Source organism: Myotis nattereri, assembly GCF_964212035.1.
Source record: "Myotis nattereri genome assembly, chromosome: X".
NCBI classification, from domain to species: Eukaryota; Metazoa; Chordata; class Mammalia; order Chiroptera; family Vespertilionidae; genus Myotis; species Myotis nattereri.
Window position 1 is genome coordinate 97,295,499 of NC_138078.1, and position 144,179 is coordinate 97,439,677.

The 144,179-nt window shown below is 38.0% G+C and overlaps 1 protein-coding gene across 2 annotated transcripts; it reads right to left on the minus strand.

Annotated features, from left to right (window-relative positions):
- Positions 1-5,758: 5,758 nt before the first annotated feature.
- On the minus strand, positions 5,759-81,823 carry RBM41 (RNA binding motif protein 41). 2 transcript variants are annotated; one of them, XM_081115351.1, is made up of 8 exons: positions 81,694-81,727; positions 78,464-78,580; positions 77,696-77,888; positions 77,201-77,405; positions 74,951-75,022; positions 32,452-32,855; positions 9,928-10,075; positions 5,759-8,092 (listed from the first exon to the last, which is right to left on the minus strand). In XM_081115351.1, exons 1-8 carry the CDS (start codon positions 81,699-81,701, stop codon positions 7,926-7,928), a joined length of 1,314 nt encoding a protein of 437 aa, XP_080971477.1. In that variant the 5' UTR covers positions 81,702-81,727; the 3' UTR covers positions 5,759-7,925. The 2 variants fall into 2 exon arrangements, with proteins under 2 accessions (XP_080971477.1, XP_080971478.1); XM_081115352.1 differs by lacking the exon at positions 74,951-75,022 and having other exon boundaries at positions 81,694-81,823.
- Between the last annotated feature and the right edge of the window lie 62,356 nt (positions 81,824-144,179).

Here is a 144,179-nt window from a genome sequence, read left to right on the forward strand (position 1 = left end):
AACCAAGGTTAATATCACCAGTACTAAGACATGTCAGCAAGTACCTCCTCATATAATGCACGAAAAAGGGCACATCACTTCTGTGGTATTCTTACCAAAATTACATAACCTCAATCTAATTATAGAAAAACATCAAACCCTAATTTGGGACATTCTACAAAATAACAGACCGGCACTCTTCAAAATTGTCAAGGTCGTCAAAGACCGAACTGCCACAGATAGTAATGGAATAAGGATACATGATGATGAAATGCAATGTGTAATCCTGGATTTGATCCTAAAATGATCTAACCACTATACTGTACACCTGAAATTAATACAAAATAATATTGCATGTAAACTGTAATTAAAATAAAAAATTAACACAATTAAAGGTTCCTGGATTTGGATTGTTAAAGGACATTAGTGGGACAAATGGAAAAATCAACTATCAATATTAATTTCTTGGTTTTGATAATTGTACTGTTATATGAGATGCTAAAATTAGGGAAGTTGGGTGAAGGATATATGGGAACTCTTACTCTTTTTGTGACTTTTAAGAGTTCGTTGTTCTAATGTGTATTTTTTTCTTAGTTTATCAGTCATTTATATTTCAGTTTCTATAAATGTTCTTTTCATTTACCTACATTTTAATTGGATTGTTGACTTTTGTATATTAAGAAAATTATATACATAAATCCTGTGTGTAGTAAATTACTTTTCTCTTTCTGTTGATTTTTTAAATAGTAGGTGTCTGTGTGTGTTTATAGGGTGATTTTAACTGACGATTTCTGCTGACCTGTGGGCAGAAAATAAGAAATAGCCAAGTGGCTTTAAGTCTTCAACTATAATCAGAAGACCACAGAACAGGAATATTATGTTATGGCAATGACTTTGAGAAACGTTTTCTTTCCTCCATTAAAAACTACATTTATTTTAAAGTTTACATACAGTAAAATTCATCCTTTTTGGTATACAATTATATAAGTTTTGACAAATGCATACACTCAGGTAACTATAATCAAGATACAGAAAATTCCATTATTAAAACAAATTCCTTTTGCTACCATTTTGTAATCAGTCTCCCATTAACCCCTGGCATCCACTGATTTGCTTTTTTCCTATAGTTTTCTTTTCCAGCATATCATATAAATGGAATCAAACAGTAAGTAGCATTTTATGGGTTTTTGTTTTTGTTTGTTTTTTTTTTTTTACTTAGCAAGATGCATTTGAGATTCATCCAAGTTGTTGTATGTATTATTGTTCATTATAGTTTTTATTGCTGAGTAGAATTCCATTGTATGGGTATACCAGTTTACTAGTATATATGCACCAGTTGAGGTTCATCCTCCACTTTTATTTTCCTCTATTGTTAGTGGTCATAGATCTGTAAAGAGCATAAGTGAGGTTTTCCATTCAATAGGAAGAAATTCCTCCTGAAAAGTCAAGGTTAGAAGTATGACCCTGTGTAACATGTGCAAGAGGTTATAACAGGATAACTTACTTCTTGTCCCTTAAACTACATTTAAGAGTGGAGATTTAATCCTAAGTGAGCAATATATCAAAGAAATAGAAGTTTGCCCTGAGTATAGGTAGATGATATCCTCAGAGCAGGTCTGACAAATAGTCTGGAAGCCATCATTGGCAGAGTATTAAAAAAAACTTTAAATTAAAAAAATGCTGAAAATCGTAAAAAAATCACCTCAAACTATACCACTTAAAAAATTTCATAGAGCAAAAGTCCCCTTTCAGCCCATCCAATCCCACCTCTAAAAGATTTATAATTTGGTATGTATATTTCCCAGTTTTTTCCTAAATTTATTTAGAAATAGCTATATATACATAAACTATATATACAAATGCTTTTGTTTACAAAAAAATGTATTCATATTATACAGTTGACCTTTGAACAATGTGGGAGTTAGGGGCACCGATATCCCACACAGTCAGAAATCCACATGTATGTTACTTTTGACTCCTCAGAAACCTAGTGGTCTCTGGGTATCCATGAGGGATTGGTTCCAGAAAACCCTGAAAATACTAAAATCCATGAATGCTCAGAAAAAAAAAAAAATCTGTGGATGCTAAAGTCCTGTATATAAAATGGTATAGATTAATGCATAGTCAGCCCTCTGCTCCTATGGACTCCCAACCACAGATAGAAACATCACAGGTATTTATTGGAAAAAAAATCATGTACAAATAAACCTGCATAGTTAAAAGCATGTTGTTTACGGATCATCTGTACATATTTCTTGCTTTTTAACCTGATATAAAACCATGGACACCATACAATTCAGAATGTATTCACAGAAATGCCCCATTATTTTAATGGCTATAGAGTATTCCACTAAATGAATGTTCTATAATTTATTCATCCATTCTCTTACTGCTGGACATTTGGGTTGCATTCAATTTCTTTTTCGTGTGACTGAGATATAATTCACATACCATAAAATTTACCCATTTAAAGTTTACAATCATGGTTTGTAGTATATTTAGTATTATACAATGATCATTACAATCAATTTCAGAACATTTTCATTGTCTAAAGAAATCTCACACTTCAGCTATCACTCCCAGTCCTAAGCAATCATTAATCCATTTTCTGTCTCTATATTTGTCAATTCTAGACACTTCATATAAATAGAATCATATAATATGTAGTCTTTGTTACTGTTAATTCCTTCAGCATGTTTTCAGGTTTTTTCATGTTGTAGTACATATCAGAAGTGTTCCCTTCTCCTATTTTTGGAAGAGTTTGTGAAGAATCTGTATTAATTCTTCTTTAATATTTACTAGAATTCATTTAAGAAGCAATTTGAGCCTGGCCTTTTCTTTGTATTTAAAAACATTACTAATTAACGTCTTTATTTGGTACAGGTCTCTTAGATTTTTTTCATTGGCTTCAGTAGTCTGGGTATTATATTTATTGGCATATGATTATTCATAGTGTTCCTTCATAATGCTTTATATTTCTATAAGGTTGGTAGTAATGTTCCTCCTTAATTTCCAAGTCTAGTAATTTGGGTTTTCATTTTTTTCTGGTCAATCTACCAAAAGATTTGTCACTTAAGCGTTTTATAAAACCAATTTTGATTTCACTGACTTAACTGTTTTTCTATTCTCCATTATCATTTAAACATTTTTTTCTTCATTCTGCTTACTCTTAGTTTGATCCTCTTTTTCCAGTGTTTTAAGGTATTAAGTGAGGTTAGTGTATGTGATCTTTTAAAAATATAGGCATTTGTTCTTATAATTTTTAAAGTATTGCTTTAGGTGCATCCCAAAAGTCTTGGTATGTTGAGTCTTGTGATTTCTTCTTTAACCCACTAGTCATGTTAAAGTGTGCTTAATTCATATTTTTTTAGTTTTCTAACTTTGTGTTATTTATTTCTAGTTTCATTCTATGTGGTCCCGGAAATACTTTGCATGACTTCAGTCCACTTATATTTGAGGTTTGTTTTATGGTATATCCTGTAGATGTTTCATGTGCACTAGAGAAGAATGTATATTCTGCTCTTGTTGGGTGAAGTATTCTACAGATCTCTTTAAGATATACTAGGTGTACTGGTTAATAATGCGGACTTTGTAATAAAAGAAAAACCATGATAATTTCAAGAGAAACATCAAAAGTGCTTTATTCAAAGTAATGTCCATGGCTAGCTACACATTTCCCTCATCTTTCAGGTAATTTGTGCATATGTCCCAATAGAACTTTTCTTGTTGTGAGGCAAACCATTCAGAGACCCAATTTTCCACTTCTTTGTATGTTTTGAAGTGCTGCTCAGAAAGTGTATGTGCCATCGATCAGAATAAGTGGTGATCTGAAGGAGCAAGGTCTGGTGAATACAGCGGGTGGGTTAATACTTCCTAGCCAAGATCTTTTAAAGTGTGTTTAACTGGTTTTGAAGTGTGTGATGGTGAGTTATCATGAAGCAAAATTACTTTGCAGTGTCTTCTGGAACATTCTGGTCATTTCACAATCAAAATGTGATTCAAATTGATTATTTGTTGCTGGTAGTGATCAGTATTAACGGTTTCACCTGGTTTTAGAAGCTCATAATACACCACACCTTTCTGATCCCACCAAATGCAGAGCGTTGTCTTCTTCCCAAAGCGATTTGGCCATGCAGTCGATGTTGATGGTTGACCTGGATCAACCCATGATTTTGTGCATTTGGGATTCTCAAAATAAATCCACTTTTCATTGCCAGTCACAATTTGATGCAAAAAAAGACCCTTTTGTGCTGTTGAAGCAACATTTTACTGATGACTTTTGGGTTTTCCGTTTGTCATTCATTCAGTTGATGTGACACCCATGTTCCTTCCTTTAAAATCTTTCCCATTGCTTGTAAATGATCGGAAATTGTTTGCTGAGCAACATTTAATTTCTCTGCAAGTTGTTTTTGATTTGACACGCACCTTCATCCAATAATGCTTGTAATTGATGGTCTTCAAATTTTTTCAGTTGACCTGGACGTTCTTTGTCTTTCACATCAAAATCATCACTTTTAAAGCATTTAAACCAGCGTTCGCAAGTATTTTGAGATGGAGCATGTTCACCATAAGCTTCCCAAAGTATTCAGCAGCACTTTTCTTCAAAATAATGAATTAACACTTCCCGCAAATGTTTTTTTGCATGAAATTCGACATTTTTAAGTGTAAAAATATCTACGATGTTAACACCTTCAGAAAATTTGACATATGAAGTTTCGAAGCTTCTTGTCCATACAACAAAATAGCATACATATCAAATCGCATATATATCAACATATGTGTAATTCCATCTATTGAAAAAAATACGCATTATTTACTGGTACACCTAGTACATGACAGCATTTTTCAAGTTTTCTAATTTTTTGTTTATCTTCTGTCTAGTTATTTTATTATTGAAAATGGGGTAGCAAACTCCCCAACTCTTATTGTACACTTATATATTTCTCCCTTTATTTAGTTCAGTTTTTGATTCATGTATTTTGGTGCTCTGTTGTTAGGTGCATACATATTTATAATTTTTATATCTTTCTGATGTATTGATTCTTTTATCATTATAAGATGTCACTCATTATCTCTAGTAACAGTCATCATTTTAAAGTGCACTTTGTCTGATATTAGTATGGTCACTCCAACTTTCTTATAGTTGTCGTTTGCCTAAAATTCCTTCTATCCTTTTACCTTTAATCTGTTTGTTTCTCTGAATCTACAACTCTGATAAATTGCATAGAGGTAAATCTTGTCTCCCCTCATCTCCCCGCAGGCTAACAATCTCTGCCTTTTGATTGCATTGTTTAATCCATTCATAATAATTATTATTCATATAGGTATATTAAGGATTACATTTTTACTGTTTGTTTTCTATATGTCTCATGCTTTTGTTTCTCCATTTCTCCTTTTGTGTTACTTTACATTGAAATTTTTCTAATGTAACATTTAAATTTTAAATATTTTCACTATGTATTTTCAGTTATCACCGTGATTGCTCTAAGATTTACCATGCACATTCTAACTAAATTGTCTTCAGATATGTCCTAATTCCGATGAGATATAAAAACTTATTCCTATATAAACCTACTCCATTTCCTACTTCTTTATGATATTATTGCTATATATATTATTTCTACATGTTATAAACATAATACATTGTTATAATTACTACTTAACATAATTTATGTCTCTTAAAGAAGTGGAGAGAGAAGAAAGCGGAGCTAGTATATATTTATAGCTTTTTATATTAACCTTATTTCCCCTTTTTTTGTTTTCTTCATTTGTTCCAGTGGATTTGAGTTACCATTTGGAGTCACTTCTTTAGTTCAATAGTTTTGCTTCCACTCACTTCCTTTGTTCTGTAATTGGCAAAAATATTACAGTTTCATATGTTATAGGCCCCAAAATGCAACTACATACATACTGGGCTATAACACTTTTTAATTAAAAGGAAAATGAAGCTAAACTGTTTTTTATAATTACAGTAGAGGCCTGGTGCATGAAATATGTGCACTCTGGGGGGTCCCTCAGCCCGGTCTGCACCCTCTTGCAGTCCGGGAACCCTCGGGGGATGTCCAACTGACGGCTTAGGCCCGCTCCTTGGGCCTAAGCTGGCAGTTGGACATCCTTAGTGCTGCCACAGAGGTGGGAGAGGCTCCTGCCACCGCTGCTACACTCGCCAGCCATGAGCCCAGCTTATGGCTGAGCGGTGCTCCCCCTATGGGAGTGCACTGACCACCAGGGGGCAGTTCCTGAGTTGAGAGTCTGCCCCTGGTGGTCAGTGCGCATCATAGCGACCGGTCGTTCCACCGTTTGGTCGATTTGCATATTAGCCTTTTATTATATAGGATAATTAAATTTACCCATGTTATTTTTTGCATGTTTAGATTCAAATTACTATCTGAGGTCACTTGCTTTCCACCTGAAGAACTTTCTTTACTATTTCCTGTAAATCAGGTGTGCCAACAAATTCTCCGTTTCTGATTACATGGGAATGTCTTTGTTTCATCATTTTTGAGAAATAGTTTTATTGGATGTAGGATTCTATATTGACATTTTTTCCTTTCAGCACTTTGAATATGTTATCCCACTGCCATCTCCATTGTTTCTAATGAGAAGTTAGCTGTTAATCTTATTGGCAATCCATTGAGTGATGTTTAATTTTTCTCATGTTACTTCCAAGACTTTCCGTCTTTGTGTTTTATCATTTTTATTTTAATGTGTCTGTAGATTTCTTCTTGTTATCCTACTTGGAGTTCGCTGAGATTTTTGGATGTGAAGATAATGCTTCTCATTAACTTGGGATGCTTACAGCCATTATTTATTAGAATATTTTTTCTGCTTTCTTTCTCTCTTTTTTTCTGGTACTCCCATTGCAAGTATGTTGGAGTACTTAACTGATTGTATATTCTGTTCTTTTTTTTCTTCTGATCTTCAGCCTGGATAATACCATCTCATTTAATTCTTACAACTCAATGAGGTAAGTAGTATTATTATCTTCATTTTATAGATGAGAAAACTGAGGCTCAGGCTAAGTGACTTGTCAAGGTCATGGAGTGGTAAGTGTGGATGTGAAGTTCAAACACAGGTGTGAGTCCAACATTTGTACCACTTCCTCTATACCATACTGTCTTTCATTTCTCCAGCAACTATAAACAAACAAGTGGGGAATTTGGGAGTGGCTGCCTCTCTTCTAGAGAACTCTTTCTTCCCATTTCCCCTTTAGTATTTTTTCTAGTATGTTCCTCTTCTAAAATGCATATACCTAACATATATTAGATGCTTATTCAATGTTTATTGCTTGGGATTCAATGATTACTCAATGGTAGCTAGTTTAATGACTAGGGGCACATCACTATTTAGATCTAGATGCTTTCATTAGAAAAATATATGGCTTTTTGAAGATACAGATAACTTAATAGAAAGAATTCATTAAATATGTGTACTGACATGTGTCTTAGGCCCTACTGTTATTGCTGATATTTCTCATTTAACAGCATTTGTTGATGTTTAGGCCCGGGTCCTAGTCATTGATTTACTATGTGAATACAATTAGGAACAAATGAGCTCTAATAAATGAATATTTCAACTTTTAGTTTTTTAATTCTGTATACAGGTGGCAGTCTTGGAAAGAATGTTATCTCTAGGGATAAGTATTTAAGACCATAGATAAAGTATAAAGATTTAAAATATCCTTGGAAATAATCCTTTGTAATTTATCCTGAGAAAATGATACTCTTTGTACCCTACCCTTCACACTTGGTATCTTGTCTGTCCTGTATAGTCTTTGATTATAGAAAATGTTTTCTACCAATTCTTTCAAAAAGCTAAAGCAATTATCTTAATTAGATTTTTCTTCCTCAGTTTCTCTTCAATTCCAAACACATTGCTATCTATATAGAAATCCTAGATCCTTGGATGCAAGAAGGACTTCCTGCGACTCATAATCTATATATCTTCTAGCTGCCACTGGTTTTTGTAGTGTTTTCTGTAGCAGACGATCTGAGAGAAGCAGACTGGAGATCAGACTGTTGTTTTTTGTTCTTTCCGAATTCTATCACCAAAATTTTCCCATGTAGTTTATATCCATTTATTAGATGGAATGCTTGCCATGCTATATCCTTATCTAAAAGAAAGGAAAAATAATCAATTTACATAGGGCTTAATATTACAATTCTATTTCCAATTTGTTTCTTTTTTTTTGCCTTGGAGTTAAATGTAGGCTATTAGGCCATATAGCTATTTGATTTTATTATCTTTTTCATAATCTCATATTTGCATAATTCAGCAAGATTAAAGTAATGGCTAAAAATAATGACTGGAAAAACTTAAAATGGCTGAGAGTGCCTCATAATTTAAAAACATAAAGAAAAATATAGATAGTGTGCAAAAGAAGGCTAACCTGTAACTACTAATACACAAGCTTCTATCCTAGATAGATTATAGGTATTGTGAGAATTAAGTCATTTTCAAAATGGGTAACACAAATAAAAGAGGTTATCATGGTATTAAGGTCATTTTGCTGCTTTTATCTTTTGATGGGAGAGTGATTGTAGGAGCCCTCATTGAGATAATTAAGTGTAATAATCCATGTAAGTATATGGAAATTTGCAGAGTAACAGTACATAGTGTACAGTAGTAGTATTCAACTTATGTTTCTCAGACCCTTGATGTGGAAAATCAGAAAGGAGTGCAATTATTGACCGGAGTCTGTGAAATCAAAAGTAGACAGGCAATATCTTTAGACTGAACCAATTTATGTATGTACTACAAATTTTAAAATGTGGATAGCTGCTATTATGATTAGTAAAACAGCTATCCATTTGAAAGTACTTACTTTATAAAGCCTTTTTATCACATATTTTTCTCAATTCATGTATCATATTGAGTTTAAAAAGGGCCTTCACAATTAAAAGGACTAAAAACCACTATTGCAGAACATCCATAAACCTTCTACAAGATAGCAAAGATGGTACAAGACTAGTGGAGTTTGGAACTGCTCAAGTGTAAATTACTTGCCTGTACATAGATTACTAGGCTGTTTATAAATGATGATAGTTTAGAAATAATGAAAGGAACAGCTAGTAACCAGCCTGCATCAAAAAAAAAAAAAAAAAAAGAAAAAAAAAAAAGAAGATAGTTTGGTCTGTCAGAGAAACTGAAATTCCTGTATTATTCACTCCCTTTAGATTAGGATACTGAAATCATGTATTAAGATGCAATCTAGTTGTACGAATATATCATCATCCCCTAATTATGAATTACTAGTGAATTAGCACATTACCTTATAGTTTCTTAGTCCTAAAGGAATAGAGCATTAAGCAAGTGTAAGTGTTCTGATCAGAATCCCAAAAGTAATATAATTATAATGGACTACAAACACTAGTAGTCCTTTGTGAGCAGGGGTAAAATAAAAATTTTAAAGGTAAAGTTAATTTTCCCCTGGCTGATTTGGCTCAGTGGATAGAGCGTTGGCCTGCGGACTGAAGGATCCCGGGTTCAATTCCAGTCAAGGGCACATGCCCAGATTGCAGACTCGATCCCCAGTTGGGGGCATGCAGGAGGCCACCGATCAATGATTCTCTATCATCATTGATGTTTCTATCTCTCTCTCCCTCCCCTTAACTCTCTGAAATCAATACAAATATATTTTTTTAAAAAGTAAAACTAATTTTGATAAAGTGAGAAGAAAGTGCCAAGATTGGGAAAAATTGAAGACAATGGAGTAAGGTGGTCATGCACAGTCAATGGAGGAGAGGAAGCACAGAAGGCAGGATAGAGGAATATTGAAAACATTTTGCTTAATTCTCTTCCATTCTTCCCATGTGCTTGTTTAAGCACATGCTTCTCATGTGTTATAGGTAAATCAAAGGACTGTATCTACTAGTAAATTAGAAAGGGTATAAGTAGTCTCTAATGCTGATGCTACAACTGAGTAATTATCCAGATAAAGCTACTTACTGGGAAAGGTGATAAAAGCTTGCCCCCTCATTCGTCCAGTCATCATTCGGAATTGAATTAGAGGTCCTTTTTTCTCCTGGAACCGAGCGAACAATGAGACAAGATCTCTTTCGGTCACCCGAGGGCTAAGGTTCTTCAGGTATAACACCTAATATAAATCGAAGATCAACAAAAATATTACATAAGGGAAATAAGGCAACTATTTCACTGTGGATAGAATTCAACAGTTTTAGATAAAGATGGTGGATTGAACACATGCGTCTAATTTCCCAGGAAAATCTCAAAAACTGTAGAATTTAAACACACACACAAATCTACAAGGTTAGGAAGAACAAGGAAAAGAAGCAATAGCAACAATATTCTGGAAGCTGAAAAATACTGGATGGGTATATTAAAGAAAGCTGAATCTTTAATCAGCAGTGATGAAAGCCAGAAACCAATCCAATATACACATAAGAATTCTCAAACAGTTCAGAAATTGATAGTTTCAGCTATCTCTGGAGATGGATGTAAAGGCGGGGTTAAAATAAGGTGTTTGGTTGAAAGTTGTTTAAAAACCAACTATACTTTAAAACAGGGGTCCTCAAACTACAGCCCGCGGGCCACATGCGAATACAAAGATTGTATTTGTTCCCGTTTTGTTTTTTTACTTCAAAATAAGATATGTGCAGTGTGCATAGGAATTTGTTCATAGTTTTCTTTTATAGTCCGGCCCTCCAACGGTCTGAGGAACAGTGAACTGGCCCCCTGTTTAAAAAGTTTGAGGACCCCTGCTTTAAAATATCCCACCTCCTCTCCCACCCCCTTCCCTTCAATAATGCCGCTGGGTAAAGGCCACTCCCAATCCTGGTGAATACCGGAGGTTTATTCTCTGAATATGGGGAATGCTAGATACAGTTGAAGGTCTGAGTAATGTTTCTGAAAGCAAGATAATTAAGATAAATACTTCATATTGAATACTGAGGATACCCCAGACAGTTTCCCCCACTTGGCTCCTACACTGCTGGTAGTACCCTCCCAAGCAATAGTTTGTGTCTTCTCTGAAGAATCTGACTAGCCCCAAGAGGAAAGATTTAAAAATACTAATTTGGGATGGGGAATTTCTCTAACAAATGGACCAGCCAGATGACTTGAAAGTGAAGTTCGCCCTAGCCGGTTTGGCTCGGTGGATAGAGCGTCGGCCTGTGCCGGGAGCCGGTCCATGCTTGCTGTTTCAAGGGACCTGGCATATATGGCATACTGTTCTTAATATGTTTGCTCACCTTCTAGGCACTATGTGTTTTAACCAAGGTCTCTGAGAAAGGTTGTTTCCCCAGGTAGGGATTTTCCCCTGAAGTTAGGGAGGGAATAAAACCTCTTAACTAAGTGCCAGGTGGGTAATTAATCACTTTAACTACGAACAATCATGCATAAGCTACATAATCCTTACTCCCTGGAATGGAGATAAGAAACTCCCTAACCTTTGAAATAGAGATTGATAGGATTGGAATCAACTGGTATAAATACAGATGTAACAAGACAGAACTAAGAAGACAGAACCAGGAGGCACAGAACCTACACAGAACGTTCTCTAGAGACAGAAGAACTTCACTGGAGAAAACATGGCAAAAGATCCTGGACAGAAACTGGCCTCAGAACCTAGAGACAGAACCTAGCGAGAGAACATGGCAAAAGATCCTGGACTGAACCTGACTACAGAAATTGGCAAGAGAACCTGACTAGAACCTGGTGACTGAACCTGGCTGGAGAACCTGGACAGAACCTGGCTGGAGAACCTAGCGAGGGAACATGGCTACAGAACCTGGCTGGAGAACCTGGAGAACCTGGCTGGAGAACCTAGCAAGAGACCATGGACACAGAACCTGGCTGGAGATCCTAAGCAGAACCTCTCTGGAGATCGAGACCAGAACTTGGCTGGAGATCCTGGCTAGGCTGCTGATCAACTGAACGCTGTCTCCTTGTCATTCCTTCTTCGCCGACTCCGTCCACACCTTTGGGGACCCCTGGACCTGCTGGGGTTGGACCCCGGCATCTGGCGCCCGAACAGGGACCCTTAGGTAAGCCCCCCATTCCCCAGGCAAGCGCCCCGCACTCGGGACGGATAGGACTCCACCATAGGAAGAGGGTGGATAGTCTTCACCGACTCCGTCCACACCTTTGGGAACCCCTGGAACAGGATTCCCCTAGGTAACCCCCCGCCTCCATTGAGAACCCCACACTCGGGACGGATAGGACTCCACCAGGGTACTGCAGACCCCCCTACAGAGGATAAGTAGGGTAAGAAGGTGGATAGTACAGAACATAGATTGAGAAGTTGTGCCATACTGAGTCCAAAGAAAGAAGATTCTATTGATTCTTAGATTGAGAAGATGTGCCATACTGAGTCCAAAGAAAGAAGACTCTGTATTGATTCTTAGATTAAGAAGATGTGCCATACTGAGTCTAAAGAAATAAGACTCTGTATTGATCTTTTAACACATATGCTTGCTAGCAGAGGAATTAAGGTTACTCCCAGTCAGATGGAACATTTTATACAAGAAATACGTCCATGCTTTTCTGAGGAAGGAAAGGTGCCCGAAAGGTAAATGTAGAGGCATGGGAGAAGGTAGGCCCAAGGAGCCTTATCCTTAACCCCACTGCAGCCTTTCCACCCCAGGAAAGTGCAGGATTGGCAAGCTCTCCCTGGGGTGATAGATCAGGCCTCAGGTAATAGCAGAAAGCGCCAATCCTACTCTTAAAATGGATACAAGAGAGCATTTTGGGTTTTTCTTTTTAATGCCCGCTTTAAAAAATAAATAAATAAAAAAGGGGGAATTTGCCGGGAGCTGGTCCATGCTTGCTGTTTCAAGGGACCTGGCATATATGGCATACTGTTCTTAATATGTTTGCTCACCTTCTTGGCACTATGTGTTTTAACCAAGGTCGCCTCTCTGAGAAAGGTTGTTTCCCCAAGTAGGGATTTTCCCCTTAAGTTAGGGAGGGAATAAAATCCCTTAACTAAGTGCCAGGCGGGTAATTAATCACTTTAACTACGAATAATCATGCTTAAGCTACATAATCTTTACTCCCTGGAATGGAGATAAGAAACGCCCTAACCTTTGTAATAGAGATTGATAGGATTGGAATCAACTGGTATAAATACAGTTGAAACAAGACAACAGCAGACAGAACTTAGGAGACAGAGAGGAGAGACAGAAATTGGCACAGAACCTACACAGAATGTTCTCTAGAGACAGAAGAACTTCGCTGGAGAGAACATGGCAAAAGATCCTGGACTGAACCTGACTACAGAAATTGGCAAGAGAACCTGACTAGAACCTGGTGACTGAACCTGGCTGGAGAACCTGGACAGAACCTGGCTGGAGAACCTAGCGAGGGAACATGGCTACAGAACCTGGCTGGAGAACCTGGAGAACCTGGCTGGAGAACCTAGCAAGAGACCATGGACACAGAACCTGGCTGGAGATCCTAAGCAGAACCTCTCTGGAGATCGAGACCAGAACTTGGCTGGAGATCCTGGCTAGGCTGCTGATCAACTGAACGCTGTCTCCTTGTCATTCCTTCTTCGCCGACTCCGTCCACACCTTTGGGGACCCCTGGACCTGCTGGGGTTGGACCCCGGCAGGCCTGCGGACTGAAGGGTCCCAGGTTCGATTCCGGTCAAGGGCATGTACCTTGGTTGTGGGCACATCTCCAGTAGGGGGTATGCAGGAGGCAGCTGATCGATGTTTCTCTCTCATCGATGTTTCTAACTCTCTATCTCTCTCCCTTCCTCTCTGTAAAAAATCAATAAAATATATTTTAAAAAAAATAAAGTGAAGCTCAAAGTCAATAAGAACCACTCATGTACTCAAAGTTTCTAATCTGTTTTTGGCTCCTACTCATAAATATGAGTCTAGATCATCAGACATCTGAGGAAAGACTAACGTGAAGGACAGAGAGCAGAACAAACAACAGAAAGGAAAGCAAATAGGAGTAAACAGAGACCATGCAAAGAAAAAAAAATCTTCAAAAATTATCACGAATACCCTCAGAGAAATAAGAGACACTATTCTATCTATTCAAAAAAATTTTAAAAAGCTCTTTAACGTGATCCAACTTAAACTCTTATTGGCTTAAAATAGATCGTTATAACTCTAAGAAACTTGTTAAAACTTTAAGTAAGCCCAGACTGTAAGCATAAAGAAAATACCTATAGAAGATTCACAAAAGAAAATGAGAGAGGAAAAAGCATATGACTACAAAAAAAATCAATGAACCACTAAGGCAGACATTAAGAGAGAAAAAGAGGGACAAAAGAACTACAAGACAGAAAACAACTAATAAATGGCAATAGGGAGTCCTTTCCCATCAATAAATTACTTTACATGTAAATGGGTTTAACTCCTTTGTCAAACACATGCAGTGGCCAAATGAATAAAAAACAAGATCCATGTATGCCGTCTACAAGAAACTCACTTTAGATTTAAGGTCACATACAGGCTGAAAATGGAAGGATAGAAAAAAATATTCATGCAAATGGTAACCAAAACAGCAGGGGTATCAGAAAAAAATATACTTTAAGTCAAAACAGTCATAAGAGACAAAAAAGAACATTATATGGTAACAGGGTTAATGCACCAGGAAGGTATAACAATTATAAATATATATACATCCAACATTCAGAACACTTAAATATATGAAGCAAACATTGAGAGAACTGAAGACAGAAAACAGCAACACAATACTATTAGATTTCAATATCTTGCTTTCAATAGCAGAAAGAAAACTAGAAAATTCATAAATATGTGCAAATTCAATAAATTACTTAAAAAAATATATTTTCATTGACCTCAGAGAAGAAGGGAGTGGGAGAGAGAGAGATAGAAACACCAAAGATGAGAGAGAATCACTGATTGGCTGCCTCCTGCATGCCCCTACTGGGGATAGAGCCCACAACGCAGGCATGTTACCTGACCAGAATCGAACCTGGAACCCTTCAGTCCACAGGCCAACGCTCTATCCACTGAGCCAAACCAGCTAGGACTCAATAAATTACTCTTGATTAACTAATATGTCAAAGAAAAAATTAAAAGTGAAATTAGAAAATATCTTGAGAAAGCCCAGCCTGTATGGCTCTGTGGTTGAGCATTGACCTATGAACCAGGAGGTTATGGTTCAATTCCGGGCAGGGTACATGCCCAGGTTGCAGGCTCTATCCCCAGTGTGGGGTGTGCAGGAGGCACCCAATCAATGTTTCTCTCTCATCATTGAAGTTTCTATCTCCTCCCTTCCTCTCTGAAATCAAGACACACACACACACACACACACGCACACACACACACACAAACACACGTGTGTGTGTGTATATATATATATATAAAAAAAGGAAATATCTTGAGATAAAAAAATGAAACCATAATATAAAATGTGATATGTAGTAAGAGCAGTACTAAGAGGGAAGTTATAGTGATAAATGCCTATATTAAAAAAGAGGAAAAACATCAAATGAACAACTTTATACCTTAAGAAAAATTAGAAAAAGAACTAAGCCCAAAGTTAGCAGAAAAAAATAATAAAGTTTAGACCAGAAATAAATAAAACATAGATTACAGAAACAATTTTTAAAAATCAACTAAATTAAGGTAGTTTTTTTAAAAAGAGAATATTCTTTTTAAAAAAATGTTTTATTGATTTTTAGAGAGGGATAGAGATAGAAACATCGATGAGAAACGTCATCTATCGGCTGCCTCCTGCATGCTTCCTACTGGGAACCAAGCCTGCAACCCTGGCATATGCCCTGACCAGGAATCAAACTGATGACCTCTTGGTTCCTGGGTTGACATTCAACCACTGAGCAACACTGGTTGGGCAAGAGCTAGTTTTTTTTTTTAATATTTATTTATTTTAAAAAATACATTTTATTGATTTTACAGAGAGGAAGGGAGACGGATAGAGTTAGAAACATTGGTGAGAGAAAAACATTGATCAGCTGCCTCCTACACACACCCTACTGGGGATCGAGCCTGCAACCAAGGTATATGCCCTTAGACCAGAATCGAACCTGGGACCCTTCAGTTCATGGCACGACGCTCTATCCACTGAGCCAAACTGATCAGGACAAGAGCTAGTTTTTTTTTAAAAAAATCAACAAAATTGAGTACCTTCAACAGTACTAAGAATAAAAAAGACTCATAAAATCAGAAATGAAAGAGGACACATTATAATTAATGCCATATAAATAAAAAGGATTATAAAAGACTACTATGAACAATTCTTTGCCAACACACTGGTTAAACTGGAAGATAATAAGTTCCTGGAAACATACAACCTATACTAAGACTAAATTATATAAAAGTAGAAAATGTGAACAGATTTATAACTAGCAATGAGATTGAATCAGTAATCAAAACCTCCCAACAAAGAAAGCACCAGAACTAGATAGCTTCATGGGCGAACTCTATCAAACACTTAAAGAACTAATGCTAATCCTTCTCCAACTCTTCCAAAATATCGAAGAGGAGGAAACAATTCCAAACTAATTTTATGAGGCCAGCATTATCCTGATACCAAAGGCAGAAAAAGATATTACAAGAAAAGAAAACTACACGACAATATCCCTGATCAATACAGATGCAAAAATCCTCAACACAAAATTAGTAAACTGGATTCAAAAGCACATTAAAGGGGTCTTACACCATGACCAAAGGGTGTTTATCTCTGGAATATAAGGATGGTTCAACACATGAAAATCAATAATTGTGACACACTACATTAACAGAATGAAGAATAAAAATCACATGATCATATCAATTGATGAAGAAAAAGCACTGACAAAGTCCATGATAAAAATGTTCAATTAATTAGGAATAGAAGGAATTTACCTTAACATAATAAAGGCCATATATGAAAAGCCCATAGCAAACCTCATACTCAACAGTGAAAAACTTAAATCTGATCCTCGAAGATTAGAAACAAGGCAAGGATGTCCACTCTTCTCACTTCTATTCAACATAGTAGTCCTAGTGAGAGCAATTAGACAAGAATAAAATAAAAGGCAACCAAATTAGAAGTGAAGAAGTAAAATCATCTCTGTATGACATGATCCTATGTGTGGAAAACCCTAAAGACTTCATAATAAAACTGTTAAAAGTAATAAATTCAGTCAAGTTGCACGATACAAAATCAACATACAAAAATTTGAAAAGGAAATCAAGAAAATAATTCCATTTACATAAGCATCAAAAAGAATATACTTAGAAATAAAGTTAACCAGGGAGCTGAAAGGCTAATAAACAGAAAACTAATTAATACTGAGGAAAATAATGAAAGAAAATAAATAACATAAACACAAATAGATGAAAAGATATTCCATACTCATGGACTGGAAATATTAACATTGTCAAAATGTCTAAACTACCCAAAACTATCTACAGATTTTAATGCAATTCTTATCAAAGTCCCAAATGGCAATTTATGGAAAAAAATCCTAAAATTCATATGGAACCACAAGAGACACTAAGTAGATAAAGCACTATTAAAAAGAACAAATCAGGAGGCATTACATTTCCTGATTTCAAATGACAGTTATCAAAACAGTATTATACTGGCATAAAAAAGACTTATTGAGCCCTAGCTGGTTTGGCTCAGTGGATAGAGCGTTGACCTGTGGACAGAAGAGTCCTGGGTTCAATTCCTGTCAAGGGCACATGCCCGGGTTGCATGCTCGATCCCCAGTAGGGGGCGTGCAAGAGGCAGCTGATTAATGATTCTCTCATCATTGATGTTTCTCTCTCCCTCTCCCTTATATCAATAAAAAATATATTAAAAAAAAGACATACTGACCAGTATAACAGAATAGAGAGCCCAGAAATAAACCACACATTTATGGTAAATTGATCTTCAACAAGAGGGGCAAGAATACACAATAGGGAAATAATAGTCTCTTCAATAAATGGTGTTGGAAAAACTGTATATCCAGTGTAAAAGAATGAAATCAGACGCTTATCTTACACCATAGACAAAAATAATAATAATTCAAAATGGATTAAAGACTTGAAAATAAGACCTGAAACTCTAAAACTCCCAGGAGAAAATACATGGAAAAAGCTTATTGGCATTGGCCTTGGCAATGATTCTTGAATATGACATTAAAAGCACAAGCAACAAAAGCAAAAAAAGACAAGTAGGATTATATCAATAAAAAGCCTGTGCAGCAAAGGAAACAATCAGCAAAGTGAAAAGGCAACCTATGGAAATGAGTGAATATATTTGCAAATCATATATCTGATAAAAGGTTAATATCTATATATAAGGGTATCTATAACTTAACCCCCCCCCAAATTTTAAAAATGGGCAAAAGTCCTAAATAGACATTTCTTCAAAAAAGACATACAAATTGCCAATAGGTATATGAAAGGATGCTCAGCATCACTAATCATCAGAGAAATGCAAATCAAAACTTCAATGGCATATCATCTCCTGCCAGCTACAATGGCTATTATCGTAAAAACAAAAGTGTTGGTGAGGATGTGAAGAAATTTTAACCCTTGTACACTGTTGGTAGGAATGTAAATTGGTACAACCACTATGGAAAACAGTATGGAGGTTCCTCAAAAATAAAAATATAACTACCATGTAATCCAGCAATCCCACTTCCGGGTTTTTACACCCAAAAGAACTGCAATCAGAATTGGGAAGAAATATCTGCATTCCCTTGTTCATTGCAGCATTATTTACAATAACAAAGACATGAAAACAACCTATATATCCACTGACAGATGAATAGATAAAGTAAATATGGTGTATAAATACAACAGAATATTATTCACCCTTAAAAAATAAATAAATCTTGTCATTCGCTACAACATATATGGACTTGGAAGACATGCTAAATGAAATAAACCAGACACAGAAGAACAAATACGATATGATCTCACTTATATCAGGAATCTAAAATAGTCAAATTCATAGATGTAGAAAGTAGAATTGTATTTACCAGGGGCTGGGATAATTGGAAAGGTATTCATCAATGGGTAGATAGTTTCACTTATGCAAGATGACTAATTCCTACAGAACTAGAGTACAGCATAATGTATATAGTTAACAATATTGTATTGGATACTTAAAAATTTGTTAAGAGACTAGATTTTATGTTTAATGTTATCAAAAGAAAAAAGACGAAGGGAGGAAATTCTGGAGGTGATGGTTAAGTTTAGGGCACTGTATATGGTGACAGTTTCACAGTGTATATTTATCTTCAAACTCATCAAGATGCATACATTAACTATGTACAGCTTTTTTGTATGTCAATCATATATCGATTTAAAAAAGAAAGTAACAAAAGGGACGAAGGACTTGTATATTAAGACCCATGAAACATTCCTCAAAGAAATTAAAGACTGAAATGAATACTTCCAGGGACTGAACGACAATATGGGTAAAATGTCCACACTACCCAAAATGATCTATAGATTTAATGCAATTCTTATCAAAATCCCAACAGTATTTTTATAGAAATAGGAAAAAAAATCCTAAAAGTCATATGGAACTACAAGAAACTCCAAAATAGCCAAAGCAATCCAGAGAAATGAAAACGGGACGCTTCACACTTTTTCATTTCAAAACATACAAATTTACCGAAACAGTATGATACTGGCATAAAGGCAGACATATAGAACAATGGAGCAGAACAGAGAGCACAGAAATAAATCCACAAGTATACAGTCAACTGGTTGACAAGGGGGGAGGGCAAGCTACACAATGGAGAAGGACAGTCCCTTCAACAAATGGTGTTGGGAAACACTGACATCCATATGTAAAAGAATAAAACTGGACTCTCATACAGAAAAATCAACTCAAAATGGATTAAACATTAAGAACTGAAACTCTGAAACTCCCAAGAAAACCTAGAGGGAAAGCTCCGTGACCCTGATTTCTTGGATATTACATTAGAAGCATAGGCAACAAAAGCAAAAATAAAGTGAGACTACATTAATCAAAATCCTTCTGCACAGGAAAGGAAATAGTCAGCAAAGTGAAAAAGCAACCTACAGAATGGGAGAAAATATATGGAAACCATCTATCTGATTAGAGGTTAATATCTAAAATATATAAGAAACTCCTACAACTCTATAGCACGAAGACAACTCGATTTTTAAAAATGGGCAAAATATACATTTCCTCAAAGAACACATACAGAAAATAACTGTTGAGAATGTAGGGAAATTGGAACGCTTGTGCATTGTTGGTAGAAATATAAAATGGTGCAGCCTCTATGGAGAACAGTATGGAGGTTCCTCAAAAAATTAAAACTGGAACTACCATAAGATCTAGCAAGCTACTTCTGGGTACTTATGCCAAAGAATTAAAATCAGGATCTCTAAGAGATGTCTGAATTCACATGTTCATTGCAGCACTGTTCACAATACCCAAGAGATGGAAACAACCTAAATGCCCATCATAGATGGATAAAGAAAATGTGGAATATTACTCAGTCAGAAAAAGGAAATCTTGTCATACACAACATGAATGAATTTTGAGGCGATTATACTAAGTTCATTAAGCCAGTCACAACAGGGATAATACTTCATGATATCACTTGTGGCATCTGCAGTAGTCAGACTCATCAAAGCACAAACTAGAATGGTGGCTGCCAGTGGCTGTGGGAAGAGGAAAAGGAGGAGTTATTCATTGGGTATAAAGTTCAGTCATGCAAGATGCCTAAGTTCTAGAGATCTGTTATACAGCACTGGGCCTACAGTTAAGAATACTGTAATGTACACTTAAAATCTTGTTAAGACAGTAGATCTCAGGTTATGTGTATTTTACTAAAATAAAAAAAGTGCGGAGAAAAAAAGAGATCTCTATATTTACTAGCATAAGTTATATCCTATAGTATTTTGAAGGAACTTAGGAAGAATTCAGATAGGAGCAGCAAAAGCAAAGAGCTAGAAAATAGAGCCCACTTAAATTACTTAACCATTGAAATGTATGAATATGTTAAACATTGTAATAAACAGATTTTTTTTATTTCTCAAAGTCTTTTGAAGCTGAGTATCCACATATTTAGCATTTAATTATACTTTTATCTTAGACAAGGACATAGAATACAGTGGGGCCTTGACTTATGAGTTTAATTCGTTCTGTGACGGAGCTCGTAACTCAAATTACTCATATGTCAAATCAAAAAGTGAACGAGTGAGACACGTGATGCTGGGCTGATGTTGTGGTGCTCACTGTGACGTTCGCTGCGCCAACTAGCGGTGGGTTATCTGAAGCTGGCTCGTAAACCAAATTTTAGCTTGCAACTCAAAGCAAAAAAACGGCCGAGAGACGGCTCGTATCTCGAAAAACTTGTTAGTCAGGACACTGGTAAGTCAAGGGCCCACTGTAATTGATTTGTGGTTCACTTAAGTAATTTTAGGTGATCTAGAGTTTTGGTTCTAAAATACTCATCATGAAAACATCATAAAATTAAATGACTAGCCCAGTCAGCATGGCTCAGTATTTGAGTGTCGACCTATGAACCAGGAGGTCACGGTTTAATTCCTGGTCAGGGCACATGCCCGAGTTGCGAGCTCTATCCCTGTAGCACGTGCAGGAGGCGGCCAATCAATGATTCTATCTAATCATTGATGTTTGTATCTCTCTCCCTCTCCCTTCCTCTCTGAAATTAATAAAAATATATTTTAAAACAAGCTTTAAAAAAATTAAATGACTACAGAAAGGGGTATGTGAAATATATGGCAAGTTTCTCACCAAGTAGGAAAGATCCATACTAAGATTGTTCCCTTTGATATGAACATTTTAAAAAAATTAAGATGACTTCTGGTTGAGGTGGCTCGGTCACTTCTTGCTTAGATGCATCTTCTCTGCTCCAAAAACATACATATGTACATACATATATACACACAGGTATGTACATATGTACATATCTACAAAATACATATATATCCATATATATGCATATATAAAAAGATAAACACAAAGATACAGCTAGGTTCGAAAACAAGATAAACATTTCTGTGAAACAGAAAAACAAACCCCAAGTGATAATAGAGAATGAGTCTCTAGTATTCCTCTGTAATACATGGCATTGTTTTGTATTTTTAAAACTTTATGTAAATAGTATTATACTATATGCATTCTTTTTCAGCTACCTGTTTAAAATTTTTAAAAAATACTTTATTTTTTAGAACAGAAAAACTTACATATTTACAAAAAAACTGAGAAGCTAGTATAAAGAGTTCCCATATACCCCACACCTAGTTTCCCCTGTTATTATTTTACATTACTATGGCACATTGTTAAAATAAATAAATTAATATTGATATATTATCATTTAAAGTCCATATTTTTTTAGATTTCCTTAGTTTTTCCTTAATGTTCTTTTTCGGTTCCAGGATCCCTTCCAGGATACCGCAGTACATTTAGTTTTCATGTGTCTTCAGGCACCTCTTGGCTGTGGCAGTTAATCAGAACTTTGTTTTTAATGATCTTGACAGCTTTAAGGAAAACTGATTAGGTACTTTGTAGGATGGCCCACTACTATAATTTTTCTGGTGTTTTTCTCATGGTTAGATTAGGGTTATGGATTATTAGGAAAAAGATCACAGATGAAAAGTACAATTTTGATCCTCTTACAAGCAAACAAATCAACATGATTTATAACTGCTGATGTTGGCTTTGATGACCTGGCTGAGGCAGTTTTAGGTTTCTATTCTGTAATGCTATTTTTTTTTTCTGCCTTCCCATACTGTGCTCTTTGGAAAGAAGTCACTATAAGTAGCTCAAAACGAATTAGTGGGGAGTTATGCTCCCCACTCCTTGAGGTAGAGCATCTACAAAATTTATATAAGAATTTTTCTGCATGGGATTTTTGTCTCCTCTCTCCAATTTATCAACTTAACAGTTTTATTTATTATCAGTATGGACTCATAGATATTTATTCTATACTTTGGGATATAGTCCAATACTAATTACTTAGTTTATTACATAAATTGTTCCAACTTTGGTCATTGGAAACTCTTTCACTTGGCTCCTGTGCTCCTTTGACATACCCCCCCCCACCCCCAACAATGTTTTTATCTTGTTGTTTTTAGCACTTCCTTATTTTCTGGCAATTCAAAATGCCCAAGGCTCATCTTGTGTATTTCCTACCCTCAGTACTAGAATCAGCCATTTCTCTAAAGAGTCCTGATTACTTTTATTAGAGAATGGTATTTAAAAACAAAGATCTGGTTGCTGAACATGCTTGTTACTACTGGAGTATAGCTTCATTTAGATCCTCTCAGCTGACAGAAAAATTTACGTTTAATGCTAACCTGGGTATATACAGTTATTTATAAATAATTCTACCAGGTGTACCAGTTAATAATGCGGATTTTTTCAATAAATGGAGTTACACATATGTTGATATATATATGCGATTTGATACTATGCTATTTTGTTGTATTGACAGCAAGCTTCAAAATTTCATATGTCAAATTTCTGAAGGTATTTACATCAGATATTTTTACGCTTAAAAATGTCGAATTTTGTGTCAAAAAAAGAGCATTTGCGGGAAGTTTTAATTCATTACTTTATTTTGAGGAAAAGTGCTGCTGAAAGTTATTGTATACTTGGGGAAGCTTATGGTGAACATGCTCCATCTCAAGATACTTGTGAACGCTGGTTTAAACGCTTTAAAACTGATGATTTCGATGTGAAAGACAAAGAACGTCCAGGTCAACCGAAAAAGTTTGAAGACCAACAATTACAAGCATTATTGGATGAAGATGTGTGTCAAACTCAAAAACAACTTGCAGAAAGATTAAATGTTGCTCAGCAAATAATTTCCAATCGTTTACAAGCAATGGGAAAGATTTTAAAAGAAGGAAAATGAGGGCCACAGCAACTGAACGAAAGACAAATGGAAAACCGAAAAGTCATTAGTATAATGTTGCTTCAACAGCATGAAAAAAAGTCTTTTTTGCATTGAATTGTGACTGGCAATGAAAAGTGGATTTATTTTGAGAATCCCAGACTCACAAAATCATGGGTTGATCCAGGTCAACCATCAACATCGACTGCAAGGCCAAATCGCTTCGGAAAAAAGACAATGCTCTGCGTTTGGTGGGATGAGGAAGGAGTGGTGACTTATGAGCTTCTAAAACCAGGTGAAACCATTAATACTATCGCTACCGACAACAAATAATCAATTTGAACCATGCTTTGATCGCAAAATGACCAGAATGGGCCAGAAGACACGGCAAAGTAATTTTGGCTTCATGATGATGCACCATCACACACTTCAAAACCAGTTAAAGACACGTTAAAAGTTCTTGCCTGGGAAGTATTAACCCATCAGCTGTATTCACCAGACCTTGCTCCTTCAGATGACCACTTGTTCCGATTGATGGCACACGCACTTTCTGAGAAGCACTTCAAAACAGACGAAGAAGTGGAAAATTGGGTCTCTGAATGGTTTGCCTCAAAACAAGAAAAGTTCTATTGGGACGGTATCCACAAATTACCTGAAAGATGGGGGAAATGTGTAGCTAGCGATGGACATTACTTTGAATAAAGCACTTCTGATGTTTCTCTTGAAATTATGTTTTCTTTGATTACAAAATCTGAATTATTAAGTGGTACACATTATGTATGTAATCATCCATATATTAAGTTAAATATGAATTCATAATGATGTCTCCAACTATAAACCATTACCACATGGATCATTTTAGTTTTCTCCCGTTGCTTATCTATAAATTCCAAGGGTGAGAAACCTGGCTTCACCATCTGCCATTCATTTACTTAATTGCTCCATTTCATTATACAGGTATAACAATATCAGAATTGTTAACCTGTACCCCCATGTTACAAAATCTTATCATCTAGAGTACAGTGATTATGTACTGTTCTGTTTACCTCTCTGTTGCTTCCACATTCCACACATTTCCAAAGATACTTAGGTCAGCACCCTTTCCCCCATAGCTTCATATACAGTGGGGCCTTGACTTACGAGTGTCCCGACTAACGAGTTTTTTGAGATACCAGCTGTCTCTCGGCTGATTTTTTGCATTGAGTTGATAGAGTAATTTGAGTTAACGAGCTCCTTAACGAGCTCGGTCTCGGAACGAATTAAACACGTAAGTCAAGGCCCCACTGTATTTGTAACAGATTCTCTTGTCACAATCTGCATTTTTTCCTGAGGTTCTCTAACCTCCTAAATGATTTTAAAAATATTTGTATACATCAAAGGTCATTCTTCGTGCTGTACAGTATTATGGGTTTTGACAAATGCATGTCTTGTATCCACTATTACATTATCATACAGAATAATTTTACTGCCCTAAAAATCCTCTGTCTCTGTACTTCATCTATTCCTCTGTCCCCCACATCCCCCAGAGTCCTGGCAATCATCAATCATTTATCATCACTATAGTTTTGTGTTTACTGAAGTGTCACATAACTGGAATATACAATAAGCAGTCTTTTCATATTGGCTTCTTTCACTTATTAAAATGCATTTATAGTCCATGTCTTTATTGTAGTTTGACAGCTCATTTCTTTGCATTGCCGAATTATATTCCATTGTATAGACGTAGCACAGGTGAATGGAAACAGAAGAACATCTTGATTGCAAGTTTTTGGTAATTATGAATAAAACTGCTATGAACATTCACATGCTGGGTTTTGTATAAATATAGGTTTTCAAATCAATTGCAGTAAATAACTAGAAGTGCAATTACTAGATCATATGGTAAAACAATGTTTCGCTTTGTCAGAGGCTGTCAAACTAACTTCCAAAGAGATTGTGTCATTTTGTATTCTCACCAGCAATGAATAAGAGTACCTGTTGCTCAGCATCCTCAATAGCATTTGGGACTGTCAATTTTATTGTGATTGTTAGTCATTCTAATAGGTGTATAATGGCATCTCATTATTGTTTTATTTTGCAGTTTCCTGATGACAAATGATGGTGAGCTCCTTTGTATATGCTTATTTGACATGTAAATACCTTCTTTGGGGAGGTGTCTGTTCTTTTGCCCATTTTTAATTGGGTAGTTCATCTTATTACTGTTGAGTTTTAGAAGTCCTTTTTATATTTTGGATACACGTCCTTTATTAGACATGTGTTTTGAAGATATTTTCTTCCAGTCTGTGGCATATTTTTTTTCTCTTAAAAGTATCTTTCACATAGAAGTTTATAATTTTAATGAAGTCTGATTTATCAAACTTTTTTCTCTCATAAATCATGTTTTTGGTTGTATCTATAAATACATCACCAAACACAAGGTCACTTAGATTTTTCTCGTTTTCTTCTAGAAGTTTTATGGTATTGTTTTACATTTGTATCTACAATCTATTTTACAGTTATTTTTTTTGAAGATTGCAAAATCTGTGTCTAGATTCATTTTTTAAAATGCTGATATCCAGTTGTTGCAGCACAATTTGATGAAAAGACTATCCTTTCTCCATTTAATTGCCTCTGTTCCCTTGTCAAAGATCAGTTCTATATTAGTGTGAGTCTATGTCTGTAGTCTTTATTCTGCCCAATTGATCTATGCATCTTTTTTCACCTGCACTGGATTACTTGATTACAGTAAGCCTTAAAGTTGAGTACTGTCAGCCCTTCAACTTTGTTGTTCTTCAGTATTGTATTAGATATTCTGGAACTTTTCATTTCCAAGAAACTTAGAATCAATATGTCTATATCCACAAAATAGCTCGCTGGGATTTTGGTGAGACTGCAAAATCTACGTATCAATTTGGGAAAATTGACATCTTAACAATATTAGGTAGTCCAATCCATAAACACAGGACATCTCTGCATTTATTTAGATCTTTTTAAACAACTATCTTTTTATTGGTTTTTAGATAGAAAGGAAGAGAGAGGGAGATAGAAACATCAGTGAGAGAGAAACATCAATAGGCTGACTTCTGCACACCCCCTCCTGGGGATCAAGCCAGTGACCAGGGCATGTGCCCTGATTGGGAAACAAACAGGGGACCTCTTGGTCCATGGGATGATGCTCAATCCATTGGGCCACACTGGCTGGGCTTATTTAGAGCTTTAAGTTTTCAGTAGGGTTTTGTAATTTTCTGCATATAGATCCTGTATAAATTTTGTTAGATCTATACCTAATTATTTAACTATATTTGGTCCTATTGTAAATAGTGTTGTTTGTATTTCGCTATCAATGGTTCATTTCTTGGTTTACAGGAAAACAATAGACTTTTATATATAAACCTTGTATCCTCCAAGTACACTGTACTTATTAGTTCCAGAAATTGTTTTAGGTTTACTGTTTGGGATTTTCAATATAGACATACATGTAATCTATGAACAAAGACAGTTTTACATTTTCCTTTCCAATATGTGTGCTTTTTATTTCCTTTTCTTATTGTATTTCACTAGCTAGCATTTACAGTACAATATTTTAAAAAGTGGGAAGAAGAGGTATCTATCTATTCCATGTTTCTGATCAAAGGGGAACACATCCAGTTTCTCATCACTAAGTATGATGTTAGCTGTAGGGTTTGTAGATATTCTTTTCCAAGTTGAGGATGTTCCTCTCTATTCCTAGTTTGCTGAGAGATTTTTTTCATTAATGGGTGTTGAATTTTGTCAAGTACTTTTTCTACAGCAATTGAAATAATGACATAATTATTTTTCTTTAGTCTGTTGATGTGGTATATTATATTAACTGAGTTTCAAACTGTTGAACCAGCCTTGGATACCTGGAATAAATCCCACTTGTTCATAATATAGAATTCTTTTAATATTTTGTTGGATTTCATTTCCTAATATTTTGATTTTTAAATAAAAGTATCTCAATCAACTATTCTGACTTTCCTAATATTTATGATTTTACATCTATGCTCATGAGCGAGACTGGTCTGTAATTATTATTTTTTTAAAACTGTAATATCTTCATCTGGTTTTGGTATTAAGCTAATGCCGGCCCTCATAAAACAAGTCAGAAAATGTTCCCTTTGCTTCTATTTTCTGGGAAAGATTGTAGAGAATGAATATCATTTTATATGATTCCATTTTTACCCCTCTAGTAGCATATCAATTAGACTTCTATTTATAATTTTTAGTGGTTGCCCTAGAGTTTGCAATATACATTTATAACTAATCTAAGTCCACTCTCAATTAACACTAACCAGTTCACAGGTAGTGCAGATATCTTATAATAGTATACTAAATACTAATTTCTCCCTCCTATACCTTATAACATTCCTGCCATTCATTTCACTTATCTATATGCTGTAATTACCTAACACAATGCTATTATTATTTTGAACAGTTATCTTTTAGATCACTTAAAATAAAAAATAAAAAATTTTACCTTCAGATATTCCATTTTTATGCTTTTCCTTTCTTTATAGGGATCTGATTTTCTAACCTATAGTATTTTCCTTCTCTCTGAAGAACTTAATTTTTTTTTTTCTTGCAAGGCAGGTTTACTGGCAACAAATTCCCTATTTTTGTTTGTCTGATAAAATCTTTTATTTTTCCTTCACTTTTGAAGGATATTTTTTCTGGATACAGAACTCTAGGTAGGTGGGGTTCCCCCCACCCAATACTTTAAATATTAAATATTTGACACCACTGTCTTCTTGTTTGCATGGTTTCTGATGAGAAATCCAATGCGATTCTTATCTTTGTTTCTCTATAGACAAAGTGGTTTTCTTCTGGCTGTTTTCAAGATTTTCTCTGTCTTCTGTATTTGCACATGATATGCTTAGCTTTTTTTTGTTTTGGTAGTTATCCTGCCTGGTGTTCTCTGCTCAAATCCTGTATCAGTGGTCTGGTAATTTTGAAAAATTCTCAGCCATCATTACTTCAAAAATTTCTTCTTTCCTTTTTCTCTTATCCTTCTGGTATTCCAATAATGTGTATGTTATACCTTTTAAAATTGTCCCATAGTTCTTGGACATTAGTTCCATTTTTTAAGTCTTTTTTTCTTTGCATTTTAGTCTGGGTTGTTTATACTGACATGTTTTCAAGCTTACTGATTCTTTCCTTGGCCATACCAAGTATACTAATGAGCCTATCAAAGTGTTATTCCTATTATAGTGCTTTTTATTTCTACCATCTCCTTTTAATTATTTCTTTGAGTTTCTATTTCTGTTTACTTGACCTGTTTTTGCATATTGTGTACTATTTCTAATAAACTCTTTAGCATTTAATTATGTTACATTCTATAAATGTAATCATTCCAAAACTTGAGCCATATCTGACTTTGGTTCTGATGCTTGTTTTGTCTCTTGAAACTGTTTTTTCTTTTACCATGCCTTACAATTTCTTCTATGTTGAAAGTCAAACTTGATGTACAACATAATAGGATCTGAGGTAAACAGGCTGTTAGCGTGATTTTTTTTGTTAATCTTGCCAGGCGTTGGGCTGTGTTTAATGTTTACTCTAGCTGTAGGTGTCACAGGTTTCAATTTCTTGTAATGTCCTTGTTTTTGTTTCCCATGTTTTCTCTGGGTTTCCCTGAAAACTTTTTATAGTCTGAGCCTTGCAGGTTTTTCATCTGAACCATAGTTATTATCCTAAAGCCCTGTTGATGTGGTGGTAAGGTGTAGGGTAAGGGAACCATTCTGAAATCCTATAATTAAGCCTCAGTCTTTCAGTGTGCCTGGGTCCCTAGACTGTAATTTTCAGAAGTGTTTCACAGTTTTCTTTTTTTCTCTCTCTCAGATGGGACAGGAAGACCAGAGGGGCCTAAAGTAAGATGATTTCCCTTCTCCCATAGTGGAGAAGGCTTTAGTAAAATTGTTTCACATGTTGGATAGTCCTTTGTTCTGTAGAAGCTCTGGGTGTATTTCAAAATGATTACTTTTCTGCTCCCCATGCCAGGAACAGATTTTTTTCTTGGCTCTTCAACTTGAGAACCTAGTGGGGTTCCTGGAGGTATTTATTGACTAATTTCAGAGGCACCATGGCTACCATATATGGTGCTTTTATGAATACTATCTGATTTATTACTAGCCAGGAACAGACTTTTTTCTTGGCTCTTCAAATTGAGAAACTGTTATGTTCAAACACTAATCTACACTCTGACTTAAGCAATTTGTCAAAGTTACCACTTAAGTATTCCTACCAGTTTATGGCTCCTGTGGCTTTCCGCTCCTAATAAGTAGATCTGGGCTGTGGTTCTCTTTAATTGCCTGTATCTCCAAATTTCAGGGTTGCAGCTTGCCCTGTGAATTCAATGCTCTGATGGGCCCAAGAAAAAGTCATTGATTTTTCGTTTGTTCCACTGTTTTTCTTGTAAGTCAGGAATGACAACTTCCAAGCACTTTGTATGTTAAAACTGAAACAAGAAGTCTGAAACTGGCTTTTTTTCATTCACATTATGTTTGTGAACTGCATCCACATTGATACCTGTAGTTATATTTTATTCATTTTCTCTACTGTACAGTATGCTATTTTATGACTATACCATGCTTTATCCATTCTCCTGCTGATGAACATGTATGCTGTCTACAAATAATGTTATAACGAGCATCCTTATAACATCTCCTAATGTGTATATGTAAGAATTCTTCTAGGACAGACACCTAGGAGTGGGACTGCTGATTTATACTGTATGAGCATCTCCCATTTTACTAGATACTGCCCCAATGTTCTTGAAAGTGGTTGTACTCATTTATATTCAGCCAGAAGCATATTAAGAGTTTTTAGTGCTCCATATGTTCACCAGCACTTGGCACTGTCCTGTCTTTATGCCAACATCCTGAGTGTTAAATGTTATCTCATTATAGTTTTATTTTGCATTTCTTTGATTACTAATGAGACTTTGTAAGTTAATTGGCCATTCCTCTTCTCTCCTCTGTGAATTGCCTATTCATATCTTCTGACCATTTTTATTGGGTTGTCTATATTTTTTCTTATTGATCTATAGGGAGGGATTTCCTTAAAGTGACTCCAAAAATGAAACCATCAAGTAAAATACCGATGATATGATTACATTAAAATGAAAGACTTCTGCTTAACGTAAGACATCAGAATCAATGTTAAAATGATAAGCCACTCACTGAAATAATATATTTTCTAAACAAAAAAAAAAAAAGTTTGTATTCAGAATTTTAAAATAATCTCTATAAATAATATGAAAAACTAAACAACCAAATAATGGATAAAAAGGAACAGGCAACTCACAGAATGTTCCTGAAAGGCTAACAAATGCATGAATACATACATAATTTCACTGGAAATCACGAACATGCAAATTAAAACAATGAGATACCTTTCAAATACTATATTAGACTGGCAAAAATAAAGTCTAATAGTACAAAGTCTTGGCAAGAATGTGGAAGAGATCTCTGAAATCCTGCTCACGGAGTTGAAGATATACATATCCTATATAGCACAGTAATTCTACTCCTAGGTATATAATCTATGATACTGATTCTTAAAATGTCTCTCAGCAGCAATAGCATCTCGTGGGAACTTGTTGGACATGCAAATTCTCAGACCCTACTTCAGATCTACTGAATAAAAAATTCTGGGGACAGAGCCCAGCAATCTTCATTTTAACAAGCCTGCCAGGTGATTTTGGTACACACTAACATTTGATAATCACTGCAACAAAGCAATATTTTTTCCAATGTTTTGGACTAAGATCTATAGGAAGACATGCATTCTTGTCCCACACATGTCTATCCCCCTCTTCTCTCGTGTGTGTACATACATACGTAAAACAAAACCTTCAATAAACAGTAACTACTCTTACTCTATAATATTGATATTTTCTATTCTATTCTGTTTCATTTCCTTAAAAAATTGCCGATTGTGACCTATTAATTGTACAATAATGTTTGTTGCAGAATTGAAAAGAAAATATCTTCAGGAAAATGGACAAATGATTTATACTATATTTCTACAATGGAATACATAGTTCCTTATAGCATTAGAAATAAATTTCAAAACATTATGTATATTGAGTTTAAAAAGCAAGTTATAGAAGGGTATGTAGAACATGATTTTATCTATAGTTTAGAAATACGTAAAACTCTATGTTGTTTATGAATATATAGCTATGTAGTAAGAATATAAAAAGATTATTTACAAGTTTACTTAGATATTTGCCAATTTCTCAAGACTTAGAGGGCCTGTGCTTTCACTTTGCTCTTAACTACCAGCATCTAAGTCATATGTTCCAAAGACTAGTTCCAAAGGCACCATGGCTATCAGATATGGAGGTCCTATGAATACTACCTGATTTATTACTAGCCTACGAAATTGGAGGTTACTTTCCCTTCAATTCAGGTCTTTTAGTAGGTTTGGAATAGAGTCTTTTCAAGATTTCTTTAAAATTCTATGGGTACTTTAGGACCTTAGAAATGCACAAGGAACATCACAAGAAATATGCTACTTATATAGTATGCAGAGAAAAAATAGTGAAGGACAAGGAAAAACATGATCACTATACCTATGTCATAATTCTTTAGTATAATTAAAGTGAATTTAAAAGTATTACTTTAGGTAGAGGTAAATTAAAATGAAAACAACCCATGTTTTTGTCTTGGTTTAGCCTATACCTTGTTTGGCTCCCCTGGATTATATGAAGAAAACATAGGAATTTTTCGGATCTCTTCCTCTGACAAACGATTTCTCTGGATCTCATCTTCTGGGACAAATTCTATTGGCTGCGTCAGCTTCTTAGGCCCAGTCCAACACTGCTCAGGTGAATTATCAATAACTTTTGCCACATGAAGACTGGGACCTTTACCCTGTGCTGCCTGTTCTCCCTTGTCCTGGAGTAATGGCGGGTTCTCAGCTGTGTCACTATCTCCCACTGATGTAGCTGAGACCAGTGAGTGGGAAGCAAAGGGTTCACCTCTCATAAGTTGGAACTCTTCAAGACGTTTTTTCATTATCATCTCTTGGTAAAAATTTTCCAGGTTGTTCATAGGATCACCTTTGTTCTTCTTTTGGGGTTCATCTGGATTAAGACAAAGAGATAGGGAAGTTCTACAAAGCCTATCAATACAACCTTTGACAAATTAATTAAAATTAAATCTTCGATCTCAGATTTAGAAACTCTGCTGGGGCAGGTGTTTACAACCTGCAATAAATGACAATAGTATATAGCTATTTTATTACAGTGCATCTCAAGCAAGGCTGAAACTATGGTGAAGCAAGTGAGGCCCCTGGGGTACAAAACTAAAGGAGGTGCTCACTCTCAGGATCATGCAAGTACACGCACTTAACTGATAAGGACATTTACAAATGTAACCAGTATGGCATTATCACACTTCACAAAATTAATAATTCCTTAATATAATCTAATACCAAGTTCATATTGAAATGGTCCTGATTATCACAAAGATATATTTTTACACTTGATTGTTTAAACCAGCCTTTGGCTGTTACATCTCTTAAGTCTCTTTCATTTTAAAATAGTACCCCTTCCTTCCCATCCCTCCAACCCATTTTTTACCCCATCCCATTGATTTATTAGAAGAACCATATTTGTTCACAGAACAAATGAATTTGATTGTTTTTCATGGTATTGTTTAATTTGTTCCTTAATCCCCTCCATTTCTTACAAACTGGCAGCTAAATATAGAGCTATTCTATCTAATACAGTATCCACTGGCCACACAAACCTAGTCAAATTAATCTTTTAAATGTTAGTTCCTCAGTTAAACTAGTCACATTTCGAATGCTCAACAGTCACCTGTGGCTAGTGGATACTATATTGGGCAAAAAAAGATAGAGACCATTTACATTATTATACAAGTTACATTGGGCAGTGCTGATCTAGAGGTTTGATTAGATTCAGGTTTCATATTTTTAGGCAAGAATCCTCCACAGATGGTTGTATATTTCCTATTACATCAAAAGGCACATAATGTTTGGTGGTCCCATTTTTAGTGATGCTAAAATTGATCAGTGTGTTCAGGTGGTATTAGTCGGATCTCTCCATTATGAAATTTTCTCGTTCATCTTTCACCTAATGGGTATTACATCCAGTGATGACTGCTGTCTAGATCTATTAATTTATTAAGAGTTGTGAAATGGAGCCCCCCCCTAATTCCACTATTTTTTTGTGTTTATTATTTAGAATTCTATAATAAACTTACCGTCGTCAACTAGTTTCCCTATATACAGTTTATACAGGAAAGGCAGGATAAATGCATTATTTTCCCCATTATTTACCACTATGAGAGTAATGAGTTGGTATCTTACAAATGTCCAGTGGTGACCAATGATTATTTTTAGTATAATTGCGAGATCGTGTATTTTTATTATATTTGATGTGTTTCAATTAAATATAGTCATTATTCTTTTCAGTGGTCAAATTATCCCACTTAGGACCAGTAGGAGTCCTTTCAAATTGACTACTATAGTGCTTTTCAGTTTTCTGGCACAGCAAGATGTCCCAAGCCCATAATGCACATTTCCTGACTCAAACCTAAACTATTTTTCCAAGGACCCCTGGCTCCTTTTAATAGGGAATAGTATTTAAAAAGTATAATGTGTTGCTAGGTGTGTTCATTGCTGTTAAGTTGTTATTGCTTCTAGACATTTTCAGTGGACAAAACCAGGAAATTTTTTTAAAGAGAAAAAGAAATTATACTGGTATTTCCACTTCAAATGTAAGATTATAAGGTTTTTACTCAAACTTCTTGATTTTAGACTTGTATATCTCTTTTCACATATGCTTAAAATATTTGTTTTTTTTAATATTAACAACATTATTTGCTTTTTCTTATAATATATTTATAGAATTTTTAAATGTCAATAACAATACTAATATTAATATCAACAATGAAACTACTAGAGATTTACATCTTTTTGCAGTTACCTTTATAATATATCCCATTAGGAATGTACAAATATTGTTTTAAAGTCATTTTAAGTAATTGTTTCCTCTGTATTTTTATGCTACCAACTTTTTTTATGGTTAGATTCATTTGCTTCAGGTTGTTCATGAATTTTAGGGATGGATGTTTCCCTTTTGATTTTTAAATTATGCAAAAACATTTAAATAGGTCTAGAGTAAAAACTGTGTTATACAGTACCTTCACAGAAGTTCCATCTCTGTCCCCTTCATCCCATTCCTTTCCTTCCCCATCAATAATAATTTTATTAGGTTTTGGCTTTATGGTTCCATTGATTCTTTTTTGAAAATATAAGCAAAGAAGCATATACACACATATATGTATATGTGTGTGTGTATATATGTATATATAGTATCCCAAAATGTATATACACATTTTGAATAATTATAAAGGCAGTGTTTATTAAAATACATTTCATTTTCAAAACTGAGCTATCGGTTGTTAAAGTATGTATACATTTTTTTTGGGACACACACTATATATAATTCACTAGTTATACCCCTTTCCTACATAAACAGTAACTTACTATACACTACTGACAACTTACATTTATAAAATTTTTAAAATTGACTTGAGAGAGAGAGAGACTTGGATTGGTTGCCTCCTGCATGTGCCCTGACGGGATCAAACCCCCAACCTGGGTATGTACTCTGACCGGAAATTGAACCCATTTTTGGTGTACAGGACAGCACTCCAACAACTTGAGCCACACCGGCCAGTGCACAACTTACTTCTTTGCACTTAATAATATATACTTTAGGTAACTCCATATTAATATGTAAAGCTCTTTCCCTTTCTTCTGATAGCTGTATAATACTCCACTGTGTGGATCTACCATAGTTTATTCAACTATTCCCTACTGATGCACACTGGTATTATATCTTAGTCATATTTGCTGTTATGAATAATGCCATGAAAAACAACCTTGTGCATATAGAATTTTGTATTTTTCCAGTACACTGTTGAAGTAGATTAAAAGAGGTGGCTTTGCTGAGACAAAGGATCAAATGTGTATGTAAGTTTTCTCTATATTGCTAAATTCCACATTGTAGAAGTTGTGCTATTCTGCATTTACACCAGCAAGGTATAAGAACAGTATGGAAGGCTTCTTAAGTTCCCCAAAGCACTAATCATTAAATAAAAATATTGACAAATTTAACTACATAAAAATAAATTAATCAACCATAATAGAATTCAGGGAAATGCTAATTAAGAAGAAAATACTAAAAGAAAACTGCCATATTGGCAAAAAATTAAAAAGAATGTCAATATCACATATCAGTGAGATTGTAAAGCAAACGAAACCCTCAGACATTGCTGGTAGGAATGTGCAACCATATTGCAAACCGCTATGACATTATTTACTAATGTGCAATATATGCTCATAACATAACCCATTAATTCTACTCCTACATATTTACACTACAAAAATTTGGGTATATGGTACCAAAGTACAACAATAACAATGGTTAGATCACTGGTATATATATAATGGCCTGAAACTAGCAAAAAATACAAGTGTCGATTTAAGAAGAATCAACTATTAAATTGTAGTAAGATTATATAATGAAACTAGGGGCCCGGTGCATGAAATTCGTGCACTGGGTGTGTGTGGGGGGGGGAGTGTCCCTCAGCCCAGCCTGCCCCCTCTCACATACTGGGAGCCCTCAGGCATTGACCCGCATCACCCTCCGATCGCCTGATCGGCCCCTTGCCCAGGCTGACGCCTCTGACAGAGGTGCCTGACGCCTCTGACAGAGGCGCCTGACGCCTCTGACAGAGGCGCCTGACGCCTCTGACAGAGGCGTCAGGCCTGAGCAGGGGACCCTCATTTCCCCCCATCACTGGTTCTGCCCCCAGCCCAGGCCTGATGCCTCTGGCCCAGGCGTCAGGCCTGGGCAGAGGACCTCCAGATCCCTCCGATTGCTGGCTCTTCCCCTTGCCCAGGCCTGATGCCTCGGCCAGAGGCGTAGACCTCCATCACCCTCCGATCACCTGATCGGCCCCTTGCCCAGGCCTGACGCCTCCACCTGAGGTGTCAGGCTTGGACAGGGGACCCCCATCTCTCCCCGATCACTGGCTCTGGCCCCCGCCCAGGCCTGAGGCCTCTGGCCCAGGAATCATGCCTGGGCAGGGGACCCCCATCTCCCTCTGATCGCTTGCTCCACACCCCGCCCAAGCCTGATGCCTCTGACCCAGGCTTCAGGCCTGGGCAAGGGGACCATCATATCCCCCCAAACCCCGGCTCCGCCCCCCACCCAGGCCTGATGCCTCGGCCAGAGGAGTTGACCCTCATCACCCTCCGATCACCAATCACCGGATCGGCCCCTTGACCAGGCCTGAGGCCTCCAGCAGAGGTGTCAGGCCTGGGCAGGGGACCCCTAGCTCCCTGCGGTTGCAGGCTCCGCCCCTGCCCAGGCCTAACGCCTCTGGCCTAGGCGTCCGGCCCGGGCAGCGGGGACCCGCAGCTGCAGCGGCCCCGCGATCGTGGGCTTCGCTTTAGGCCCAGGCAAGGGACCCCTAGCTGCTGGGACTGCCAGCTTCGACCGTGCCCAGCTCCCATCGCTGGCTCCACCCCTACTTCCTGCTATCACTGGCCAGGGTGGCAAAGGCGCCTGATTCTCCGATCATGGCTGGGGGGCAGGGCAAAGGCGGCCCCAGGGCCGCCTTTGCCCTGCCTCCTAGCTCTTAGCTCCCCCCTGTGTTTCCGATCACTGTCAGTGGCAGGGGGCTTCTTCCTGCTTTCCCTTTCGCCTCCCTGCATTGTGCCTACATATGCAAATTAGCCGCCATCTTGTTGGCAGTTAACTGCCAATCTTAGTTGGCAGTTAATTTGCATATAGCCCTGATTAGCCAATGAAAACGGTATCGCCGTACGCCAATTACCATTTTTCTCTTTTATTAGTGTAGATACTACATTCCAATGAAAGTGAACATGAAGGGGGTGAAAATGGGAGATATCTGTAATACTATCAACAATAAAAAATATATTTTAAAAAAGTGAACAAATTTTAGCTACATATGATTAAGTAGATGAAATACCCTAATGTATACACTCAAAAATATATATATTTATTCAGTGACTATTATGATCCAGGAATTATTCTAGCTTTTTGAGATACATCCATAAATAAAACAAAGATTTCTGCCTTCAGAGAGTTAAGTAAATTATATTAGAAGGCTATGGGGGGAGGTTATGAGGGGTTTGAAAAAGAAAAAAATACAGCAGTATAAGGGATGATAGAAAATGCTAAGAGATGCTGAAACCGGTTTGGCTCAGTGGATGGAGCGTCAGCCTGCGGACTGAGGGGTCCCGGGTTCGATTCCGGTCAAGGGCATGTGCCTTGGTTGCGGGCGCATCCCCAATGGGCGATGTGTGGGAGGCAGCTGATCGATGTTTCTTGCTCATCGATGTTTCTAACTCTTTATCTCTCTCCCTTCCTCTTTGTGAAAAATCAATAAAATATATTTAAAAAAAAAAAGAAAAAGAAAATGCTACGAGATGGTGGTATTGGTGGTTGCAATTTTAATATTGGACTGGGTTGGTCTCATTGAGAGGGTAACATTTAAGAGGAAACAATGAAAGTGAGGGAAGCTACATGCTGATATTAAAGTGAGGGTCCCAAGTATGTCTCAAAAATGTTAAAAAGTCTGAAATCATACAATGTGTTTTTCTAACCACAAACGAATCACATTTAGAGATCTACCACTGGAAGAAATCTGGGAAAACACAAATATTTGAAAATTAGACTACACACCTCAAAATAACCCATAGGTCAAAGAATTCACAAAGGAATTTAAAAATATTTTGTATTAAATGAAAATGAAAACACAACATACCCAAATTTATGGATGTAGCTAAACACAGAGAGAAATCTGTAGCTTTAAACACCTATATATATAAATAAAAATGACAAGTTCCAAACTGGCAGCAGTATAAGTGGTAGCTACACTGACTCTCCCAGGACCAAACTGGAAATACAACTAAAATACAGAATAACCACTCTGAAAAATTAACTGAAGACTAGCTGGAGAGAACCTGATAACCAAGGATGGAAAGTGGAGACCTCATAGAGGCTGGTAGGAAGTGCGGAGGTGTGAAAGGGCTGGATGGGCTCCCACAGACAGCAGATGAAGATCTGGAGGGATATCTCAGTTGTGGGGGGGTTCCCACTGGGAACTCTGGGGTCTAAACCCCAAGCTGGGCTCCCCAAAACAGTGCCCACAGAACATCTGGCTGTGAAAAGCAGCAGGGTTGCTGTTTGCCAGTGAGAGAGGGCTAGAAATGCAGGAACCCTGTTAAAGGGCCAACACACAAAATTTTGTGTGCAGCCACTCACCTTGGGTTCTGGTGAAGGAGGGCAGAGTGGACTGCAGCTGTGTGAGCAGAAGCCAGGATTGGGGACTCTGGGGTTGGAGCTCGGAGGGCAGCCACCCTGATTTCCTGTGCTGAGTCATTACCTCAGGCTGTGGAGGAAATCTTTCTCCTAAAGCAGTGATGGCGAACCTTTTGAGCTCGGCGTGTCAGCATTTTGAAAAACCCTAACTTAACTCTGGTGCCGTGTCACATATAGAAATTTTTTGATATTTGTAACCATAGTAAAACAAAGACTTATATTTTTGATATTTATTTTATATATTTAAATGCCATTTAACAAAGAAAAATCAATCAAAAATATGAGTTCGCGTGTCACCTCTGACACGTGTCATAGGTTTGCCATCACTGTCCTAAAGACCTTTGCCAGCGGGAAGGCCGGGGAGGGTTGGGGGGCAGGAAAGGGGTAAGAGATCAACCAAAGGACTTGTATGCATGCATATAAGCATAACCAATGGACATAAGACACTGGGGGATAGGGGAGGCTAGGGGACTGTCAAGGGCGGGGGGGAATAAAAGGACACATATGTAATACCCTTTGTAATACTTTAAGCAATAAAAAAAAAAATAGACCTTTGCCAGACAGGTGGCTTTTGCCTGGGAGGATGGGATTTGCCCCACCCTGTTGGAAGACCTCTTGTCCCACCCTGTGGTCAATAACCTGATGATAATTAAGTCTGAGTGTCAATAGGACTGCAGACAGAGGCGAGTGTCTGGAAACTTGGAGTCTTTGCCTGATCTCCTTTTGGGTTAGGGGCTAGGAAAAGCAAATCTTAGTGCCCATCTTGTTATTTTCCAAAGGCACCCGGCCCCAGCAGAAGGAGTCACAAGCTGTGGATTGCTGTTACCTCTAAACAGGATATTCAGGGCCAGTCAGAAACAGTGTTGTCCTGCACTAGGGATTGGGATTCCTAGCAGATTTATCTAATACACAGACACAAACCCAAACAGGTAGCCAAAATGGGGAGACAAAAAATCAAGTCCAAAATGAAAGAACAAGAGCATTCATTCTCCAGAAGAAGAGCTAAATGAGATGGAAAAAGAAATTTATTAAACACAGAGTTCAGAATAAGGATGGCAAAGATGCTCAACAGCATGAGAAAATATATAGTAATTATGAAGAATGACATAGCACTAATAAAGAACACAGTAGGCTAGGTGAAGCCAAGAATTGGATCAGTGAATTAGAAGACAGGGTAGGAAAAATTAATCAGAAAACCAAAAACAAAAACAAAACAAAAGAGGAGGACACTTAAGGGAGCTGTGGGACAATATGAAAGTAATGATATTTGTATAATAGGTGCCAGAAGGTGAAGAAAGTGAGCAAGGGATAAAGAACATGTTTGAAGAAATAATAGCAGACTACTTCCCTAAACTGGTAAAGGGAAAAGTCACACTAGTTCAGGAGGCACGGAGTGTCCCAGGCAAGAAAACCCAAACAGGCTCATCTAGACACATCATAATTACAATGCCAAAAATTAAAGACAAAGACAGAATCTTAAAGGCAACAAGAGAAAAGCCATGTGTTACCTACAAAGGAGCTCCACTTAGGCTATCATCAGTTTTCTCACCAGAAACTCTACAGGCCAGAAGGGAATGGCACGAAGTATCCAAGGTGATGGAAAGCAAGGATCTGAAACCAAGACTTCTATATCCAGCAAGACCATCATTCAAAATAGATGGTGAAATAAAAAGCTTCCCAGAAAAAGAAAAAGGCTAAAGGAGTTTATCACCACACAACCAGCACTGCAAGAAATGCTAAAGGGACTGCTGTAATGAGAAGAAGTATATATAGAGAAACAGGAATAGGGAATTAAAATGGCAATAAATAAGATCCTATCAATAATAAACTTGAATGTAAATAGATTAAATGCTCCAAGCAAAAGATATAGGGTAGCTAAATGGATACAAATACATGACCCAATTATATGCTGTATACAAGAGACCCACCTCAGAACAAAAGACTCACACTAGATGAGAGTGAAGGGATGGAAAAACAAAAAATCTGGGGTAGCAATACCCATATCAGACAAAACAGATTTAAAAATGAAGGCCATTACAAGAGACAATAAAGATCACTACATAATATTAAAGGGATTGATCCAACAAAAGCAAATAACCCTGGTAAACATACATGCAAACAATATAGGAGCACCTAAATATATGAAAAAACTTCTAGAGCACTTTAAGGGGGAGACCTACAGCAATGCAGTAATAGTAGGGGACTTTAACACTTCACTGACTTCACTGGATAGAACTTGCAGACAAAAAACTAACGAGGAAAGAGAGACTCTAAATGACACACTGGATCAAGCGGATTTAATTGACATTTATAGAACACTTCACCCCAAAACTGCAGAATATACATTCTTCTCAAGTACTCATGGGTCATGCTCAAAGATAGACCACATGTTAGGACACAAAACAAGTCTCCACAAGTTGAAGATTTCAATCATTATCAAGCATTTTCTCAGATCACAAAGCAATGAAATTAGAAATCAACTACAGTAAAAACATTTAAACACAAGGAGACTAAATAGCATTTTATTAAACAATGAATGAGTTACTATAGTAATATTAAAAAAGAAATCAAATACTTCCTGGAAACAAATGGAAATGAACACACGATAACCCCAAATCATGGCAAAAGCATTCCTGAGAGGGAAGTTTGTAGCACTACAGGCCTACCCCAAGAAACAAGAAATAATAATAATAAACAAGTTAACCCCACAACTTAAAGAATTAGAAAGAGAACATCAATAAAAGCCCAGAGTAAGTAGAAGGAAAGAAATAATAAAGATTAGAGCAGAAACAAATGACATAGAGGTTAAAAAACAAAAACAAAAATACAAAAAAATCAATGAGACCAAGAGCTAGTTCTCTGAAAAGATAAACAAGATTGATGAACCAGTAGTTAGACTCGTCAAGAAACAGAGAGGGCCAAATAAGCAAAATCAGAAACAAAATCAGTGAAGTAACAACTTACCCCACAGAAATACAAAGGAATGAAAGAAAATACTATGAATTACTATATGCCAATAAGCTGGACAATGGGGATGAAATGGACAAATTTCTAAAAAAAACCCCACACTACAATCTTCCTAAACTGAATCAGGAAGAATCAGAAAACCTGAATAGGCCAATTACAACTGATGAAATAGAAGCAGTAATCAAAAAACTCCCAGCCCTAACTGGTTTGGCTTAGTGGATAGAGCGTCAGCCTGTGGACTGAAAGGTCCCAGGTTTGATTTCGGTCAAGGGCATGTACCTTGGTTGTGGGCACATCCCCAGTGCGAGGTGTGCAGGAGGCAGCTTATCGATGTTTCTCTCTATCCCTCTCCCTTTCTCTCTGTAAAAAATCAATAAAATATTTTTAAAAAACAAAACAAAACTCCCAGCAAACAAGAGCTCTGGTCCAGACGGATTCACAGGGGCGTTTTATCAAACATTCAAAGAACAACTAAAACCTATCATTTACAAATTATTCAAAAAATCCAAGAGGGAGGAACTCCTCCAACCTCTTTTTGAGGCCAGCATTATCCTAATTCCAAATCCAGAAAAGAAAGAGAACTGCAGGCCATTATCCATGATGAATGTAGATGCTAAAATCCTCAACAAAATATTAGCAATTCGGATCCAGCAATATATTAAAAAGATCATACACTATGAACAAGTGGGATTTATTCCAGGGATGCAAGGCTGATACAATATTCGCAAATCAATAAATTTGGTACATCATATAAACAAATTGAAAGACAAAAATTACATGATCATATCAGTAGATGCAGAAAAAGCATTTGACAAAATCCAACACCCATTTTTGAGAGATCATATTTCAACATAATAAAGGCCATATATAACAAACCTACAGCCAACATCATACTCAATGGGCAAAAACTAAAACTATTTCCCCTAACAACAGGAAGAAGACAGGGATGTCTGATTTTACTACTCTTATTCAACATAGTACTGGAAGTCCTAGCCACAATGATTGGACAAGAAGAGATAAAAGGAGAAACTAAACAAACAACCCATTTACCATTGCAACAAAAAATTGATATACATAGGAATAAACTTAACCAAGGACGTAAAAGCCTTGTACTCAGAAAACTACAGGAAATTGAAAAAAGAGATAGAGGAAGATATAAACAAGTAGAAGAATATACGGTGCTCATGGTTTGGTTGAAATAACCTAATTAAAAAGTCCATACTACCCAAAGCAATCTACAGATTCAATGCAATCCCCATTAAATTACCAAAGCAATATTTCACAGATCTAGAACAAATACTCCAAAAATTTATATGGAACCAAAAAGGACCCCAAATAGCTGCAGCAATCTTGAGAAAGGAGAACAAAGTTGGAGGAATCACAATACCAGATATCAAGGCATACTGCAAAGCCACTGTAATCAAAACTGTCTGGTACCCACACAAGAATAGACATATAGATGAAAGGGACAGAACAGAGACCACAAAAATCTACCAAAGCCATTATGCTCTATTAATATTTGACAAAGGAGGCAAGAACATACAGTTCAAATATTTTGAAGAGATAGTCTCTTCAAAAGATGGTGTTGGGAAAATTGGGTAGATACATGCAAAAAAATGAAACTACACCACCAACTTACACCATACATAAGAATAAACTCTAAATAGATAAAAGACTTAAATGTAAGCCGTGAAACCATAAAAATTCTAGAAAAAACCATATGCAGCAAAATCTTGTAGCAATGTGTTGTCCGATACATATCCTAGGGCAAGTGAAGCAAAGGAGAATATAAACAAATGGGACTACATCAAAATAAAAAGCTGCTGCACAGGAAAAGAAACCATCTACAAAATGAAAAGGAAGCCCACTGTACAGGAGAACATATCTGGCAATGATACATCTTATTAAGGTTTAATATCCAATATATATAAGGAACTCATACAACTTAACAAAATGAAGGCAAACAATCCAATTAAAAAATGGGCAAAGGACTTAAATAGACATTTCTCCAAAGCGGACATACAGGTGGCCAAAAGACATGAAAAAATGCTGAAAGTCACTGACTATCTGAGAGATGCAAATTAAAACGACAATGAGGTATCACCTCACACCTGTCAGGGTGGCTACCATCAACAAATCAACAAATGACAAGTGCTGGGAGGATGTGAAGAATAGGGAACCTTAGTATACTGCCGGTGGGACTGCAGACTGGTGCAGCCATTACAAAAAACAGTATGGAGCTTCCTGGAAAAATTAAATATGGAACTGCTATTTGACTCAGTGTTCCCACTTCTGGGAATATATCCTAAGAAACCCGAAACACCAATCAGAAAGAATTTATGCACCCCCATGTTCATAGCAGCACAACTTATGATAGCTAAGATCTGGAAACAGCCCAAATGCCCATAAAAAAGCTGTGGTATATTTACACCATGGAATGCTATGCAGCAGTGAAAAAGAAGGATGTCTTAGCCTTTGAGCCAGTATGGAGGGACCTGCAGAGTATTATGCTAAGCAAAAAAGTCAGTGAGAGAAATATAAGTAGTATATGATCTCACTCATATGTGTAATCTAATGAACAAAATAAATTGAGGAACAACAGAGACCCAGAGACATAGAAGCATAGAACAGACTGTGGAATCTCAGAGGAAAGGAGGAGGTGGGTGGGTGGGAAGAAATTAACCAAAAAACTTGCATGCATATACTAGTATGCATAACCCATGAATACCGACAATAGGATAGTGATGATCTGGGGTGGGGGATGGGGGTGGACTTGAAGGGATTAATGGGAGAAAAATGGGGACATATGTAATACTTTCAACAATAAAGATTTAATTTAAAAAATTGATAATAATGGCTTCAAACCTATAATAGGAGCTTGCAACTTAGAAAAGTAGAAAAAGCAAAGTAAACACAATACAAGCAAAAGGAAGAAAATAATAAAGATGAGGGAATAGACTAGCACCCTAGAAAACAGAAAAATAGAGAAAAACTAATGAAACCAAAAGCTAGTTCTTTGAAAAGGTTATCAAAATGGCAAATCCTTAGCTAAACCAACCAAGAAAATAAGACAGAAGACAAAAATGACCAAAACAAAGAACTAACGAGGAAACATCATTACTGAATGTATAGACATGGGAAAAAATTTTAAGATAATATTATAAATAACTTTAGGTCAACCAATTAGCTTAGATGAACAAACAAATTCGAAGAAAGATTCCAATTACCAAAGCAAACTCAAGAAGAAAGAGAATAACTGAAGAAACTTATAATAAGTAGTAAAGAGGTTGAATTAGTAATCAACAAATTGCCTGCAAAGAAGAGTCCAGGTCCAAGTATCTTTATTCATGAGTTCTACCAAATATTTAAAGAAATAATATCAATCCTACACAAACACTCAGAGAACAGAGGAGGAGAGAATATTTTCCAACTTTTCTATGAGGTCAGTATTAGACAGAAGCCCAAGCTAAATAAAGACATCAGAAGCAAAGGAAACCACAAATCAATATTCATCATGAACATAGACACAGAATCTTTAGTAAAATATTTGCAAGCCTAATCCATCAACATATAAAAATTATATACATACTTGTGGCCCAGTGCATGAATTCGTGCACATTGAAAGGGAATTAATTAGAAGAAATATTTTAATATCACTATTTGCCAAGTCCTGGGTGCGGGTATCCGGCTCCCTTCTCCCTCCTGTCAGAGTCTGTGACAGCACCTGCGGGACGCAGCGTCAAAGCTGGTGCCCTACAGGGCTGCGGGACTCACCCGGAGTCCTGGAGTCCCGCAGTCCGCGGGGCCGGCACCTCAGGGGACACGGGGCTGGTGAGGGGGATGAGAGTGGTGGCCTGGCTCTAAGAAAACCGCCCTGGGCCTCCCTGGGTTACCTCTGGGTTCCCCCGTGTGGAGCTGGGGGCGGCGGCAGTGGTGGAAGAAGCTGCTATGGCTGACTCTTCGCTTATCACGGCAGCGGGACTGCGGCAAAGAGCAGAACATGCCTTAGTGGAAATGTCATATGAGCGGGGTGAGGGCTGTTTCAGAACGTGGCTGCCTGGCTACCAGGGTTCCATGTTCTGTTGGGCTCCATTGTCAGGAAGTGAGGTCACTGCTCTTGTGTGGGGAGAAGCTCAGGGTAAGAGACCAGGCAGTGACCATGGAGGTGTTCTGTCATGTTCATACCCCAGGTCAAGGCTGGGAGGTAGACGTGGAGTGTGGGCAGCTCCCTCTAACCCAACACTGGAGCTGACTCTCATTTCCCCAGGGTGGAGGTGGAGTGGGCGTGGTTCCCTTTGCCCTGATGTTTAGCGGCCCCACATTGGAGAATAGTTTGGCAGTTACTCAAAAGATTATACAGAGAGTTACCAGATGGCCCAGAAATTCCATTCACTCAAGAGAAATGATCATAGCACTATTCATTATAGTCAAAAATTGGAAACAACACAAATGTCATCAAAGTGATGAAGGGATAAAAAAAATGTGGTATATCTATACAATGGAAACTATTTAATAATAAAAAGCACTGAATTGCTGATACATGCTAAAATATGAACAAACTTCAAACACAGTATTCTACCTGAAAGAATCCAGATTCCAATGGAAGATTTCATTTATATGAAATATCTAGAAACAACAAATTTATAGAGACAGAAGGCTTGGGGTAGATGTGGGAGTGATTTACTGAAAATAGGCTCAAGGATATTTTGTAGAGTGATGGAGATGTCCTAAAATTGAATTGAATTATTCAATAAAATAAATACCACCTAATTGAGCACTTACAAAAGGTGAAGTTCATCATATGTAAATTATATGCCTCAATAAAGCTGTTTACAAATTAAGAAAAAACTATTTAGTCTCACAAAATGTTAGAAGTAACAGAAAATAGAAAATACAGTAAAAGACATTAAGAAATAATTAAGTAAATAAAAATATATATTGTACTCACATCTAAAGATGAAGATTCACATTGCAAATATGTCATTGATTTCGGTACTTGATGGAATCTCTATCTCTATATCTATCTACCTATCTATCTATCTATCTATCTATCTATTGAGACATCTATCTATCTATCTATCTATCTATCTATCTATTGAGACAGAAATTTGAGAAGCTGATTCTAAAATTTTCATGAAAAACAAAATGTCCAAAATAGACAAAACACCCTTGAAGAACAAGGTAGAAGAAATTGTTCTTCTGCTGTACCAGATAGCAAAACATTTGAGAAGCTAAACTGTATGATATTGATTTTGCAATAGCCAAAAAAGACCAAAGGAACAAAAGAGAGAACCAAGGAAAACATCCATGCATATATGAACATCTAAGATAGAGCTGGCAATATAATAACAGTGCAGGGAAAACAATTTCAATATATGGTGTTGGAATAGAGCCGTGGTCGGCAAACTGCAGCTCGCGAGCCACATGCGGCTCTTTGGCCCCTTGAGTGTGGCTCTTCCTAAGCCTTAGGAGTACCCTAATTAAGTTAATAACAATGTGCCTACCTATATAGTTTAAGTTTAAAAAATTGGCTCTCAAAAGAAATTTCAATTGTTGTACTGTTGATATTTGGCTCTGTTGACTAATGAGTTTGCCGACCACTGGGAGAGAGGATTATTTACATGAAAAATAATTTAAAATGCCACTTCATATCATACACATAAATCAATTCCAAGTGAATTAAAGATTTAAATGTGACGGAAAAAAACAAAGTTTTTAGAAAAAGAACAGTATCTTCCTGAGCTTATGTAGGGAAGGACTTATTAATCAAAGTACAAAAAGCACTAAGTAGAAAGAAAAATTAATTTTATTACATAAAAATAAAGAAATTTTATTCATCAAAAGACACCATAAAGGCAGTGAAATGATTAGCCACACAAAAGAAAGACATTTTCAACACATATAACCAACAAAGAGAAAATATCCAAAATAATAAAGAACTTGTACAAACTTATAAGAAATACATGTAATATTAGAGAAGAAATTTGAAGACAGAATATTTAGGACATAAAACCAGAATACTTTCCTAGCTTCCTCTTCTTTGTAGCTGTACTGAAGGTAAGTAGCAATCACTGAGATCTGTCATATCCAAAAGCTTTGGGGCTGAGCTACTGCTTTGATACATGCCTAAGTGACCTCTGAACCAAGATTGCATCTGGACACAGATACAAACAGATGAAAAGATATTCAGGCAGGAAACAGACATTTCCACATTTGCTAAATGGGCAAAAGAATTAAGTAGCCATTTCATAAAGGAGGCTATCCAAATTGTGACAATGTTTCCAACCTCATTAGATATCAAGAAGATGAAATTAAAACCACAATGAAACAAACATTATAGACCTGGACTCCTGAAAAATATCAATGTCCTGAAAGACAATGGCTGGACAAAACTTTCACTTATGAGATTAGGTATATGACTCATGGATCCAATTAACCATGTCAGTAGAAGCCATGAATAGAGAGAGAAAGAGCTATCCAGAAAGGATCTGTAGAAAACACTCATATCTAATGTTTTGAAATCTTGACATACACGAGAGGTTTTTAAGAATTGTATAGCAGCCCAGCTGGCGAGGCTCAGTAGTTGAACACTGACCTATGAACCAGAAGGTCAAAGTTCAACTCAAGGTCAAGGCACATGCCCAGGTTACGGGCTTGATCCCCAGTGTGGGGGCATGCAGGGCGCAGCCTATCAATGATCTATCTATCTCTCACTCCCTCTCTCTTCCTCTCTGAAATAAATAAAAATATTTTAAAAAGGAGAATTTTATAGCACCAGAAAGAGTGCCTGCCTGGTAAGAAAGTAAAAGAGACAGGACAAAGGGAAGGAATGGTGATTTTAAGGGCAAAGCTACAGATGCAAAAACTAGATAGGATGGGAGCCTGAAAAGGTGGGGCTGTTCCAGAGGGCCCAGCTAGTGAGACTACCCCTGGGGCCAGAGGACAGAATACTGAGTCCAGAGCATTTTTCTTTGGCCTTGAAACCTAATGGAATTTGCCATGCTGGGATGCTAATATGCTTTAGACCAGTAACCCCTTTATTCCTTCCTTTTTTTACCTTTTCAAAATGGGGATACCTATCCCATGCCAGTCTCACCACTGTATTTTGGAAACAGATATCTTGTCTAGTTACACAGGTGTCTGGACACAGAAATTTTAACTTAGGATGGAACATACTCAGAGCCTCACAAACACCTGATTTAGATGATTTAAATAAAGAGAGTTGGGATTTTTTGCTGGAAGCCAATTCTAGCTTGTCATAATTTCAAGAGTTTCATCAAAAGGTTGATGGAACTTGGGGACTCAACAAGGGCTGAGTCACATATGTTGTCACCTGTTGGGAATGGCTGAGGGCATTTCCCCAAACCTGAAAAGGGATGGACTGCTTGCTGCCAGACAGCTCAGGGCATCTTAACCTACATGTTATTTCCTCCTACTGGCCAAACACCTAAACAACTGCAGGCTAATTCTCCCCATTCTGACAATGCCTCTGTATAGGAAACCCTGACCCTTTGAAGTGTATATCTCTGCTTCGCCTTAGGACAATTTGTGCTAATAAAAGGGATGGAATTCTGAGATCGAGATCTTAGTTCCTTTTAGCTAAACTCCTCTGACCCCCATATATGCCTTTCAAAATTATATTCCGTCTCTGGACTCTCTCTTTATAAAGTTACACACAGACCCTTCTCCAGATTGCTGAACCCTTCTTGATGCCGGGACAAGAACCTTGGCAACTTTTTGAGTTGATATTTAGATGAGACTTGGGACTTAGATTTGATGCTGGAATAGGTTAAAACTTTTGGGGATGTTGTGATGGGGTGAATGTATGTTGCATGAGAGGTGGATATGAGATTGTACTGGATGGAATAGCATACTCTCAAAATTAATATCCATCCAAACCCTCATGATGTGACTTTATAGTGTCTTTGCAGATGTAGTTAGTTAAGATGAGATCATACTGGATTAGGTGGGTCCTAAATCCAAGACTAATCTCCTTATAAGAAGGCCATTAGAAGACAGAGACACATATCCACAAGGAAACTGCCACATGATGACAAAAGCAGAGACAGGAATGATACATCTGTAATACTAAGGAATGCCAGCAACCACCAGAAGCCAAGAGACAAGGAATGATCTTCTAGACTAGAGCCTTCAGAAAAAGCATGGCTCTGCCAACACCTTGATTTCAGACTTTTAGCCACCATGAGAGGATACATTTCTGTTGTACTAAGCCATTAGATTTCTAGTAATTTGTTATGGCAGCCCTAAAAAAATAATATAGAAAACTCTTTCAAGAAATTTTGTTGGAGAGAGAAGAAAAATTTTTCATACACATAATATAAATGAATCTTAAAAATATGGTGAGTTAAAGAAGCCTTACAAAAGAATATAGAGTGTTATGTATGGTTTCAGTTATCTAAGTTTTAAAACAGGCAAAACTAACCTACAGTAAAAACAATTAAAACACTAGTTGCATCAGAGAGGGAATTACTGAAAAGTATTATGGAGCTTTCTGGAGTGATAGACATCTTTGTGTTGACAGGGGTTACGTTACACAGATGCAGTGGTGTGCTGGAGATGGGTCAACGATTTGTACATCTCTTGCCAACTCCACATTCAGTGATAACACATTGGTAAGTTGAAATCAGCCATGGTAAAGTATGCAAACCACAAAAACTGGCAAATGATACAAATCACAAGCCTTTTTTTTTCTGAAGAGCTAGGTGTTAAACATCTACCAACACACCACTACAAAGATGCATACATTGGTTAAAAGTCAACAAATGAACATAAGATTTATGTACTTCATTGCATGCAAATTTTACATAAAAGAAAAAGTAAATATTTAATTCTAAGTAATATGCATACTGAAGTATTTAGGGGGAACACATATTTGAAGAGATGGTATAATAGGTAAGAGAATTATGAGAGCCAGAAAGATTAGGAAAAGGTTATGGTCAAAGAATAATATACTGGAGTTTAAAATTTCAAAACAATGACTGATAAATTGATTAAATACATCAATAAAGTAAGATAGATTATAATAGAGGGATAGATAGATATGTGATAAAGTAAAATATTAATGGTTGAATCTAGTCAATTACATAATGGATGCTTGTGATAAAATTCTTTCAGCTTCTCTGTCTTTGAAAATTTTCATTAAAGATTGGAAAAAAAAATTTCCCATTTGGTTATCAAAATATTAACATAAGTACTAATTCTATCTTTTTAGGGCTTCAATTTTTACATTGCATTTTTAAAACCAATTGCTACTTATGGTATATAGTGAAGGGAGATAATCTAAATGTATTATTTACTCAAATAGCTAAACAATTGAAGGGCATTTAAAAACATTTTTTAAAGACAGTTCATAGTAGGAGTATGTACACCATGGAAACTGGTAAATGGTGCAAATTATGTTAAAATCCTAAAAGAAAAGAAGCAATACTGGGGATAACTGATTGAGGACCCCACAGGAGAGAAGAGGAATAGGATCCAGCACAAAGGTATAAAGATTAACTTTAGGCAGGAAAGTTGTCCTTAGCACTGAGCTGAGATGAAAAAAAAAAAAAAAAAAAGAAAAAGTTAGGATGCAGAAATTAACACAGTGCCAGGCAGAAAGTGGATGAAGGTCCTTGCCAATGGCAATGTTTCCTTTGAAGTAGGACGGAAGATTATCTGCTAAAAAAGAAAAGAAAAGAAATAGTAGAATAGAAACAAATAATGAAGATCTAAAATAGTAATTGTAAAGGGATAAAACAGACAGCTTACTAGGGACTAGGAGAAAGACTGCTGAATAAGGAAGAAGGCTCTTCTAGACCAGTGATTCTCAACCTTCCTTATGCCACAACCCTTTAATACAGTTCCTCATGTTGTGGTGACCCCCAACCATAAAATTATTTTCGTTGCTACTTCATAACTGTAATTTTGCTACTGTTAGGAATCGTAATGTAAATATCTGATATGCAGGATGTATTTTCATTGTTACAAACTGAACATAATTAAAGCATAGTGATTAATCACAAAAACAATATGTAATTATATATGTGTTTTCTGATGGTCTTAGGCGACCCCTGTGAAAGGGTCGTTTGACCCCCAAAAGGGGTCGCGACCCACAGGTTGAGAACTGCTGCTCTAGACAATACTAGAGATGAGAAACTAGTGGAGGCACTAATCAACAAAGTTTTATGATTTTTCTCTAGTAGTGTTCAAAAGCCATCATGCATAAATAAAGAAGGCAATTATTTGGATTGATTTAGAGTTGAAGTTTTGCTGGGTGGGTATGATTCATAGGCAAGAAAGCAAGGAGAATGATTCACGGGCAAGAACATGGGTAAATAATGGATGTTAGAATCTAAGTGAGATGTGAAAAGGAGGCAAGAAGGGAATGACATATTGGGAGAAAAGAAAAAGGTCAAGGAATTAGAGATTTTAACAGGGTTGAAGAGATGGTATAATAGGTAAGAGAATTGTGAGAGCCAGAAAGATTAGGAAAAGGTTATGGTCACAGAGTAATATACTGGAGTTTAAAATTTCAAAGCAAGTACATATCTAGAGATAATACATATTCTTTTCCCACAGATGGTTAGAAAATAGGAAAACTGTTAGCCCCCCCCCAAAAAAAATTATCTCAAGATATAGTAAAATCACATTTAATAAACCAAAAACACAACCTTTTTGAATCACATATACAAGTGGCATGATCAGTATCACAGACTAACATGTAAGAACAGATCCAGATTTAAGTCCAAGCATGGCCATTTAACAATTAACCTTGAGAAAGTCACTTATTCCCTCACAAACTTAATTTTGTTATCTGTAAAATGGGTATAATACTGCCACTACCTCATAAGGCTCAAATAAGTTAATGTGCAAAATGCTTAGCACAAGGACTGGAACAAATAAGCCCTCAAAAATTATTAGCTATTAAGACTTCTGTTTCTGGATAAGATGAAGTAAGTACACTTCACCCTGTCTCTCTCACTGAATACAGTTATAAAACCTAGAGAGAATGCACAGAGCACTCGAAGACTGTGAAAAGTATATAGTAGCAGGTGGAATAGGTAAGAAGCCCAGAATTTGAAATAGGAAAGAACCCATGCACAGACACAGTATAATCAAATTGCTGAAAAGTAAACAGGAAGAGTAAAAAGAGACACTTTAATTGGGAAAGGATAGTCTTTTCAACTAAAGGTGCCAGGACAATTGGACATCCATATGCAAAGAGATTAACATAACCCAAACCCTACACCAAGCATATAATAAATAAATTGATTAAAAATGGTTCACTGACCTAAATGTGTGAGTTAAAAGTATAAATTTGCTACACGAACACATGTGAGAAAATCTTTCTGACCTTGGGTTAGAAATAAATCTTAGTTACAGGGCCAAAAGCAGAAATAAAGAAAAAAATTAGAAAGTTATACTTCATCAAAATCACAAACTTTCAAGCTTCACCTCCAGAAAGGTGATATCAGTGAAAACAGCAGAGTAAGGACCCCATAAAACTCTCTCCTCCATAAAAGCAATGATAACACTGGCAGAAACTGTCAGAATCAGCTTTTTCAGAACTCAAAATTAACCAAAGGCTTGCAGCAATCTGGGGAACATTTATTCAAGAAAAATTTAAGAACATTTATTACTGAGCTGAATCTCAGTAAGAATAATATGTTTTGTGGAATTTTAACATGGCATTTCTCATCCTTTCCTCCAATAACCCTGAAAACCAACCACGCCAAATCACAGTGAAAACCAGCAGCCTGGCAGCCACTGGAGAAGGAAGAACAGGGTTGAAGCTCCCTAAATGAGTCATTCTCAGAGTTTTCATTACTTGACATGTCTACTGATTCTCTGTAAGATCCCACAGGCAATGCTGTTTTTATTTAACCTGACTCAAAGCTAACTCAGTGCCAATAACCTTTTCTCCCACAACTTTTGTGAAAAAACAATCAGAGGCAGTTGTTGAATTTTACAGCTATCTGAGGTGGTGAAGTTGGGGCAAATAATAGGCTAGCCAAAAAGCTGAAAAAGAAATCCTAAGGAATTAAATGTCCTTAAAGAGCTCTGAAAAGCTCCAAAGTTATTTCTAGGAAACCAGAAGGCCACACACGTGTATAATAGACTATCCACATGGCCAGAGCTTTGTGAGTTTTCAGGAAAGACCTGAAAAAGCCTTCAGCTCTTAGCTCTGACTAATCTTGAGTCTGAGCAAATAGGAAGTGAAGGCTAAAATGAAATTGTCAACTGCCTGGGTGACAGTTGAAGATATCCTCAGCTTGCACACAAAATCCCTCAGTACTAGAAACTCCTTCAGTAATGGGAAAAGTTCTAGACATAATTAAAACATTGTGTTAAGTTAAAAAAGGCCACATATTATATGATTCCACTTATATACAATGTCCAAAATAGGCAAATCCATAAGGCAGATAGTAGATTAGTGGTTGCCTAGGTTGGGAGCGGAAACAGGAACTGAGAACAATCTCTGGAGTGATGAAAATGTTCTAATTCTGGATTGTGGCAATGGTTGATCAACTCTGTAAATTTACCACAAATCACTGTACCTTTAAAATGAGTGAGCTTTATGGTATGTAAATGATAACTATATAAAGAAGTGAAAAAAAACCCGATCCAACAACATTCTATAAAGAAACTTACTTTTGCAACAAGATGAGGAAGTTATTTAAGAAAAACAACTGAGTCTCAGTAAGAATAGAAATATTTGTTGTACTCCAACTTTCCATAATCCTATTCCCTCTCTCCAGCTTTGCAGTAGCCTTATAAACCAATTATCCACAACTACGGTAGTTGTAAAAAACAAATAAACAGCAGACTAACCGATGCTAGAGAAAGCAGAGCAGTTCTGGATCTTCCCAAAACCCATCCTAGGAGAAGTGTCACTGATCTGCCTAGCACTTTAATGAAAAGCTATATTCTGAGGGCTATATTTTTTGACTTGGTTCACATCTCACTCTGTTATAACATTTCATCCCTAAGGCATTTGTCAAAAAACAGTCAATGGATATTGTTTAATATTGCAGCTGCTTGAAGTGGCATTACCAGTTGGGGTAAGAAGAGTCTGACAAAAAACTTTTAAAAGGAAACAGGCAATGAGCATTATACTTTCTCATTTCACAGAAGACTATAAAGATACAGCAATTAAAACAGTATGGTACTGGCTTAAAGACAGACATACAGATCAGTGGAACAGAACAGAGAGTCCAAAAATAAACCACATATTTATGGCCAACTGATCTTTGACAAGGGTGCCAGGAATACACAATGGGGAAAGGACAGTCCTTTCAACAAATGGTGCTGGGAAAACTGGATATCCACATGTGAAAGAATGAAATTGGTCCCCAATCTGACACCATTCACAAAAATCAATTCAAAATTGATTAAAGACTTAAAAATAAGCCCTGAAACTCTAAAGCTCCTGGAAGAAAACAGAGGAAAGGACTCTTGACACTGGTATTGGCAACAATTTCTTGGATATAACCCTCAAAACACAGACAACAAAAGCAAAAACAAATAAGTAGGACTACATTAAATTAAAAAGTTTCTGCATAGTAAAAGAGACAAATAAAGAGTAAAACGGCAACCTACAGAATGGGATAAAATATTTGGAAACAATTTATCTGATAAGGAGTTAACATCCAAAACATCAAGGAAACTCTTACAGCTCAATGGCATAAATATAAAACCTGATCAAAAAATGGGCAAAGTATGTGAAAGATGTTTCTCCATAGAAGATATATAAATAGCCAACAGGATATGAAAAGGTGTTCAGCATCACTAATGATCAGGGAAATGCAAATCAAAACTACAATGAGATTATAGTGTGATTATTAACAAAAGAAGTGTAGGCAAGAATCTGGAAAAACTGAAACACTTGTACACATTTGGTGGGAATGTAAAATGGCGAGACTGCTACAGAAAACAGTATGAAAGTTCCATAAAAAATTAAAAACAGAAATACCATGTGATAAAGCAATCTTATTCCTAAGCATTTATCCAAAACACTTAAGAAATCTCATTCACATATTCATTGCAGCACTATTCACAATAGCCAAGATGTGGAAATAACCTAATGCCCATAGACAGATGAAGAAAGAAAATTTGGTATATACATGTATTAAATATCATTCAACCTTAAAAAGTAAGTTAATCCTGCTATGTAACAACATAGATGAACCTTTAGGACATTATCCTAAGTGAAATAACCCAATCAGAAAGAGAAAAGATACTGCATGATACAACTTATATAAGGTAGAAAAATAATCCCACACATAGAAGCAGAAAGTACAGTGGGGCCTTGACTTACGAGTGTCTCGACTAACGAGTTTTTCCGAGATACGAGCAGTCTCTCGGCCGATTTTTTGCTTTGAGTTGACAGAGTAATTTGAGTTAACGAGCTCCCTAATGAGCTCCATCACGTAACGAATTAAACTCGTAAGTCAAGGCCCCACTGTATAATGCTGGTTACCAGGGGCTGGGGGAAAGGGGAAATGGAGAATTACTATTCAATGGTTATAAATTTTCAGTTATATAAGTTCCCGAGATCTGCTGTACAACATTGTACTTATAGTTTACAATGCTGTATTGTACACTTAAAATTTGTTCACAATAAATCTCATGTTAAGTTCTTACCACAATTTTTAAAAAGAAAGAATAATAGAAAATGAGATGTCCATAGCAATCTTTGAAAAGTTTAGACATATATTCCTGAGACTCTAGAAGGTAATGAATGTGTGCAGGGCTATGTGTATCCCCAGGAAAGTTAGGGCCTGAGAAGTCACTAATTTCTCATTTCTGGATGACCTTGAGGCTCTAAACAAACAGAAAGTAATGTCTATGAAACAGCTGCAAACTATCTGCACTGAAAGAATGACCAGACACACACACACACACCCATGACAAAGGCTGGTAGGTTTTTTGGTTCAAGGCATTGAAGGAAAACTCTCTCCAAGCAGACCACTATGCTAACTGAACAGAGACTTTGGTGGCTGCACATGAGAAAGAATTCAAAATTTACAGAATTGGCCCAGTAAAGTCATTAAACAAATAAACAGCAACAACAACAAAATCTGGGTGGGGGGTATTGACTGATTTTCAGAGTTGTCACATTATATTATTTTAAACTAGTGCCCCAGTGTACAGATTCGTGCACATTGAAATAAAATTAATTAGAAGGTGGCCGGTGGGGTGGGACTGGGTGAGAAGGGCTGGACACACCCTGGATCCAACCTCCTGTGGTCCCTCACCCCCGCTGGCCTCACCTTGGGCGGCACCAGGGCTCGAAGGGCGTCTGCAGAGTGAGCGGGGTCCCTCTGGCAGGTGGGGTCCCTCAGTCTAGCCTGCGGGGATTGGGCCGGAACTGGCTCTCCAACATCCCCTAAGGGATCCTGGATTGCGAGAGGGTGGTTCTTGGGGACACACACAGGAATCGGGGTCTCTCCTCTCTGGCCCTCCCAAGAGCCACAGCTGCCAAGTCACTGCAGCTCGGCAGCTCAAGCATCTGCCACCTTGGTGGTCAGTGTACGTCATAGCTACTGGTTGGAGCATGCGTGCCTGGTGGTCATTGCACGTCATAGCTACTGGTCAGATGATCGGATGGTCAGATGTCTAACTTGCAACAAAAATTATAAGACTGCTACAAACTAAATATTTGTGTCCCTCTTCCTCAAAATTCATTTGTTGAAACTCTACCCTCAATGTGATGGTAATAGGGGGTGGGATCATTTTAGAGGTAATTAGGATTAGATGAGGTCATGAGGGTGGATCCCTCCAGAAATGGGATTAGTGCCCTCATTAGAGAGAGCTTGCTGCTCTCTGCTCTCTGCCACGTTAGGATCAAATAACAAGTCAGCAGTTTGCAACCTAGCAAAGGGCTCTCACCAGAACCTGGTCATGATGGAACCCTAATCTCAGACTTCTAGCCTCTAGAACTGTGAGAAATAAGCCTCTGTTTTTAATAAGTCACTCTATGGTACTCTGCTAAAACAGCCTGAGCTAAAATGTAGACAATGAAAAAAAAAGAAAAGTATGGCCCCAGACATAGGAAATTGATCAAAACTATCCTGAGGAAGCACATTTGACTTTTCAGGCAAAACTTTAAATCAGTTATTATAAGTTCTTCAAACAATCAAAGGAAATCATGTATAAAGAACTAAAAGAATGTTTCAAAATGCCTTGCCAAATAGGGAATAAAAATAAAAAGAAAGAGATTATAATAAAGAACCAAATAGAGATTATGGAGTTGAAAGTATGGAAACTAAAATAAAAAAAAAATACACTGGAGAGTCTCAATAGAAGATCTGAGCTGACAGAAGACTTTGAGATGGGTTGATGGCTTCATCTAAGAAAAACCATAGTGGGGGAAAAATAATGATGACAAAACAACAGAGACTCAGAAACCTATGGGAGGCCATTGAGCATACAAGCATATGATGCATAAAGGAAATCTCAGAAGAAGGAAAGGGTCAAAAAGAATATTTGAAGAATTAATGGCTGAAAGTTTCCCCAAATTGATGGAAAAAATTAATTTATACTTCACAGAACCTCTATTGACGCCAAGTAAGATAAACTCAAAGAGATTTACTTTAAGTCTGTCCAAAGAGACACTTAGACATGTAGCCAAATTGTCAAAAGAGACAGATGAATAACTAATCTTGAAAGCAGAAAGAGATACAAGACTCATCACAGACAAGGAATCCTAAGATTAACAGCTAACTTCTCAACAGGAACTATAGGGGTTAAAAGGCAGTGAAATGACATATTTGATATGCTGAAAGAAAAAGACTACCAACCAAAAAGCTATATTTCAAAACTAAATGATAATTTAAAACATTCCAAGATAAACACAAACAGAGATATCATTACTAAAAGACCTGACCTATGAGAAAAACTATAGGAAGTTCTTCAGGCTGAAATAAAAGGATACTATACAGTTACTCAAATACACACAAAGAAAGAGGATTATTAAAGTTGACTATAGGATTCTCAAAATGGCGGGAGACTAAGTGAAAGCTACATTGACACTCTTCCAGCACAAAACTGGAAATATAACTAAAATACAGAATAACCACTCTGAAATCAACTGAAGACTAGCTGGAGAGAACTCTGATAACCAAGGATGGAAAGTGGAGACCGCATAGAGACAGGAAGTGTGAAGACGCAAAAGGGCTGGCCAGGCTCCACAGACAGCAGGTGAATACTGGAGGGATAGCTCATCTGTGGAAGGTTCCAACTGAGAACTCTGGGTTCTAAACCCAAAGCTGGGCTCCCCAGCACAGAGCACAAGAACAGAGAAAGGTGCCTACATAACATCTGGCTGTGAAAAGCAACAGGGTTGCTGTCAGCCATCGTGAGACAGCTGGAAATGCAGGAACCATTTTAAAGGGCCAACACATAAAATTTCACATGCAGCCGCTCACTGTGGGTTCCAGCAGAAGGAGGGCAGAGTGGACTACAGCTGTGTGAGCAGAAGCCAGGATTGGGGACTCTGGGGTTGGAGCTTGGAAGGCAGCCACCCTGACTTCCTATGCTGAGTCATCCCCTCAGGCTGTGGAGGAAATCTTTCTCCTAAAGACCTTTGCCAACCAAGTAGATTTTGCCTGTGGGGAAGGAAGTTACCCCACCCTGTTGGAAGACCTCTTGCCCACCCTGTGATCTATAGCCTGAGGCTAATCAAGTTTGAGTATCAATGGCACTGCAAACAGAGGCTGGTACATCTGGAGGCTTGGAATCTTTGCCTGATCTAATCTGGGGCCAGAGGCTAGGAAAAGCAGTCCCTGGTGGACATCTTGGTCCTTTCCAAAGTCACCCAGCCCCAGCAGAGGGAGCTACAAGGTGTGGACTGCAGATAGCTCCAAACAGGATACTCAGGGCCAATCACAAACAGTGTCTGACATTGTCCTGCACTAGAGATTGGGACTCCCAGCAGATCTCCCTAATACACAGACACAAACCCAAACAGGGAGCCAAAATGGAGAGACAAAAAAAACAAGCTCATAGCTCCCTGCAGGAAGCAGAGAAGCTTTCGAAGAAGGAATGCCTGTGTCTTCTGATCGAGGAACCTGGTGGGGTTGATAGAATCAAAACCTTGCAATTTCATGAGAACCTTCATGTTGCCCTGACTGCTATGAACATTATTGAGAAGTACTTCTCTGAGGAAGAAGATAGTGGACCAATATTACAATCCTTGGACTAAGATCATGAATGCATAAAGCACTTAAAATAAAACTACCAAAGCTCCACAACTTCTAAACCAAGGACCAAACCCTAAAGGGTAACTTCTTTAAGAAGCAGCACTCCTATATTTTGGTGTATCACGGGTATAATGCTTTTAAAACTGAATGCTAATAAAATTTTTCACACTCTCAAAAAACAAAAACAAAAACAAAAAACAAACAAACAAAAAAACAAGCTCAAAATGAAAGAACAAGAGCATTTTCTAGAAGAAGAGCTAAATGAAATGGAGAAAGACATTTATTAGACACAGAGTTCAGAATAAGGATGGCAAAGATGCTCAACAGCATGAGAAGATATAGTAATTATGAAGAATGACATAGCACTAATAAAGAACACAGTGGGAGGAATACACAGCAGATTAGGAGAAGCCGAGGATCGCATCAATGAATTAGAAGACAGGGTAGGAAAAAAATCACTCAATGAGAGAACCAAAAAGAAAAAAAATGGAAGGACACTTAAGAGAGCTGTGGGACAATATGAAATGTAACAATATTTGTGTAATAGGTGTGTTAAAAGGTGAAGAAAGTGAGCAAGGGATAGAGAACCATGTTTGAAGCAATAATGGCAGAAAACTTCCCTAATGTGGTGAAGGAAAAAGTCAGACAAGTACAGGAGGCACAGAGAGTCCCAAGAAAGAAGAACCCAAATAGGCCCTCACCTAGACACATAATTAAAATGCCAAAAATTTAAAAACAAACAAACACAAAAAACAGAGAATCTTAAAGGTAGCAAGAAAAAAGCAATTTGTTATATACAAAGGAGCTCCCATAAGGCTGTCAGTTGATTTTTCATCAGAAACTCCACAGCCAAAAGGAAATGGAATGAAATACTCAAGGTAACAAAAAGTAGGGATCAGAAACCAAGATTACTATATCCATCCAGGCTATAGTTCAAAACAGATGGTGAAACAGTTTCCTAGACAAAAGAAAGGCCAAAAAAGTTTATCGCTACCAAACCAGCACCACAAGAATGCTAAAGGGACTGTTGTACTGAGAAGAGAGAGAGAGAGAGAGAGAGAGAGAGAGAGAGAGAGAGAGAGAGAGAGAAATATAGGCATACAGAATTAAAGTGGCAACAAATAAGTACCTATCAATAATAACCTTAAATTTAAATAGATTAAATGCTCTAATCAAAAGATATAGGGTGGCTGAATGGACACAAAAACATGACCCAATTATATGCTATCTACAAGAGACCCACCTCAGAACAAAAGCCTCACACAGGATGAGTGTAGGGATGGAAAAAAATTTTCCAGGCAAATAGAAAAAGAAAAAAAAAAAGCTGGGATAGCAACACTCATGTGACAAAACAGACTTCAAAATGAAGACCATCACAAGAAATAATAAAGATCACTACATCACTCCAAAGGGATCCATCCAACAATTGTATATAACCTTGGTGAACATATATGCATGAAATATAGGAGCACCTAAATATATTAAAAAACTTCTAGCTCTAGTTGGTTTGGCTCAGTGGACAAAGTCTTGGACCACAGACTGAAGGGTCCCAGGTTTGATTCCGGTCTTGGGCATGTACCTTGATTGCAGGCTCCCAGGCCCGGGGTTGGAGTGTGTGCAGGAGGCAACCAATCGATGTGTCTCTCTCACATTGATGTTTCTCTCTGACTCTCCCTCTCCCTTCCACTCTCTTAAAAAGAAAAAAAAAAATCAATGGAAAAATATCCTCGGGTGAGGATTAACAGAAAACAAAAACAACACACATACACACACACACACACACACACACACACACACAAACCTGTAGAGGGTTTTAAGGGAGAGACTTACAGCAATACAGTCATAGTAGGGGACTTTTAACACCCTGCTGATGTCACTGAATATCATCAAGACAATAACTTAACAAGGAAAAAGAGACCCTAAATGACACACTGGATCAGGTGGATTTAATTGACACATATAGAACATTTCACCCCAAAGCTGCAGAATGTACATTCTTGTCAAGTACACATGAGTCATTCTCAAAGAAAGACCACATGCTAGGACACAAAAGACCACATGCTAGGACACAAAACAAGTCTCTACAAGTTCAAGGAGCTTGAAATCATATCAAGCATCATCTCAGATCACAAAGGAACAAAATTAGAAAGCAACTACAGTAAAACCATTAAAAAACATTCAAACACATGGAGGCTAAATAGCATGTTATTAAACAATGAATGGGTACTAATGAGATCAAGAAAGAAAGCAAAACCTTCCTAGAAACAAATAAAAATGAACACACAGCAACTCAAAATCTATGGGACGCAGGGAAAGCAGTCCTGAGAGGGATGTTTATAGCACCACAGGCCCACTTCAAGAAACAAGAAAAATTAATAATAAACTATATAACCATACAACTTAAAGAATTAGAAAGAGAACAACAAGAAAAGCCCAAAATAGGTAGGAAGGAACTAAAGATTAGAGCAGAAATAAATGACATAGAGGCTAAAAATATATTTAAAAAATCAATGAAACCAAGAGCTGGTTCTTTGAAAAGATAAACCATAGGACAGACTCATCAAGAAACAAAGAGAGAGGACCCAAATAAGCAAAATCAGAAACAAAAGAGGTGAAGTAACAACTGACACCACAGAAATACAAAGGAATATAAGACAATACTATAAACAACTGCATGCCAATATGGATGAAATGGACAAATGGACAAATTCCTAAAAAAAAAAATGCAATATTCTAAAACTGAATCAGGAAGAATAAGAAAACCTGAATAGGCCAATAAGCACTGATGAAATAGAAGCTTAATAATAAAAAAAACCTTCCAGCAAACAAAAACTCTGGTCCAAACGAATTCACGGGCGGGGGGTCTCTAACCCCTTTTTATGAGGCCAGCATTATCCTAATTCCAAAACCAGAGAGAGAGACTACAAAAAGAGAGAACTACAGGCCAATATCCCTGATGAACACAGATGCTAAAATCCTCAAAAAATATTAGCAAATCAGATCCAGCAATATATTAAAAAGATTATACACCATGACTAAACAGGATTTATTCCAGAGGTTCAAGGCTGGTAAAATATTCACAAATCAATAACTGCATCACGTTTACATCATGTAAACAAATTGAAAGACAAAAATCATGTGATAATATCAATTTGTGCAGAAAAAGCATGTTTAGAAAAAAATCCAACACCTATTTTTCATAAAAACTCTCAGCAAATTGGAATAGAGGGGTCATATCTCAACATAATAAAGGCCATATATAACAAAACTACAGCTGACATCATACTCAATGTGCAAAATTAAAACCATTTCCCTTAAGAACAGAACAAAACAGGATGTCTGTTTTCACCATTGTCATTAAATGTAGTACTGGAAGTCCTACCCACAGTAATAAGACAAGAAGTAATAGAAGCCATCCAAATTGGAAAGGAGGAAGTTTAACTGTCATTATTTGCAAATGACATGATGCTGTACAAAGAAAACCCTAAAGATTCCACCAAAAACTACTACAGTTAATAAAGGAATTCAGCCATGTAGCAGGATACAAAATTAACACTCAGAAATCAATGGCATTTTTAAAAAATATATATTTCACTGATTTTTCAGAGAAGAAGGAAGAGGGGTAGAGAGTCAGAAACATCAATGAGAGAGAAGCATCGATCAGCTGCCTCCTGCACACCCCCTACTGGGGACATGCCCGCAACCAAGGTACATGCCCTTGAACGGAATTGAACCTAGGACTCTTCAGGCCACAGGACGACGCTCTATCCAGTGAGCCAAACCGGCCAGGGCAATCAATGGCATTTTTATGTACCAATAATGATTTCTCAGAAAGAGAAACTAAACAATCCCATTTACCATTGCAACAAAAAATTAAGATACCCAGGAATAAAACTTAACCAAGGATATAAAAGCCTTGTACCGGGAAAATTACAGGGTATTGAAAATAGAGATAAAGGAAGATATAAACAAGTAGAAGAATATACCATGTTCATGGATTGGTAGAATTTACATCATTAAAAGGCCCATACTACCCAAAGCAATCTACAAATTCAAAGCAATTCCTATTGAAACATGACCAGCATATTTCTCAGATCTAGAACAATACTCCAAAAACTTATATGGAACCAATAAAGACCCTAAATAGCTACAGAAATCTTGAGAAAGAAGAAGAAACTTGGGGGGATCACAAAACCAGATATCAAGGTATAGTACAAAGCTATTGTAATCAAAACAGGCTGGTACTGGCACAAGAACAGGCATATAGATTAATGGAACAGAACAGAAACCCCAGAAATAAACCCAAACCATTACACTCAATATTTGACAAAGGAGGCAAGAACATACAATGGAGTAAAGACAGTCTCTTCTATAAATGGTGTTGGGAAAATTAGACAGATACATGCAAAAAAAATGAAACTAGACCACCAACTTACACCATACACAATAATAAACTCAAAATATGCAAAGGACTTAAACATGTCGCGAAACCATAAAAATCCTGGAAGAAACCACAGGCAGAAAAATCTCAGACATCTCTCACAACAATATGTTTGTGGATATATCTCCTATGGCAAAGGAAAGTAAGGAGAAAATAAACAAATGCAACTACATCAACATAAAAATTTTCTGCACAGCCAAAGAAACCATCAACAAAATGAAAAAGAAGAACATATTTTCCAATGATTCACCTGATAAGGGGTTAATTCGCAATATATATAGGGAACTCATACACCTTAACAAAAAGACAAATAATCCAATTAAAAAATGGAATGGGTAAAGGACCTAAATCAGTGGTTCTTAACCTGTGGGTGGCGACCCCTTTGGGGGGTAGAATGATCCTTTCACAGGGGTCGCCTAAGACCATCAGAAAACACATACATAATTACATATTGTTTTTGTGATTAATCACTATGCTTTAATTTTGTTCAATTTGTAACAATGAAAATACACCCTGCATATCAGATATTTACATTATGATTCATAACAGTAGCAAAATTATAGTTATGTAGTAGCAACGGAAATAATTTTATGGTTGGGGGGGTCACCACAACATGAGGAACTGCATTAAAGGGTTGCAGCATTAGGAAGGTTGAGAAACACTGACCTCAACAGACACTTCTCCAAAGCAGACATACAGGTGGCCAAGAGACATATGAAGAAATGCTGAAAGTCACTGATCACCCGAGAAATTCAAATTAAAACGACAATGAGGTATCACCTCACACTTGTCAGAATAGCTACTATCAACAAATCAACAAATGACAAGTGCTGGTGAGGATGTGGAGATAAGGGAACCTTAGTTAACTGATGGTGGGAATGCAGACTGGTGCATGCATTATGGAAAATAGTATGGAGTTTCCTCAAAAAATTAAATATGGGACCTGACCGGATTGGCTCAGTGGACAAAGCGTCAGGTCATGGACTGAAAGGTCCCAGGTTCTATTCAGGTGGAGGGCATGTACCTTGGTTGCAGGCTTGATCCCCAGTAGGGGGCGTGCAGGAGGCAGCTGATCAATGTTTCTCTCTCATTGATGTTTCTAACTCTCTGTCCCTCTCCCTTCCTCTCTGTAAAAAGACAATAAAAATATATTTAAAAAAATTAAATATGGATCTGCCATTTGATCCAGTGATCCCACTTCTAGGAATAAAGAGACCCAAAACACCAATCAGAAAGAAAGTATGCACCCCTATGTTCATAGCAGCACAATTTATAATAGCAAAGATCTGGAAACAGCCAAAATGCCCATCAGTAGATGAGTGGATAAAATAGGTGTGATACATTTACACTATGGAATACTATGTAGCAGTGAAAAAGAAGCATTTCTTACCCTTTGAGACAGCATGGAGGGACCTGGAGAGTATTATGCTAAGCGAAAAAAGCCAGAAAGACAATTACCACATGGTCTCACTCATATGTGGAATCTACTGAACAAAATAAACCAAGGAACAAAACAGATCTAGAGATACAGAAGCATGGAACAGACTGTGGAATCTGAGAGCAAAGGTGGGGGTGGGTGGGTATTTGGGAAGAGATCAACCAAAAAACTTATATGCATATATGCATAACCCATCTACACAGATAATAGGGTGGTAAAGGCCTGGGGTAGGGGATGGGGTGAACTAGAAGGGGTCTATGGGGGGGAAAAGAGGGACATATGTAATACTTTCAACAATAAAGATTTAATTAAAAAAAGAAATATGTCTTTGAAACTCAAAAACAAGTAAAAATAAAGTTGACTACATAAGTAAACATAAAAGGCAGTATAAATGTTTTATTTTTTCATTGATTTCAGAGAGGAAGGGAGAGGGATATAGAAAAATCAATGAGAGAGAATCATTGATTGGCTGCCTCCTGCATGCCTCCTACTGGGGATCAAGCCCAAAACCTGGGAATGTGCACTTGACTGGAACTGAACACAGGCTGACGCTCTATCCATTGAGCCAAACCAGCTAGGACTAAATGTTTTTGTCTTTGTGACTATTTTTCTTGTCCTATCTGATTTATAAGATAACAGCATAAAGCAATAATTAAAAAAATGTTGATGAGCTTAAAATATATAAAGATGCAATTTGTATGAGAATAATAGCACAGGGAAGGAAGAAGAGAACAGATCTAAACAAAAACAAAGTTTTTGAATATTATTGAAATTGTTTGTAGTAATGAAAACTAATTTGTTTAAGCTGAGATGTTAATTATAATCCTCAGGGCAACTACTAAGAGGTTAACTTTTAAAATAGTAAAAGAAGCAGCAACTTAATCAAAATGGTATACAAAGAATATCTATTTAACATTAAGGAATAAATGGAGTAAGAGAGGAACAAAACAAAAATACAAGACAGACAAAAACACAAATAGCAAAATGGCAGATTTTGTAAAGCCTACTTTATAAACTAACTAGAGGCCCGGTGCACAAAAATTTGTGCACTCGGGGGGGAAGGGGGGGGGGGTTCCTCAGCCCGGCCTGTGCCCTCTCGCAGTCTGGGACCCCTCGGGAGATAACGACCTGCTGGCTTAGGCCTGCTCCCGGGTGGCAGAGGGCAGGCCCAATCCCTAGGTGCAGCCCCTGGTCAGGCTCAGAGCAGGGCCGATTGGGGAGTTGAGGCGCCTTCCCTTGTCATGCACAGAGCAGGGCGGATCGGGAGGTTGCAATGCCACCCTCAGACACGCTCAGAGCAGGGCTGATTGGGGGGTTGGGGCACCGCCCCCTGTCACACTCAAGGCAGGGTTGATGGGCAGGTTGCGGCGCCACCCCGTCACGCACAGAGCAGGGCCAATCAGGGGGTTGGGGTGCTGCCCCCTGTCACTCACAGAGCAGGGCCCATCAAGGGGGTTGGGGCTCCGTACCCTGTCACGCACAGAGCAGGGCCCATCAGGGGGTTGGGGAGCTCCCCCCTGTCACGCACAGAGCAGGGCCCATCAGGGGGTTGGGGAGCTCCCCCCTGTCACAGACAGAGTAGGGCCGATAGGGGAGTTGGGGCGCCGCACCCTGTCACACTCAGGGCAGGGCCGATGGGGAGGTTATGGCTCTACCCCATCACACACAGAGCAGTGCCCGTGGGGGGGGGGGGGTGGGGTTGGGGCGCCGGACCCTGTCACACACAGAGCCGCAGGGCGATCAGGGGGTTGGGGAGCTCCCCCCTATCAGGCACAGAGCAGGGCTGATCAGGGGGTTGGGGAGCCTTCCCCTGTCACGAACAGAGCAGGGTGGATAGGGAGGTTGTGGCCCCGCCCCATCACACACAGAGCCGCAGGGCGATCAGGGGGTTTGGGCGCTGCCCCCTGTCACACTGATCCCAGTGCCGGGAGGCCTCGCGGCTCTACTGATCCCGGTGCTGGGAGGCGTATTACCCTTTTACTATATAGGGTAGAGGCCTGGTGCATGGGTGGGGGCCGGCTGGTTTGCCCTGAAGGGTGTCCTGATCAGGGAGGGGGTCCCCACTGGGGTGCCTGGCCAGCCTGGGTGAGGGGATGATGGCTGTTTGCAGCTGGTCACACACCCTTCAGGGTGGGGGTCCCCACTGGGGTGCCTGGCCAGGCTGGGTGAGGGGCTGGGGGCTGTTTTCAGGCAGGGGGTGACTGAAGTTCCCAACCGCTCCTTTTTTTCTTTTCTTTTTTTTTAATTCTGGGCCAGCTTTAGCTTTGAGGCTTGCCTCCTGCTCTTAGGCCTCCGTTGCTGAAAGCAGGTTTCTGGCCTTTGCTTACAATGTTGTGATCCTGCTGGCTGAAGCCGGCAGACTAAAGCAGGTTTCTGGGGTTTTGTTTAGCTTCTATATTTGTTACATAGTTGCTTAGAGTTGCAGCCCAGAGGCCTGCAGCGGCAGGCGGGGAACGTTGGAGTGCTCCGTCACTGAAGCAAGCAAGCCTCATGTTAGTTTCAAGCTGCCTGGCTGCCGGCCGCCATCTTGGCTGGCAGTTAATTTGCATATTGCCCTGATTAGCCAATGGGAAGGGTAGCGGTCGTACGCCAATTACCATGTTTCTCTTTTATTAGATAGGATTCCAATACATCCTATAAAATAAGAGAGAAACATGTAAATGAACCATCCCTCCACTACGTTCAACAGCCAACCAGGAGTGAGTATGCAAATTAACCCAACAAAGATGGTGGGTTAATTTTCATAAACAGGCGTCGGGTGGAGAGCAGAGTGGGAGAGCTGACAGAGAGTAAAGCAGCTTGGGGAACTTGACTCCCCAAGCCTCCAGACAGAGAGCAGAGAGGGAGAGCTGGCAGCTTGGAGGACTTGACAGAGTGGGAGGCCGTGGGATGGAGACAGAACAGGAAGGGAAAACCAAGAGCATGGGGAGCACCAGGAATTCTGGAAATAGTGGTTCTGGTGGCAGCCCCAGGACTAGAAGCGGTAGCCCAGAGCGCAGGGAGCACCAAGAATGCTGAGAATCGTAGTTCTGGTGGCAGACGGATCTCCTAGACATGAGAGCAGCAGTTCTCAACCTGTGGGTCGTGACCCGTTTGGGGATTGAATGACCCTTTCACAGGGGTCGCCTAAATACATTCTGCATATCAGATATTTACATTATGACTCATAACAGTAGCAAAATTACAGTTATGAAGTAGCAACAAAAATAATTTTATGGTTGGGGGTCACCACAACATGAGGAACTGTATTAAAGGGTTGCGGCATTAGGAAGGTTGAGAACCACTGCTCTAGAGCAAAGTGAGCCCAGAGCAAGTTACTGTTGCGGTGGGGGATGGAGGGAAAGCAAAGGTGAGAGACATAAGTAAAATCAGAGCGTCTAGGAAAAATTAAAGGGAAGATATCCTAAAACTTCCAGGAAATCTCCACCAATGAAGCAAAGAAAACAAAAATGCCTCTATTATTCTGTGACCAACAAACCAAACTGGGTTGGGGATCTCAGACAATTCGCTCATATGATTGCAAAGACAGAAACTTCCAGATTGGAGAGGGCTCCCCTTAGGGCTCTCAGATTGGAGAGGGTGCAGGTCAGGTTGAGGGACCCACTCCCATCTTTGTGCACCAGACCCCTAATCTACACTAATAAAAGAGAAACATGCAAATTGGTGTCACTCTACTACGCTACCCAGCCAATCAGAGTGACTATGCAAATTAACCCAACAAAGATGGTGGTTAATTTGCATACTCAGGCACAGAGCGAAAACTGAAGACTGGAGACTGAAGACTGAAGAGGCTTGGCTTCTCTGCTGCGGCCAGACCAAAGGCCTGGGTCCCAGGTGCCGGAGGAAAACCGGTGCCAGCAGCCAGGGGAGGGAAGGCCTACTGCACGAATCTCTTTGTGCAACGGGCCTCTAGTTAAATATAAATGAAGTAAACACTCTACTCAACTGAACAATATCCTACCTAGGAAACATAATCCAAAAAAGAAACATAATCTAACTATTTGCTGTCTACAATTTAGAATTTTTTAAAAGGTTGAAAGTAAAATGATGGAGAAAGCCATTCAATGAAAAAAAGAATCAAAGAGAGCAGGGTAAAAGAATTTTGAGTATTCTCTAGTTTTTCCTCAGTAAGTTTAGCTTAAGAAATGTGAATTTTGTTGCTCTTTCCAAAAAAAAAAACAACACACAACTTTTGGTTTGTTGGTTTTCTCTATTTTTTCAATTCTCTATTTCATTTATTTTGCCTCTAAACTTTATTATTTCTTTCCTTTAGTTTGATATGAGTTTAGTTTGCTCTTCTTTTTGTGGTTTATTTTTTATTTTATTAAGACTTTATTTTCTTAGAGAAGTTATTGGTTAGCAGCAAAATTGAAGGGAAAGTACAGAAATTCCCCACAGTCCCCTGTCCCTACACATGCATAGCCTCACCTATTATCAATATCTCCCATTAGAGTGGTATATTTGTTACAAATAATGAACTTACACTGGCACATCATAATTTACCCAGCCTATAATTTGCATTATGGTTCACTCTTGGTGTTGTACATTTTTATGGGTTTGGCCAAATTTTTATAGCTTCTTAGAATAGAAGTTTTGGTTAGTAATTTGAGATCTTTCTTTTTTACTAATATGGGCATTTTCACCTTTTAAATATCCCCTTAAAATACTGCTTTTACTGCATTTCATAAGTTATGATATGTTATGTTTGTTTTTACTCATTTCAAAGTATTTTCTAATGCCCTTTGGGACTTTATTGATCAACTGGTTATTCAGTAGTGTTCTTTAATTGCCGCATATTTTTGGATTTCTTAATTTCCTTCTATTATTATTTTTTATTATTGATTTTAGAGGGAGAGGAAGGGAGAGAGAGAAGGAGAGGGAGAAACACTGATTGGTTGCTTCCTGTATGCATCGCAACCAGGGATCAAACCTGCATCCTAGGTATGTGCCCTGACCGGGAATCAAACCCGCAATCTTTTGGTGTACAGGGTAATGCTTCACCTAACTGAGCCTTAGCGGCCAGGGCAATGTCCTTCTATTATTGGTTTCTAATTGCATTCCACTATGAATGGAAGTGGTGAGAGTGGACATTCTTGCCTTATTCCTGATATTGGGGGCATTTTTTTCAATTTTCCACCATTAATTATGATGTTCATTATTAATACTAACATATATAGCCAGATTTCTGGTAAAAATGCAAAGGCAAGTAAATGGAAAAAGAATACTCTTTTCAACAATTAGCGCTAGAACAATTGGACATACATAGGCAAAAAAGTAAAGCTCAACCTAACCCTCACATCTTATACAAAGTCAAAATGAATCATAGATCTAAATGTAAAATATACAACTATAAAACTGTTAGAAGAAAACAAAGGAAAAATATTTTTCATAATCTGGTATTAGAAAGAGTTCTTAGGCATGTGAAAAATAAACCATGATCCATGAGAGAAAAAAATCTGACAAACTGTATTATCTCAAAATTTAAAACATTTGCTGAAGCAAAAAAGTTGTACACTGAAAACTACAGAATGTTGCTGAGAGAAATTAAAGACACAAACAAATGTAAAGACATCCCATGTTCATGGATTGAACACCTAATATTGTTAAGATGTCAATATTACCCAAAGTGATCTATAGGTTCAATATAATCTCTACCAAAATCCCAATGACAATTTTTGCAGAAATAGGAAAAGCTATCCTAAAATTCATATGGTATTTCAAGGGGCCACAAATAGTGAAAACAATTTTTAATAAGAACAAAATTATTGATTTCAAATCTATAGTAATTAAAACAGTGTGGCACTGCTTTAAAGACAGAAATATAAACCAATGGAATACAATGGAGAACCTCTCATATTAATGGTCAAATGATTCTCAGAGATGGTGCTAAGTCCATTTAATGGGGAAGAACAGTCTTCAACAAGTAGTACTGGAAAAACTAAATACCAACATTTCAAAAATGAAGTTGGACCTTTTATCTTATACCATACACAAAAAGTAACTCAAAATGAACTAAAGACCTAAATGTAAGAGCTAAAAATATAAAACTCTCAGAAGATAATACAGGAGAAACGCTTTATGATATTAGATTTGGCAGTGATTTACTGGATATGACAGCGAAAACACAAGTAACAAAAGAAAATATTGAGAAACTGGACTTCATAAAAAAAACTTTTGTGCATCAGAGGACACTATCAACAGAGAGAGAAGGCAACCCAAGGAATTGGAGAAAATATAGGCAAATCATAAATCTGATAAAGGATCAATGTCCAGAATATATAAAGAACTCCTACAACTCAACAACAAATAAACAAACAACCTATTTAAAAAATAGCAAAGGACTTAGACATTTCTCCAAAGATATACAAATGTCCAAAAAGCACATGAAAAGATGACCAACATCATAGTCATCAGGGAAATGAAAAACAAAACTGTAAGGAACCCAGCTGGTGTGACTCAATGGTTGAGCATCAACCTATGAACCAGGAGGTCACAGTTCGATTTTTGGTCAGGGCACATGCCTGGGTTGTGGGCTTGATCCCTGGTGGGTGGTGTGCAGGAGGCAGCCAATCAATGATTCTCTCTCATCATTAATATTTCTATCTTTCTCTCCCTCTCCTTTCCTCTCTGAAATCAATAAAACTATATTTTTAAAAAACTATAAGGAAATACCACTTCACACACATTAGGATGGCTAGTCTAAAAAAATAAAAGAAAGTAAGTGTTGGCGAGGGTATAGAGAAACTGGAATCCTTGTACATTGCTGGTGGGAAGGCAAAATGATATAGCCTCTATGGAAACCAGTGGTGATTACTCAAAAGATTAAATAAACATAGAATTACCATATGATCCAGCAATTCTACTTCTGGGTATTTACTCAAAAGAATGGAGAGCAGTGACTTCAACAGATACTTATACATCCAGGTTCATAGCAGCATTATTCACAATAGTCAAAAGGTAGAAGCACAATAAGTGTCTATTGACAGATGAATGGACTAAAAAAACATGGTGTATCCCTACAATGGATTATTATTCAGCCTTAAAAAAAGAAATTCTGATATATGCTACAACATGAATAACCTTGAAGACATTATGCAAAGTGAAAAAAGGACAAATACTGTATAATCCCACTTACATGAGGTACCTAGTGTAGTCAATTCATAGAGACAGAAAGAACAGTGGTTGCCAGGGGCTGAGGAGAGGGGAGAAAGGGGAGTTAGTGTTGAATGGGTACACAGTTTCAGTTTGAGAAGATGAAAAAGTTGTGTAGATGGACAGTGGTGATGGTTGCACAACAATGTGAATATACTTAATGCCACAGAACTGAACACTTAAAAAAATGGTTAAAACAGTCCATTTTAGTAAGGTATATTTTACCATAATAAAAATTTTGTTCTACGGAAGATAGTGTTAAAAGAATGAAAAGACATACTACATATTGGGATAAAATATTTGCAAATCAGATATCCAACAAAGAATCGTGTTTAAAATATATAAGGAACTCTCACAAGTCATCAGGAAGAAAATAAATAACCAAATTAAAAACAGCCAAAGATGTGAACAGACACATCAGCAAACAGGATATAAGGATGGCAAATAAGCATATGAAAAGATGTTCAACATCATTAGCCACCAAGGAAATGCAAATTAAAACTACAATGAGATACCACTTCACAGCTAATAGAATAAAATAAGTACCAACAATACCAAATGCTGACAAAGATGCAGAGCAACTGGAACTCTCATACATTGCTGGTGGGAATGCAAAATGATTCAGCCACTCTGGAAAATGGTTTGGCAGGTTCTTATAAAGTTAAACAAGCACTTACCATATGACCCAGTAATCCCACTCCTAGATATTTTACCTTGGAGAAATAAAAATTTTATGTTCACACAAAAACCTGTACAAGAATGTTCACATCAGTATTATTCATAATCACCATAACCTGAAAACAGCTCAAATATACTTCAATGGGTGAATGAATAAACAAACTTTGGAACATCCATACAATGGAACACTACTCAGCAAAATGAATGAACTACTGATACACACAACTTGCATGAATTTCAAAGGCATTACACTGAATGAAAGAAGCTACTCTCAAAAGATTACATATCTTGTGATTCCATTTGTATGACATTCTATAAAAGACAAAACTACAGTGATGGAAAACAGATCAGTGATTGCCAGAGATTATGGGTGGAGTTGGGGGTGACTACCAATGGACAGTATGAAGAAGTTTTAGGGTGATGGAGCTGTTCTTTATCCTGACTGTGGTGGTGATTACATGAATCTACATGATTTACATGTTTTACAATTCACAGAATTGTCCACCCCCCAAAATCATTGTAAGTTCATTTAAAAAATAAAAGAAAATATTAGCTATTATATCATCATCATCATCATCATCATCATCAATATTTATATTTTACTGAATAATAAAAATATTCAGAATTACTTGTGAAATAAGATGTAAAAATTATTAAGGTTGTTTTATGTCTGGTACAATAGCTTAAAGGTATAGAGAAAAAAACTCAACAACACTAAATGTAAAAGCTTTACAACTTCTTCTAGCTCCTCTCTTTAATATTCTATATCAGAATAATATGCTACCTCTGGATAATTTCCTATAAACATTGTCATATACTGGATAAGGAATTAAATAAACACTCAACTTAGAAGTCTGGGACCCTAGGTTACATTCCTAAATCTAACACTGTAAGAAAACTCTCAACTTGCCTTTTGTGCCTAATTTTATCTTCCTCTTCATTGAGGTCATGTACTTGTCTGCACTTGTCTTTTTGTGGTATGCTGTGAAGGTTTAAAGTAAGGAGTTTCAAAGATAGGAAAAACAGATTCATATACTACCCACCCACCCCCAAATACCAGGCACTGCTCTGATTCACATGTATTGCCTCAACCTTCTGAACAATCCTACTATATAGCTACTATTAATATTGTCACTTCACAAAGAAACTGAAGCACAGAGTGGTAACTTGCCCAAAATCTTAAAGCACCAGAATTAAGTGGGGCACCAGAATTTTCCCATGAGTCTGCCTCCAGGAATCTGCCTCCAGAACCCATGTCCTTAATCAGTTCCTATTAATGCCTCTCTACAAAAGGCTATTCCTTTGTGTTTTTTTTTTTCCTTCCTTCACCACTGCTCTTCCATGTCTATGGTATCTAACAAATCATTCATTCATTCTCATGGCTTTACTTCTGATCTAAGCATAGATGATTCCCAATTCTATAGATCTAGTTCTGACCTCTCTCTTGAGCTTCATTGTTGCATTTCTAACTGCCTCCTCAATATCTGCATTTAATGAACCTGCCATTCTCACTAATTCAACACGTTCAAAATCAAACTCATTATTTTCCTCAAAATTTCCCCATAAAAGCTTTCTTAATTTTGACAATTAAGTCACACAGCCTTGAAACACCTGGATTACCTTTGACACACACTTCTTTATTGACTGTCCTCCTTCAGCCTCAGTCAAGTTTTACCAATTCTTACTTTGTAATGTCTCTTACAATCATATCTACCTCTTTCTAATTCCACTGCCATCATTCTAGTCCATATCTTCATGTCTAAGGACTGTATTACCTCTTAAATCATTTCCTCTGCTTCCATCTCTTTCTCTCTCTCATCATACAGGATGGGGCAAAAGTAGGTTTACAGTTGTGAATATGTAAAACAGTTTATTCTTGTATTATTATTTATTAAGTATTGTATTATTTTCCATATAAATCTACTTTTGCCCCACCCTGTATTTCTTGGTCACCAGATTAATCATTTTCAAATACTGCGTTTCTCATGTTACTCCTGGTTCAAAAACCTTTAACCATATCCAAACTAACTAACTGAATAACTAACTCTGTATAGGTCTATACTGTCTACCACAGAAAGGTCAAAAATGTTAGCTACCTTGTCTCTCACAACATCCCCGAACACACCATAGTGCTCACAATATCTGCTGTGATGCCTTTCCCTCTCCACTCTCCACCCTAAAGAATATAGCATTAAAAGAACATTTAAACCTTACCTCCAAGAGGACTTCTTTTTTTTTTTTAATATATTTTATTGATTTTTTACAGAGAGGAAGGGAGAGAGATAGAGAGTTAGAAACATCGATGACAGAGAAACATTGATCAGCTGTCTCCTGCACATCTCCCACCGGGGATGTGCCCGCAACCCAGGTACATGCCCTTGCCCGGGACCTTCAGTCCGCAGGCCGACGCTCTATCCCCTGAGCCAAACCAGTTTCGGCAAGAGGACTTCTTTAGTCATGCCAATGCACAGTAGCCTTTTCCTCCTCTGAACTCCTACAGCACTTAACAACTGTATCTAGCATTGTTAGTAAAATGTCCTGTTTCTCTCAAACCAGACTGTAATTGGCTTAATGTTGGGAACCATTTCTTAAACTTCTGTGCACCTTACACAGTGCCTAGCAAAACTTATCTGTTACACTCATTCTTTCTGGTTAAGACACAGACCATTTCTCTATAGATTTTGTGCTAATTTATAGTTCAGTCTAAAAACTTTTACAATCTAGCCTCACCTATCTTTCTAGTGTCATCTCCTGTAATTAATTCCCTGCCAAGTCCTATACTGCCTGCCACGCTGACCTTTTCATTGTTCCCAGGTCCTTTCACAATCCTGTTCCTATTCACCTATTATCTGTAATGTCCTCTGCATCTTGTTAACCTGACAAATCTCTGTTAACCCATCAGGACTTAGAAATGTCAACTCCTGACTCCCCCAACTAGACTTGAGGCTCTATGTTCTGTGCTCCCTCAGCATTTTCTTCACATGTCTACAAATAGCAATTGAACTGCAACTAACTCTGAACATATTTGTCTCTCACACATTCCTAAAGAGTAGTGAAAGTTTGTCTTTCCCCTACCCACTTCGCTAACTCTTCATATTTAATGCGCTAATGGTAAATCTCTCTCTCTTAGTGAAAGAACACATCAGTGGTGATCACATACCTTGGTAGTAAAGAGCCTTAAGGAAGGAGTGACGATCAGTACCCTGAAATAAAGATTTTTCTATTTCCATTTCTCGCCGGGTCAGCTGTTTGCTTTTAGCAAATCTCTGTGGCAGGCAAAGGATGCGCTGACGCTCTGAGATCCTTTCTTCAATATCTTGAAGGCAGTGCTGTATTGCTTCAGGGGTTGCCCTCAGTCTCGTCCTCTGAAATCAGAGAAATGAGAGGGTATATATCATAGAGGACATACCCTTAAAGGGATGGTCTGATACTTAAAGTAAGAGCAATGATGATCAAGGCCCAGAATGAGTATTTATAGATACGGTAGCTAATCAGTCAAGGGATAGTTTCTCTTTTCCCAAGGTCCCTGTCCTAGGAATCAAAGAAGATTCAGACAAAAAGCTTAGTTTTGTGAGAATTAAAAATAAAAAGGTTCTCAGTGCCAAATGAAGAGATATTGCTCTGCACTTTCCAGAAAAAAAATTGCCCCACTCACCTTTTCACCTGAAACATGGCTCTTCCAGATCAAGATTTCTGTTTCATTGAGCCCTAGTTCCCTGAGGGCAGCAATTTCCTGGTCCTTCTCATGCAATGTTTGAAACTGGGACAAAGTCATAGTTCCAGCCGCTTCCTTCCCAAAGGGCTTATACATAGTACCAGGAGCAAAACTCTCTTTCTTAGACACACATCTGCAAACCAAGAATGAAGAGAGTAAGAACATCTTCAAATTACAATTCACAGAAATAGGGCTCACCATTAAAAGAGGCACAATGAAACTCATCGGCAATCTCTCTCTCATGTCCTATTTCTAGGCTGAAGTGCCACTGTTACCAATATGGAACTCCACCAATAGTCCCCTCATCCAGGACTAATAAATGACTGAATCAAATATTTGATTATTGAGTATTTACTATACATCAGACACTATGCTGGGTATTGAGGATTTAACAGTTTAAAAGATAAAAATGGTTTCTGCTTTTGTGGAAGAACAGTAGAAGGAGAGACAAGTAAACAGGCAATGATAATATTGGGTTGTAAGTGCTATGTATGTTAAGGGAAGACATAGGAAAGATACTTAGCATATATGTAGTAGAATATGGGAGGATCTGCAGAGGAAAAGACATAGAAGCAAAACCCTGACTAATACGTAGAAGTTTGCCAAGGAACAGGGGGTGGGAGAGGAGTGTTGCATCCAGGCTTTAAAAGGGGTCACCTGGAGGTGAAGGTCTATGATACTTTACCTGTTTGCAAAATCAATACTTACTCCTCAATGGAGACAGAGGTGTCAAGTTGATGCTGAAGGAGGCTTTTCAGTTGCCTCTCCCCTTCTGTTTCTAACTCTTCCAGGACATGATCATCACTCTTCACACAGCTGTTTACCCTGGAGTAGATATAGGGACACATACAGAGAGCAGAAGAGATAGTGAAACCTCAAAATAGATTCTTTACCTATATTATCTACCTTTGGTGACCCCATTTGTTCAAAGACCCTTCTCTAACAATCCTTTGCACTTTATATTCATTCCATAAACATTTATTAAATACCTAATTACACACAAAACATTGTAAGGCACTGATGGAGTCAAAGATATTCAAACATAGTCCCTATCCTCAAGGAGTTTGCAATTTATTTAGGGAGAGGAAATATATAGGTGTGTATGTATGTATTGTGTACATGTGCCTGGCAAGGAGGGGAAAGTAAGGGAGGAGAGAGGAGAATGACAATACAAAGAAGCATATGCCAAATTAGTAGGAGTTCACAGAAGAAAGAAATAACTGGGAATTAGGAGGGTAAAATGAAGACTTCTTAAACTGGCATTTAAAGGACTGGGAATGATGAAAGGAAGAAAAGGGGCAGCAAGTATGAGATGTTCTGGGGGTTAACAAGAAGTTCAATTTAGCTGACATTCAAGTATGGGTTAACTGGGGGATAATCTTGGAGGGGTAATTAGACTCAGATCTTGTGTGGCCTTAAATACACCAATTAAGGGGCCTGGATCTTAATGTATAAGTATTAGAAAGTAATTTATTAGGCAGTTAAGTGGCATGGTACAAGTGATGGTTTAGGAAAAAGAATGTGGTTATAACATGCCTTATGGATTAGTAGGAAAGAACTAGCTGGAAAACTTATCAAGGATAAGAGGACAAAAGTCCAAAGTGAAGTGGTAACAGGGGACAGAACTGAAGAGTTAGATGAGAGAGGCCTTTTGAAAATAGGCTAAAAGATAAGTAAAAGATAACCTCCAAATTTCAAACTGAGAGGACAATGGTACCAATGAAGGAAAGAGGAAGCTCCAGGTGAAATAGTTTGGGAAAAGGGAACATCAGTATTGTTTTAGCCATGTTGGGTCAACTACCTATTACAATGGAAACACCAGGAATATTCAAAGACATATTGAGTCTGAGGTGACAGTATAAGTGATATTAGCTAAAAGGGAAGTGGGATATGGGAGAAATATTGCACAGGTAAGTATCAGGCTGAACATGGAAATATCAAGTCATCTGTAGTGTCAGAATCTGGAGCTGTGAAAAGGAGATCTCCAAAGGAAAAAGCACAGAAACAAATGTGAAAGGGATCATAACATTATATAGCCTAGGCCAGTGATGGCGAACCTTTTGAGCTCTGTGTGTCAGCATTTTGAAAAACCCTAACTTAACTCTGGTGCCGTGTCACATATAGAAATTTTTTGATATTTGCAACCATAGTTAAACAAAGATTTATATTTTTGATATTTATTTTATATATTTAAATGCCATTTAACAAAGAAAAATCAACCAAAAAAATGAGTTCGCGTGTCACCTCTGACACGCGTGTCATAGGTTTGCCATCACTGGCCCAGGCACTACTGTATAGAAATCTAGGTAATGCTAACATGAGCCAACTAACCATAAATAACTTAAAACATCAGAGTATAAAGAAATAGCAGAAGAACCGGTTTGGCTCAGTGGATAGAGCATCGGCCTGCGGACTCAAGAAATAGCAGAATTATTTTAGGCAACAACAGATTATAAAAGACAAAAAAAAACAAAAAAAAAATTGAGCTAACTCCACGAGGAAAATAAATATTAAAATACCTTATAAAATAGTCCTTTATTATTGGGATCTAGGAAAAGTATCCCTCATAATTATAAGCAAGATTCTCACGCTCTAGAAAGACATACCTATTTTGGGAAATAGGTATAAGTCCCATTTGTTAAAATACCCTTAGGCCCAGGGTTTTAAAAATCCCTTCTAAGTATCCTAATTTTTATTTATTATTTAGAATTCAGAAAGTTTTTGCTAAGTTTAAAGTGGCTTTGAAATGAGTAAACCATAGCTAAATACTCAAACAGAAATGTTGAGTAAAAAAAGCAAGTCACTTAAAAATGTATACAATGTGTCCATCTATGTAAAGTTGAAAAATGGATAAAACAAGCAATATTTTGTTTAGGGATAAAATCTTAAGTCATAAAACTATTTTTTTTTAAAGAAAGAGAATGATAAGCACAAAATTCTGAATAATGGTCCCCTGAGGAGGGAGAGAGGAGAAATAATCTGGGAGGGACACTGGGGACTTCTAAGGTACTAGTAATGTTCCAGGTCTAAATCTTGTAGTGGGTATGAGTCTATTATTATTCTTTAAACTTTATATATACATTATTTTGCATGTATGAGACATATCACTAGAAACTTTTTTAAAGTCATTTTGAGGCAGGGAAAATCAGAACCAGTTTCTTAAAAGATACAGAAACTGACAGTTGCAGGACAGCATAGTATCAGTAAGAATTGTAAATATACAGCCCTATTCCAGAGCGATTATTCTACTTGCAGAGTGGATACAAAACTAATTTGAGAATCCTTAGAAAAGGCTTGTGGATTAATTGGGAAGCTCAGGCTTTCAACAATGACCAGCCAAATTAAAGCTGCCATTTCCTGCAGAACCAGTAGGGGGAACTGCTCGCACCAAGTGCCTTTCTTTTCCTATGACATTGAATCGGTTTTGCCTTCTAAATTTGTAGAAATAAAGTACCAAAGTATGACTTACTTTAAGATTTGAAAACGTTCCATGCCCGCGTTTTCTTTAATACACAAACCCTGCAAATAAAGGCGCCTACCCAGGTCCCCTTTCTGAGGACAGGGTGGAGGTATTGGGAGGAGCTGGCCTGGGTTTCTCTGGCACGAGGCATTAGTCGGCCAAGACTCTAGCACCTGGGTGGGTCCATCTGCAATAGCAAGAAGCCACAGCATGTGTCCGGCTCCAGGGGACCCGCGCCGGGGCTTAGATGCCTGGGTTGAAAGGTCATTTCTGTAGGAACCGGCAGCGGCGGCAGCCCTTCCTGAACTTCGCCCAGGAGGCCTGCCTAGCCCGTTTCCTCTGCTCCCTTTTGTCTTCCCTCTCACACGAAACCGCATCCCGAGAACGTGACATACCCCACACACAAAGTAATAAAAGCCATTTTAAGTTAAAAGGTAAAACAGAGTTCCCTTCGCCGCCTGCTCAGACAAGCCCTTACCTCTTCATGTTTCCACAGGCCCTTTTCTCTAACTTGGATAAACAGGCCTCGGACTTCAAGTCCCAGAATTCTGCGCAGCCAACTCTGAGGGGATTGTGGTGGAGTGCGGGGCTCTGGGAATTGTAGTAGCGCAGAGCTAAAGAAAGGGAAAGAGAAAGTACGTAACGTATTGAGTAACTGGTATGTTGTAAATTGTTCAAATATTTCTCTTAAATTGTTTGGAGGTTAAAGGCAACACCCAAAATATCCAGCTCATAAACTTAGGAGTAATCTTTGACTTCTTGACCCTCTCATTCGGTATCACTAAATCCTGGCGCCCCCAATTTCCCTCAAATGTGTCCTTACTAGCCCGCTTCGGCTTCCAAGGACTTATTATCTGGCCTACCTGCTGTTTCCAGTGGAGCCTCTGGTCCGTCCTGTGTAACCACAATGATCAGACACAAGTTTGACATCTCTTGCGCTAATGGTTCTCCTCTATCTGTAACAGAGGCTTAAAAGAAATGTACTTCTGGAGAATCAGAAATCCATATGTACTCAGGCTCGTGAACGTTTTAATTATTGTGAATCAAGAAAGGGATACAGCATATTTGTTAAGAGCATGGGCTCTTAGTTCCCAGAAATGGAAATACTAGTGTTCTTAAGTATATGAAAAAAAAGATGTTTGATCTCACAAGATGGAAATTTCAAAGTACACTGACTATGAAACAACTGACTTGTAATCCTCAAAGCTGTCAAGTTAATGAAATACGTGAAAAGTCTGAGAAACTGTCCCAGCCAAATGAATCAAAAGAGACATGGTGATGATTAAATGCAATGTGGTATCCTGGATCAGAAAAAGGGCCCTAGGTAAAAAAGGAAATATGAATAAACTTGCTCTTTAGTTAATGATAAGGTTCATGAATTGTGACAAATATACCAGTTATGTTAAGATGATAACATTAAGGGAAACTGAGTGGAGGTATATGGAACTCTGTACTATGCAACTTTTCTGTAAACCTAAAACTGTTAAAAAAATAAAGTTTATTTTTAAAGCGCACACTATAGTAACCTCCCAGATTGGTAAACATCCACAAGTTTGAGAACGCACTTGTTTTGCTGAGATCATGGGGAAATAGGCACTCTTAATACATTGCTAGTAGGAACATAGATTGGTACAACCTTTGTGGAAGGCAATTGTAATTATAAATGCTCATTCCCTTTAGCATAGCAATTGATTGTGTGTGAATGCTCACCTGGAAAATGGGGATAATACCTCAGAATAGAGTGACTATAAAGTAATATACAAAACTATGGTTTTAAAATCACTTGACAGGATGGCCATCTATGAATAAATATTCCAATAGGTTATCCAATAGGTTCAAATGTATTCAAACTAGCTGTATTGCCATGGTCAAGTTAGAAGATAAAACCAAAGAGCAGCTTCTGGAAAACATTGTACTTTCTATCCTGGGAACTACTAATAGATCAAAAATCTCATAGGAAGTATTAGTGTGGGTTATATCATAGCCTACACCAAGCAAATCCTATATGGTGCTGGGGCTGAATTCTGCCGCTCAACCAAAATGTCTAATTGACAAATTAATCAATAAAGAAATGGAAAAATACACCAAGGTTGATAGTGTGTTTATTCCTTGGGAAAGTGGCAAAGGGTGAAACAAAACTATACTAACCACCACATCAGACTTGTATACAACTTCTAATGCACACTACATTAGAAATGCACTAGGTAGGATGGGTGGAGAATGAATGGCAAAAAAGATATATTCACATAGGCTGAAATTGCAACTAGATAGCAAGGTCATAAGAAAGTGTTCTATGTGCCTGCGTATGACTGTAGCCAGCCCAAGTGGTAGGTACCAAGGGACAAACATTCAGAAAATTACACTAGGTGGAACATCAGGCTATTTCTAGCTCTGCCAAACTTATTAACTGTGGAATAATAGCTATTCTGTTTCCCATGGCATCCCTCTCCCTACTTTAAAAGGATATCAGACAGTATATAAAAAACTTTGAGATTTCTAGATGTTATTCACAGGCACAGAGATATTAGTATGAGGTCATTTCACCCCTAGAAGAATTTATGACAAACTGAAAAATATGCCTCATTTGTCTTTCTGACAATTAAGCAAGTTGTTTAATTAAGCCAGAAGTTCCTCCTTAAAATAGACATATTTTCAGGATTTGTTCTTTTTGAGCACTTTGTTCATAGCACACTTCTGATGAATACATTATGAAGCAATTTATAGATATGGAAGAAGATGCTAAAACCAAAAATCTTTCCTTGAAGAAGGATAGGATCACTCATCTAATATGAGATAGCATAAATGCTGTTATACAGCATCTTTTTCAAAAATCAAAAAAGTAGTCAAGCACTGGGAAAGTGTAAACATGACAAATTAAAAAATTCTCCTTCATATAATTTCAGCTGGTCTTTAACAATAATTAGAGGGGCTCAAGATTTCATCACCTTACATAAATGCTGCCTTAAAATTACTGGCAAAAATAGGTTATTTCTCATCTTTTAATTAATATTTGTTCAAAAGTGTCATGTTGAACCAGAGTCAGGAGGAACCTTAAAGATAATTTAGTCCAAGGCTCCAGATTCCAAACAGTACCAGTAAATTTTGCAGTGTTACCTTATTAAACTAGATGCCACTTGCCATCCACTGTCCTCCTCTATGTCCTGTAAAACAAAAACAAAAACACACACACACACACAGAACTCCCAGTACAAAGTCAATAGGAGTACTGTAGCCTTCTCTTTCTTTATTTTACTAAGGAACTTTATAGTAAGCACTTACTGGTAGTGAAAAGACATAAAAGAATCACAAAACTTTGAAGAAATGAAAAGTCATTTCTTTCAGTTGAGAAAAACTTAACATGGTCCAACTTTTTCATGTTATAGAGAAAATATTATGTCCAAATGAAATTGTCTAGTTAATTAAGAATCAACAAGACAAAATCCAGTATTTCCTCCAATACTGAATGTGGAACTTAATTTATGAACAGACTACTTTACTGGAGTTGGACCTCCAAAAACAATACTAAAATGCTTTTCTCTAGGGTATAATAGCATGTAATAATACTGGACTCAAAAATTAAGAGAACTCAAGATTATACTCAAAAGCACTTTACCCACAGAAATCATCCACAAAATTAAATGGTCTCTAGATTATTTTCATATTCTATATTTTTGAGTGGGAATGAAAATTTAACTAATAAGAACTACTAATTTGAGAAGTTTGGATAGGAAAAAAAGAGGCTATGTACGTTCTGATATTTAGTTTACTCATAAGGTGATGAAAATCACTACTACTCATTTGAAAAATATTTTATTCCCTTAATATGTAGCCCTCAGGATGGTCATGTACATTCAGCACAACAGAAATTCAGCTCAATAATTCTAGAAAACTAAGCACTAGCCACTAAAATACTTTCAAGTAGTTTATTTTGGTGTTATACTTTTATATTTTAGAATATCGCCATTATTTGTGACTTAGGTCAAACATGAAACACAAGAGATCAGATTATTCTGAAGCTAAGAACAAGGCTTTTTCTTGAAAAAGAAATGAACAAATACACAAACAAATAATTATGAATCATATGGTAAAACACCAGCATTACTGTACATCAAAAATAAACAGATTGCCTTTCAAAAATAACCTAATTCAAGTCCCAAATCCACCCTAACTCTTCCTCCCATCTCTGATTTTCTATAACACACTTTCTGTGACTCATAACACACTCCCTTGTATTGTCTATATTACTTTTATACAGATAGCTATTAATTATATCTCAAGCTAATGCAGTAAGTTCCCTTGAGGGGAGAGACTTTACAATATACTGTATACTACTACTTTACAACAGGCACCCAAAGACTAGTTGGCATTTTTTTTTTTTGGCATGTATTTCTCAATGATACAGTTTTTTTCTTTCCTACAAGAGTTTATTTTTGGTAAATGGAAGGAAAATTTGTTTTTCTACAAGGGAAACCTACTTCTAAATGATAATTTGAAAATCTTGATAAATATTTTTTAAGATACATAAAAATAATGGAGAAGTGGGAATAACAGATTAGGTACTGTAACTTTATAAAGGCTTGCCTAAATCAAGAAGCCGCACACACACATCTAATTTATGCAAACTAAAATTTTATATAAACTGCACTATACTATGATACTGTATATATTACCTAATTACAAAACAGAGTCATAATCTAATAGGCTGCTTCCTAGACAAAAGGGTTAATATAACTTTGATTTGCTAATACTAAAAGCCAAACTACAGTACAATTCTCAAAAGCACAATATTTAAATAGAAAAAACACCCTAAACACATACATACTTTATTGCAACCAAAAATTATATACCAATTGTAACTACTACTACATTTAATGTCATCAAAATTTTTAAATAATGTATAAACCAAAAATAACACGCTGAAGATATGGTCACTCAATTAAAAGCCATCCTGACATTGTGTTCTTGCTCCTTGTGAAGACGATTCTGGAAAACCTGTGCTACCTCTTCTACCTTCCTTTGCAGCATGCCTAAAGGGGAGAAATGTCATGCATCATTAATCTGAGACCAAAAAAATACCAGGAACATAACTTATATTCTCCTTCCAATATACGATTTATAAAACTTTACATATTGGTGTTTACAGCTCTAAGTATTATAATTACAGAAGAGTATTTGTCTATCTGTTTGGAAACTATAAAAACAGTAGACAAGACTGTTCTTGATTTGCTCTCCCTAGCTTTCCAGCATATAGCAATCTACTTGACATTTATGTTTTGTTGAAGAAAAGTGTTAACTGCTTTTTTACACATTATAGCCTAAAAGTGCCATACAGGTGGTCATTAAGATGAGGGTATAGATTTTCGTAGGTCTTTGGTGGCCTATAAGCAAATTAATACATTGAGTATATTCACATTTCTACTCCCCTCCTAATGATTTCTTTAACTTGGTGATCCTTAAATTTTCTTAAGGGCAGAGCAACACAATACCATTAATTTTACCATGTAAAACAGCAACTTCCTGTAGTAAAATAAGCTTTTGAAGTAAGCATGATAATCTGAATTTTTCTTTTAACGTACACAAATAAACTTTGCCATTTGTTTTAGTATTCATTAATGCTCATTAGTTGATAAGCAATAACTGGTGCCAAAGATTTAAGAAAAACTTTATAAGGGAAAAACTAAAGATTTGAATCAATATACTTTAATTTTATTCAGCCAATAGGAAAAGCCCAAATGTTATTCAGTTTCTAAAGTATAATAATTCATTCTGTCTTATAGGCACTGTAAAATCACACTTTATGAACAAGTTATTTAAATAATGGCTGGCTAGAAAAACAATGTACATTGAGCCCGGCAAAATATATCTTATATTTGTAGTAATAACTAACTGCAGTGTAAAATTTTTCTCCTTATATAACATTTTTCAATGTGATAATAATGTAAATGAACACTATAACAAACCATTAACTTGAGGCCAGAAGAATCAACATATTAAATGCAAAGCAATACATTTTATAAAAATTTAAGAATCAATAAAATATAAAGAAACACAAATCCGTATTAAGTTAGCTTTACTGTAAACATTTTGTCATGTCTTCAAATTGAATTCCCAGGACTATTTCTGTATTAACATACTTCAAAATTTTTAGGAATTTCATTCTTTAAGGGCAAAAACTGTACGTAGGCAATTAACTACCTCGAGTGCTAGTCCAATGACAGGTTTCAGTGATTGGTTCCTGCAGGCCTACTAAATTATATATCATACTATAAGTTGAATGCTAGTAAATAGTTAAAATTTGGGGGGGGGGGAATATACCATACACATTTTGACATTAGTAAAACATAATTGTACTGAACAATATAAAAATGAAATTAAGAAAATAATTCCATCCACAATAGTATCAAAAAATTAAAACACTTAGTAATAAAGGTACCAAATGAAGTATGACCTCCATATTTAAAACTACAAGATATTGCTAAAAAAAAAAAACACCTAAAGACAAACTAAATAAATAGATATTCTATGTTCATGGATGGAAAGACTCAATAGTGTTGAGATGGCAGTTCTCCATAAACTGATCGGCAAATTCAATGTAATCCCTATGAAAATTCCAATGGCTATTTTTTGTAGAAAGAGACAAGCTTTAAAATTTACACGGAAAGGCAAAGGACCCAGAATAGCCAAACAATCTTGAAAAAAGAAGAATAAATTGCAGGAATTGCCCTATCCAATTTTCAAATTTACTAATAAAGCTACAGTAATTGAGACAGTGTGGTATTAATATAGGATAGACAGAGAGATCAATGGGACAGAAAGAAAAATCAGAAATAAAAACCTTGTATTTATTGTCAATTTATTTTTGACAAAGATGCCAAGGCAATTTAATGGAAGAAAGCAGACTTTTCCAACAAATGATGTGGAGAAAACCGGATATCTACATACAAATGAAGTTGAACCCCTACCTCTAACTATGCACAAAAATCAACAGGGTGGATTATTGATCTAAAAGTAAGAGCTAAAACTACATGTGAAAAATAAAACACATGTCAACCAACTGATGAATGGATAAACAAAATGTAGTCCAGTCCATACACTGGAATGCTACACAGCAGTAAGAAGGTATAAAGTACTGAAACATGTTACAACATAGATTGACCTTGAAAACATTAAGCCAGACACAAAAGGCCATATATCATATGATTCCATTCATATAATCTCTCCAGAAAAGGCAAATCTATAAGAACAGAAAGTAGATTAGTGGTTGTCTGGGGTTAGAAGTATAAATAGCAATTAACCACAAGCAGGCAAGAGGGAACTTTCTGAGGTAATGGAAACGTTCTAAACTGGATTGTGTGATGTTTGCATAGCTCTATAGCTTGAGCTAAACTGCTATTGGTTCAGATGGCATATTTGTGTTTTTAAAATACAGGGTGGGGTAAATGTAGGTTTACCGTTGTGAGTATGCAAAACATAGCTTATTCATATACTAGTAGCCCGGTGCACAAAATTCGTGCACATTAAAAGGGAATTAATTGCCATAACTGGTTTGGCTCAGTGGATAGAGCATCAGCCTGCAGACTCAAGGGTCCCAGGTTCGATTCTGGTCAAGGGCATGTACCTTGGTTGCGGGCACATTCCCAGTGTGGAGTGTGCAGGAGGCAGCTGGTCGATGTTTCTCTCTCATCCATGTTTCTAACTCTCTATCCCTCTCCCTTCCTCTCTGTAAAAAATCAATAAAATATATTTTTTAAAAGGGAATTAGAGATATTTTAATATTGCTATTTGCCCTTTCTCTATAATAGAAGTGTGAGAGATGAAAGGAAATTAGTAAAATGTATATGAAAATAATATATAAATTTATTAATAAATAAACAGTAACAAAAGGATATAACAACAACAACAGAGGAATGATATAAAAATGACAAAAACATGATATAAAAACAACAGTGATGCAAACAATGACTGATAAAGTGATTAAACTTATTCTAATATCTCCCTGTACATCACATTAAGAGTGAAAACACATTCAGAGTGCTTGACTAATTTCCTTTGTGATGAAGTATTTAGAACTTTAACTGTAACATCACATGCTCTTCAAACTCAAGAGAAAGCAACATATAACTGACCATGTGCAAAAATGGGTTCAGGTAGGAACATGCCTACTCTATCTAGAGTTTGTCCTTGTGATTTCTTAATAGTCATCACAAATGCTGGCATCACGGGAAACTGTCGTCGAATCAATTTAAATGGGAGGCCAGTGTCATGGGGACAAATTAATTCTTGGAATCAGAACAGCCTCTCCCTCTGCAGATCCTATTAATACTTCAGCTTCGATAATGTTAGGTCGTAATCTTTTGATAATAAATCTGGTACCATTACAAAGACCCCATTTACTATTGAGATTTCTCAATAGCATGATGATTGCACCCACTTTCAATTTTAATTTATGACACGGCATTCCCAAAGGAGTGATACTATTCAGAAATTCGGTGGGGAAATTTTCCTTTGTTTCTTTGTTATGGGGTGGGGCCACAACATTACTAACAAAGAAACAGAATTAAAACTTTATTGTGGGGAACCGCTACAGTGTTTTGGACAGGTTCAAGCCTTGGACTGAGGAGAGGGCACAGTCCTCTCATTGCCACGTGCAAGTCCCAGCTTGGAGGGCAGGGCCCTCCCAGCACAATTATAGCCAACAGCTGTAGTTGTAAGCTTGAACCTATGGTCCGAACACGTGGCCCCACGTGCCTGAGTGATGTAGGCTTGGTAGATTTCAGGTGCATGTAGTTGAGTAGGACTGAAACCTAGGAGAATGTTGTAAACATCTTGATCACGCCCTTACTTTGCCTTGTAGCTTCTGCTATAAAATAAAGGCATGGCTGTGGGCGTGGTCTCTGTCTCTCAGAGAAGCAGCATCCCACTGAGACCTGGCTTTCATTCTCTTGTCTGTCTTTTCTAAGCCTTTCAGCCGCCCCCACTCAGGTTTTCCCTGGCTGTGCTGGCGCAGCACACTTTAGAAAGATCTGCCTCCATGTTCCCAGGGCAGGTTCCTGCCTCAAACTCTGCCCTTACAGGAAACAGCTCCAGGAAACAGCTTGGTGTAGGGCGCAGCAGTTGCCAAGACATCCCTGGCATGTGCCTCTAGTTGTATGATAAATGCGGACAGGCCTCTATCTCAAATGTGGATAAACAGGCTGTGGACTTCCTTCCGCTTGGTCACGGCTGTTTGTCTGTATGTGACAAACACCACCCATGGTTTTTATAAAAGTCGATTATTATCTATTAATTACTATATGATTTTCTATACAAACAACTGTAAACCTACTTTTCCCTCACCTTATAGTGCTTAAGAATTACTTCCCTCCCTGAAAAAAACAACACTCAGGTAACACTGCTTCTAACCAGCCCCAAATGTTTTCTTCTCCTTAGCCTACTTGCAAATACTTCAGGTAAAGATCAAAAGACTTTCACAAAATTATAAAAATAACTTTGGTCATTAAAGAAAAACAAAGCACCCAGATGGCATGGCTCAGTGTTTGAATGTTGACCTATGAACCAGGAGGGCACAGTTTGATTCCTGGTCATGGCACATACCTGGGTTGTGGGTTTGATACCCACTGTGGGGTGTGCAGGAGGTAGCTGATCAATGATTCTCTATCATCATTGATTTTTCTATCTCCTACTCCCTTTCCCTTCCTCTCTGAAAGCAATACAAAAAAGATTTAAAAAAAGAAAAACAGAAAACATAGCTTTCAAGTGTAATTATTTTTAGTTATACATATCCTAGTGGACTGGTGTCAGAAATTCGTGCGGGGGGGGGGGGCATTGTCCCTCAGCCGGGCCTGCACCCTCTCCAATCTGGGACCCCTTGGGGGATGTGCCTGACTGCTGGCAGTTGGACATTCATCTCACAATCCAGGACCGCTGGCTCCTAACCTCTCATCTGCCTGCCTGCCTGATTGCCCCTAACCACTCTGCCTGCCGGTCTGCTCAGCCCCAACTGTCCCCCTAGCCAGCCTGTTCACCCCCAACTACCCCCACTGCCAACCTGCTCACACCCAACTGCCCTCCCCTCCTGGCCTGATCACCCCTAATGACCTCTGCCTCGGCCCCACCACCATGGCTTTGTCTGGAAGGTCTCCAGGTCTAATTAGCATATTACACTTTTATTAGTATAGATTATTAGATGATATTAAATTCACTATCAAAGAAACAATGTAGTATACACACCTGTTATTCTCCTTCTAGGATAAAAAATGATTGGATCAGCAAGAGTGCCGGGGTCCTGCCCCAGCAGGTCCAGGGGTCCCCAAAGGTGTAGATGGAGTCGGCGAAGAAGGAATGACATGGAGACAGCGTTCAGTTGATCAGCAGCCTAGCCAGGCTCTCTAGCCAGGATCTCTAGCCAAGTTCTGGTCTGGATCTCCAGTGAAGTTCTGGTTAGGATCTCCAGCCAGGTTCTGTGTCCATGTTATCTTGCTAGGTTCTCCAGTTTCTCCAGCCAGGTTCTGTAGCCATGTTCCCTCGCTAGGTTCTCCAGCCAGGTTCTGTGTCCATGTTCTCTTGCTAGGTTCTCCAGGTTCTCCAGCCAGGTTCTGTAGCCATGTTCCCTCGCTAGGTTCTCCAGCCAGGTTCTGTCCAGGTTCTCCAGCCAGGTTCAGTCACCAGGTTCTAGTCAGGTTCTCTTGCCAATTTCTGTAGTCAGGTTCAGTCCAGGATCTTTTGCCATGTTCTCTCCAGCGAAGTTCTTCTGTCTCTAGGTTCTGTGTAGGTTCTGTCTTCTAAGTTCTGTCTCCTGTTGTCTTGTTACATCTGTATTTATACCAGTTGATTCCAATCCTATCAATCTCTATTCCAAAGGTTAGGGCGTTTCTTATCTCCATTCCAGGGAGTAAAGATTATGTAGCTTAAGCATGATTGTTTGTAGTTAAAGTGATTAATTACCCGCCTGGCACTTAGTTAAGGGGTTTTATTCCCTCCCTAACTTCAGGGGAAAATCCCTACCTGGGGAAACAACCTTTCTCAGAGTGCCAAGAAGGTGAGCAAACATATTAAGAACGGTATGCCATATATGCCAGGTCCCTTGAAACAGCAAGGATGGACCGGCTCCCGGCACAAGAGAAAAAATATCTTGTTTTTTTTTATTGCTTAAAGTATTACAAAGAGTATTACATATGTCTCCTTTTTTCCCCCCCGCCCTTGACAATCCCCTGGCCTCCCCTAACCACCAGTGTCTTATGTCCATTGGTTATGCTTATATGCATGCATACAAGTCCTTTGGTTGATCTCTTACCCACCCCTCTCCTGCCCCCCAACCCTCCCCGGCCTTCCCACTGCAGTTTGACAATCTGTTTGAGGCAGCTCTGCCTCTGTATCTACTTTTGTTCATAAGTTTATAATGATCTTTATTATCCAGAAATGAGTGATATCATGTGGTATTTTTCCTTCATTGACTGGCTCATTTCACTTAGCATAATGCTCTGCAGTTCCATCCATGCTGTTGCAAATGGTAAGAGTTCCTTCTTTTTTACAGCAGCATAGTATTCCATCGTGTAGATGTACCACAGTTTTCTAATCCATTCATCTACAGATGGGCACTTAGGCTGTTTCCAGATCTTAGCTATGGTGAATTGTGCTGCTATGAACATAGGGGTGCATATATCCTTTCTGACTGGTGTTTCTGGTTTCTTGGGATATATTCCTAGAAGTGGGATCACAGGGTCAAATGGGAGTTCCATTTGTAGTTTTTTGAGGAAACTCCATACTGTCTTCCATAGTGGCTGCACCAGTCTGCATTCCCACCAGCAGTGCAGGAGTGTTCCTTTTTCTCCACATCCTCTCCAGCACATGCCGTTTGTTGAATTGTTGATGGTAGCCATTCTGACAGGTGTGAGATGGTACCTCATTGTTGTTTTGATTTGCATCTCTCAGATGATTAGCGACTTTGAGCATGTTTTCATATGTCTCTTGGCTTTCTGAATGTCCTCTTTTGAAAGGTGTCTATTTAGGTCCTTTGCCCATTTTTTGATTGGATTGTTTATCTTCCTTTTGTTGAGTTGTATGAGTTCCCAATAAATGTTGGAGGTTAAACCCTTATCAGTGATAGCATTGGCAAATATGTTCTCCCATGTAGTGGGCTTTCTTGTTGTTTTGTTGATGGTTTCTTTTGCTGTGCAGAAACTTTTTATTTTGATGTAGTCCCATTTGTTTATTTTCTCTTTAGTTTCCAATGCCTTAGGAGCTGTATCGGTGAAGAAATTGCTTTGGCATACGTCTGAGATTTTGTTGCCTTTGGATTCTTCTAGTATTTTTATGTTTTCCCGTCGTATATTTAAGTCCTTTATCCATTTTGAGTTTATTTTTGTGTATGGTGTAAGTTGGTGGTCTAGTTTCATTTTCTTGCATGTATCTGTCCAATTTTCCCAACACCATTTATTGAAGAGACTATCTTGACTCCATTGTATGTTCTTGCCTCCTTTGCCAAATATTAATTGAGCGTATTGGTTGGGGCTGATTTCTGGGCTCTCTATTCTATTCCATTGATCTATATGTCTGTTCTTGTGCCAGTACCAGGCAGTTTTGAGAACAGTGGCTTTGTAATACAGCTTGATATCTGGTATTGAGATCCCACCTACTTAGTTCTTTCTCAGGATCGCTACAGCTATTCGGGGTCGTTTTTTATTCCAGATGAATTTTTGGAGAGCTCGTTCTAGGTCTGTGAAATATGCCATTGGTATTTTAATGGGAAGTGCATTGAATTTATAGATTGCTTTGGGCACTAGGGACATTTTAGTGATGTTGTTTCTACCAATCCAAGAACATGGTATGTTCTTCCATCTCTTTATGTCTTCCTCTATCTCTTTTTTCAACGTCCTATTGTTTTCTGAGTGGAGGTCTTTTACCACTTTAGTTAAGTTTATTCCTAGGTAGCTTAATTTTTTTGGTGCGATGGTAAATGGGATTGCTATTTTAGTCTCTCTTACTGCAAATACACTATTGGTGTATAGAAATGCCATAGATATCTTGGCGTTAATTTTGTATCCTGCTACATTGCCGAATTCTTTTATTAAGTCTAATAGTTTTTTGATGGAGTCTTTAGGGTTTTTTAAGTATAATATCATGTCATCTGCAAATAAGGACAGTTTTACTTCTTCTTTTCCAATTTGGATGCCTTTTATTTCTTCTTCTTGTCTAATTGCAATGGCTAATACTGCCAGTACTATGTCGAACAGGAGTGGTGAGAATGGGCATCCCTGTCTTGTTCCTGTTCTTAGGGGAAATGGTGTTAGTTTCTGTCCATTGAGTATGATGTTGGTTGTGGGTTTGTCATATATGGCTTTTATTATGTTGAGGTATGATCCTTCAATTCCTACCTTGCTGAGAGTTTTTTATCAAAAAAGGGTGTTGAATTTTGTCAAATGCTTTTTCTGCATCAATTGATATGACTAGGTGGTTTTTTTCTTTCAATTTGTTTATGTGATGTATCGTGTTATTGATTTGCGGATATTGTACCATCCTTGGATCCCTGGGATAAATCCTACTTGGTCGTGGTGTATGATCTTTCTGATGTACTGTTGGATCCTATTTGCTAAGATTTTGTTGAGGATTTTGGCATCTATGTTCATGAGGGATATTGGCCTGTAATTCTCTTTCATTGTGTTGTCTTTCCCTGGTTTTGGTATGAGGGTGATGCTGGCTTCATAGAATGAGCTTGGAAGTGTTCCTTCCTCTTGGATTTTTTGTAGTAGTCTGAGGAGGATAGGATTTAGTTCTTCCTTGAATGTTTGGTAAAACTTCCCTGTGAAGTTGTCTGGTCCTGGGCTTTTGTTTGCTGGAAGCTTTTTGATGACTGCTTCAATTTCTTCCATAGTTATTGGCCTATGGAGATTTTTAGATTCTTCCTTATTAAGTTTTGGAATGTTGTATTTTTCTAGGAATATGTCTATTTCCTCCAGGTTGTCTAGTTTGTTGGAGTAGAGTTGTCCATAGTATTTTTTAACAATCATTTGTATTTCTGTGGGGTCTGTTGTTATTTCGCCTCTATCATTTCTGATTTTGTTGGTTTGGGTCCTTTCTCTTTGCTTCTTGGTGAGCCTGGCTAGAGGTTTGTCAATCTTGTTTATCCTTTCAAAGAACCAGCTCTTTGTTTCATTGATTTTCTGTATTGTTTTTTTTTGGTCTCTATGTCATTTATTTCTGCTCTAATCTTTATTATCTCCTTCCTTCTGCTCACTCTGGGCTTTTCTTGTTGCTCTCTTTCTAATTCTTTGAGCTGTAGATTTAGATGATTTACTACCATTTTTTCTTATTTGTTGAGATTGGCCTGTAGAGCTATAAACTTCCCTCTCAGGACTGCTTTCATTGTGTCCCAAAGGTTTTGGATCATTGTGTTTTTATTGTCATTAGTTTCCAGGATATTTTTAATTTTTTTCTTTGATCTCATTGGTAAACCAATAAATATTTAATAACATGCTATCCAGCTTCCAAGTGTTTGAGTTTTTGAGTTGTTTTTATTGTAGTTTATATCTAATATTATGCCCTTGTGGTCTGAGAAGATGCTTGGTATGATTTCAATCTTCTTGAATTTGGGGAGACTTTGTTTGTGACCCAATATGTGGTCTATTTTTGAAGATGTCCCATGAGCACTTGAGAAGAATGTATATTTTGTGGCTTTGGGGTGAAGTGTTCTGAAGATGTCAATTAAGTCCATCTGATCTAGTGAGTCATTTAGGATTGCTGTTTCTTTGCTGAGTTTTTGTCTAGCGGAAATTTCCAGTGATGTCAGTGGTGTATTAAAGTCCCCTACTATGATTGTATTGTTGTCGATCTCTCCCGATACCTTCCAGAAGTTTTCTTATGTATGTGGGTGCTCCTGCATTGGGTGCATATATGTTTATCAGGGTTATATCCTCTTGTTGTATTGATCCCTTTAGTATTATGAAGTGGCCTTCCTTATCTCTTGTTATGGCCTTCACTTTGAGGTCTATTTTGTCCGACATAAGTATTGTTACCCCAGCTTTTTTTTCACTTCCATTTGCCTGAAAGATATTTTTCCATCCCTTCACTTTCAGTCTGTGTGAGTCCCTTCTAATGAGGTGGGTCTCTTGTAGACAGGAAATATATGGGTCATGTTTTTTTTATCCATTCAGCCACTCGATGTCTTTTGATTGGACCATTTATTCTGTTTACGTTTAAATTTATTATTGAAAGGTACTTGTTTGTAGCCATCTCTATTTTTTTGTGTGGCTGCTTTCTTTCTGGGCTTTTTAGTTCTTCTTTTTACACCAGTCCCTTTAGCATTTCTTGCATTGCTGGCTTGGTGGTGATAAACTCCCTTAGCCTTTTTTTTTGTCTGTGAAACTTATTTCCCCTTCAATTTTGAATGATAGCCTTGCTGGATAGAGTATTCTTGGATTCAGTCCTTTGCTTTGCATCACTTTCTAAATTTCTGTCCATTCTTTTCTGGCCTCATGTGTTTCTGTTGAGAATTCATTTGATAATCTGATGGGGGGTCCTTTGTAGGTAACTCTCTGTTTCTCTCTTGCAGCCTTTAAGATTCTCTCTTTTTCTTGTACATTTGCCATCGTTATTATGACGTGTCTTGGTGTGGGTCTTTTGGGCTTCATCTTGCCTGGGACTCTCTGTACTTGTGTAACTTTTTTCTTCCCCATATCTGGGAAGTTTTCTGACATTATTTCTTTAAATAGATTTTCTAATTCTTGCTGCTCTTCTTGTCCTTCTTGCAGCCCTATTATACGTACGTTACTTCATTTCATGTTGTCCCGAAGCTCCCTTAGGCTCTCCTCCTGCTTTTTAATTCTTTTCTCCAGTTGCTGTTCAGATTGAGCTTGTTTCTCTGCCTTATCTTCTAATTCACTAATTCGGTCCTCTGCTACTTCTAGTCTGCTGTTGAAACTTTCCATGGTGTTTTTGATTGTAGCTATATCACTTTTCATTTCTTCCTGATTCTTGCATAGGTTGTTGATTTTCTCATCCATCCAGTGAATGAATTGTACAACCATTATTCTGAATTCTTTTTCTGTCATGTTGCATGCTTCAACTTCATTAATTTCCTTTCTTGGCGACTCCTCATTGTCTTTCCTCTGGGTGTTGTGTCATCTCTTCATTCTGATTATCTCTGGATGGTTCAAACGTCGAGTTGCGTGGGCCTGGGCCATGTGCAGTGGGAGCCTCTAGTGTCACTGAAGAGCTCTGACACTAAGATGTGTGGTTGTTGTGGGTTCGTGGGAATCAGGCTCGCTCAGAGTCAGTGTTGTCCGCGCTGAATGTGGCCTCGCACACGCCCTTAGAATCAGGGACCCTGCCTGCACTGTGCTGAAACAGAGACCCCCCTGGAGCGTGTTGAAAACCAGAGCCCCCTAGCGTGCGCCAGGAGTCAGAGTTCCCCAAGAATCCAGTATCAGAGTCTCTGTTGCTTCGCGCGACCTTGCCTTGAGAATCAGGGTCCCTGTGTGCCCTTGCACCAGGAATTGGAGTCACTGGCTCTTAGTATGAATGCACAGAGAATCAGGATCTCAGGCACAAGTGATAAGAAACACAGTCAAGTCACTGGTGCTTGGTGCTGCCTCCTGCACAGAGAATCGGGGTCCCTGGGCCTGTGCTACGCTGGACAAATTCCCGGTGTTCACGCGATTGCTCCCCGCCCAAGGCTCTGAAGCAGGCAGTGTGCGTAGGATCAATTCCTGGGGTTCGTGCGTTTGCTCCCAGCCCAGGGCTCCTGGAGCAGGCAGTGTGAGCAGGACCATATCCCGGTGTTCGCCGGACTGCCCCCAGCCCAGGACTCCTGAACCGGGCCCTATGCGGGATCAGTTCCAAGGTGCTCGCGTACTTCCAGGCTAAAGTTCCTGGAGCCCTGGGGCCCCGGCAAGGGGTGGGTCTATCAGTTAGCTACTCTGGTGCTGTCAGCAAGCCTGCGGGAAGGGGGGATGGGCTCTGTTACTCACGGATCTGCCGCGGGGATTTCTTTTGGTGTCCGCAGGTCTGTAGCTGTGGTCACAGGTCTCTGTCCCCAGTGGCTGTAGGGTCCTGGTATGAGAAAAAATATCTTGACGAAAAATGGACAAAAGACACAAATAGGCAACCTAGAAAATGAAATATGAATTGTTTACAAACATTTTTTAAAAACCCAACTTCGCTGAAACTGGTTTGGCTCAGTGGATAGAGCGTTGGCCTGAGGACTGAAAGGTCCCAGGTTTGATTCTGGTCAAGGGCATGTAGCTGGGTTGTGGGCACATCCCCAGTAGGAGATGTGCAGAAGGCGGCTGATCGATGTTTCTCTCTCATCGATGTTTCTAACTCTCTATCTCTCTCCCTTCCTCTCTGTAAAAAATCAATAAAATATATTTAAAAAAATAAAAAAATAAAATCAAGGAATAAATTAACTTAATGTAATCCATTAAGGAAAACACTTTAAAAAAATAATAATAATAACCCAACTTCATTAGTAACCAGAGGAATGCAATTAAATAGGGAATAATTATTTTCACCTATAAAATTTAGCATGGAATGATAAAGATGATAATGGTGGTAGTAATGATTATAGAAGTAGTAGTAGTGGAAAGAGTACAGAAGAAAAAAGATATCCTAATGAATTTGTGGTGAAAATATAAATTGGTACAACATACTTGACAGAATTATAAATCAAAAGCCTTTAAGAATGACATTACTCCTAATCCAGCATTTGAACTTCTACAAATTTTTTCTATGTCCCAATGACCATATATTTACTCTAAAACATAGCTACATCTCATACCCTAAAACAGCCGTGGGCAAACTACGGCCCGCGGGCCGAATCCGGCCCATTTGAAATGAATAAAACTATTGAAAAAAAAAAAGACCGTACCCTTTTATGTAATGATGTTTACTTTGAATTTATATTAGTTCACACAAACACTCCATCCATGCTTTTGTTCCGGCCCTCTGGTCCAGTTTAAGAACCCATTGTGGCCCTCGAGTCAAAAAGTTTGCCCACCCCTGCCCTAAAACATAGCTATACTCACAGCAGTACAATTTAAAATAGCAAAAAGTTGAAAGCCAATACTTAAAAATTAACCAATACCTAATAATGAGATAATAGTTAAATAAACTATGGCTTATCCATATAACAAAGAAATTAGAAGCCAAGAAAATGTAGAATATTAAATAGTATGGAATGCTATTCATGTATATCTTTCTATTAGTTAAGTCTCTCTTTTTCCATCAAAAACTGTGTACAGTGTGCTGTGTACATAGCAGGGGACACATTTTTTAAAGTATATTCGTCCTGAAGTTCATGTCAGATATTGTTAAGTTCTGAAGGTACAGAAATAACTAAGATATAATCTCTATCACCAAGAAGCTCAAATTCCAGTAAGAGAGACAAACAAGTAAGTATATAACTGCAATATCTATAATAATAAAAGTGTAATATGCTAATTAGAGCAGACATTCTTCTGGACATCCTTCAGGATGACCTTCCGGACGAAGCCGGGCCTGTGAGGGGAGCCTGGGTCCCAGGTGCCAGAGGGAAGCCAGTGTAGCTGGGGGAAGAAAGGCCTACTCTTGCACGAATTTCATGCACAGGCCTCTAGTTGTATGATAAATGCAGACAGGCCTCTATCTCAAATGTGGATAAACAGGCTGTGGACTTCAAGTCCCAGAATTCTATGTGGCAGACTCTTCTTTTAGTATATATATTTTTTTATTGATTTCAGAGAGAAAGGGAGAGGGAGAGAGAGAAACATCAATGATGAGAGAGAATCATTGATCAGCTGCCTCCTGCACGCCCCCTACTGGGGATCTGCAACCCTGGCATGTGCCCTTGACTAGAATCAAACCTGGGACCTTTCAATCTGCAGGCCAACACTTTATCCACTGATCCAAACCAGCTAGGGCATGAGTGGCAGACTCTTAAGTGATTGTGGTGGATTGCGTGGCTCTTGGAATTGTAGTAGCACAGAGCTAAAGTATTTATTGAATAATGGGTATGTTGTAAGTTGTAAATTATTCAAGTTTTTAAAAAATTTCAGAGGTTAAAGGTAACACCCAAAATATCCATCTCATAAACCTAGGAGTCACCTATGACTTCTTGACTCTCTCCTCTATTAGCACTAAAAGCCAAAACTAAGACTAGTATCTTCAGAGTCCCATCTAAAAGTATGTTTTCTTTTACAGTGCACCTATTTATTGATGCTGTGAAAATTTAAAATAAAAAGTATCATGCTGAGCTAATAATGGGCACCAGAGCATAATGCTATTTGTTGTCCCTTCCAATATTGAAATGCTCAAAATAAGGTAGGCCTATCTGAATCCTATCTGGGGAGATTTCATTGGTGAAACACTAGCCGGCCATGTTACCTATGAGGGGGCCATTGAGCAGTGGGTCCAAAAACAGCATTTTAGTTTTTAGTTACTAACAGGAAAAAATGCTTTGGAGAAATATCTGTATACCTCAAAAACAATATAAATTCTGATATTTGGGAGTGATTTAAGTCATGTTACACATAATTCATCTGAGAGGCCCTCTAGCTTGAATAAATGCATTTGGGCACAAAATGCACATAAGTAGGATTAGTAAAACATCTAATTTTTCAGATGTATTCAATGTGTTTCAAATCTGGATTTACATATAGAAAAGGAGGTTTGGGAAGTGGAGCTCTGAGAATGTTAAATATCATTCACTCTTTCCTAAAATGAGCTGAAGACTTTATCATTTTTTATTTTGATATCCTAATCTAACCTACAAGAAATTTTTCAGAATCAAGGAACAATGGTGTGACAATGAATCTATTTTGTAAAGGGGATCAGAGATGAGCAGGTAGCTCATTAAACAATGGAAAGACATAAGATACCTTTCAATTAACTGCAATTGTGAGAAGCAAATGAGTACTTGTCTCTGTTGAGCCTAAGAGACTTTTAAAGGGACTCTTTGTGTATTGTCACGTCTCTGTCAGATAAAGAAAATTCACCTCTCAAGTGTCTGAAGTGGTACGTTATACTCCAGAGCACAAGAGATGACCTCGTTGATAAACCAATGTCACCAAGGTTTCCCAAAGAATTTCAGAAAAAGCGCAGGGCCTGGCTGTCATGGCTCAGTGGTTGAGCTTTGACCTATGGATTCCCAGTCAGGGCACATGCCCAGGCTGTGGGCTCGATCCCCAGTAGGAGGTGTGCAGGACGATTGATAATTCTCTCTCATTGATTTTTCTATCTCTCTCTCCCTCCCTCTCTCTGAAATCAATAAAAACATTAAAAAAGTAACAAAGAGAGAGGACCCAAATAAAATCAGAAACAAAAGAGGTGAAATAACAACTGACACCACAGAAATACAAAGGATTGTAAGAAAATATTATGAATAACGACATGCCAACAAGTTGGAAATGTGGATGACATGGACAAATTCCTAGAAAAATACAATCTTCCAAAACTGAATCAGGAAAAATCAGAAAACCTAAATAGGCCAATCATAACTGATAAAATTGAAGCAGTAATAAAAAAAAATCCCAGCAAACAAAAGCTTTAATCCGGACTGCTTCAGGGGAGTTTTACCAAATACTCAAAGAAGAACTAACACCTATCCTCCTCAAACTATTCCAAAAAATCCAAGAGGAAGGAATACTTCCAAGCTCTTTCCAAGAGGCCAGCATTATAATAATTCCAAAACCAGATACACTACAAAGAAAGAGAATTATAGGCCAATATCCTTGATGAACATAGATGCTAAAATTCTCAACAAATTATCAGCAAATCAGATCCAGCAATACATTAAAAAGATCATACACTATGACCAAGTAGGATTTATTCCAGGGATGCAAGACTGGTATAATATTCACAAATCAAGAAATGTGATATATCACAGAAACAAATTGAAAGACAAAAATCACATGATCATATTTATAGACGCAGAAAAAGCATTCTAAAAATCCAACACTCGTTTTTGATAAAAACACTCAGCAAAGTGGGAATAGAGGAAATCATACCTCAAAATAATATGACATATATGACAAAACAACAAGCAACATCAATGGGCAAACACTAAAACCATTTCCCCTAAGAACAGGATCAAGACAGGGATATCCTCTTTCACCGCTCTTATTCAACGTAATACTGAAGTCCTAGCCACAGCAATCAGACAAGAAGAAGAAATAAAAGACATCCAAATTGGAAAGAAAAAGTAAAACTCTCATTATTCACAGATGACATGATATTGTACATAGAAAACCCAAAACACTCCACCAAAAACTACCAGATTTAATAAATGATTTTGGCAATGTAGCAGGATACAAAATTAACATGCAGAAATCATTGACATTACACCAATAATGGACTCTCAGAAAGAGAAACAAAAAAATCAATCCCATTTAACATTGCAATAAAAAATTAAGATATTTAGGAATAACCTTACCCAAGGAGGTAAAAAACCTGTACTTGGAAAACTACAGGAAGTTGAGAAAAATAAGATAGAGGAAGATATAAACAAGTGGAAGATTACATCGTGTTCATGGATTACTGGAATTAACATCATTGAAATGTCTATACTACCCAAAGCAATCTACAGATTCAATGCAATCCCTATTAAAATACCAACAGCATATTTCACAGATCTAGAACAAGTACTCCAAAAATTCATATGGAACCAAAAATGACCCAAAATAGCCACAGCAATCTTGAGAAAGAAAAGCAAAGTTGGGGGGAATCACAAAATCAGATACCAAGTTATACTACAAAGCCACTGTAATCAGAACAGCTTGGTACTGGCACAAAAATAGGCATATAGATTAATGGAACAGGAGAACCCAGAAATAGACCCAATGCATTACGCTCAATCAATATTTGACAAAGGAGGCAAGAGCATACAATGGAGTAAAGACAATCTCATTAATAAGTGTTGTTGGGAAAATTGGACAGGTATGTGCAAAAAAATGAAACTAGACCACCGACTTATACCATACACAAGGATAAACTCAAAATAGCTAAAATAATTAACTATAAGTCGTGAAACCATAAAAATCCTAGAAGAAACTATGGGCAGCAAAATCTTAGACATCTCTTGAAACAATATGTTTACTGATACATCTCCTAGGGAAAGAGAAACTAAGGAGAAAATAAACAAATGGGTTTACATCAAAAGAAAAGGCTGCTTCACAGCAAAAGAAAACATCAAAACATCAACAAAATGTCTTATCCGTTGAGATAACATGGAAGGACATGGAGAATATTATGCTAAGCAAAACAAGCCAGTTAGAGAAAGACAAGTATCACATGATCTCGCTCATAAGTGGAATCTAATGAACAAAATGAATTGATGAACAAAATAGATCCAGAGACATAGAAGCATGGAACAGACTGTGGAATCTCAGAGGGAAGGTGGGGGTGGGTGGGTGAGTGGTAAGAAATAAACCAAAGAACTTATATGCATACTAGTGGCCTGGTGCACAAAATCTGTGCACATTAAAAGGGACTTAATTAGAGGAAATATTTTAATATTGCTATTTGCCCGTTCTCTATAATAGAAGTGTCAAAGATGAAAATTAGTAAAATGTATATGAAAATCTCCTCCTGTCAGAGTCTGGGGCGTGCAACGGGACCTAGTGTCAAGTCCCCATCCACCACCCGCAAGCGCTTCAAAAACGCAGGAGACCCAGACCCGGCTGGCCCCACCCCCATCAAGCCCTTCTGGACAGGGGGCACAGCCTCAGATCCCCCAGCCCAGCACCAGGGAGGGGGGTGTGGCCTGAGGTCCCCATCAAGCCCCACCTGGCGGGGGGCGTGGCCTGAGGTCCCCCAGCCTGGCGCTGGGGTAGGGGGTGTTGCATGAGGTCTCCCAGCCTGGCACCAGGGAGGGGGGCACAGCCTGAAGTCCCCCCATCAAGCCCCGCTGGGCGGGGGGCATTGCCTTAAGTACCCTGGCTCAGCGCTAGGGTGGGGGGCATGGCCTGAGGTCCCTCACCCCAGCCAGGTGCCATGCATCCTCAGGTCCCTGCTATCCAGTCGTGATGTTATGGTATCTGGGCTAATTTGCGTATTACTCTATTATATAGATAGATATGCATAACCCATGGACACAGTCAATAGTGTGGTAAAAGCCTTGGGTGGTGGATGGGGTGGGCTAGAAGGGGTCAATGGGGAAAAAGGGAGACATATGTAATACAACAATAAAGATAAATTTAAATCCTATATAATAAAAGGCTAATATGCAAATTGTCCCCTCAACTGTGAGTTCGACCAGGAGTTTGACCAGAGGGTGGGGGTAGCCCACCAACCACCCGCAGCCCCTCTCTCCAGCTGGCCCCATCCCCGATTGGCCCTTCCACCCCAACTGGGCGTGGGGCAGGCTGGCAACCTCTCACATCCCCCCCCCCCCGCCCCCCCCCCCACAACCAGCCTAGCCTGATTGGGGCAGGCTGGCCAGATCCCACCCATGCACGAATTCATGTACTGGGCCTCTAGTAATAAATAAATAAATAAAATAAGAAACCAAAAAGGGGAGGTAAAAGAAACCACCTCAATCAGTAAATCAGATTCTATTCTAGAAGATGAAAGAGGAAGAAAAGGACTTTAATTGGAATTCAAAGCCATCTTTTGATATCTTAGTATTAGATATTCTTCAGATATGAGAAGGCTGAAAGTCTCTATATAAATAAAAGGTTAATATGCCAAGTGTCCATCCAACTGGTAGCTAGGATGCGCACTGACCACCAGGGGGCAGACGCTCAATGTAGGAGTGCCTTGGCAGCAGCAGTTCTTGGGTGATGCACCCCAAAACCAGAGAGGAGGGAGCCCAATTCCTCACAGGGCCACGCAATTCCATCTTTGGCCATGGGTTATGCTGTTTCTGGGGCACTGTCAGACCCAAGTCTGGTTTACTCCACACCTGAGTTTGTGTTCCACACCCTGTACGAAAGCAACTTTGCAGAGTGGCCTCTTGCATTCCAGGACCCCTCAGGGGATGTCAGAGAGCTGGTTTCAGCCCAATCCCCGCAGTCCAGGCCGAGGGACCCCATCTGCCAGAGGGACCCTGCCCACTCTGCGGATGCCCTTCGAGCCACGGCACCACCCCAGGTACAGCTGGCCAGGGAGGGACCGCAGAGGTTGGCTCCAGGGCGTGTCCAGTCTGTCTCTCCCAGTCCCTCCCTGCTGGCCACCTTCTAATTAATTTCCTTTTAATGTGCACGAATCCATGCACTGGGTCACTAGTGTAATTAATAAAATATTTTAAAGCATTTCTTATCTAGGCCACAGCTACTTAAATAAAATACAGCATGGAGACTGTAGTTAACTAGAGGCCCAATGCATGAAATTCATGCACTTGGGAGGGGGTCCCTCAGCCAGGCTTGTGCCCTATATCAGTCTGGGAGCCCTTGGGGGATGTCAGACTGATGGCTTAGGCCTGCTCCCTAAGCCATCAGTTGGACATCCTTAGCACTGCCACGGAGGTGAGAGAGAGTCCCACCACTGCCGCTGTGCTCGCCAGCTATGAGTCTGGCTTCTGGCTGAGCGGCACTCCCCCTGGTAATCAGGGAGCGCACTGATTACCAGGGGGCAGCTCCTGTGTTGATAGTCTGCCCCCTGGTGGTCAGTGTGCACATAGCCACTGGTCGTTCCACCGTTCAGTCGATTTGCATATTAGCCTTTTATTATACAGTAGGTCATTGGGTTACGTTGGAGATCCGTTCCTACAGCGCAATGTAACACGATTTTCGCCATAAGTTGGAACCCACCTACATAAGCACCTATGTCACTCACATGGAGCACATACACAGCAGTAATGAAGTGAAATAGTAAAAACAAATTTAAAAGAAAGATAACAATTCCTGACCTTTACTTGTGGTAAATAAATAATAAAAAACATAAAGCACATATGTACATATGTTGAAATGACGGAACTTTTTTTTTTTATAAATAAATGGGAGATGGCAATGCAACCATGAAATGACGTATGTCGAGTCCAACATAACCCGAGGATTGTCTGTATAGGACAATACTGTAATGTGTGTTAAAAATAGCTAAGAGAGTAGAACTTAAAAGTTCTCATCACAAGAAAAAATTTGTAGCTGTATAAGGTGACAGATGTCAACCAGACTTATTGTGGTGACCATTTGGCAATATATACAAATATTCAATGATTGTGTTGTATACCTGAAACTAATATAATGTTATATGTGAAATGTGCCTTAATTAAAAAGAAAATTAAAAATACCCAATCCTGAAAAATCAAATTTAAAATCATTACCTTAAACAACAAATACTGACGACATTGGGTAAAAATGAAGTATGATTACGACATACACAAAAAGTTGCTTCTCTAAACCAGTCCTGAAGACATTTTATCCAAGAGTTAGTTAGATCATACTGGATGACTAAGAATGTCCTACATCAAATAGTATTAATAATAATGTGTTCATAGACCAGTACTAATGAAACTATATTTTGTAAATATCACAAAATTCCTTATGGCATTTTAGTTACTCTAAGGATTCTTTTCTGCCCTGAATAGCAGTTGAAATATAGTGAGCAGCTATTAAATAATTATGGGGTTCTAACCCATTAAAGACTGCAATGATCATGGATGAAATATACTTTAGTTGTGAAGCTTTGGGACACTTCATGAAAGAAGCAAAATGCCATAAAAATACTAAAGGATTTTTCAGATAATGGCAAGTATAAGATTTTCTACTGTCCATCACTTTATTGTGATGTTTGGTAAATATTAATGGATACAACAATGGTTTGGTATATGAAAAAAACAAAAAATGCTTATCTTTCACCCTCTCCTCCCCCTCTAAAAGAAGTAGCTCCATATATTTAAAATGAGTAACAAAATTGGCTTAAATCGATTGCCAACTCTATCATAAGTAGTCCCAGAAGAGCTAGAGCTGCTGCAGTTCAGTGACTGCCAACTCAGAAGACAGATATGTGACTGCAGCACTGCCATCAAACCAATCTGGAAATAATGCTGCAAATTTTTACAAAGAGAAAGACAAGAGAGGGAACTCTGGTATTTGACTAGAATTACTATTAATTCTCAATTGTCCATACTAATCAGGAGAAAAAGGAGCATACACAATGTTAAACGATGGATAAATATCAAATTTGAAAACTGGTCAATACTGGCACATATTCAGATACTTCCTAATTTAATACTCATCTAATCCCTTTCTAGATCAGTCCCATCACAGTCAGTTCTATGCAGTGGTTCTCAACCTTTTGGCCCTTTAAATACAGTTCCTCATGATGTGACCTAACCATAAAATTATTTTCGTTGCTACTTCATAACTGTAATGTTGCTACTGTTATGAATTGTAATGTAAATATCTGATATGCAGGATGGTCTTAGGCAACCCCTGTGAAAGGGTTGTTTGACCGCCTAAGGGGTCGCGACCCACCGGTTGAGAACCGCTGGGTTAGAGGAAGAAAGGAACCTACTTCTCTATAACTTACTCATGGATATTGAGAAGTTGATTGGACAGTAATATTTTAACATTTAAAGTATAATGAATGATTTCCAAGTCATTTTTAAAGGTAAATTGATTTTTTTAGTTAAATGCATGATCCTATTGGCATAACAGTTGTTATGTTTTATAAACTGTATGAATGTCAAATATATTAAATCATAAAAACATTACTCAGAAACCTTTTAAAATACAGATTTCAAGCCCTAGCCGGTTTGGCTCAGTGGATAGAGCATCAGCCTGCCAACTGAAGGGTCCCAGGTTCGATTTCGGTCAAGGGCAAGTACCTTGGTTGCAGGCTCAATCCCCGGCCCAGGACCTGGTCAGGGCGTGTGAAGGAGGCAACCAATTCATGTGTTTCTCTCACATAGATGTTTTTCTCTGTCTTTCCCTCTCTCTTCCACTCTCTCTAAAAATCAATGGAAAAATATTCTTGGGTGAGGATTAAAAAAAACAGATTTCAACTTTAAAATCTTTTAAAAACATATACAAGTTAGAGATTTCTCTTTAGTAAAAAATATTTCTATTGTTAAAGTGATACATGTATCAACCTTTCTATAACTATTATTTGGATGTAAATAAATTGACTGATTGAGAAATTTAACCTTAGCACTTCTCAGCCTATAGCATTTCAGCAGACTTGATCCCATTAACTGTTAAAAAGCAAAATAAACATCCACCAACCCCCCAAAAACACATACCATTCTTAAACAGCATAATTAAACCCTGCCATTCTCCATTAATTGCTCATGTCATTTCCCGATATGAAAGGGAAAGGTTCCCTGTGTGAGAACAGCAAAAATGAGCCCAGTATCAAGAATAATCAGGCCTTTTCCCATTCTTAAGCATGGCCTACATGTCTCAGTTGAGACTCTATAAGAGATCTCTCTGCCTCTCCAACTCAATTGAATTTTTAGCATAAAAGTAACTCTAAGTAATTACTCTGTCTTATTTTTTTTACCCTGTGTTGACTGAGAACCTAGAACTTATATCCCACCCAATGCACTACCATTATCATACCCTCATCCTCAACTGTTAGGTACATGACTAAAATTCATTTTTATATCCAGTGATGCCCACAATAGAATTATTTTAAGAACATACCAGTAGAAAGAATGCTGTTCTAGTAATTAGGAAATTTTGATTCTCATCCTAGCTCTGCCACTAATTAGTTGTGTGTTCTTAGGAAAGTCATTTAACCTCTCTAGGATACGGTTTTTTAATTTATAGAAAATAAGCTCTTTGCAGAGCTAACAATCTTAATTTTATTATTAAGAAAACACTGCTTGAGAGCCTTGAGATTTCATGAAGACAAAGAGGATCCCAGCCAAGGGAAAAAAAAATCACTATAACGCTTCTTTACACCACAAATTACATTTTAGCATTGTCCCTCAACACAATCTTGGGTCTTGATATAACCTCTTTAGTCTTTGAATGATCTTTGTTTTCTGGGATCAAATATTTCTGAGACCTGAAATCAAGTATTTCCCCAAGAAGCCTTAATTCCTTTTAATGGGAATGGCATTTAGAAACCAAGACCCAGGTGCTGCATATACTCATGGCTACCAGGGTATCTGTTATTGCTTCTTGGTCTTTTCCATGTACAGAACAAGGGAATAGGAATTCATACTGCAATAAAAATTTAAAATACAAATATAAAAGGAAAATATTTTATATAGCTTTTATTTTTAAATGAAAATCTTGGTTTCTATTATCACTGATATACTTATGCATTTGCTTTATCCTAAAATATATAAAATAATACTAATATTATAATGTATGTATATGTTATAATTCTGAAACCTACAATAAACCTATTAAGAACATTTAAGATTTCTTTGCAGTTCTTTTTATCCTTAAGATTACATCCTAGTAAGGATGCACCATCAGGGACACTATGTTCAAAATTTATCTGAACTGCATGTTATAAATTAGTTATACATTTTTGTTTGGTTTCAGTTGGTATCCATGTTTAACATTTGTTTTTCTTCCCATTATTTTTTGCTTAATTATAATGTTTGAGCATTTAAACTTTTATATAGCCCAAATGTCAAAACTGTATTAAAAAGTATACGCAGAGAAGTCCTACTTCTATCCCTCTCTCCCACCACATTTCTATACATCCCCTATTTTCATTAGTTCCTACCTTATCATTCTGTTTCATTTTATAAAAATAAGCAATTATAGTTCTTTAGAACTAATGTAGACATACCATGAGTTAAGCAATACCCTTATAAGTGAATTGTTATTTGAGTATGTTTATGGTACACAAAACCTAACTTGTATCACATTTTCTATTTGCAATACACATAGCTTGGAAATCAAATAAACTCCCACCTGGATTCTGACTAATCTGCTCTAGAGAGTCCATATGAGCATTCAGAATTCTGCTGATCTGTTTGAGCTAAAAACAAACACAAGATATTTAGATTATAATTTCTGATATGGTAAACAAAAAGTAAACAAAATTTTGAAACTAGAAAGTGACTTTAATTTCTTCTGATAAGAAATGGACTGAGAATGATTAAACATTAACATCTTCTTTTGCTATTTCATATTTGTAATGTTCATTACATTTATATATTAATCTAATTACTTTGCAAATATCACAAATCTGATTGATTCTTAGAATTCAATAAGAAACTTACTACTACAGTACAAACATAAGTAAAGAACATTAAGAGACATTTCAGAAGATAAGAAATTCATTAAAAAATTTAAAATATTGCCTTTATTCATTCATATCAGCATTTTTATTGAGGTATAACTCAGATATAACATTGTATGAGATTCGGGTATGCAACATATTCTATATCTGTATATATTGTGAAATAATCACTACAATAAGTCTAGTTAACATCTGTCACCATACATAGTTACACAAAAGTTTTTTTGTATAAGTTCTGCAATCTTAGCAATTTTCAAATATGAAATATATTAATTAGTAGTATTAATATAGTCATTGTGCTGTATATTACATACCCATGACTTAATTATTTTATAACTAGAAGTTTGTACCTTTTGTATACCCCTTCACCCATTTTGCCCTTCCCCCCCTCTGACAACCAATCTGTTCTCTGTATTAGCTTGGTTTGTTTCGTTTTTAAATTCTACATATAAGCAAGATTATACAGTGTCTGTCTTTCTCTGTCTGACTTATTTCATTTAGCGTTTGTTATCACAAATGGCATGATTTCTAAATCAGCAATTTTAAATAAATGTAATATTCAATTGTCAAGTGTGTGTGGGGAAAACAGGTACATTCATATACAACCAATAGAAATATAATTTTATCCAACCCTTCAAAATGTAAAATTTTACAATATATATCATCTTAAAATAATCATACTTTTACAAAAATATATTTTCTTAATTGATTTTAGAGAGAGGAAGGGAGAGGGATAGAGAGATAGAAACATCAACATTGATGTGAAACATCAGTTGGTTACCTCCTGCACGCCCCCTACCAGGGATTGAACCTGCAACTGGGTCATGTGCACTGACCTGGAATCAAATCATGACTTCCTGGTTCATGGGCTGATGCTCGACCACTGAGTCACACTGGATGGGCTAAAATATTCATACTTTTTAACTCAGTATGTTCTACTTCTAGGAATCTATCCAGGGCAATTTTGTAATGACAAAAAACTGGAAACAGTATCTCTATCAATAAAAAAAAGATTATATTATGATAAAGTTACCTCTCATTAAAATTATAGAGTCATTAAAACCAATTGTTCCTCCTGGCCTGTGAGGGTCAGTGACTGAGTGTCGACCCATGAACCAGGAGGTCACAGTTCAATTCCCCTTCAGGGCGCATGCCCAGGCTGTGGGTTTGGTCCCTGGGAGGGGACATGTAGGAGAGAGCTGATTGATGAGTCTCATCATTGATGTTTCTATCTCTCTCTCCCACTCCTTTCCTCTCTCTGAAATCAATAAAAAATATATTAAAACTTTTTTTAAAAACATGTTTTCCAAAACAGAAATAGACTCATAGCTACAGTGAACAAACTGAGTGTTGTCAGATGGAAGGAGGGTGGGGGTATGGATAAAAGGTGAAGGGAATAAGAAGTTACAAAATAGTCACCAGAGTATAAAGTACAGCATAGGGAATATAGTCAATAATATTGTAATAACTATGTATGGTGCCACATGGGTACTAGAATTATCAGGGGGATCACTGTGTAAATTATATAATTGGATGAACACTATACTATACACCTGAAACAACTATAAAATAAAAAAAATATTTTCAAAGAATGGTTATAATTTTGGGAAAACACCATGAAAGAATATTAAATGAAGGCAGAATACAAAATTTTATATAGGTATGTTTCCAAAGCTGTTCAAAACAAAAGTATTTTTTTAATCAGCATAGTAAAAAGACTTGAAAGAAATAAACCAATATATTAGCAGAGTACTGGTAATACAGGTGATTTAATTTTCTTTACAGATTTCCATATTTTCTAAGCTTAATACATTAAACAAGTATGTATATTAACTTTGTAATAAAAATACTAAACATTTAAAAAATTTTAGCCCCAGCTGATTTTGCTCAATGGATAGAGCGTCGGCCTGCAGACTGAAGGGTCTCCCAGGTTCGATTCCAGCAAAGGGCACATGCCTGGGTTGCAGGCTCGGTCCCCAGTGTGGGGCGTGCAGGAGGCAGCCGGTCAGTGATTCTCTCTAATCATTGACATTTCTATCTCTCTCCCTCTCCCTTCCTCTCTGAAATCAATAAAAATATATTAAAAAATAAAAAAGTTTAGAATACTTTTGATGAATTTTCTAGCAAAGTCCAGGATAATATTAAAAATAGGAGGAAATGAAAATGTTTCCACACTTAAAAGACCAGTATATGTAATGACAACAGCAAATTAGAGTATTCTAGTATAACAAACAAATATAATTTGTAGTAGGAACAATGAGTTTTTGTAAGTGAATGTGACCGAGTATTATACACCATAATATGGACTTGCTTAATAAAAATTCTAGCTATTAGGAGGTCTCTCCCATCTCCCCCTAAGAAAAGTCAAAATCAAGAGGTAAATCTCATCACTATGATTTAAGTTTCTATTTTTCTACCCTAGAGTATGGCCCATAGGTTGAGCTGGTCAGAATAAATTATTTACAAAATATTATTGTTCAACAAATGTGTTCTCTGCTTACTGTCTAAAAATTTATGCTATCTGAGAAAAGAGAAGAATTATTGCTAATTTTTCACTTCTTTTGTCCTGTTATCAAGCAGCAATTATCCTTTAATTCTCTCATTGTAAATATCTCAATCTCCATGGCTAGGAAAAACAAAAGACTCAAACCATTTACTACCCACTACTAAACTAAACTAAACTAAACTAATCCAAGGCTAAGTAGAGAAAAAGGATAAGGGTAGGATTGCAGTTTCCTTTTACTTAATCTGTTAGAACACATTAATTTAACACAGAGACTATGTATCAGCTCTATTTCATGCCTAAATCTGCATATACTTATCTGTGTATTAAAATTCTATTACAGCAGAACAATTCTGAATTTTGGAATCACAATAGTGATCTAATATTTCATTAAAAAGAAAACCTATGTTATGTCAACTCTTGATCATCTGCGTGGACTCAGGGAGATGGTAGTATGGATAATACCAGACTAATTTTTATTTGCCATTGTTCAACTTTAGATTCAACTAAAGTAAAGAATGGCATAATTTTTATTATAAGATTATTTTGTCCACCCTTGACATTTTGCAAAAGAAAGACCTAAGACCCAGAGAGATTAAGTGACTTAAATGAAATTCTTGTGCTTTTTCAATACACCATGCTATCTCTTCATAATTAAAAAAGCTAGTAATATGTTTGTAGATAAAGAAGTGTCTGTATATAATTGGACAAAGAGCTTACTAAAGAAATAATTACTACACATGCATTATGTCATTCATCCTCATTTACCCAAATCCTGGCTTCACTCTAATTATAATCAACTGATAGAAAGTACAATAGGAGCTCTCACAATGGGTGATTCCTCTTACCATTACTGCCATGGGGTGGCATCGAGTTAAAAGAAGGACTCCATTTAGCTGCTAAGACAACAGAGAAAGTTAGAGGAAATAAACTCTTTATGTAGAGTATAGATAAAGGGGAAATAATCATTTTTTACTGCCAAATTAATTCAAAACTTCTCAACTATTTAAATGGAGCTTTGACTGTATTTTTTCCAGGCTATAGTGCATTTATATTATGAGTTAAGTAGAGACTGGAGGAAACCTAATGACCATATTTAACAAAGTTTCTATGGAAAAAACATATTTTAAGTTTCACATTGTTTACTTATCAAACTTTTAAAATATAACCTAATTATAAGATTACTTGGATAGATTTAACAGATTCAAACATCTATTCTCACGTTTATATGAATATGTATATAAGTATATAAAAGAAAGAATGAATTAGCTAATGAGTAAGTGAACAGGAAAATAAGTACAGGGACAGATTTAGTTATGTGAAGAACAGGAAGAAAACCCTGAAAATTTAGGGAGGTAAGTCATATTTTTTACTCTCCTGGGATAATCACAAAGAACTCTCAACCTTATCTGCCCTTAAATATTTCCTGTCCCATTAACTATAACCAAGAGCTTCATATCTCTAGAGGCAGATATGGAGAACTAGAGAGAACAGGAGAAAGTGACTAGCTAAAGGAACCATAGAATGCTAATGTCATACTAAATCTTGGTTGTCTAAGTAGATAAAGCAGTTAGCACACAAGGTCAATAGTGTCAGCAGGTTTTTCAAATATATTCAGGTGTTCAATAATGTTCTTGAGATCCTGTGCCATTTGTTTCAACTGAACATCTATATTTTCTGCTAATTTGTAACTAAAAAAGTAAGTAAAGTACAAATGTTTTCTCCACTTATGTATCATTACTAACATACAACAATGATACTGCCAACTGGATTTGCCCCAATTTCCCTACCTTCTCAGTGGGCCTCAGTTATGACTAATGGCGCATTTTTATGAATGCAGTATTCATGACCTTATTATGGCCATCCTATATAATAAAAGGCTAATATGCAAATCGACTGAACAGCAGAACTACCAGTTGCTATGATGCGCACTGACCACCAGGGGGCAGATGTTCAATGCAGGAGCTGCTCTCTGGTGGTCAGTGTACTCCCACAGGGAGAGCGCGGTTCAGTCAGAAGCTGGGCTCAAGGGTGGCGAGCACAGCAGCAGTGGTGAGAGCCTCTTACGCCTCCACGGCAGCCCTAAGGATGTACACCTGCCAGCCTAAGCCCGCTCCCTCAGTTGGTCGGACATCCCCTGAGGGCTCCTGGACTGCAAGAGGACACAGACGGGGCTGAGGGTCCCCCCCACCTCCTGAGTGCACAAATCTCGTGCACCAGTCTCTAGTATTCTAAAAAGACTACATAGGTGAAGGCTTTTACTCACCTTGCCATTTTTACAGTCACATATTCACCCTCTTGCTAATGTTCTGAAGCAAAAGAGCCCTGAAACAAAGGAATTCTTTTGGGTGACAAAATAAACCCATAGGACATATTGAGTTATTCAGTGTTTAGTAGTATTCAGTAAGTGCAGACATGACTTCAATGACCTTGAATACATAAATTTTCAAAGTAAAACCTTATATAAATAATAGAGGCCTGGTGCATGAAAATTCATGCACTGGGCGGTGGGGGGTGGGGTGGTCCCTCAGCCTAGCCTGTGCCCTCTCACAGTTGGGGACCGCTCAGGGGATGTCAACCTGCCGGCTTAAGCCCACTCCCCGGGGGATCAGGCCTAAGCTGGCAGTCAGACATCCCTCTGGCAGCCCAGGAACCCTTGAGGGATGTCTGAATGACAGCATGAGGAGCGGGCCTAAGCTGCAATCAGACATCTTAGCACTGCCACCAAGACGGGAGAGGCTCCCGCCACCAAAGTTGTACTCACAGCCATCAGCCTGGTTTGTGGCTGAGTGCAGCTCCCCATGTGGAAGCGCACTGACCACCAGGGGGCAGCTCCTGCATTGAGCATCTGCCCCCTGGTGGTCAGTGCATCTCATAGCGACCAGTCGGTTCCTGGTAGTTCTGCCTTTAGGGTCCATTTGCATATTACCCTTTTATTATATAGGATGCTCCATCATCGAACAAAAGATGTTTTGAGAAGTAATACAATAATCAAAGGAAGATAAATTTGCTAAGTTCACAAAAAATTAATTAGTTGACTATTTTTAAGATTTCCATCCAAACTATTTACACACACACGCACACACACACAACTTAGTCAACATGTTTATGAGAATGAAAGTGGCCAGAGGGTTTTTCAACCTTAATGTTTATAAAGATTAAAAAAATCAATTAGATTTATTGATAACTATGTACTGTCTTTCTGTCCCAAAGTACTTATATGTAATTGGTTGCCTAGATTGTTGAAGATTCTAGTACAGACTCTATCAAATTATAAATCTAACTACATAAAAGCAATTGGAAAAAAAACACTAATGTTTCAATTATTTCTTCAAACTACAGTTAGGATCTCTTGGCCAAAAATATAACTCTGTATGTTTCAAAGAAAAAATGACAGAATGGGTAGAATCACACGCCAACAAAAGATTCACAAAAACTGAAATACAAAAGCAGAAACAGAATAAGGGTTCATACAGATTAGCTGCACATTTAACGAACCTACAAAAATACTAATTTCAAAACTCTTAAAAATAAGCTTAGTCTTACCTCACTAATAAGCCATTGACAAAATAAGTCCAATTTAATCTCAATCTAGTTTACATAGAACATTCATACAAATTCTCCTAAGAACACTATATAATTTGGCTTAATTTTCTCTCAGTTCTAGAGGGATAAGTTACTGTGGGAACATTGGAAATATACCAATCGAAGGCATAGCCTGCACTGCACACAAATGAAATATATCCAGCACAAGACAAATAAAATATATGCAGCCCAAGACATTGACAAAACCATTCAATTTTTAAAGTTATGCAGTTTGCCCCCAGATTAACAAATTGCCTTTAAAATAGCAAATACTTTATCACTGAAGTAATTGCATGAACATTAGTTTTAAGAGTCAATATAGATAACCAGAGGAAAGGGGGTGGGGGCAGGAATGGGGTGGGGGATAAATGGTGATGAAAGGAGGGGGTGCACAGACAATACAATATACAGATGATTTATTATGGAATTATACACCTGAAGCTTATACAATTTTATTAACCAACATCACCCCAATAAATTCAATTAAAAAGTAAAAAAGGAAGTCAATATAAATAGCAGACCATAAATATCCTACAATACTATGACAACACAGCCATAAAATTTAAGAACAAAGTGACAAATATAAAAACTTTACAGCGATCATATATAAGCTTGAAATTTTTAAATTTTGAGAATATGTTTATTAAAGTTGGGGACAGTGAAACAAGGAAGGGCTTAGGATAGAAGAAGCAACAGGAGAGAGACTAGGCAGGGCTTTGGCTCACTGGAAAGTCAGAGAAAAGGAGGCCTTGGAGATAGGTTCAGGGGGTTAGCCCAGCACAAGCTGCTGCTGCCCATTGCTCCCCTGATTGCAAGTCTCCTGGGGGATCCTTTAGCGTTTAGGAGATGCATGCCTGTGCAGGAAGAGGAGAGGGAAGGAAAAGACACAGGCATGCTACCAGGAGGGAGAGCACGCACCAAGCTTGAAATGAGTAAGTCTATAAAATGCTGTAAAACAAAATTGTCAGAATGATTAATTTATTTTCAAGAATCCTAAACAGTCAATAACAACAACAACAACAAAATAGTAAAATAAACTGATAAATGGCAACCACAAGTTGTCCTACCAATTTTTATTCCTGACCTTTCAATTATTTTTCTCTTTTTAAGTAGCTGAGTCCTGCCCCATTCCTTATCTTTACTCAGTTACTTACATCCTCTCATGCTCCTCGTCTTCATACTTCTGATAAACAGAACTACTCTGGTACTTCAAAGACTCCTCTAAAGGGATCCAGGGATCTTCTATTTCTTTCTGCTGCGACAGGAGAAAATCCGATTCATTTTCTAGCCTGGAAAAAAATTAGTCAACAGAAGGGCTGGTGAAAGGAATGTGGGAGTGACAAAGTACGTTGTAATCAACTACAATTAGGATAAAACACTAAAAAGATAGATCTTTAACCTGTCAACCTAGGGAATGTAAGATTCTACCTTTTTCTATCCAATTTCACTTTTTCCACTTCTCCATGTGAAACAGTAATCTATAAAGGAAAATAAGAATACAATAATGTAAGTATTTGAATTTATATTGTAATTTTAAAGCAGTATTAATTTTCTTTATACGCTTCAAATATGAAAGTGTTCCTAATTCAGGGCACTTATTATCTAAGAAAAATATTTTTAAGTTGATAACATATTGGAACAGAAAATGAACCACTAAAGACAGGTCTATTCGCTTGTGTTCATCTGAAAATACTTGTCTAATGCAGGTAGATTAATGAGAATATCTTCTAACCTTTTCACCATTCTCAATCAATGTATGGTCCCAAGCATTGACCTGGGTGGTCTGATGAAGAGAGTGCTTCTCTTGATCCTCTAATTCAAGGTTCCATTTATTTATCAGATTGTCCAGCTGATGATATGTCATCACAGGAGTTATGATCGGACTAAAAAAAAAAGAATGCAGTATGACCATACTTTTAAAAAGAATGATTTTAAATGGATAACATAGAGGACTTAGTGAGGAAAATAGTACATGAGAAATTTCTCAGGCCTGCTCCCCGCAAAAAACCATAACTGGTAAAGATTATTTTAAAAACAACTATTCAAAGTGTATGGAAATTGCCCTAACCGGTTTGGCTCAGTGGATAGAGCGTCAGCCTGTGGACTGAAGGGTCCCAGGTTCGATTCCAGTCAAGGGCATGTACCTTGGTTGCGGGCACATCCTCAGTAGGAGGCATGCAGGAGGCAGCTGATCTATGTTTCTCTCTCATCGATGTTTCTAACTCTCTATCCCTCTCCCTTCCTCTCTGTAAAAAAAAAAAAAAAAATCAATCAATAAAATATATTAAAAAAACAAACAAAGTGTATGGGAATTATCCTAAGGAAATACAGTAAATGCATATTTATTCCAAAAATCTACTAAATCTCATTAAAAATGGCTAAAGTTCTTCCACCTCAGCTCAGCATGATATATCCATTCTGCATCAGTGTAGCCAAAGAGATAGGACTCACTCAAGGTGATCCATTCCAGGTCTAAACAGTATCTTCAAAACTGAGTAGGCACCTGGTCTTCCATCCTTCACTAGGCAGAGAACCAAGCAACATTTCCATTCCCTTACCAGATGATATAAAAAAGGCTGAGTAGGTAGCCGATCTTTGATCCTCTGATGAGTGGAACCAGACTATGTTCTGATTTCTCTGCTTGGGCAAGTTTCAGCAGGGTAGGTTGGAGAGATAATTACCAATTCCATGCCCAGCAGAGGCAGGCAATGTTCAATTTTCCTACCAGGCTACTGTCATCTCAGTACAGTGACAGACTGAACCAAAATTCCCACCCAGCAGCAACAAAGGCTCAATAAGGTAGAGTGAGACAGCATTAAGTACTGTTAGTCTTCAACCTTTGTCTTCAGTGTCAGTGGGACCCAGTGGGGATCTAACCTCTATATCCACCAGGCATCATTGAGACAGAAAGAGATAATGAAATTATGGGCTAGTAAGGACTCGAATTCCTACCTCCCTTGATGTCAGTAAGGCTCACTGGAAAGCTTAACCTCCACACCCACTAGAAAAACCAAGACTCAATGAGGCAGGGCTAGTTAGCACTCTATCCCCCTTCTCCCAGAGCCTGTGTTAGTGAGGCCCAGTAGAGAGTTAAGCTTCCATATCAACCCAGCATCAATGAGACTGAATAAAGCAATATGAGGCAGAGTAGTTGACATTCTGCTTCCTTCCTCCTCTTGTGTAGGTAAGACTCAGTAGGAAGCTGAAATTCTGCCTCTACCCTGCAACAACTAAGCAGTATGAGTTAGTTATCCACTTTCCCTTATTCTGACCACCTGGGGGCTGAGCTGGGAGCTAAGCTTATATTCCCACTTAGAGGCAATAAAGTGGTATGGCACACAAAGCCCCTCTTACATGGGGAAGTAGTCAGCAGGGCAGAGGTGGAGCTAAACATCTACCATTCATCTGCATGGAAGCACTCTGAGTCAGTGATCCACTTTTGCTGGGACGGTATGAGCAGGGTATGATGGGAAGCTGAACATGCAAACGCACCCAACCCTTGCACTACACCTCAGCAAAAGGACTGCCTGATGAAAAAAAGATTTAAATAGGACCCAGATTCTCCCAACATAACAGACAAAATGTCCAGAATAGAATTGAAAGTTACCTATCATATCAAGAACCAGGAAAATCTCAACTCACAAGAGAAAAGACAATCTACCAATGCCAACATTGAGAGGTATCAGATATTGCAATTATCTAAAAAGAATTTTAGAGCAACCATAAAAAAATGCTCTAACAGCAATTATAAATCGTCTGGAAACAAATGAAAAATGTCATCAAAGAAATAAAAGTTATGAAAAGTAACCAAATGGAAATTATAGAACTAAAAAATAAAATAACTGAAAAAGCTCACATGAAGTGTTTTACACTAGGGAGATGACAGAGAATAGAATCAGTGAGCTTGAAGCTAGATCAACAGAATTTACAGAGCAGTAGAGAGGAAATAGGTACAAAAAGTGAAAATAAATCTCAAGGACTCTGGAGGACAGTAATAAAAGAGGTGACATTCATAACATTAGAGGATGATACATTACAGAGGAAAACAGAGAATGGAATTGAAAATGTTATCTGAGCCATAACCAGTTTGGCTCAGTGGATAGAGCGTTGGCCTGTGGACTGAAAGGTCCCGGGTTCGATTCCGGTCAAGGGCATGTACCTTGGTTGTGGGCACATCTCCAATAGGGAATGTGCAAGAGGCAGCTGATTGATGTTTCTCTCTCATCGATGTTTCTAACTCTCTAACTCTCTCCCTTCCTCTCTGTAAAAAATCAATAAAATATATTAAAAAAAAAGAAAAAAAGAAAATGTTATCTGAAAAATAAAGGTTTAAAACTTCACAAATTTGTCAAAAGATATAAACTATTCAAGGAACTGGGCAAATCCCAAATAGAATAGTACACACAATATTTAATTTCTGAAGACAAAAGATAAAGAAAAAAATTTATAAAGCAGATCTAAAAATACAATGAAGCAACAACATCTAATTATCATTTATAGTTCACTTTTCCCAACAGCATAAAACACAACTTTCAGATGCACATGGAATATTCACTAAGAAAGACCATATCCTCATTCATAAAACAAACCTGAACAAATACAAAAGAAAAGAAATCACACAGAGTATGTTCTCCAACCATAATGGAATCAAACTAGAAATCAACCAAGAAAAATCTCCAAACACTTGGAAATTAAACAACACAATGCTAAATAATCTATGGGTCAAAGAGGAATCCATAAAAGAAATTTTGAAAGTACAGTTAACCCTTGAACAACTTTGGGGGTTAGGGACACCAACACCTCATGCAGTTAAAAATCTGTAAATAACTTTGTTCTTTTTCAATTATAGTTGATAGTTAATATTATTTTATATTAGTTTCGAGTGGAAGATCCATCCATGTGTAAGTTTTGACTCCCCAAAACTTAACTACTAATAGCCTACTGCTGACCCGAAGCCTAACCAATAACATAGTCAATTAACACATATTTTGTATATGTATTATATACTGTATTCTTACAATAAAGTAAGCTAGAGAAAAGAAAATGTTATTAAGAAAATCATAAAGAAGAGAAAATACATTTACAGTTTTTATTTTTTAAAATCTGTATATAAGTGGACCCATGAAGTTCAAACCTAGATTGTTCAAGGGTTAACTATACATAGAATTGAATGAAAATGAAAATACAGCATAACTAGTCCAGCCAGTGTGGCTCAGTGGTTGAGCATCGACCCATAAACCAGGAGGATATGGTTCCATTCCCAGTTAGGGCACATGCCCGAGTTGTGGGCTCAATCTCCAGTAGGGGACGTGCAGGAGGCAGCCAATTTGATGATTCTCATCATTGATGTTTCTCTCTCTTTCTCTGCCTCTCCCTTCCTCTTTTTGAAATCAATAAAAACATATTTTTAAAAAAGAAAATACAACAAAACTAAATATGTACACAGCTAATACAGTATTGAGAAGAATATTTATAGTATTAAATGTTTACATTAGAAAAAAGAAATATCACAAATCAATAATCAAAGTTCATACCTCAAACAACTAGAAAAAAAGAGAAAAATGAACCCAACATAGCAAAAAGAAAAGAAATAATGATGAGTAGATGTGAATAAAATTGAAAATAAAAACAATAGAGACTATTCAATAAAACAAACTTATTTCTTTGGGAAAAGATCAATAAAATTGATATAAGAAAGGTACAAACCACCAATATCAGAGATAAAATGGAAATATCCCTACAGATATTAAAAGGACAAAAAGGGAATAATGCAAACAAATTTACACTCATAAATTTGATAACGTAGAAGAAACAGATCTATTCCTTAAAAACCACACACTACTAAAATACATCAAAGATGAAACAGATAACCTAAATTGTCCTAGAACCAATATATAAATTGATTTGTAATTTAAAAGCTTCCAAAATTAATATCCAGGCTTAGAGGTTTCATTGGAGAAATCTGCCAAACTTTAATGAATTAACACCAATTTTAAACAATTTCTTCTATAAAACAGAAGAGAAAAGAATAGTTCCAGATCATTTTATGAAACCAGTATTATCTGGATATCAAAACCAGAGATAGAATAAAAAAGATAGAAAACAAAACTACAGAAATATATCTCTCATGATTTTAGATACAACAGTCCTCAAGCAAAATACTAGAAACTGAATCCAAAAATATATATAAAAAAATATATACCGAGTGGTATTTATTCCACATATGTAAGGCTGGTTCAATATTTGAAAAACAATCAATGTGATTCACTATACTATCAAGTTAAGGAAGAGAAATCTTTTTTAAAATATACTTTTCTTAATTTCAGAGAGAGGAAAGGAGAGGGAGAGAGAGATAGAAACATCAATGATGTTGCCTCCTGCATGCCCCCTACTGTGGATTGAGCCTGGAACCCAGGCCTGTGTCCTAGCCAGGACTTAAACCATGACCTACTGGTTGGTGGACCAATGCTCAACCACCGAGCTACACTAATAGGGCAAGAAGAAAAATCTTAAATGATCATATCAATTAAAGCAAAAAAAGCATTTAACACAAATATGTCGGTTGAGAATGGTGCAAAAGCAATTCAATGGAGGAAGATAGCCTTTGAACAAATGATGATGGAAAAATCGAACATCCCTAGATTAAAAAAAGAAGGAATCTCAATAAAACTCACACCTTACACCAAAATTAACTCAAAATAGATCATGACCTTAAATGTAAAATGTAAAACTATAACTAGAGTTAGACAAAGAGTTCTTATATTTCATATTAATAGAATAATCCATTAAAGGAAAATTTGGTAAATTTCACCTCGTCAATTTAAATTTTTTGACAAAACACCATGTTGAAAATATAAAAAGGCAAGTTACAGAGTTAGAGAAAATATTTATAAACCACATATCTGATAAAGAACTGGTATTGAGAATACATAAAACTGTTAAAACTTAGTAAAAAACACAAATTCAAGTAGAAAAAGGACAAAGTACATGAACAGACACTTCACCAAAGAAGATATGCTGATGGAAGACAAGCACATGCAAATGTTCAACATCATGGCTTTTATTTTTAAAGGTAACATCACATTTTCCAAGGGATTAAAATGCCTTCAAGAACATGAAATAAATTGAAACCATTTCCTGGTTATCAGATACTCTATATACTTTTTACATTTCCTATATCATGGACTTCCTTCCAAGTCAGAAACTATATTTTCTTTCTTTTTTTAATCTTTATTGTTGATAGTATTACAGGTGTTCCCCCTTTTCATCCCCATGTCCCCCTCCACCCGGTACCCGCTGCATCTCAGGCCTTCAGAACCCAACTGTGTGTCCATAAATGAGATCTTTGGGTAATCACTTCCCGCCACCCCCTCCTCCCATCCCTCTGAGGTGTGGCAGTATGTTCCATCCTTCCATGCCTATGATTCTATCTTATTCACAAGTTTATTTTGTTCATTAGAGTTCTTGTTTATTTATTTATATATATTTTAAATTTTGTTTTATTGCTTAAAGTATTACAAAGAGCATTATATATGTCTCATCCCCCGCCCCGCCCTTGACATTTCCCTGGCCACCCCTACCCCCCCTTCCAGTGTCTTATGTCCATTCGTTATGCTTATATGCATGCATACAAGTCCTTCGGTTGATCTCTTACCCCCCCGCCCCCGCTCCCCAACCCTCCCCATCCTTCCCGCTGTAGTTTGACAGTGTGTTCAATGATGCTCTGCCTCTGTGTCTATTTTTGTTCATCAGTTTATAATGGTATTTATTATCCATGAATGAGTGAGATCATGTGGTATTTTTCTTTCATTGACTGGCTTATTTCACTTAGCATAATGCTCTCCAGTTCCATCCATGCTGTTGCAAATGGTGAGAATTCCTTCTTTTTTACAGCAGCATAGTATTCCATTGTGTAGATGTACCACAGTTTTCTAATCCATTCATCTGCTGATGGGCACTTGGGCTGTTTCCAGATCTTCACTATGGTAAATTGTGCTGCTATGAACATAGGGATGCATATATCCTTTCTGATTGGTGTTTCTGGTTACTTGGGATATATTCCTAGAAGTGGGATCACTGGGTCAAATGGGAGTTTCATTTTTAACTTTTTGAGGAAACTCCATACTGTCTTCCATAGTGGCTGCACCAGTCTGCATTCTCACCAGCAGTGCACGAGTGTTCCTTTTTCTCTGCATCCACTCCAGCACTTGTCGTTTGTTGGTTTGTTGATGATAGCCAGTCTGACAGGTGTGAGATGATACCTCATTGTTGTTTTGATTTGCATCTCTTGGATGATTAGTGACTTTGAGCATGTTTTCATATGTCTCTTGGCTTTCTGAATGTCCTCTTTTGAAAAGTGTCTATTAGGTCCTTTGTCCATTTTTTTTTATTGGATTGTTTATCTTCCTTTTGTTAAGTTGTATGAGTTTCCTATAAATGCTGGAGATTAAACCCTTATCGGTGATAACATTGGCAAATATGTTCTCCTATGCAGTGGGCTTTCTTGTTGTTTTGTTGGTTTCTTTTGCTTTGCAGAAGCTTTTTATTTTGATGTAGTCCCATTTGTTTATTTTCTCTTTAGTTTCCAATGCTCTAGGAGCTGTATCAGTGAAGAAATTGCTTTGGGATATGTCTGAGATTCTGTTGCCTTTGGATTCCTCTAGTATTTTTATGTTTTTCTGTCTTACATTTAAGTCTTTAATCCATTTTGAGTTTATTTTTGTGTATGGTATAAGTTGATGGTCTAGTTTCATTTTTCTGCATGTATCTGTACCATTTTCCCAATACCATTTATTGAAGAGACTGTTTTAACTCCATTGTATGTTCTTGCCTCCTCTGTCAAATATTACTTCAGCATATTGGTTTGGGTCAATTTCTGGGTTCTCTATTCTATGCCATTGATCTATATGTCCGTTCTTGTGCCAGTACCAGGCAGTTTTGAGAACAGTGGCTTTGTAATACAGCTTGATATCAGGTATTGATATCCCACCTACTTTGTTCTTCTTTCTCAGGATTGCTGCAGCTATTTGGGGTCTTTTATTATTCCAGATGAATTTTTGGAGAGTTCATTCTAGATCTGTGAAATATGCCGTTGGTATTTTAATGGGAAGTGTGTTGAATTTATAGATTGCTTTGGGTAGTATAGACATTTTAATGATGTTGATTCTACCAATCCATGAACATGGTATGTTCTTCCATCTGTTTATGTCTTCCTCTATCTCTTTTTTCAACGTCTTGTAGTTTTCTGATAAGAGGTCTTTTACCTCTTTAGTTAGGTTTATTCCTAGGTATCTTAATTTTTTTGGTGTGATGGTAAATGGGATTGCTTTTTTAGTCTCTCTTTCTGTAAGTTCACTATTGGTGTATAGAAATGCCATAGATTTCTTGGTGTTGATTTTGTATCCTGCTACATTGCTGAATTCATTTATTAAGTCTAATAGTTTTTTGATGGAGTCTTTAGGGTTTTTTATGTACAAGATCATGTCATCTGTGAATAAGGACAGTTTTACTTCTTCTTTTCCAATTTGGGTGCCTTTTATTTCTTCTTCTTGTCTAATTGCAATGGCTAATATTTCCAGTACTATGTTGAACAGGAGTGGTGAGAGTGAGCATCCCTGTCTTGTTCCTGTTCTTAAGGGAAATGGTTTTAGTTTTTGCCCATTGAGTACGATGTTGGCTGTGGGTTTGTCATATATGGCTTTTATTATGTTGAGGTATGATCCTTCTATTCCCGCATTGCTGAGAGTTTTTATCAAAAATGGGTGTTGGATTTTGTCAAATGCTTTTTCTGCATCAATTGATATGACTATGTGGTTTTTTTCTTTCAATTTGTTTATGTGATGTATCGTGTTATTGATTTGCGGATATTGTACCATCCTTGCATCCCTAGGATAAATCCTACTTGGTCATGGTGTATGATCTTTCTGATGTACTGCTGGATCCGATTTGCTAAGCTTTTGTTGAGGATTTTGGCATCTATGTTCATGAGGGATATTGGACTGTAATTCTCTTTCATTGTGTTGTCTTTACCTGGTTTTGGTATTAGGGTGATGCTGGCTTCATAGAATGAGCTTGGAAGTGTTCCTTCCTCTTGCATTTTTTGTAGTAGTCTGAGGAGGATATGTTTTAGTTCTTCCTTGAATGTTTGGTAAAACTCCCCTGTGAAGCCGCCTGGTCCTGGGCTTTTGTTTGCTGGAAGCTTTTTGATGACTGCTTCAATTTCTTCCATAGTTATTTGCCTATTGAGATTTGTAGATTATTCCTGATTGAGTTTTGGATGGTTATATTTTTCTAGGAATATGTCCATTTCCTCCAGGTTGTCTAGTTTGTTGGAGTATTGTTGTTCATAGTATTTTTTTAACAATCATTTGTATTTCTGTGTGGTCTGTTGTTATTTCGCCTCTGTCACTTCTGATTTTGTTTATGTGGGTCCTCTCTCTTTGCTTCTTGGTGCGCCTGGATAGAGGTTCATCAACCTTGTCTATCCTTTCAAAGAACCAGCTCTTTGTTTCATTGATTTTTTGTATTGTTTTTTTGGTCTCTATGTCATTTATTTCTGCTCTAATCTTTATTATCTCCTTCCTTCTGCTCACTCTGGGCTTTTCTTGTAGTTCTCTTTCTAATTCTTTGAGTTGTAGAGTTAGATGATTTACTATCATTTTTTCTTACTTTTTGAGGTAGGCCTGTAGAGCTATAAACTTCCCAATCAGGACTGCTTTCATTGTGTCCCATAGGTTTTGGATTGTTGTGTTTTCATTGTCATTAGTTTCCAGGATGTTTTTAATTTCTTCTTTGATCTCATTGATAACCCAATCAATATTTAATCACATGCTATTCAGCTTCCAAGTGTTTAAGTGTTTTGAATTGTTTTTATTGTAGTTTATTTCTAATATTATGCCATCGTCGTCTGAGAAGATGCTTGGTATGATTTCAATCTTCTGTAATTTGGGTAGACTTTGCTTGTGACCCAATATGGGGTCTATTTTTGAAGACGTCCATGTGCACTTGAGAAGAACATATATTCTGCGGCTTTGGGGTAAAATGTTCTGAAGATGTCAATTAAGTCCATCTGATCTAATGAGTCATTTAGGATTGCTGTTTCTTTGTTGAATTTTGTCTAGAGGATTTATCCAGTGATGTCAGTGGTGTATTAAAGTCTCCTACTATGATTGTATTGTTGTTGATCTCTCCCTTGATATCTTCCATGAGTTATTTTTATGTATTTGGGTGCTCCTACATTGGGTGCATATATGTATATCAGGGTTATATCCTCTTGTTGTATTGATCCCTTTAATACTATGAAATGGCCTTCCTTATCTCTTGTTATGGCCTTCACTTTGAGGTCTATTTTGTCCGATATAATTATTGCCTGAAAGATATTTTTCCATCCCTTCAATTTCAGTCTGAGTGAGTCCCTTCTTCTGAGGTGGGTTTCTTGTTGATAGCAAATGTATGGGTCATTTTTTTTTATCCATTCAGCCACTCGATGTCTTTTGATTGGAGCATTTAGTCCATTTACGTTTAAAGTTATTATTGAAAAGTACTTGTTTGTAGCCATTTTTATTTTTTGTGCCTGTGTTCTTTCCTACCGTTTCATTTCTTCTGTTTACACCAGTCCCTTTAGCATTTCTTGCATTGCTGGTTTGGTGGTGATAAACTCCCTTAGCCTTTTTTTTGTCTGTGAAGCTCCTTATTTCCCCTTCAATTTTGAATGATAGTCTTGCTGGATAGTGTATTCTTGGATTCAGTCCATTGCTTTGCATCACTTTGTAAACTTCCTTCCATTCTTTTCTGGCCTGATGTGTTTCTGTTGAGAAATCATTTGATAATCTAATGGGAGATCCCTTGTATGTAACTTTCTGTCTCTCTCTTGCAGCCTTTAAGATTCTCTTTGTCCTGAACATTTGCCATCGTTATTATGATATGTTTTGGTGTGGGTCTTTTCAGGTTCATCTTGTTTGGGACTCTGTGTGCTTGTGTGACTTTTTTCTTCCCCACATCAGGGAAGTTTTCGGACAATATTTCTTCAAATAGGTTTTCTAAGCCTTGTTCCTCTTCCTGTTGTTCTGGCACCCCTATTTTTTGTATGGTGTTTTGTTTCATGTTGTCCCATAGCTCCCTTAGGCTCTCCTCCTGTCTTTTAATTTTTTCTCCAATTGCAGTTCATTTTGGGTTTGTTTTGCTTCCCTGTCTTCTAATTCGCCAATTAGGTCCTCCGCTTCTCCTAGTCTACTGTTGAAACTTTCCATGGTGTTTTTTATTGCAGCTATATCACTCTTCATTTCTTCTTGATTCTTACATAAGTTGTTGATTTTTTCATACATTTCTTGATTCTTGCATAAGTTGTTGATTTTTTTCTCCATCCGGTTTATGCGCTTTAGGACCCTTATTCTGAATTTTTTTTCTGACATGTTGCATGTCTTTGTTTCACTTAGCCACTTTCCTGGCGATTCATCCTTTTCTTTCCTTTGGGGTTTTCTGTTGTCTACCCATTTTTGGTCTCACCAACTGATCTAGATGTTGAGTTGTGCAGGGGCTGCTCCTTGGATGGCAATGGTTCCTCGGGGTGCAGTTTCCCCTCAAGTGGTCACTGTAGTGGCTGCTTCTCAGTTGGCAGTTGCTCCTCTGGTGGGTGCTGATCACAGCACTGGTGTCTCCTCTGGCTGGTAGGTGAGGCTGCTCACCCAGCTGCTGTTCCTTGAGACAGAGGTGGACAGGTCACGAGGCTGCTGATCTTCAGGTGGGGGTGGACTGAGCGTGGCTGCTGCTACTTGGACAGGAGTGGGCTGTTCACATGGCTTCTGCTCCTTGGATGGGCATGGACTGCTCATGTGGCTGCTGCTCCTTGGATCGGGGCTGGCTTTACGCTACTGCTATTCCTCAGATGGGGTGGGCTGCTTGTGAGGCTACCGCTCTTTTGACAGGAGCAGGTTGTCTACGGGGCTACTCGTACGGGTGCGGGTTGCTCACACTCCTCAGATGGGAGATGGGCTGCTTGTGTGGCTACTGCTCTTCAGGCAGGAGTGAGCTGCACGTGTGGGTGCTGCTCCTCAGATAGGGGCGGGATGCTCACCCAGCTGCTGCTCGTCGGACAGGTGCCGACTGCGTGTGGCTGCTGCTCCTTGGACCAGTGTGGGCTGCGCAGGGCTGCCACTCCTCAGATGTGGTCATTTTATCTGTTCTTGTGGCTGCTATTCTTCGGACAGGGGCGAGCTGCTCGGGTGGCTGCAGCTGCTTGGGCCGGAGTGAGCTGCACGTGTGGCTGCTGCTCCTCATACGGAGACTGTCTGCTCGTGTGGCTGCTGCTCCTCAGATGGGGGATGGGCTGCTTGTGTGGCTGCTTCTCTTCGGTTGGGAGCGAGCTGCACGTGTGTCTGCTGCCTTTCGGATGGGGACAGGCTGCTCACGCAGCTGCTGCTCGTTGGACAGGTGCAAGGTGCGTGTGTCTGCTGCTCCTCAGACCAGTGTGGACTGTGCAGGGCTGCCGCTCCTCAGACGTGGGTGGTCTGCTCGTGTGGCTGCTGCTCCTTGGACTGGGGAAGCTGCTCAGGAAGCTACTGCTCCTTGAATGGGAGTGGGCTGCTTGCAGCGATGCTGTTCCTCGTATGGGTATGGGTTGCTCACACCACTGCTGCTCCTCGTATGGGGGAAGGCTGCTCGTGCAGCTGCTGCTCCTTGGATGGGGGCAGGTTTCTTGCACACCTACTGCTCCTCAGACAGGAGGAGGATATCGGATGCGCAGCTGCTGCTCCTCAGATGGGGGCGGGCTGCGTGGGGCTGCCGCTCCTCAATCATGGGCAGGCTGCTCGTGTGGCTGCTGCTCCTCAGATGGGGCAGGCTGCTCACGTGGTTGCTGCTCCTCGGATGAGGGAGCAGGCGGCTCACATAGCTAACAGCTGCTGCTCCTTGGACAGGGGCAGGCCACGTGAGGTTTCTGCTCTTAGGCCTGGTGCAAGCTGCTCGTGGGGCTGCTGCTCCTTGGACAGGATTGGGCTGCTCACGTGTCTTCTGCTTGCGTGGTTGCAGTGCCCCGGGTTAAGGCATTGGGCTGGTCAGAGGGGAGCACGCTTCAGAACTCACAGGAGCCTGCACACAGGGTGGCTGGAGACTGGTTGACCGTGGGACCATAGCCGAAGTAGCAGGTCCCTGGCAGGGGTGTCTGCAGAGTCCCAGGTGTTATCTGAGGGCACCCTGGGTGGGGGTGAGGCCTGGCTCCCACTTACAGCAGCTCTCCCCTTAAAAATGCTAGGCTTCTGGGGATGAGTTGGCCTCCTGGAACTGCTTACATGGTAGCAGAGGCTGCCTAGTTAGACGAGCCCATTTAGCCTGACCCCGAAGGCCCTGCGGGATCTATCTGTGCTTCACTCACATACACACACACACATCCCACATGACCACACACTCCTCTTTTGGTCCCTCACTGACTCATGCTCTCTCCCTCACTGTCGCCTTCTTCCTGCCTCTGTAGTTGGGTCTGGGGTGTTATTGACCTGTTTGTGGATGGAGTTTCCTCTCAAGGTGTCTGGTTATGAGGCTCACTCTCTACCATCTGGCCAGACAGGATAAAATTCACCTCGACAAGACTCAACACAAAGGGACCAAAGCACGAATGTACTCACGACAACAATAACCCTATTATAAGTGACCACCTGAGAAAAGAGAATTAGGGGCGAGAAAAGACAGCATAAATGATATCGAAGAGAGCGAAAAAGATAAGAGAGAAAAGAAGAAGGAAGAAAAGGAGATTATATATGTATGGGGAAAACACCACAGAACCAATACATAAACAAACAAACAAACAAGACAAACAAACAAACAGTAATAATAATAATAATAATAATAATAATAAAATTAAAGAAAAAAGAAAAAAAAATACAAACACCAAACCCCCAGCAAAGAGGGTGAATATGGGGAGGATCTCAGTTCAGTATAGAGGAAGTAGAGAGGGGATGGGTGGATAAGAGGAAAGAGAACGAGAAAAAATAATAAATTTACAAAAAATTTGATTTCAAAAATAGCAAATAAAAATAAAATAAAATAGAGTGATGGAAAAATAATGTGAAAAGAAATAGAAAATAAAGCAACAAACAAAAACAGGGAAAAAATAAAAAAAGAGATAACAAAGTAATAAAAAAGAAATAAAATAAAATAAAAATGAAAAAGTGAAGTGTTCCTTTGGCTGGCTTAAGATCCCAGTCTTTTGTACTGTAGTGTTTCTCAGGATCCGATTGCTGAAACTGAAAGTCTCTAGTCCAGCCCCTTTGTGCTCTCGGGGACTATTTAGGTTTTTTTTTTTTAATCCTTTGTACCATTCAGGGTGGAATCTGGGTGTGGCTATATTAGTTGCCTGGATACTGGAGGGGAGGGGCTATCTCTTCAGGGCAAAATGGCTGCCCAGGTCCCAGGCTCAGGCATGACTCAGCACCATACTTGCTGCCACTACTCCTGAATACCCCTCTTTCCCCAGATTCCACAATTCTGCACCTTCTTCCACGCTCCAGCCACGGGTAAGTTTCTGTATCTGAAAGGTCCTATGAACTAGTTAGGCTCTATGAAGCAGGGCACAAGCCACAGAGGCCGGAGAGGCTGCACCTCTGCCGGCACTCTTCAGCCTTTCCTGACTGTGGACCCAGATCTAGAATCCCCTGTGAGGGGGGAAAGGCTGCGACTCTGCCCGCTACTTTGCCGGCACTCCTCAGCCTTTCCTGATTGTGGACCCAGATCGAGAATCCCCTGCCGACCAGCAGTTCTGCTCACCTTTTTTCCACTGCGCCCGTCCCAAGGGACACGGCCCAAGCCCATGCCCGGTGGATTCCCTCTGATCCTCAGGGCTCAGAATTCTGGCCGATTATCCTTCCCAGAACCTTGACTTTACCTTTCTCCAGGAGTCCTCTGCCTTTCCTGGCTGCAAACTGTCTCCCAGCTGAATCTCCTCTGCCAAGTCGGGCTGGATGTTACTCGTTTCAGCTGCTCACTCTATCTGCTCTGGGACAAGGCACAGGACACATCAGTCTATACCGCCACCATTTTGTCTCTCTCCTCTTGTTCATTTATTTTTATTTTTAGATTCAATTGTTGATAGATATGTATTTGTTGCCACTTTATAGAACCTATATTTTCTACATTATTTTGTTTTTGTGTTGTTTTTATTTCTTTCTTTTTTCTACATTATTTTAAATGGCTGCATAACATTCCATAATAAAGATGTAATTTTCTTTAATTTAATGCTTTAAATAGTTAATTCACTCTCTGTTTAAAAAATCAGAAGAAAAAAATTGCACACAGTGAAAAAAATGTTCAACATCATTATTCAGCAGGAAAATATAAATTAAAACCACAATAAGATATCTTTATATCTATTAGGTTTAAAATAAAAAAAATAATGACAACAAACCCTGGCAAGAATGTGAGCAAACTAAATCCCTCATACATTGCTGTTGGACATGTAATATGGCACAGCTATTCTGAAAATGAACTTGGCAGTTTCTTAAAAAAAATAAACATGCACTTCCCATCCTACCTATCAACTATACTCCTGGGCATTTATCTCAGAGAAATAGACTAGGTTTACAAAAAAAGTGTGCACAATGTTCATTAAAGTTTTATTCATAATTGTCTCAAGCTGGAACCAACCTAGATGTCCATTAATAGGTGAACAGTTATACAAACCATGGTACATCCACAATACTGAGAAATAAAAAAAGAACAAATTATTGATGTATGTGACAACTTTATCTCAAGGAATTATGCCTACTGAAAGAAACTAATATCTAAACATCGAATACTGTGTATGATTCCATTTGAATAGCATTTCTAAAAATGTCAAGATTACAGAAATGGAGAACAGATTAATTGTTGCCCAGGGTCAGGGAAAGGAGGGTTGTGAGTGTGGCTATAAAGGGGTAACAGGAGGGATCCTTGTGGTGATGGAACTGTTCTGTTATCTTGACTGTATCAATGTCAATATCCTACATGTGATATTGTACTAGAGTTATTATTGGAGGAAACTGGGTAGAAAGATACAGATTTTTTTGTATTATTTCTTAGAGGTACATGTGTATCTACTATTATCTTAAAATAAAAAGTTAATAAAAAAACAAGGACAATTAGGAATATGACATAGACTGTAAGAATACAGGCGTTGGAGTTTGACTGCTTGAATTTTATTTTATTTTATTTTTTAAAAATATATTTTATTGGTTTTTTACAGAGAGGAAGGGAGAGGGATAGAGAGTTAGAAACATCGATGAGAGAGAAACATCGATCAGCCACCTCCTGCACACCCCCTACTGGGGATGTGCCCACAACCAAGGTACATGCCCTTGACCGGAATCGAACCTGGGACCCTTCAGTCCACAGGCCAATACTCTATCCACTGAGCCAAACCAGCCAGGGCGACTGCTTGAATTTTAATCTTGGCTCAATCATTACCAAATGTGTGATCAGGAACAGATTGTAAAATCTCTATGTGCTCCAGTTTTCTCATCTATAAAATGGAAACAAAAATAGTGCCTATCTCATAAGGTTACTGTGAGGATTAAATATGATATTTATAAAGCATTGTCAAATTACTAAACATATAGTAATTATACAATAAATGTTAGCTATTAATACCAATAGCAATAATTTTATTATAATGGCATTCAAGGACAAAAGTATCCTGTTAGTTGTTCAACTTCCTAAACTACAAAAATCCTTTCTCTAACATTTTCTTCAACTCTTGAATCATTTACTTAATTTTCAAACACTATTCCAAAGCTGTACAAACAAATTACACCTGTACATGATAAATAAAATTAAACTCACACACATTTTCAAATAACAGGCTTACTTACCAGTCGAAGTTAAAGGTATAGAAGCCAAACCGACTGGAATAATGTACTTAATCCCAGTTGATATCAGTGGTTTTCGACTGAAGGTAAATTTACTAGTGGTTGTGGTGGTGGTGGTAGTGGTGGTGATGGTAGTTGTTGATGGTGTAGCTGGAAAATAAAATGTATAATGTCAGAAGGAAATGAGAAACTTTTATTTAGTCCTTGATGATTCAGGACAAAAACTATAATAGAAGCATATTTGTTGTTGTTGTTTTTGTGTGTTTTTTTCAAAACTCCCAAAGTCTTGACTCTTTTTAAAAATGTTTTCATTGATTTCAGAGAAAGAGGGAGAGGGAGAAATATCAATGTGAAAGAGAAATGAGAGAGAAATATCCACTGGCTGCCTCCTACAGGACCTCTACTGCGGATCAAGCCTGCTCACTATTGGGGATCAAGCCCGCAACCCAGGCATCTGTCCCGACCAGGAATCAAACCTGCAACCCTTTTGGTGCATGGGACGATGCCCAACCAGCTAAGCCACACCAGCCATGGCTATAGAAGCATTTTTGAAAAATGTGAATTGAACTCAAAGTTGTATGCACTTAAATTCAATGTTGTAATATGAAGTGATATATGGCAGGCCAGGTATTTGGATTAACCTTCCCACTGAAAACTAAAACCCCTGGATAAATATATAGAAAAAGAAAATTTACAATCAACCATATCTATGACCATTAAAGAAATTGAATTAATCCTCAAAACTCTTCCCATAAAGAAAACTTCAGACCCAGATGACCTCACTAGTAAGTTCTACTAAATTTTCAAAGAAAGAAGACTTGCAATCGTACACAAACTCTCTGTACATTATCTATCTTTGCATACTTACATGAATACATCTGTGTAATTAATTTCTAGAAATGATATTGCTGAAGCAAATGGCCAGCATGCTCTAAACTTTAATATATCTTGGCATACTGCCCTATGAAAAAGATTTGCCAATTTACATTCCTATCAATAGGAAGGGGTACTTATTGATACCCTTACATCATAGCCCATACAAGGCATACATCTTTGCCAATCTGATAGATAAAAGCTTCTCACAGTTTTGTCTACAGCACAGACCTCTCACCTATGTATCTTCTTCTATTACATCTTTTCTAGATTGCCCTGTCCAATGTAGATGAAATCCTCAGTATACATCATGACCTAACTCAAAATTTTCCTTCCCCCTGTTTATTGACCACTTATCATCGAACCATCGTTATCTCTTGGTTTCCTGAACTTCTATAACACTTTTGCTTTTTCCTAAACACTAAACACCTAAAGAACAATGCTCCGCCCACAGGTGTGGCTCCTTATGGGATTGATTCCCAGTACAGGATGTATAGCAGGGGTCCTCAAACTTTTTAAACAGAGGGCCAGTTCACTGTCCCTCAGACCGTTGGAGGGGCAGACTATAGTTTAAAAAAAAACAAACCATGAACAAATTCCTATGCACACTGCACATATCTTATTTTGAAGTAAAAAAACAAAACGGGAACAAATGCAATATTTGTATTTGCATGTGGCCCGCGGGCCGTAGTTTGAGGACCCCTGATGTATAGGAAGCAGCTAATCGATGATGTTTCTCTCTCATTGATGTTTCTATCTCTCTACCTCTCTCCCTTCCTCTCTCTAAAAATCAATTAAAAACATATTTAAAAAATAACAGTATTCAGAACACTGTGGCTGGGGAGACTGGAAATGTTTTCTTCTTTTTGGTTCTCTGTAGTTTTCAAATGTTATAGTTAAATGCTGCTTCTATAACAAAAATGTTTTAAAATATACTATAACATTAGCCTTGATTTCCCCATTAGCAATATTTTCAGGTTAACAGATGCACTAGATAATGCCAACATGGCCTGACTATTCTAAGGGAAACTGGCCTACTCTAGTCTTGCTGAGGGCTCAGGCCCATATTTTATTCCATCAACTCTGTCCTTTGATCCTGGTTCACAGTTGACTGGGACAAGGATGAACATCTACGGTAAAGTACAGGAAGTCATCCTATGCGCTACCGGCAGCCTATGAGAAGGTGTGGCATAAAGAGATGTAGCCAAAAAGGGATAAGATGGGTCAGAATCTTATCTCCAAAAATTCAGAACTATAGAAACAACCAGACTATATGTAGAAATATGGAAATATTTCCAGAAATACAGCATGGAAAGCATTAGACTGTAGCAGAAATTTGGAAATATTTGCAAAAGTGTAGAAAGAATCAGTCCTATAAGTAGAGGGAGTTGAAAGGACTGTTAGAGGAAGAACATGAAGTAGAATTAAGGGGCCATGACCAAGTAAAAATTAAGAATAAAACAGTAAGGCAGAAAAAGTGGTAAGAAAACCAATGGGAAGTTATAAAAAAGAAGACAAAGGACAGTAACTGAATTATGTTCATGCAATATTAGATTCAGGAGGTCCCTAAGGCTGCCTTTAGAACACCTTGAAGTGCCACGATCATACCTGTATTAGATTTCCACAAGATTCCATTTCCCTTTTGGCCATAAGGATCCTTACAATAATTTCCCCATTCTTCATGTTAGTCTTTGGGAGAATGGAATGAGTGCCACGGGGGAAGACCATGCCCAATCATAAAGGTTCCTTGTGATTACCATCCATCAAAAACACTGGAGACACTACAGATTGGATCCTATGTGGCATTCTTTATAGCAGGGGTCCTCAAACTACGGCCCACAGGCCACATGCAAATACAAATATTGTATTTGTTCCCGTTTTGTTCTTTTACTTCAAAATAAGATATGTGCAGTGTGCATAGGAATTTGTTCATAGTTTTTTTTTAAACTATAGTCCAGCCCTCCAACGGTCTGAGGGACAGTGAACTGGCCCCCTGTTTAAAAAGTTTGAGGACCCCTGCTATGTCATCGTATTCTTCATCTGAGAATAATAATCTTATATAAAAAAATCCTTCCCCAGAAATGCTGAAAAATTAATGACACGATTAAAGAGACCCTCCCTTTAATAATTAATTTATCCAAACACTGGGTAACTACCACATTCAAACACAAGAACAATTAAGGAAAAATGAGTCTTGTACCTGAAACTATTATAATATGGTATACCAATTATATTGAAGTTAACAATTTTAAATAACAAAAAAAATGAAACATTATAAAGGAGCTTATCTTTACCCAAAGAAAATTTTTTAAAGTAATCTAGATTAATAAAAAAAAAATTCAGTCTACACACAGACAAAAAAAGTAATCTGTATTTATTGAGGTGATCACTGTGTAAGTTATATAAGTGTCTAATCACTATTGTACTGAAGCCAATATAATATTTTATGTCAACTATAATAGAAAAATAAAAAACATTTAAAATAAAAAATATAAAAATTAAGAAATTTTCTATAGAAAAAAAAGTAATCTGCGTTTCTTGACATGGACAGATATCCAAAGAGTAAAGGCAAATTATAAGATTGTGTGTGTATTCCATCTTTGTAAAACAAACACATTTAATGTATCTTTGTATGTGTTTGGAAAAAGGCTAGAAAGATAAAAACCAAACTGTTCTCTCTACATATATGCTTATATGCATGTGTATATGGTTTTTATAATTAAAAAAGTAACATGTAACATCCCTACCTTTAAAGAAACAGATACGCAGGCCAATAAAACACCTTCTGGAGATGTTAAATAATACCTTCAATAAATTAATACCTGTCAACTTCAATATAAATGAATTGTGAGTCATAAAAAATGGTATGATTATTTAAACACATTTATACAGTATTTATCTTTGTTTCTTTTTTATGCTATCTTATGCAGGTATAAATTAGCTCTGGCATAAGACATAATATTTAAAGAAGCAATGGACTTGAGAATGAAGGTTCTATTACAGTCTGATTTTACAAACTACAACTTTGGTCTTAACTAAATACAGTCAGCTCTATATATCTGTGTAGTAAAAGGAAATCACAATTCTACAACTAACAGAAAATAATTGCATACCAAACTTAGATTTACATCTAAATAAATCTCATTCTGATGGCCTTAAAATCTACACTAATAAAAGACAAAGATGCTAATTGACCATACCTTCACTATGCCCTAAGCCACGCCCACCAGCCAATCAGAGCAACCATATGCAAATTAACCCAACCAAGATGGCGGCCGGCAGCCATGGAGCTGGAACAAGCAGGAGGCTTGGTTGCCCCAGCGATGGAGGAAGCCAAGCTTCCCGCTGGCCCTGAGCTGGCTGTGGCCTCCGCTCATTGCAACACAGTTTCAATTATAGAAGACAAATAAATCCCAGATACATGCTTCCAGCCAGCCTCCACTGGGAGCTTGGGTGGCTGGGGGTTGTGGCCAGCCTGCCAATAGCCATCAGCCCCTCATCCAGGCTGGCAATACCCTCATGGGGTGAGGGTCCCCACTGGGGGGCTTGGCCAGCCTGAAAACGGCCCTCAGCCCCTCACCCAGACTGGCCAGGCACCCCAGCAGCACCCCCCCACACTAAAGGGGCTGTGGCCAGCCTAAAAACGGCCCTCAGCCCCTACCCAGGCTGGCCAGGCACCCCAGGGGGGACCCCCACCCTGAAGGGGCTGTGGCCAGCCTGCAAACAGCCATCAGTCCCTCACCCAGGCTGGCCAGGCACTCTTATATAATAAAAGGGTAATATGAAAATTGACCCTAACAGCAGAATGACTGGGAATGACTGGTCACTATGACACACACTGACCATCAGGGGGCAGATGCTCAATGCAGGAGCTGCCCCCTGGTGGTCAGTGTGCTCCCATAGGGGGAGCTCTGCTTAGCCACAAGCCAGGCTGATGGCTGCCAGTACAGCGGTGGTGATGGGAGCCTCTCCCACTGGGCTGCCAGAGGGATGTCTGACTGTTAGCTTAGGCCCAATCCCCCATGGAGCGGGCCTAAGCCAGCAGGTGGTCATCCCCCAAGGGGTCCCAGACTATGAGAGGGCACAGGCTGAGCTGAGGGACTCCCACCCCGCCCAGAGTGCACAAATTTTTGTGCACCGGGCTTCTAGTCATTATATAAAATAGTGAAAACATCCTTTCAAAGATTCTACTATCCAATTTTCCTTTGTTGTCCCAGATCAACAACTGTGTATCTCACCCCATGCTGGGAATGAACATCATTACCTTCTCAGACTCAAGCAAATAATGAGAGTGATAACAAACTTCTCTTAAAACTTGATGTTTATACCTAGGGTGGAGAATCATCCCAAATGGTTATACATTTTCAGACACAGACACCTGAAAGCTGCACTACAAGGCTGATTTGTGAGGTGAAGTATCTGAGCAAGTAAATACACTTGGGCAGAAGAAAAGGTGAGTAGGGTAAAGAAACAACTCAGGGTTGTTGGTGTGGAGTTGAGACATCAGATGGGGAGATGGGTAAATACATAAGGTTAATTTGAATGAAATGGCAATAAAGAATGAGCTAATAGCAAAGGTACCAGTTTGCAGGTAGAAATTTGAGACTTAAATAGGTAGGGGGAGGGTCCTGGCAGAGTCACAAAAAGCCTGCCAATTCATATTTCAATGACGCAACATGACTGAAAAATAGTTCTTTGTTCAGCATTTTATAAGAAAATCACGTGTTATATTTTCTGCAAATACAATAACTTGTAAAGTTCTCAGACACATCCTTTGCAACTCTCATAGGTTGGCCAGTTAGTATAGTACACAGTACAAACTCAGTTAAGTGTTGGCTGTGCGAATTTATAATAGAGCGTGTACATATTTGTTTAGGAATATTTACTTTAAGGTTAAAAGGTATTGACTTTTAGTTTATGACAGGTTTGAAGAAAGATTCATTTCATTCCTAAGCAAACTTTTTAAAGTAAAAACAAACAAGACTTCCTTAAAATGGAGTCTGATTTAAATGGTAGATTTAAGTAGTAACTGTCCCCTAACCACTCAGCTCACCATAGCTACAAGGCAATGGGTAACCAAGTTTTCTTCAACCTACAACCTAATTAGCTCCTAAGTGGTAGAAACAAATTTAGGATAGGTCTAAAGAAACTCATTTTAGGAGAGGGCCAACTTCTATGCAGACCAAATATTAACTATTAGAGAAAAAAACCTATCAATCACAATATATTGGGCCAATTTAAACACCATGATCAATAGTAAAAATTCCTAAGTCTTACTAGATGCTGCTCCACCCATGCCAGGGAATATTAATCCAAATCCCAGTTATACCACCAAATGTTGCAGCCAAAATTGTTGGGTCACGCACTGCAGAGAAGAACATAATATTACCTATTATACTTTTAATAAAAAAGTGAGAAATTTATATAGTCTTTTTCATCTGAAGAGACCTTTAGAAGCTTTTGGCTAAACTTCAAAAAACTATAGTCAATCCATTTATATGAAATATCCAAAAAAGGCAAATCTATGGATACAGAAAATAGATTAACTAATGTCTGGGGATGAGCAATCTTATTGGGGTGATACAAATGCTCTAAAACTGGATTATAGTGAGAATTACACAATCAATAAATATTAAAAACACTGAATTATACACTTAAATTAATTTTATATGTAGTTATACTTCATTAAAATTAAGTTTTAAAAGGTACAGTGGTCGAGATTTCATTTTGTAGGCAAAGGCACCAAAGACAGAAAGGAGAAAAGCCTGTTAAAGGTAACAGGGAAAGTCTTTGATTGAAAATGGAATTCATTCAATAATTTTAACACCCAACTTCAGATATGGTGATATTCAAGAAATCTATTGTTGTTGAGAGGGATATTGCTTACATATATCAAAAGCTTTCCAGAATCTCAGTCATGTCTCAAAATTGGAAGTCTACTTTGTAGAAAACACAACTCAAATGGTAACCAACAATTTTAACTAATGTTTATCTATGCCAGTTGCACAAGAGGCCACTATAGGGATGGTACGCCACTATTTTTCATGCTTGATGAAGCATCAGCAATTTCTGGCAAGTTTTATTCCTGGGAATGGTGACAATCTTGTTATAATAGGACTTTGGGGAAAACATATTACAGCTAGGACTACAATAACAAAAACTAATGATGAACATCATGGCCCTGGGAAGATGCCTCAAAAGCACAGTCAGTTTATTGACCTATAAAAAAGAATTGCCTGACATATATATGGAGTTCAATATTCTCAACATTTTCTATTACTCTATTAATGGATGATGTGTAGCAAAGATGTTGGGATTACGAGATAATTAATGTCTCACTTTTCAGCTCAAAGAGTCCAGATGTTACCTTCAAAAGGAGAGGCCATGAGACATCACAAAGTGTCAATTAAAACCCAAAACCACAGCTAGTCCTTTTGTCATGTAACACTTCTGATAGGTAAAAAGTAAAGACCATAAACCTGGTCTATATAGAATACACTATAGCAAGGCTCCAACATTTATTTTCTTACTAGAGGCCCGGTGCACAAAAATTTGTGCACTCGGGGGGGGGGGGGGAGGAGGGATCCCTCAGCCTGGCTTGTGCCCTCTCGCAGTCTGGGACCCCTCAGGAGATAACGACCTGCTAGCTTAGGCCTGCTCCCGGGTGGCAGAGGGCAGGCCCAATCCCTAGGTGCAGCCCCTGGTCAGGCTCAGAGCAGGGCCGATTGGGGAGTTGGGGCGCCGCCCCCTGTCATTCACAGAGCAGGGCGGATCGGGAGGTTGCGATGCCACCCTCAGTCATGCTCAGGTTGGGCCGATTGGGGGGGTGGGGCACCGCCCCTATCACACTCAAGGCAGGGTAGATGGGGAGGTTGCGGCACCACCCCCTGTCACGCACAGAGCAGGGTCAATCAGGGGGTTGGGGCGCCGCCACTCTCACACTCAGGGCAGGGCCGATGGGGAAGTTATGGCTCTACCCCATCACACACAGAGCAGGGCCCTGGGGGGGGAGCTCCCCCCTACCAGGCACAGAGCAGGGCTGCTCAGGGGGTTGGGGCCCCGCCCCCTGTCACACACAGAGCCGCAGGGCGATCAGGGGGTTTGGGCGCTGCCCCCTGTCACGCTAATCCCGGTGCTGGGATGCATATTACCCTTTTACTATATAGGGTAGAGGCTGGCCGGCTGGTTTGCCCTGAAGGGTGTCCTGGATTAGGGTGGGGGTCCCCACTGGGGTGCCTGGCCAGTCTGGGTGAGGGGCTGAGGGCTGTTTTCAGGCTGGGGGTGACCGAAGTTCCCAACTGCTCCTTTTTTTCTTTTTTCTTTTTTTATTCTGGGTCAGCTTTACCTTGAGGCTTGGCTCCAGCTCTTAGGCCTCCCTCCGGTGCTGAAAGTAGGTTTCTGGCCTTTGCTTACAATGTTGCGAATCTGTTGGCTGAAGTCCAGCAGTATTTGTTACAATGCTTCTTAAACTGCCTGCTCAGAGGTCTGTAGCCGCAGGCGGGGAACATTGGTTTTCTCCAAAGATCCTCCGTCACTGAGGCAAGCAAGCCTCATGTTAGTTTCAAGCTGCCTGGCTGCCAGCCGCCATCTTGGCTGACAGTTAATTTGCATATCTCGCTGATTAGCCAATGAAAAGGGTAGCGGTCGTACGCCAATTACCATGTTCCTCTTTTATTAGTGTAGATGTTATCTTACTCACATGGATAATAAGGCTTCTTCCCTTTAGACATGCTTGGCAATACGCCCAACTCTTCCTATTCACATTAGCTGCAAGAAGTTGATTTTAGACATTATGATGTTAATGAATTATATGCTTAAATGATCACTTTAAGCTGTAATAATCATGTTAATATAAAATTCACAACTAATTTTAAATTCACAGCAATTCAGTTCTTTAAGAAAGCTACTATTGATATTAGCAGTTACAGATGGGGCCAAGAATAATGATAATTTATAAGATGCAGGGGATCCATATTTATATTAGAAAATTGAGTTAAGTGGCCTGATGCAAAATAATATTTTCTTTGTAACCAGTAACTTACATGAGAACCAAGTAGCAGCAGAAGTGGAAAAATTTGATATTGATGTATACAGCATGGTGCTCGAACTAGTAGTAGTGTCAACAGTAGATGCTGGAGTCAAACCTTAAAAAACAAGTAAAAATCATACAAATATGTCACATTGAAAACTACAAGACATTGTTGAAGGAAATTGAAGAACACACAAAGAAATGAAGAGATATTTCATGTTTATGGATTGGAAGAATTAACATTGTCACAATGTCCATATTACCTAATGCAACCTATTGATTCAATGCAATCCCTATCAAAATCCCAATGGCATTTTTCACAGAACTAGAACAAAAAAATTCTCTAATTTGTATGGAATCATAAAAGGCCCCAAATAGCCAAAGCAATCCTGAAAAACAACAACAACAAATAACAAAACCAGAAGTATCATACTCCCCAGTGTGGTATTCACAGAAAAACACACAGACCAATGGAACAGAATTGAGAATCCAGAAATAAACCTACACATAAATAAGTTTACAACAAAGGAGCCATGAATATGCAATGGAGAAAGAAAAGTCTCTTCAATAAAATGGTGTTGGGAAAATTGGACAGCCAGATGCAAAAGAATGAAACCAGACCATTATCTTAGACTATACATAAAACATAATTTTTAAAACACAATTATAACAAGATTCATTTATATGCAGAAATAAAAATAAAAAGAAGGAAAACTGGCTACTCTGAAATGTAATGAATGTGACATAGTGAAAGCATGGTTAAAAATATAGTTTGTGGGTCACAGGAGAACACTAACTGTGCGACCCAGAGCAACCAGGAGCCTACTCCATTCCGAGCCCCAGGACTTGCTGCCAGGGTGGCCTGAGCAACCCAGCACAGGCCACAGGGAGCACTGACTTTGCGACCCACAGCAACTCAGCGCCCACTCCACCTCAAACCCCGGGAATTGCTGCTGAAGCAACCTGGAGCAACTCAGCACACCCCACTCTGGCCTGGAACAGTGCTGCTGGGGTGACGTAGAGCA

What these genes read in the sequence shown, in the direction of transcription:
- RBM41 (XM_081115351.1), bottom strand. An exon ending in ATCCAGGGGAGCCAAACAAG is followed by an intron (nt 10,076 to 32,451) that starts GTATAGGCTAAA and finishes GATTTATATTAG; the next exon opens with GTGTTATACCTGAAGAACCT. An exon ending in AGCTTTTATCACCTTTCCCA is followed by an intron (nt 8,093 to 9,927) that starts GTAAGTAGCTTT and finishes CCTTTCTTTTAG; the next exon opens with ATAAGGATATAGCATGGCAA.